This window comes from Lithobates pipiens, unplaced genomic scaffold, assembly GCF_037356315.1.
Source record: "Lithobates pipiens isolate NorthernLeopardFrog02 unplaced genomic scaffold, aLitPip1_a1.2 Scaffold_8, whole genome shotgun sequence".
Lineage (NCBI taxonomy): Eukaryota > Metazoa > Chordata > Amphibia > Anura > Ranidae > Lithobates > Lithobates pipiens.
In genome coordinates, this window is record NW_027507903.1 from 643323421 (window position 1) to 643467599 (window position 144179).

Here is a 144179-nt window from a genome sequence, read left to right on the forward strand (position 1 = left end):
TCTCTAGGACAGGTACAGGAGAGGACATTGTGACATCTCTAGGACAGGTACAGGAGAGGACAGTGTGACATCTCTAGGACAGGTACAGGAGAGGACAGTGTGACATCTCTAGGACAGGTACAGGAGGGGACAGTGTGACATCTCTAGGAGAGGTACAGGAGGGGACAGTGTGACATCTCTAGGACAGGTACAGGAGGGGACACTGTGACATCTCTAGGACAGGTACAGGAGAGGACAGTGTGACATCTCTAGGACAGGTACTGGAGGGGACAGTGTGACATCTCTAGGACAGGTACAGGAGGTGACAGTGTGACATCTCTAGGACAGGCACAGGAGGGGACAGTGTGACATCTCTAGGACAGGTACAGAAGGGGACAGTGTGACATCTCTAGGACAGGTATAGGAGAGGACAGTGAGACATCTCTAGGACAGGTACAGGAGAGGACAGTGTGACATCTCTAGGACAGGTACAGGAGGGGACAGTGTGACATCTCTAGGATAGATACAGGAGAGGACAGTGAGACATCTCTAGGACAGGTACGGGAGAGGACAGTGTGACATCTCTAGGACAGGTACAGGAGGGGACAGTGTGACATCTCTAGGAGAGGTACAGGAGAGGACAGTGAGACATCTCTAAGACAGGTACGGGAGAGGACAGTGTGACATTTCTAGGATAGGTACAGGAGAGGACAGTGTGACATCTCTAGGACAGGTACGGGAGGGGACAGTGTGACATCTCTAGGACAGGTACGGGAGAGGACAGTGTGACATCTCTAGGACAGGTACAGGAGAGGACAGTGTGACATCTGTAGGACAGGTACAGGAGAGGACAGTGTGACATCTCTAGGACAGGTACAGGAGAGGACAGTGTGACATCTCTAGGACAGGTACAGGAGGGGACAGTGTGACATCTCTAGGACAGGTACAGGAGGGGACAGTGTGACATCTATAGGACAGGTACAGGAGGGGACAGCGTGACATCTATAGGACAGGTACAGGAGAGGACAGTGTGACATCTCTAGGACAGGTACAGGAGAGGACAGTGTGACATCTCTAGGACAGGTACAGGAGGGGACAGTGTGACATCTCTAGGACAGGTACAGGAGGGGACAGTGTGACATCTCTAGGACAGGTACAGGAGGGGACAGTGTGACATCTCTAGGACAGGTACAGGAGAGGATATTGTGACATATCTAGGACAGGTACAGGAGGGGACAGTGTGACATCTCTAGGACAGGTACAGGAGGGGACAGTGTGACATCTCTAGGACAGGTACAGGAGGGGACCGTGTGACTTTGTAGGACCTGCTGGATGGAGGTTCCTCTGAGGACCTGAGATATTGAGCAGTGTGAGTGTGATGGTGACATATAGGGACGGAAAGGGTCTATCTTGCGCTGTCAGTGACACTGTGTGACCCCAGGAAGCCTGCGCTGGGCTCCCTTCCCTCCCAGTGTCCGGACTGTGACATTCCAAATCCCGGGATTTCCTATCACACCACCCTGACACTTCCTGCTTATACACACTGAGAGACAACGAGAGAAGAGAGAGAGGAGAGGAGGACAGGAGAGGCCTTCTCACCGTCCTCCATCACCCAATACAAACCGCCATAGACTTGGAGCGATTTTATACAACTTGAGGAGGGCTGCATGAGGCATAAAGGGTTAATATCAGTGCTGGCCGGGATGATCGGAAGAGTCGGCTCTCCTGGAGTGGGATTATAATGGGGGGGGGACACAGGGTCAGTGTCACCAACAACCTCTGCGATCTTTAATAATACCGCGTTGGATTTGTGTTATCTCCACGAACACGGAGATTTTTCATATTTAATATTTTATATTTAACCGCTTGCCGACCAGCCGCCATCATTTTAATGTGAGCCGTCGCAGCTATACGTCGGCACTGCCGTAATTTTACTGCGAGCCGTTGCAGCTATATACGTCGGCATCGCCGTCATTTTACTGCGAACTGTCGCAGCTATACGTCGGTGCAGCTGTCATTTTACTGCAAGCCGTCACATCTATACGTCACACAGTTAACCCCTTGGTCGCCCCCCCCCTAGTGTTAACTCCTTCCCTGCCAAGGGACATTTACACAGTAATCAGTGCATTTTTATAGCACTGATCGCTGTATTAATGCCAATGGTCCCAAAAAAGTGTGTCCGCCACAATGTCGCAGTCCCAATAAAAATCGTAGATCGCAGCCATTACTAGTAAAAAAAAAAAAAAAAAAAAAAAATGCCATAAATCTATCTCCTATTTCGTAGACGCTATAACGTTTGTGCAAACCAATGAATATACACTTCTTGCGATTTTTTTTTTTAACCAAAAATTTGTAGAAGAATACGTATCGGCCTAAACTGAGAAATAATTTGCTTTAAAAAAAAAAAAAAATGGGGGTATTTCTTATAGCAAAAAGTACAAAATATTATGTTTTTCTCAAAAATTTTCACACTTTTTTTTATATACCGCAAAAAATAAAAACTGCAGAGGTGATCAAATACCACCAAAAGAAAGCTCTATATGTGGGGAAAAAAGGACGTCAATTTTGTTTGGGTGCAATGTCGCACGACCGCACAATTGTCAGTTAAAACGACGCATTTCCCAAATCGCAAATAACGGCCCGGTCATTCAGCAGCCAAATCTTACGGGGCTGAAGTGTTAAAGGAATTATTATACAGGATTTATATGTACATGGCTCCTAATATTCATATATACATTATCGTCAGACATGATTGGTAAATAAGTAGATAGAATTCCATACGTTTTGCGGATGGATCCGCTCATTTCAACGCGTTTTGCGGATGGATCCGCTCATTTCAACGCGTTTTGTGGATGGATCCACTCATCAGGAGAAGACAGAGATATCTATAAAATGTATATGAAGGAATGATAAACCAGTCTGACTACAAATCAGGACTGGAAGGGAAGGGGTACAAAAGAGTAGATAATGATCCACCAGACTTCCATACAGGGATTGTGAATGGGGGATGGGGTGGTGGGCACCAGGTGGGCTGAGGGCCGTAGTCTGCCACGGGAGCTGAGAGGGCAATATACCGCGAGACCCGGGAATGTAATCCCACTTAATAGGCAGTGATAATGTGTGACTCCCCAATGGGAACATCTGGGAACAAGTAGTAAATAGTGTATAAATATAATAATAATTCAATTAATTCATTGTATAGAGTTGTGAACAGGACTGGCCCAAGAAATTGTGCTGCCTGTCTCCAAGTGTGGCCAGTGTCTCCAAGTGTGACCAGTGTCTCCAACTGTGGCCAGTGTATCCCAATGTGGCCAGTGTCTCCAAGTGTGGCCAGTGTCTCCAAGTGTGACCAGTGTCTCCAACTGTGGCCAGTGTATCCCAATGTGGCCAGTGTCTCCAAGTGTGACCAGTGTCTCCAAGTGCGGCCTGTGTCTCCAAGTGCGGCCTGTGTCTCCAAGTGTAGCCAGTGTCTCCGAGTGTAGCCAGTGTCTCCGAGTGTGGCCAGTGTCTCCGAGTGTGGCCAGTGTCTCCTAGTGTGGCCAGTGTCTCCTAGTGTGGCCAGTGTCTCCGAGTGTGGCCAGTGTCTCTAAGTGTGACCAGTGTCTCCAAGTGCGGCCTGTGTCTCCGAGTGTGGCCAGTGTCTCTGAGTGTGGCCAGTGTCTCCAAGTGTAGCCAGTGTCTCCGAGTGTGGCCAGTGTCTCAGAGTGGGGCCAGTGTCTCAAGGTGAGGCCAGTGTCTCCAAGTGCGACCAGTGTCTCCAAGTGCGACCAGTGTCTCCGAGTGTAGCCAGTGTCTCCGAGTGTAGCCAGTGTCTCCGAGTGTGGCCAGTGTCTCTGAGTGTGGCCAGTGTCTCCGAGTGTGGCCAGTGTCTCTAAGTGTGACCAGTGTCTCCAAGTGCGGCCTGTGTCTCCGAGTGTGGCCAGTGTCTCTGAGTGTGGCCAGTGTCTCCAAGTGTAGCCAGTGTCTCCGAGTGTGGCCAGTGTCTCAGAGTGGGGCCAGTGTCTCAAGGTGAGGCCAGTGTCTCCAAGTGCGACCAGTGTCTCCAAGTGCGACCAGTGTCTCCGAGTGTAGCCAGTGTCTCCGAGTGTGGCCAGTGTCTCCGAGTGTGGCCAGTGTCTCTAAGTGTGACCAGTGTCTCCAAGTGCGGCCTGTGTCTCAGAGTGTGGCCAGTGTCTCTGAGTGTGGCCAGTGTCTCCAAGTGTAGCCAGTGTCTCCGAGTGTGGCCAGTGTCTCAGAGTGGGGCCAGTGTCTCAAGGTGAGGCCAGTGTCTCCAAGTGCGACCAGTGTCTCCAAGTGCGACCAGTGTCTCCAAGTGTGGCCAGTGTCTCCAAGTGCGGCCAGTGTCTCCAAGTGCGACCTGTGTCTCCAAGTGTGGCCAGTGTCTCAAGGTGAGGCCAGTGTCTCCAAGTGCGACCAGTGTCTCCAAGTGCGACCAGTGTCTCCGAGTGTAGCCAGTGTCTCCGAGTGTAGCCAGTGTCTCCGAGTGTGGCCAGTGTCTCCGAGTGTGGCCAGTGTCTCCGAGTGTGGCCAGTGTCTCTAAGTGTGACCAGTGTCTCCAAGTGCGGCCTGTGTCTCCGAGTGTGGCCAGTGTCTCTGAGTGTGGCCAGTGTCTCCAAGTGTAGCCAGTGTCTCCGAGTGTGGCCAGTGTCTCAGAGTGGGGCCAGTGTCTCAAGGTGAGGCCAGTGTCTCCAAGTGCGACCAGTGTCTCCAAGTGCGACCAGTGTCTCCGAGTGTAGCCAGTGTCTCCGAGTGTGGCCAGTGTCTCCGAGTGTGGCCAGTGTCTCTAAGTGTGACCAGTGTCTCCAAGTGCGGCCTGTGTCTCAGAGTGTGGCCAGTGTCTCTGAGTGTGGCCAGTGTCTCCAAGTGTAGCCAGTGTCTCCGAGTGTGGCCAGTGTCTCAGAGTGGGGCCAGTGTCTCAAGGTGAGGCCAGTGTCTCCAAGTGCGACCAGTGTCTCCAAGTGCGACCAGTGTCTCCAAGTGTGGCCAGTGTCTCCAAGTGCGGCCAGTGTCTCCAAGTGCGACCTGTGTCTCCAAGTGTGGCCAGTGTCTCCGAGTGTGGCCAGTGTCTCTAAGTGTGACCAGTGTCTCCAAGTGCGGCCTGTGTCTCAGAGTGTGGCCAGTGTCTCTGAGTGCGGCCTGTGTCTCAGAGTGTGGCCAGTGTCTCAGAGTGGGGCCAGTGTCTCAAGGTGAGGCCAGTGTCTCCAAGTGCGACCAGTGTCTCCAAGTGCGACCAGTGTCTCCGAGTGTAGCCAGTGTCTCCGAGTGTGGCCAGTGTCTCCGAGTGTGGCCAGTGTCTCTAAGTGTGACCAGTGTCTCCAAGTGCGGCCAGTGTCTCCAAGTGTAGCCAGTGTCTCCGAGTGTGGCCAGTGTCTCAGAGTGGGGCCAGTGTCTCAAGGTGAGGCCAGTGTCTCCAAGTGCGACCAGTGTCTCCAAGTGCGACCAGTGTCTCCAAGTGTGGCCAGTGTCTCCAAGTGCGGCCAGTGTCTCCAAGTGCGACCTGTGTCTCCAAGTGTGGCCAGTGTCTCCAAGTGCAGCCAGTGTCTCCAAGTGCGACCTGTGTCTCCAAGTGCGGCCAGTGTCTCCAAGTGTGGCCAGTGTCTCCAAGTGCGACCATTGTGCGGATTGCGTTTTCAAGTGTGGCCAATTGAATAATAATTCAATTAATTCATTGTATAGAGTTGTGAACAGGACTGGCCCAAGAAATTGTGTTTCCAAGTGCAGCCAGTGTCTTCAGGTGTGGCCAGTATGCAGCCAGTGTCTCCAAGTGTGTCCAATGTGCGGCCAGTGTCTCCAAGTGTGGCCAGTTTCTCCAGGTGTGACCAGTATACGGCTAGTGTTTCCAAGTGTGGCCAGTGTCTCCAGGTATGGCCAGTGTATGCAGTGTGCCAAGCGCACCCAGTGTCTCCAAGTGCTGCTGAAAAAAGTTGCATTTAGCCAAAAACTAAACCTACTCACTATATTACAGTCCTTGATGGAGTGTGGAAGGGGGCTAGAACCTCTGCCAGGTTTTTTTTTTCCTATCGCTGTCTGTGTCCCAAATCAGATTTCCCCTTACATCCTGTGTTGTCACTGAAGACAGGAAGTGAAATATCTCCAATGTAGGCACAGACGGTAATATGAACATTCTTTAAAGTAGGGCAATGAGGAGCTTTTCCCTGTCTTCCCGTGTGGGACAAGAAGTAGGGTGGAATTGTTTTGAGGTTGTAAAAATAGAACCGTTATGGGTGGAGTTACACTTTATTTTTTGGTATGCCATCCATGAGGATATGATTTGCCTTACCTGGTCAAACAGTGTTTTTTATTTTTATAGTGTGGCCCATGTCACCAAGTGCGACCAATGTCTCCAAGTGTGGCCAGTGTCTCCAAGTGTGGCCAGTGTCTCCAAGTGCGGCCAGTGTCTCCAAGTGTGGCCAGTGTCTCCTAGTGTGGCCAGTGTCTCCGAGTGCAGCCAGTGTCTCCAAGTGTAGCCATTGTCTCCAAGTGTGGCCTAAGTCTAAAAATGCGACCTGTGTCTCCAAGTGTGGCCAGTGTCTCCAAGTGCAGCCAGTGTCTCCAAGTGCCACCATTGTGCGGATTGCGTTTCCAAGTGTGGCCATTGTCTGCAAGTGCAACCAGTGTGTGGATTGTGTCTCCAAGTGTGGCCAGTGTCTCCAAGTGTGGCCAGTGTCTCCAAGTGCCACCATTTTGCGGATTGCGTTTTCAAGTGTGACCATTGTCTGCAAGTGCAACCAGTGTGCGGATTGTGTCTCCGAGTGTGGCCAGTGTCTCCAGGTGCGGCCAGTGTCTCCAAGTGTGAACTGTGTCTCCAAGTGCAGCCAGTGTCTCCAAGTGTGGCCAGTGTCTCCAAGTGTGGCCAGTGTCTCCAAGTGTGGCCAGTGTCTCCAAGTGTGGCCAGTGTCTCCAAGTGCAGCCAGTGTCTCCAAGTGCAGTCAGTGTCTCCAAGTGCGGCCAGTGACTCCAAGTGTGGCCAGTGTCTCCAAGTGCAGCCAGTGTCTCCAAGTGTGGCCAGTGTCTCCAAGTGCGACTTGTGTCTCCAAGTGCAGCCAGTGTCTCCAAGTGCAGCCAGTGTCTCCAAGTGTGGCCAGTGTCTCCAAGTGTGGCCAGTGTCTCCAAGTGCAGCCAGTGTCTCCAAGTGTGGCCAGTGTCTCCAAGTGCAGCCAGTGTCTCTAAGTGTGGCCAGTGTCTCCAAGTGCAACCTGTGTCTCCAAGTGTGGCCAGTGTCTCCAAGTGCAACCTGTGTCTCCAAGTGTGGCCAGTGTCTCCAAGTGCAACCTGTATCTCCAAGTGCGGCCAGTGTCTCCAAGTGCGACCTGTGTCTCCAGGTCGCACTTGTCTCTAGGTCATATGTTGTCTCTATATACAGTGTGTATTTAAAGTATATATGACTATGGGGGGGCTCAGACATTTTTTCTTGGTCCATACACAAGTTCTGCTTCCTTCTTGGTGGTGGTGCTCGGTGATTGTTTTTTGCCGCTCCCGCCTTGCAGTAGTGATGGAAGTCAACAGCATGCCCTGTGCGTCTAATTGGCCTTATCTTAGTGGTCCTCCAGGCCAAGATGCTGACCACACTTCTTCTCATAAAGTCACCTGAGGCAGAATCTACTAAACTTAGTATGGCCATGAAGATATGGAACAGCGAGCTGGGAAGATCAAATAAAAAAAAACTCCTAAAAATTTTAAAAAATCCCAAAGCAGTTGAACCCGGGGATGATCCCAGGCTTATTAGGGACGAGTCTGGGGTGGCCCTTTGAAATCAATAACAGTTGCTGGTTATGTGTTTTTTTTCGGCAGACTCCACGTTGACCAGCAGTTGACTCTGAAGCCTGCCCGTCACATGACCTGTCGTAAAAATCAGAACATGTAGCGTTTGAAATCAATTAGCCCGGGTGCCCCCCAAGGAGGGGGGGTGGACAAGCGTAAAATGTGGGCTGACATATTAATGGCGCACCTGGCTCACCATGTAACAAACATGGAGCCCTCAGCTATGTTCTCCTGTGCCCTCTCCCTGCTGCCCATCAAGACCCCCCGCTGACACTCATCGTAAAACCACCTCTCCAGTATCATGGAAAAGTAAAAACTGTCAGAAAGAGTGACAGTCCCTCCGTGGGGGGCTCCAACATTCCCGCTGTAAGAGCAGAAAACTGAGATAAAACAAATATTCTACAAAAACCGAAGAAGTGGTGAGTGTGCGGTGTGGAGGGCGTCTCACAGAGCCGTTCCCAGGACCTCCGGACACACAACGATTCTCGGGTTCAATAAACTCCTTTATATGCCAAATGTTCCCTGGAGGGCATTCCGATCACATAGCCGGACGTACCCGCCAACCGCCAATCTTTCTTAAAACTTTCCAAGAGGATCCATTGCTGCTGGGATCCCCGAAAGTTACATCTAGCCAGGTGGATAAAATGAGACATCGGCCATCATCCTGAACCCCTTGAGATGTGTGCGTGTAATGAGCGTGTAAACTGAGCCACAGCGGTGTGAAGAGTGGCATGAGTCCTCGCCAATTATTGATCTTTCGTAAAACTTTGTACCCCTCGACTCCCTTCAGTCCAATGTTGCCATGTACATTTTTTCATTTTGTGGTTTGTCATGGACAGTGCTCTGTATCTCGAGAGGGACTGTTCATATGTTGTAGAGTGTATCATGGAGACACAGGCATCACTGAGTTGCACTGGAGGAACAGGGGGCACACTGGAGGCACAGGGGGCACACTGGAGGCACTAGCTGACATGGGATGCACCAGAAGACACGGGGCACTCATGGAGTTAATAGATGACATGGGGTGCACAGAGGCATGGTAGAGACACAGGGATGCACAGAGGCATGCTGGAGACATAGGGGTGTACAGAGGTGTGGTATAGACAGGGGGTGCACAGAGGCGTGGTGTAGCAGAGACACGGGGGTGTAGAGAGGCATGTTGGAGACATGGGGGTGCATATAGGCATGGTGGAGACACGGAGGGTGTTGAGAGGCGCAGGGGAGACACAGGGGTGTAGAAAGGCATGGTGGAGACACGGGGGTGCACAGAGGTGTGGTGGAGACACAGGGGTGTAGAGAGGCATGGTGGAGACACGGGGATGTAAAGAGGTGTGGGGGAGACACGGGGGTGTAGAGAGGCGTTGGGGAGACACGGGGGTGAACAGAGGTGTGGGGGAGACACAGGGGTACACAAAGGCGTGGTGGAGACACAGGGGTGCACAGAGTTGTGGTGGAGACACAGGGGGGCACAGAGGCCTGGTGGAGACACGGGGTGCACAGAGGTGTGGTGGAGACACGAAGATGCACAGAGGCGTGGTGGAGACAAAGGGGTGCACAGAGGCGTGGTAGAGACACAGGGGTGCACACAGGTGTGGTGGAGACATGAGGGTGCACAGAGGCATGGGGAAGACACGGGGGTGTAGAGAGGCATAGCGGAGACACGGAGGTGTAGAGAGGCGTGCTGGAGACACGAGCATGTAGAGAGATGTGGTGGAGACATGGGGGTGTAGAGAGGCGTGGGGGGAGATACGGGGATGTAGAGAGGTGTGTGGGAGACACGGGGGGGTTGAGAGACGTGGTGGAGACACGGGGGGTGTAGAGAGGCATTGGGGAGACACTGGGGTGTAGAAAGGCGTGATGGAGACATGGGGATGAACAGAGGCGTGGGGGAGACACGGGGGTGCACAGAGGCGTGGTGGAGACACGGCGATGCACAGAGGTGTGGTGGAGACATGGGGGTGCACAGAGGTGTGGTGGAAATGCAGGGGTGCACACGGGTGTGGTGGAGACACGGGGGTGCACAGAGGCATGGGGGAGACACGGGGGTGTAGAGAGGTATAGCGGAGACACGAAGGTGTAGAGAGGCGTGGGGGAGACACGGGGGTGTACCGAGGCATGGTGGAGACATGGGGGTGTAAGAGGCGTGATGGAGATAAGGGGTAATGAGGTGTGGTGGAGACATGGGCGTGCACAGAGGCATGGTGGAGACACGGGGGTGTAGAGAGGTGCAGTGGAGACATGGGTGTGCACAGAGGTGTGGTGGAGACATGGGGTGCACAGAGGTGTGGGGGAAACGCAGGGGTGCACAGAGGCGTGGTGGAGACACAGGGGGTGCACAGAGGCGTGGGGGAGACACGGGGGGTGTACCGAGGCGTGGTGGAGACACCGGAGTGTAAAGAGGCGTGATGGAGACACGGGGTGTAAAGAGGTGCAGTGGAGACACGGGCGTGCACAGAGGCGTGGTGGAGACACGGGCATGCACAGAGGTGTTGTGGAGACACGGCGGTGTAGAGAGGTGTGGTGGAGACATGGGCGTGCACAGAGGCGTGGTGTCTCCACATGGGTGTAGAGAGGCATGGGGGAGCCACGGGGTGTAGAGAGGTTTGGGGGAGCCACAGGGGTGGAGAGAGGCGTGGGGGAGACACGGGGGTGTAGAGAGACGTGGGGGAGACACGGGGTGTAGAGTGACGTGGGGGAGACACGGAGGTGTAGATAGGCATGGTGGAGACACGGAGGGTGTAAAGAGGCGTGGTGGAGACACGGGGTGTCGAGAGGCATGGTGGAGGCACGGGCGTGCACAGAGGCGTGGTGGAGACATAGGGGTGCAGAGAGGTGCGGTGGAGACAAGGGGTGTAGAGAGGCGTGGCGGAGACAAGGGGGTGTAAAGAGACGTGGCGGAGACACGGGGGTGTAGAGAGGCGTGATGGAGACACAGGGGTGTAGAGAAGCGCGGTGGAGACACGGGGTGTGGAGAGGTGTGGTTGAAACACAGGCGTGCACAGAGGAGTGGTGGAGACACGGGTGTGTAGAGAGGCGTGGTGGAGACAAGGGGGTGTACAGAGACGTGGTGGAGACACGGGGGTGTAGAGAGGCATGATGGAGACACGGAGGTGTAGAGAGGCATGGTGGAAAAACGGGGGTGGGGAGAGGTGCGGTGGAGACACGGGCATGCACAGAGGCGTGGTGGAGACACGGTGGGTGTAGAGAGGCACGGGGGAGACACGGGTGTGTAGAGAGGCATGGTGGAGACACAGGGGTGCAGAGAGGCACGGGGGAGACATGGGGGTGTAGAGATGTACGGGGGAGATATGGGGGTGTAGAGAGGCACGGTGGAGACATGGGAGTGTAGAGAGGCACGGGGGAGACACAGGGGTGTAGAGAGGCATGGTGGAGAAATGGGGGTATAGAGAGGCGTGGTGGAGACATGGGCATGCACAGAGACGTGGTGGAGACACAGGGGTGCAGAGAGGTGCGGTGGAGACACGGGTGTGTAGAGAGGCGTGGCGGAGACAAGGGGGTGTAAAGAGACGTGGCGGAGACACGGGGGTGTAGAGAGGCGTGATGGAGACACAGGGGTGTAGAGAAGCGTGATGGAGACACGGGGGTGTAGAGAAGCGTGATGGAGACACGGGGGTGTAGAGAAGCGCGGTGGAGACGGGGTGTGGAGAGGTGCGGTTGAAACACGGGCATGCACAGAGGCGTGGTGGAGACACGGTGGGTGTAGAGAGGCGTGGTGGAGACAAGGGGGTGTACAGAGGCATGGTGGAGACACGTGTGTGCACAGAGGTGTGGTGGAGACACGGTGGGTGTAGATGAGAGGCGTGGTGGAGACACCGGTGTGTAGAGAGTCGTGGTGGAGGCACAGGGGTGTAGAGAGGCAGGGGGGAGACACGGGTGTGTCGAGAGGCATGGTGGAGACACGGGCGTGCACAGAGGCGTGGTGGAGACACAGCGGTGTAGAGAGGTGCGGTGGAGACACGGGGGTGTAGAGAGGCGTGATGGAGACACGGGTGTGTAGAGAGGCGTGGCAGAGACAAGGGGGTGTAAAGAGACATGGTGGAGACACCTGGGTGTAGAGAGGCGTGATGGAGACATGGAGGTGTAGAGAGGCGTGGTGGAAAACGGGGGTGGGGAGAGGTGCGGTGGAGACACGGGCATGCACAGAGGCGTGGTGGAGACACGGTGGGTGTAGAGAGGCGTGGTGGAGACAAGAGGGTGCACAGAGGCGTGGTGGAGACACATGTGTGCACAGAGGCGTGGTTGGAGACATGGTGGGTGTAGAGAGGCACGGGGGAGACACGAATGTGTAGAGAGGCATGGTGGAGAAACAGGGGTGTAGAGAGGCACGGGGGAGACACGGGGGTGTAGAGAGGCATGGGGGAGACATGGGGGTGTAGAGAGGCACGGTGGAGACACGGGGTGTAGAGAGGCGTGGTGGAGACACGGGGGTGTAGAAAGGCACGGGGAGACACGGCGTGTAGAGAGACACGGGGGAGACATGGGGGTGTAGAGAGGCGTGGTGGAGACAAGGGGGTGTAGAGAGACGTGGTGGAGACAAGGGGGTGTACAGAGGCGTGGTGGAGACACGGCGTGTAGAGAGACACGGGGGAGACATGGGGGTGTAGAGAGGCGTGGTGGAGACAAGGGGGTGTAGAGAGACGTGGTGGAGACAAGGGGGTGTACAGAGGCGTGGTGGAGACACGTTTGTGCACAGAGGCGTGGTGGAGACATGGTGGGTGTAGAGAGGCATGGTGGAGACACAGGGGTGTAGAGAGACACGGGGGAGACACGGGGGTGTAGAGAGACGTGGTGGAGACAAGGGGGTGTACAGAGGCACGGGGAGACACGGCGTGTAGAGAGACACGGGGGAGACATGGGGGTGTAGAGAGGCGTGGTGGAGACAAGGGGGTGTAGAGAGACGTGGTGGAGACAAGGGGGTGTACAGAGGCGTGGTGGAGACACGTTTGTGCACAGAGGCGTGGTGGAGACATGGTGGGTGTAGAGAGGCATGGTGGAGACACAGGGGTGTAGAGAGACACGGGGGAGACACGGGGGTGTAGAGAGATGTGGGGGAGCCGCAGGGGTGTAGAGAGGCGTGGGGGAGACACTGGGGTATAGAGAGGCATGAGGGAGACACGGGTGTGTAGAGAGACGTGGGGGAGACATGGCGGTGTAGATAGGCGTGGTGGAGAAACGGGGGGTATAGAGAGGAGTGGTGGAGACACGGGGGTGTCGAGAGGCATGGTGGAGACACGGGTGTGCACAAAGGCGTGGTGGAGACACAGGGGTGTAGAGTAGTGCGGTGGAGACACGGGGGTGTAGAGAGACACGGTCATGCAAAGAGGCGTGGTGGAGACACTGGTTGAGCGAACGCCTGTGCCGCCATCCTAAACGGATATTTTTCATGCTGACAGATCGGTGCGGTGTGCCGCAGAAGGAGGTGCTTTTAACAAGCATGTACCGAGGCGTGGGGGAGACACGGGGGTGTACCAAGGCGTGGTGGAGACACGGGGGTGTAGAGAGGCGTGATGAAGACGCGGGGGTGTAGAGAGGTGCGGTGGAGACACGGGCGTGCACAGAGGCGTGGTGGAGACACAGGGGTGTAGAGAGGCATAGGGGAGACACGGGGGTGTATAGAGATTCGGGGGAGCCACAGGGGTGTAGAGAGGCGTGGGGGAAACACATGGGTGTAGAGAGATGCGGGGGAGCTGCAGGGGTGTAGAGAGGCGTGGGGGAGACACTGGGGTATAGAGAGGCATGAGGGAGACACGGGTGTGTAGAGAGACGTGGGGGAGACATGGCGGTGTAGATAGGCGTGGTGGAGACACGGGGGTGTAGAGTGGTGCGGTGGAGACACGGGGGTGTAGTGAGGCATGGTGGAGACAAGGGGGTGTACAGAGACGTGGGGGAGACACAGGGGGTGTAGAGAGGTGTGATGAAGACACGGGGGTGTAGAGAGGCGTGGTGGAGATACAGGGGTGTGGAGAGGTGCGGTGGAGACACGGGCATGCACAGAGGCGTGGTGGAGCCACGGGTGTGTAGAGAGGCGTAGTGGAGGCACAGGGGCGTAGAGAGGCACAGGGGAAACACGGGTGTGTAGAGAGGCATGGTGGAGGCACAGGGGTGTAGAGAGGCACGGGGGAGACACGGGTGTGTAGAGAGGCGTGGTGGAGACAAAGGGGTGTAAAGAGGCACGGGGAGACACAGGGGTGTAGAGAGGCACGGGGGAGACACGGGGGTGTAGAGAGGCACGGGGGAGACACGGTGGGTGTAGAGAGGCACGGGGGAGACACGGGTGTGTAGAGAGGCGTGGTGAAGACACAGGGATGTAAAGAGGCACGGAGAGACACAGGGGTGTAGAGAGGCACGGGGGAGACACGGTGGGTGTAGAGAGGCACGGGGGAGACACGGTGGGTGTAGAGAGGCACGAGGGAGACACGGGTGTGTAAAGAGGCGTGGTGGAGACACAGGGGTGTAAAGAGGCACGGGGAGACACAGGGGTGTAGAGAGGCGTGGTGGAGACACGGTGGGTGTAGAGAGGCACGGGGGACACGGGGGTGTAGAGAGGCATGGGGGAGCCACGGGGGTGTAGAGAGTCACGGGGGAGACACGGGCGTGTAGAGAGGCACGGGAGAGACACAGGGGTGTAGAGAGGCACGGGGGAGACACGGGTGTGTAGAGAGGCGTGGCGGAGACACGGTTGGTGTGGAGAGGCACGGGGGAGACACAGGGGTGTAAAGAGGCACGGGGGAGCCACGGGGTGTAGAGAGGCATGGGGGAGACACGGGGGTGTAGAGAGGCACGGGGAGACACAGGGGTGTAGAGAGGCGTGGTGGAGACACGGTGGGTGTAGAGAGGCACGGGGGAGCCACGGGGGTGTAGAGAGGCACGGGGGAGCCACGGGGGTGTAAAGAGGCACGGGGGAGACACGGGCGTGTAGAGAGGCACGGGGGAGACACAGGGGTGTAGAGAGGCACGGGGGAGACACGGGTGTGTAGAGAGGCGTGGTGGAGACAATGTGGGTGTGGAGAGGCACGGAGGAGCCACAGGGGTGTAGAGAGGCACGGGGGAGACACGGGTGTGTAGAGAGGCGTGGTGGAGACACGGTGGGTGTGGAGAGGCACGGAGGAGCCACAGGGGTGTAGAGAGGCACGGGGGAGACACGGGGGTGTAGAGAGGCGTGGTGGAGACACGGGTGTGTAGAGAGGCACGGGGGAGACACGGGTGTGTAGAGAGGCACGGGGGAGACACGGGGGTGTAGAGAGGCATGGTGGAGACATGGTGGGTGTAGAGAGGCACGGGGGAGACATGGGTGTGTAGAGAGGCAAGAAGGAGCCACGGGGGTGTAGGGAGGCACGGAGGAGACACGGGTGTGTAGAGAGGCGTGGTGGAGACAAAGGGGTGTAGAGAGGCACGGGGGAGACACAGGGGTGTAGAGAGGCACGGGGGAGACACGGGGGTGTAGAGAGGCACGGGGGAGACACGGTGGGTGTAGAGAGGCACGGGGGAGACACGGGTGTGTAGAGAGGCGTGGTGAAGACACAGGGATGTAAAGAGGCACGGAGAGACACAGGGGTGTAGAGAGGCACGGGGGAGACACGGTGGGTGTAGAGAGGCACGGGGGAGACACGGTGGGTGTAGAGAGGCACAGGGGAGACACGGGTGTGTAGAGAGGCGTGGTGGAGACACAGGGGTGTAAAGAGGCACGGGGAGACACAGGGGTGTAGAGAGGCGTGGTGGAGACACGGTGGGTGTAGAGAGGCACGGGGGGACACGGGGGTGTAGAGAGGCATGGGGGAGCCACGGGGGTGTAGAGAGTCACGGGGGAGACACGGGCGTGTAGAGAGGCACGAGAGAGACACAGGGGTGTAGAGAGGCACGGGGGAGACACGGGTGTGTAGAGAGGCGTGGCGGAGACACGGTTGATGTGGAGAGGCACGGGGGAGACACAGGGGTGTAAAGAGGCACGGGGGAGCCACGGGGTGTAGAGAGGCATGGGGGAGACACGGGGGTGTAGAGAGGCACGGGGGAGACACGGGGGTGTAGAGAGGCACCGGGGAGCCACAGGGGTGTAAAGAGGCACGGGGGAGACACGGGCGTGTAGAGAGGCACGGGGGAGACACTGGGGTGTAGAGAGGCATGGGGGAGACACGGGTGTGTAGAGAGGCGTGGTGGAGACACGGTGGGTGTGGAGAGGCACGGAGGAGCCACAGGGGTGTAGAGAGGCACGGGGGAGACACGGGTGTGTAGAGAGGCGTGGTGGAGACACGGTGGGTGTGGAGAGGCACGGAGGAGCCACAGGGGTGTAGAGAGGCACGGGGGAGACACGTGGGTGTAGAGAGGCGTGGTGGAGACACGGGTGTGTAGAGAGGCACGGGGGAGACACGGGTGTGTAGAGAGGCACGGGGGAGACACGGGGGTGTAGAGAGGCATGGTGGAGACATGGTGGGTGTAGAGAGGCACGGGGGAGACACGGGTGTGTAGAGAGGCGAGAAGGAACCACGGGGGTGTAGGGAGGCACGGAGGAGACACAGGTGTGTAGAGAGGCGTGGTGGAGACAAAGGGGTGTAAAGAGGCACGGGGAGACACAGGGGTGTAGAGAGGCACGGGGGAGACACGGGGGTGTAGAGAGGCACGGGGGAGACATGGTGGGTGTAGAGAGGCACGGGGGAGACACGGGTGTGTAGAAAGGCGTGGTGAAGACACAGGGATGTAAAGAGGCACGGAGAGACACAGGGGTGTAGAGAGGCACGGGGGAGACGCGGTGGGTGTAGAGAGGCACGGGGGAGACACGGTGGGTGTAGAGAGGCACGGGGGAGACACGGGTGTGTAGAGAGGCGTGGTGGAGACACGGTGGGTGTAGAGAGGCACGGGGGGACACGGGGGTGTAGAGAGGCATGGGGGAGCCACGGGGGTGTAGAGAGTCACGAGGGAGACACGGGCGTGTAGAGAGGCACGGGAGAGACACAGGGGTGTAGAGAGGCACGGGGAGACACGGGTGTGTAGAGAGGCGTGGCGGAGACACGGGGGTGTAGAGAGGCACGGGGGAGACACGGGGGTGTAGAGAGGCACCGGGGAGCCACAGGGGTGTAAAGAGGCACGGGGGAGACACGGGCGTGTAGAGAGGCACGGGGGAGACACTGGGGTGTAGAGAGGCATGGGGGAGACACGGGTGTGTAGAGAGGCGTGGTGGAGACACGGTGGGTGTGGAGAGGCACGGAGGAGCCACAGGGGTGTAGAGAGGCACGGGGGAGACACGGGTGTGTAGAGAGGCGTGGTGGAGACACGGTGGGTGTGGAGAGGCACGGAGGAGCCACAGGGGTGTAGAGAGGCGTGGTGGAGACACGGGTGTGTAGAGAGGCACGGGGGAGACACGGGTGTGTAGAGAGGCACGGGGGAGACACGGTGGTGTAGAGAGGCATGGTGGAGACATGGTGGGTGTAGAGAGGCACGGGGGGAGACACGGGGGTGTAGAGAGGCAAGAAGGAGCCACGGGGGTGTAGGGAGGCACGGAGGAGCCACGGGGGTGTAGAGAGGCGTGGTGGAGACACTGGTTGAGCGATCGCCTGTGCGTAAACGGCTATTTTTCACGCTGACAGATCGGCGTGGTGTGACGCAGAAAGCGGTGCTTTTAACAAGCGTGTAAATTGAGCCATGGCGTGCACGTTGGCCAGGTGGCATTTTTCAAAAAAAAATTTTTCCCCCCCATAAACATTTCTACATCACGGACTATAATTTGTGTCGTTGTGTGAAGTGAGTTTTGGTCGTGTCGCGGCTCGCTGAGGTGGCCGTAGCAGAGACGCAGCCGGTAATCGGATATCTGGTTGTTGCCGCTCAGCTGTATGATCGGCAGCGGGTGGAATGCTGGGAATCTCAAGGAAAAAAACATCGGCGGCGGGGCATGACGAATCGCCATTAACCCCTTCGGTGCACCGGAGCGCCGCGGCCCGTATTGATCTCGCTGCTCATTGATCGCCTACGCCTGACCTGCCGTTCCGGGGAGGTCGCTGCGCCAACGTAGCGTCCTCCGTTTATTTTTTGTGCGTACTTCTTGTTATTTTATTTATTTATTTTATGTTTTTTTTTTTTTATCAGCCCTCTCAATAGTGATTTTTTTAATGGCAACCCCCAGTGCCTGAAACATGTTAGCAGAGAGTCGTATTAAGGTTTTGCTAATGAGGAGACGTGCGGGAGATCACGGGGTGGTAGAGTGGTTGGAATTCCCATCTGGTTGCTATTGCTGCCTGTATCTCATTGGGGGGGGGGGGGGGCGATCTTTTTTTTTTTTTTACTTCCTGTTTCGGTGACACGACAGGAAGTTAGAGGAAATCCCCTCTAAGGCTCCGTTCACACTTTGGACACATAACATTGGCATGACAAGTCGCAGCCCAATGATTTCAATGGTACCATTTCCGATCCCATCTCTTTCCGATCCCATCTCTTTTCCGATCTATGTGATCTTAAAGCCGCGGCGGCTTTGAAAAAAGTTCCCCGCGATACTTTGATGGGACTTTTTGTGTGACTTGAGTCCTGTGGAGTGTAAAATCACATGAAAGCTGCACGCGAAATCACGCAACTTAGCAGTCGCACAAGCTATACGTGTCACAAACACAGGTGTCCCCATTGGACGATATCTCCTCACTTCCTGTATAGGTGACAACGGTATTGTAATAGCACATTGAGATCAATACCCTCTATGGGAATGGGCTACGGAGAATGGTACACGCCCTTGTAGGAGTGGTCAGTTCCCTCCATGTGTGTATATATGACCTCGGTGTAAGTCGGTACTTGTTGCCCCTCCAGGACTTTTTTTTTTCAGATGAAATGCAGAGGGAGGAGCTTTGGGTACTGTTCCTCTTTCCACTTCCTGCCCTGGTGACACAACAGGAAAAATGAGAGAATCCTCATAGGTTGTCACCAAGACCTTTGTCACCCATGGACGATTTCCCCTCACTTCCTGCCCTGGTGACTCAACAGGAAAAATGAGAGAATCCTGATAGGTTGTCACCAAGACCTTTGTCACCAATGGACGATTTCCCCCTCACTTCCTGCCCTGGTGACTCAACAGGAATTTAGAAAAAATCCCCATAGGCTGTCACCAAGACACACATTATAGTTAATATCCTGTGTGGGAGGGACTAAGGAGAATGGTACACGCCTTTGTAGGAGTGGTCAGTCCCCCCCCCTCGGTGTATGTTGGTACACCTTGCCCCTGAGGTCATTTTTTTTTTTACCAGATGAAACACAGAGGGAGGAGCTTCGGGTACTGTTCCCTTTTTCCACTTCCTGTCCTGGTGACACAACAGGAAGTGAGAGGGAATCTCTTCTCGGTTGTCACCAAAGACACGTGTCCCCATTGGATGATATCTTCCTGCATCGGTGACAGCAATATGGTAATAGCACACTATAATTAATATCCTGTGTGGGAGGAACTAAGGAGAATGGTACACGCCCCTTGTAGGAGTTGTCAGTCCCCCCTCCCCCCCCTCGGTGTAAGTCGGCGTGCCCCTGAGGTCATTTTTTTCCAGACGAAACGCAGAGGGAGGAGATTTACTCTTACTGTTACTCTTTTTGTTTCCTGTCCTGGTGACACAATAGGAAATAAAAGGAAATCCCCTTAGGTTGTCACCAAGACACGTTTTCCCCCTCACTTCCTGCCCTGGTGACACAACAGGAAGTTAGAAAAAATCCCCATAGGTTGTCACCAAAACCGTTGTCACCAGTGGACGATTTCCCCCCTCACTTCCTGCCCTGATGACACAACAGGAAAAATTTGAGAATTCCTTCAGGTTGTCACCAAGACTGTTGTCAGCAATGGACAATTCCCCCCTCACTTCCTGCCCTGGTGACACAGCAGGAAGCTAGAAAAAATACCCATAGGTTGTCACCAAGACCGCCAATAACGAGCGATTTCCCCCACGCTTCCTGCCCTGGTGACACAATAGAAAAAATTAGAAAATCCCCATGGGTTGTCCCCAATGGACAATTTCACCCTCACTTCCTGCCCTGGTGACACAACAGGAAGTTAGAAAAAAGTCCCCATAGGTTGTCACCAAGACTGTTGTCACCAATTAATGATTTCCCCCCTCACTTCCTGCCCTGGTGACACAACAGGAAAAATTTGAGAATTCCTATAGGTTGTCACCAAGACTGTTGTCAGCAATGGACAATTCCCCCCTCACTTCCTGCCCTGGTGACACAGCAGGAAGTTAGAAAAAATCCCCATAGGTTGTCACCAAGACCGCCAATAACGAGCGATTTCCCCCACGCTTCCTGCCCTGGTGACACAACAGGAAAAATTAGAGAATCCTCATAGGTTGTCACCAAGACCGTTTTCACCAATGAACGATTTCCCCCCCCTCACTTCCTGCCCTGGTGACACAATAGAAAAAAAATAGAAAATCCCCATGGGTTGTCACCAATGGACAATTTCACCCTCACTTCCTGCCCTGGTGACACAACAGGAAGTGATCGAATTTACCTGGATTTCCCCTCAATTCCAGTTTAGGTGACAACAGTAACATTATGGATAGAGGAGTCATTCCCTCGGTCTCCCCTCCCCCGGCAATCAGACTGTACATTGTAACTTTGTAGAAGGAGGAGGAGTCATTCCCTCGGTCTCCCCTCCCCCGGCAAGTCATGAAATGCTGGGACTTGTAGTTTTCCAATATTCAGAGCCCCTTCCATATCCCAGCTCTGATGGGGGGAGGGGACAATGGCCTCCCAACACGGCGGATTTACCAAACGGGATTGGAGGAGACGTCCCTCCGATCTATGAAGAATAGGGATTGTAGGGAGCGAGGGGGATTCTGGGGACGCCACCAATCAAAAGGATCCATGTGTCCAAAGCTGAACCTTTATTTTTATTTTTCTGGTGTTGGATATTACAGAGGAGGGTTACAACCCCTGGCGGGTGTATACTGATCTATACACTCCATCGGGGTGATCTCTCCTCATTTCCGGTCCCAGAGACACAACAGGAAGTGAGAGAAAATCTCAGGACAGGTGTCCCCCACTGCAACATTCATCCTCACCCCCTCTACTGGTGACAACTGGAAGTGTGCAGTATATACAGCAGCGGATTGGGTGTGGTATATATAATAAATAGGGAGCAGTAAATTGGACATATAATAATATAATATAATATACTGTATATGTAGGACTCAGCCTAGAGTATATTAGTTGTAGTATATAATATGAAGAGTAGGTATATTATATATGGTGCCGTATATTGTGTGTATTATATAAAATGTAGAGTGCAGTGTATAGTATACAGGGTGTTGCATATAGAGTGCAATATATATGTAGGGTGCAGTATATATATTGCAATATAGTATATAGTGTGTATAGTGTGCAGAATATAATAAATATAAATAGGGTGCAATATATAGTATACAGGGTGCAGAATATAATATGTAGAGTGCAGCATATAGATTGCAGTATATAGAATATAGGGTGCAATATATCATATATAGGGTGCAGCACATAGAGTGCAGTATATCGTATATAGGATGCCGTATATAATATATAGAGTGTAGAATATATAGGGTGCAGCATATATAATATAATATGTAGGGTGTTCAATATAATATTCAGGGTGCAGAATATAGTATATAGGGTGCAATATATAGTATATAGTGTGTAGAATATAGTATATAGGGTGCAATATATAGTATATAGAGTTCAGAATATAGTATATAGGGTGTAATATATAGTATATAGGGTGCAATATACAGTATAAAGGGTGCAGTATATGGTATATAGGGTGTAGTATATAATATATAGAGTGTAGAATATAGTATGTAGGGTGCAGTATATAATATATAGAGTGTAGAATATAGTATATAGGGTGCAATATACAGTATAAAGGGTTCAGTATATGGTATATAGGGTGTAGTATATAATATATAGAGTGTAGAATATAGTATATAGGGTGTAATATATAGTATATATGGTGCAGTATATAATATGTAGAGTGCAGAATATGAATTGCAGTATATAGAATATAATATATAGGGTGCAATATACAGTATATAGGGTGTAGTATATAGGGTGCATTATGTATAATATGTATATATAGTATATAATATAGTATAGTATATAATATGGTGCAGTATATAATATATAGGGTGCAGAATCTATTATACAGGGTGTAATATATAGTTGAGTATATAGCATGCTGTGTATGTAATATAGATCATATCGGATTGGATGGCAGTGATTGGCTGGGGGGATGATCTGTGTGTGTGTGTGTGTGTGTGTGTGTGTGTAATAGTGAGAGCAGAGTGTGGTGTCCCCGCCCCCCGGTCTCCTCCTCCTCCAATCAGAGCTCGGTGGGCGGGGTGTCGGAGTTTCTCCAGCTCTCGGAGTTTGTCGGATCCAGTGAAGTTCTCCTCCCGGATCCCCGGGGCCCCCGACCGTCCGATCCCTGCTGGAGACTCCGGAGAGACGGGGCCCCAACTGACACCAGGGGCCCCCCGCCTGTGGATTATATTACCCCCCTCCTCCTCGGATCTATGGATCTCCCGCGGCTGCTGCAGCTCCTGCTGGCCGTCCTGTATTGGGGCCCCCCGGCCCGGGGCCTGGAAGGTGAGACCCCCCCCCCCCCCCCCCCATCATTGTGTGTGTATGGGGGGATCCCGACATTGTGTCCTCCTCCTCCTCCGACCTACACATCCATCATTCCATCACATACATTGTATTCTTCTACAGAGGAGGAGGAAGAGGAGAGATACAATATATATTATTATTATTATATGATGTGTATACAATGTATTATTATTATACATGCCGACTATTCTATATACATCATATATAATCCTCATCTCTATTACCCCCCATCCGGGGGATGTGTGTGCACTGCACTATATACCACCGTGTATATATATAGTATATGAGGGTTGCATTCATTCCTGGGTATAACCTATTCCACTCTGTGTGTGTGTGTGTGTGTGTGTGTATATATATACATACATCTATAGATATAGAGTGTAGTATAAAATCGAATCTGTAGTATATATACACACATAGTATATAGCAGGGTGTAGTGTATATATACAGTGAAGAGTGATCTATAGGATGTCAGTGTTCTTCTATACACTCCATTTTCTGTATACTATATACATGTGTGCTCCATCTATATACTGGGTGCTGTATATTATAATGTATCTATATCTATCTATCTATATATATATATACACACACACGGGATATTCAAAAAGTTTCTGCACTTTTTTTATTTTTTGAGTTAAAATATAGTGCCTCTCTGAAGAAACTCAGTACATATAATATATCTATATATATAATCATAATGCTGTATACATTTTTTGCTTCTTGTGGAGTAGAGCTGAGTGTGATTCTATTGGTGGGTCGGTATATACAGTATATGGCGTGTGGGCCCTGTATATGGCGTTCTGTATTGTGTGGTGGAGTATATAGCTGTATATCTCTAATAGCTATCCGTCTGTGGTATATTCTACATAGTATGTATATGTGTGTATATATGTATATCTGTGCTGTGTATATCGCAGGGTGTCGCATATCTCTGTGTAACACACGGCTCTCTGTATATTATATATGTCTATTGTCTGAGTAGCAGAACACAGTATATCTCTCTGTATTATTGGTATCTATATAATATATATGTATATGTGTGGTGTCTACATACATAGCTGAGTGCAGTATATCTCTGTGTATTATTGCTATCTATCTATCTATCTATCTATCTATCTATCTATCTATCTATCTATGTGTAGTATATCTCTTTGTATTATTGCTATCTCTATATATATATATATATATATATATATATATATATATGTGTTTATGTATATGTGCGGTGTGTGTGGTGCAGTATATCTCCTTGTAACGCTCTCTGTATATTATATATGGATTGTCTGTATAGGGGGATGCAGTATATCTCTGTGCAATATATGGCTTATCTATCTGTTTATCTACTCTCTATATAGCTGGGTGTATTATATCTCTGTGTATATATTCCCATCTCCATAATATATATATATATATATATGAGAGGAATTTATATATGTGATTATTATACTTTATCCCCCCCCCCCACCCCACTCAGTGCCTCCCCTGTGCGATTGTACGATGTCCCCGGCGTTGGATGTGAATATCGGTTTTCAGCCCTCTGGACACAGATCAGATCTCGATTGTATCTCTGAGATTTCTCCGTTTTGGGGTTGAAACTTTATAACATTTGCAGAGCGAAACTTGTGTGAGCCGAGGGACTCGGAGCAACAATGAGCTCTGTGTACTGTGTGTGTGACTGTATACATCATTATATATATATATATATATATATATATATATATATATATATATATATTTATTTATTAGTGTACAGACTGGATCATGTGTATAATATATAATATAATGCACAAGCAGATCCATATAGGATACATATATATTTAATGTGCATCTAGTTGTACAATAAACACATGGAGTGCCCAGCCTGATCATACGTATTATATATATGATCTGGTCTGGTGTTCATTAAATTGATTATGCAGTCTGTGTCCCCCATACCCCGTCACCTTCCCGTCTTCCCATGCCCCCCTCTTTGTATCCCTTTGTTCTGTCAGATTGGAGCACCTCGAATTCCCACATTCACCCCCTCTTCTGGATCCCATCATACCCCTCCCCCCCATAACCCCTGAATACCTGCCATGTACCCAGTCCGTTCCCCCAAATCCTTCTCTCCATGTCCTCAGCAGATCATTCATCTAGCTGTCTCGGGCCGTCCACCCTCCTACAAGCCTGCGCCCCTTGATAGAGTCACCCCAAATCTTTCATCCCCTTTCAATGTTCATTATTTTATGTACACAGCTTCCCAAATACATCTCACGGGGGGATTTACTAAAAGGCAAATAGACTGGGCAGTTGCTTCAGAGCTTAGTAAATGGGGGCGGGGAAGCTCTGCAGACTACCATCATCCAATCATATTATTATATTATTATTATACAAGATTTGTATAGCACCAACAGTTTGCGCAGTGCTTTACAACATGAGGGCAGACAGTACAAATACAATACAGGAGGGATCATATGCAGCCAAAAATGCACTTTTTTAATTTTCCTTGCATGTGATTGGGTATTCTTTGCAAAGTGAACCTTCACCTCATTTATTAAGCTCTGAAACAACTGCACTTTGCAAAGTGCACATTCTATTTGCCATTAGTAAATCAACCCCAGTGTGTCTATGTGTTACCTCTATTCCTGTATCACATGGCTGTCATCCCCTAAATCTGTCGTTCCTTTATAAAGTTCCCACATACTTCAGCCCTGGACGTCACCCCCCCCCCCAATCCTGTAGGCTATTATGTCACCCCAAGTCTTTAATCTGGCCCTAAAGTCCTACATCCTCTTTTTGGGTTGCCCTCAAATACCTTTATCTCAGGCTAAATCACCCATCTTTTTTAGTCATCTCAAGTCATCCCTTTATGTTAATCCCCAAGTCTTTTGTCCCCTTATGTCACTACAAAGTCCTTCATCCCTTCATGTCACCCCCAAGTCCTTCATCCCTTTGTGTCACCTCTGGATCCTTCATCCCTTTGCCCCCCCCTCCCCCCTCCAGACCCTTCATCCCTTTATGCCACCTTTATATCCTTTATCCCTTTATGTCACCCTTCCAAGATCTTTCATCGCTTTGTGTCACCTCTAGATCCTCCATCACCTTGTGTCACCTCTAGATGCTTCATTGCCTTGTGTCACCTCAAGATCCTTCATCGCCTTGTGTCACCTCAAGATCCTTCATCACTTTGTGTCACCCCTAGATCCTTCATCGCCTTGTGTCACCTCTAGATCCTTCAGCTCCTTGTGTCACCTCTAGATCCTCCATCGCCTTGTGTCACCTCTAGATCCTTCATCGCCTTGTGTCACCCCTAGATCCTTCAGCTCCTTGTGTCACCTCTAGATCCTTCATCGCCTTGTGTCACCTCTAGATCCTTCATCGCCTTGTGTCACCCCTAAATCCTTCAGCTCCTTGTGTCACCTCTAGATCCTTCATCGCTTTGTGTCACCTCTAGATCCTTCACCCCCTTGTGTCACCTCTAGTTCCTTCACCCCCTTGTGTCACCTCTAGATCCTTCATTCATTTATGTCACCTCTAGATCCTTCATCCCTTTGTGTCACCTCTAGATCCTTTATCCCTTTATGTTACCTAGATCCTTCATCCCCTTGTGTCACCTCTAGATCCTTCATCTCCTTGTGTCACCTCTAGATCCTTCATCCCTTTATGTTACCTAGATCCTTCATCCTCTTGTGTCATCTCTAGATCCTTCATTGCCTTGTGTCACCTCTAGATCCTTCATCGCCTTTATGTCACCTCTAGATCCTTCATCCCTTTATGTCACCTCTAGATCCTTCACCCCCTTGTGTCATCTTTAGATCCTTCATCCCTATATGTCACCTCTAGATCCTTCATCCTTTGTGTCACCTCTAGATCCTTCATCCCTTTATGTCACCTCTAGATCCTTCATCCCTTTATGTCACCTCTAGATCCTTCATCCCTTTATGTCACCTCTAGATCCTTTATCCCTTTATGTCACCTCTAGATCCTTCATCCCTTTATGTCACCTCTAGATCCTTCATCTCTTGTGTCACCTCTAGATCCTTCATCCCTTTATGTCACCTCTAGATCCTTCATCCCTTTATGTCACCTCTAGATCCTTAATCCCTTTATGTCACCTCTAGATCCTTAATCCCTTTATGTCACCTCTTGATCTTTCATCCCTTTATGCCCCTTCCAAATCCTTCATCTTTATAAGTGTATGATCCCCTAAATGTTTCATTCTTGTATATGATTTCCAAATAGTCACCCCTCAGTGTCACCCCCAAATCCTTTTTTCCCTTAATGTCATCCAGTCCTTCATTCGATGGTGACTTGATAATCCCCTAAATTTTAAAGGCTTCTTTATCCAGCTGATCCCCTAAATGCCATTTCTTTATATATACAGTATGATGTCACCCCCAAATCCTTCATCCTTTTCAGTCTGGGATCCTCGAACATTTGCAGTCACTTTGTTACCCTCACAATATCTCCTTCTCTTTGTGTTGCCGGTCAGATTGTGCCCCCGGCTGGTATGATGTGCAATCCTCCGAATTTATGAAATCTTCTTCACCCAAATTACCAATATATTACCTGTTTATCCCCCCCCCGCCATTCCTCATTTCTCACCTCCCTGGGGCCCCCCAGTTTATGGCCCCCATCTCACACCGATCCCTCTCCTTATTCCTTTATAACATTTGTTTGTCTTTTATTAAACTATTTTAATTCAACTTTTTTTTTCTGGTTTTGTTGCCTCATATTTTCCTTTGTTCTTTTCTTCTGACTTATAAATCTTTTATTTGTCTCATAAAAATCTGTGCACCCCCCTCCCTCCCCCCCCCCCCCCCTTGATGTGAGCCGTCAGCATTTTCCAGCATTGAGCAGACTTTTTCCTTTCGGAAAAGCGGGTGAAGTGTCAGCTCTGTTGCCCAGCCCTCCTTTGTATGGGGCTATTAATATCTCCCCGTGCTAAAACCCCCTCAGCCAAGCGGCTGCCTTTCAGGATTGTTTAGAAACAATGAAGGTCTGTGGGCCCCTCCCCCTTCCTGACTCCCCCCTCCCTTCCTCCCCCCCCCCTTTCCTCTCCCGGCCTCCCCACCCCCCCCTTTCCTCGCTTTCATCTCCCTCTCTCCTTTCACTTTCTCCTCCCCCTTCCAAAAAAAAAAAATCTGTCCAACTTTTCTGCTTCCAAGCACAGATCCTGAGCACCCCCACTTCTATCCTACAACACCCCAACTTTTCTGCTTGCAAGCTCGGATCCTGAACACCACCACTTCTATCCCACAACACCCCAACTTCTCTGCTTCCAAGCATGGATCCTGAGCACCCCCACTTCTATCCTACAACACCCCAACTTTTCTGCTTGCAAGCATGGATCCTGAGCACCCCACTTCTGTCCTACAACACTCCAACTTCTCTGCTTGCAAGCATGAATCCTGAGCACCCCACTTCTATCCTACAACACCCCAACTTCTCTGCTTCCAAGCAAAGATCCTGAGCACCCCACTTCTATCCTACAACACCCCAACTTCTCTGCTTCCAAGCACATATCCCGAGCACCCCACTTCTATCCTACAACACCCCAACTTTTCTGCTTCCAAGCACAGATCCTGAGCACCCCACTTCTATCCTACAACACCCCAACTTTTCTGCTTCCAAGCAAAGATCCTGAGCACCCCACTTCTATCCTACAACACCCCAACTTTTCTGCTTCCAAGCAAAGATACTGAGCACCCCCACTTCTATCCTACAACACCCCAACTTTTCTGCTTCCAAGCACAGATCCTGAGCACCCCCACTTCTATCCTACAACACCCCAACTTTTCTGCTTCCAAGCACAGATCCTGAGCACCCCCACTTCTATCCTACAACACCCCAACTTTTCTGCTTGCAAGCATGGATCCTGAGCACCACCACTTCTATCCCACAACACCCCAACTTCTCTGCTTCCAAGCATGGATCCTGAGCACCCCCACTTCTATCCTACAACACCCCAACTTTTCTGCTTGCAAGCATGGATCCTGAGCACCCCACTTCTGTCCTACAACACTCCAACTTCTCTGCTTGCAAGCATGAATCCTGAGCACCCCACTTCTATCCTACAACACCCCAACTTCTCTGCTTCCAAGCAAAGATCCTGAGCACCCCACTTCTATCCTACAACACCCCAACTTCTCTGCTTCCAAGCACATATCCCGAGCACCCCACTTCTATCCTACAACACCCCAACTTTTCTGCTTCCAAGCACAGATCCTGAGCACCCCACTTCTATCCTACAACACCCCAACTTTTCTGCTTCCAAGCAAAGATCCTGAGCACCCCCACTTCTATCCTACAACACCCCAACTTTTCTGCTTCCAAGCACAGATCCTGAGCACCCCCACTTCTATCCTACAACACCCCAACTTTTCTGCTTCCAAGCACAGATCCTGAGCACCCCCACTTCTATCCTACAACACCCCAACTTTTCTGCTTCCAAGCACAGATCCTGAGCACCCCACTTCTATCCTACAACACCCCAACTTTTCTGCTTCCAAGCACAGATCCTGAGCACCCCACTTCTATCCTACAACACCCCAACTTTTCTGCTTCCAAGCAAAGATCCTGAGCACCCCACTTCTATCCTACAACACCCCAACTTTTCTGCTTCCAAGCACAGATCCTGAGCACCCCACTTCTATCCTACAACACCCCAACTTTTCTGCTTCCAAGCACAGATCCTGAGCACCCCACTTCTATCCTACAACACCCCAACTTTTCTGCTTGCAAGCACAGATCCTGAGCACCCCACTTCTATCCTACAACACCCCAACTTCTCTGCTTCCAAGCACAGATCCTGAGCACCCCACTTCTATCCTACAACACCCCAACTTCTCTGCTTTCAAGCACAGATCCTGAGCACCCCACTTCTATCCTACAACACCCCAACTTCGCTGCTTCCAAGCACAGATCCTGAGCACCCCACTTCTATCCTACAACACCCCAACTTCTCTGCTTCCAAGCACAGATCCTGAGCACCCCACTTCTATCCTACAACACCCCAACTTCTCTGCTTCCAAGCACAGATCCTGAGCACCCCATTTCTTTCCTACAACACCCCAACTTCTCTTGTTACAAATAATTGAAGAGCTCTGGACGGCCGCACTCCAAGATAAATTCAAATGCCTTTTATTCATGAAACAGAATCACACAAAAGTGGGTCACAGCAAAGCAACAATAGCTAACGCGTTTCACACTACCAAGAGTGCTTACTCTTGAGGACCCCCACTTCTATCCTACAACACCCCAAATTCTCTGCTTCCAAACACAGATCCTGAGCACCCCACTTCTGTCCCACAACCCCCTAGCTTCTCTTCTGCATCTCTGCATAGATCCTGAGCACCCCAACTTCTCTGCATCTCCACACAGATCCTGAGCACCCCACTGCTGTCCTACAACACCTCAACTTCTCTTCTTCCTTCTTTACACATATCCCGAGCACCCCAATTCTGTCCCATAACCCCCCAGCTTCACTTTTGCATCTCTGTGCAGATCCTAATCACCCCACTTCTGTTCTACAACACCCCAACTTCTCCTCTGCATCTCCACGCAGATCCTGAGCACCCCACTTCTGTCCCACAACCCCCCCCCCCAGCTTCTCCTCTGTATCTCTGCACAGATTCCACGAACCCCACTTTTGTCATACAACACCCCACTTTCCCATATATCTCCAAAATTGAAATCGAGTAATTTCTAACTCCGTGCTCCTGGATTCCCTTAACTTTTCTATCGTCCAGGAGCCTCAACCTCTCTTCCCTCTACACCAGGTGCCCCTAACCTCTCTCATCTGTCATCCAGGGCCCCCTGACCTATCTTCTATATCCTCCTGGGGCCCCTAACCTCTTCTACCTATTCTCTACAAGCCCCTAAACCTCCTTTACCTTTCATCCAGGAGCCCCTAACCTCTCATTTCTATCCCCTAGGAGCCCCTAACCCCTCATCAATCTTCCCGTGGCCTCCAACTTTCCTTGTTGATCTTCAAGGTACCACTAATCTCTCTTAAATATCATATTGGAGCCGATTAACTCTCATCTATCTTTCAGGGGCCCCAAGCTCTCCCATTTGAACTTCAAGGTCTTCCAACCTCTGATTATCCTCCAGGGACCCCTGACTTCTCACTTGTCCTCCAAGGGCCCCTAATCAGTCTTACCAATCCACCTGGGACCTCTAACTTGTCTTACTTATCCTCCTGGGGCCTCTAACCCGTTTAACCTATCCTAGCCTGCCTTATTTATCCTCCAGGGGCCCCTAGCCTGCCCTATTTATCTTCCCGGGGCCCCTAACCTGCCTGATTTATCCTCCTGGGGCCCCTAACCTCTCTATCCAGGTAGCTAATTACAGCCAGACACCTGACGCTGCCCCGTCTGGCACATCTGCCTTCCCCTCATCTGTAGAACGCGGCTTCATCATTCCTAACCGCCGGCGTTCTCTTGAGTTTTTTTTTTTATTGGAAAACTTGTTACTTTTTGTTTTGCTAGATTTTCCGCCATTTATTTCCTCCACGTTATACATCTTCAGTACGGGAGGCACCATGTGGAATGAAGGAGGTTTAATATAATAAGTTGACTGATGTGACACATGACAACGCGCATCAACCAACTCACTACAAAGGAGTAATTGGGCCCCTTAAAGCTGAACGCTGAGGGCCCCGGTGGAAGTTTTGGCATGGGGAGGGGGGGGGGGTGGTGCAATGAGTGTTGTCTCGTTTTATTAGATCTGAGGGGCCGGCTGTGTTGCAATAAACGATCTTTACATCAGCATGTGGTGGAAAGTCTTCTCCTCCTCTTCAATTTGCCCCCCTGGGTGCGTTAACACCCACCCAATCCTCCTAATGGTACACTCCATTCATAAGGGATTAATGAGAGATCAGAAGATTCCCCCCCCCCCCCTCCCCCAGATCTGTCCTCTTCATCTTCAGACCCCTCCAAGACACCTGCTGACCCTGAGCCCGGCTCTACGGCGCTGCAAGACCGACTCTGGAATTCAGTAGTTGAGTCATACCAATCTTTGTGAATGGCGAGCCAATCAGATCATCCAGATGACTGAGTCTGGTTTTGTAGATAGCATTGACCAACCAAACAGAGATTAAATAAATTGATATTCAATCGGTTAGGAGATTTAAGTTGATTGATATTTGACAATTCATAGATTGCCTAGATCGAGATCTGACCAGTCTTGGGTTGCCTAAATCGAGATCTGACCAGTCCTTGGATTGCCTAGATCGAGATCTGACCAGTCTTGGATTGCCTATATCGAGATCTGACCAGTCTTTGGTTAGCTAGATTGAGATCTGACCAGTCTTGTGTTGCCTAGATTGAGATCTGACCAGTCTTGGGTTGCCTAGATCGAGATCTGACCAGTCTTGGATTGCCTAGATCGAGATCTGACCAGTCTCGGGTTGCCTAAATTGAGATCTGACCAGTTGTGGAATGCCAAGATTGAGATCTGACCAGTCTTGGGTTGCCTAGATTGAGATCTGACCAGTTGTGGGTTGCCTAGATCGAGATCTGACCAGTCATGGGTTGCCTAGATTGAGATCTGACCAGTCGTGGATTGTTTAGATCGAGATCTGACCAGTTGTGGATTGTCTAGATTGAGATCTGACCAGTTGCGGAATGCATAGATCGAGATCTGGCCAGTTGTGGATTGCCTAGATCAAGATCTGACCAGTCTCGGGTTGCCTAGATCGAGATCTGACCAGTTGTGGATTGCCTAGATCAAGATCTAGCCAGTTGTGGATTGCCTAGATCAAGATCTAGCCAGTTGTGGATTGCCTAGATCGATTGCCTACGTCGAGATCTGACCACTAGTGGATTGCCTAGATTGAGATCTGACCAGTCTCGGGTTGCCTAGATCAAGAGATCTGACCAGTCTCGGGTTGCCTAGATCAAGAGATCTGACCAGTCTCGGCTTGCCTAGATCGAGATCTAACCAGTTTCAGGTTGCTTAGATCGAGATCTGACCACTAGTGGATTGCCTAGATCGAGATCTGACCAGTCTCGGCTTGCCTATATCTGACCAGTCTTGACTTGCCTAGATCGAGATCTGACCACTAGTGGATTGCCTAGATCGAGATCTGACCAGTCTTGGGTTGCCTAGATCGAGATCTGACCAGTCTCGGGTTGCCTAGATCGAGATCTGACCAGTCTCGGGTTGCCTAGATCGAGATCTGACCAGTCTCGGGTTGCCTAGATCGAGATCTGACCACTAGTGGATTGCCTAGATCGAGATCTGACCAGTCTCGGCTTGCCTAGATCGAGATCTGACCAGTCTCGGCTTGCCTAGATCGAGATCTGACCAGTCTCGGCTTGCCTAGATCGAGATCTGACCAGTCTCGGCTTGCCTAGATCAAGATCTGACCAGTCTCGGGTTGCCTAGATCGAGATCTGACCACTAGTGGATTGCCTAGATCGAGATCTGACCAGTCTCGGGTTGCCTAGATCGAGATCTGGCCAGTCTCGGCTTGCCTAGATCGAGATCTGACCAGTCTCGGCTTGCCTAGATCAAGATCTGACCAGTCTCGGGTTGCCTAGATCGAGATCTGACCAGTCTCGGGTTGCCTAGATCGAGATCTGACCAGTCTCGGCTTGCCTAGATCGAGATCTGACCAGTCTCGGCTTGCCTAGATCGAGATCTGACCACTAGTGGATTGCCTAGATCGAGATCTGACCAGTCTCGGGTTGCCTAGATCGAGATCTGACCAGTCTCGGATTGCCTAGATAGAGATCTGACCACTAGTGGATTGCCTAGATCGAGATCTGACCAGTCTCGGGTTGCCTAGATCGAGATCTGACCAGTCTCGGATTGCCTAGATAGAGATCTGACCACTAGTGGATTGCCTAGATCGAGATCTGACCAGTCTCGGGTTGCCTAGATCGAGATCTGACCACTAGTGGATTGCCTAGATCGAGATCTGACCAGTCTTGTGTTGCCTAGATCGAGATCTGACCAGTTGTGGATTGCCTAAATTGAGATCTGACCAGTCGTGGATTGCCTAGATCGAGATCTGACCAGTAGTTTAGTCTTGGATTGCCAAGATCGAGATCTAAAATTGACCATACATTATTCAATCTGATTGTATAATTTCCTTTTGGCTTACCTTCAGTTGGTATAAAAGGGGGGAGGGGGCGTAATCCAACCCCCCCCCTCATTTCCTGTCCACGGTGGTGACAACATCATCCTGTCCTGGTGACAAAGTTGTCACCAGGACAGGAAGTGAGGGGAACTCTCAGCGGTAAAACCCTCTCCCACGTTCTGTCTGTGAAAAGTTTTAGCTGCAGATCAACCTTAAGAACCCCCCCCCCCCCCACCCGTCTTCACACGGTGAACCTGAGCCGGGCGTGCGCACGTTTTTCAGTTGTAAGACGAGACGAGAGGAAATTTAATTCCGCCGGTGAGAATAGTCGGCGCTCCTCTGGCTCTGTGCGGAGCTCCACCCCGGAAAAAAAAAAGAGGTTTTTGTTGTCTTTTTGCATTTATTTCCCCATAAATCATATCTGGGAGCTCTGAGATGTCCTCATCCGCCCGCCGCAGGGAGAATGAGGCCGCTGATCCCCCAGCTCTGCCGATCCTCCCGCCGCTGATCCCCGCCGCTGATCCCCGCCGCTGTCCCTTACAGCCATTTCTATTCCTTCCCTTCGTGTCACCGTCTCCCTTTCTTTGGATTTGTTTAGAAATAAGAAATATAAATAAACAATCTACCGGTTATCGAAATCACTGAACGCAATTGCGTTAAAAATTTGCGCTTTTTTATTTATTTCTTTTAAAGGACAACCCCTCCAATCACAGCAAAGGTGAAAAACAACTGACACAAATAACTAACACTAGGGGGGCGATCAAGGGGTTGAATGCGTTCCCCTGGGAGGTGTTTCTAACTGTGAGGGGAGGGGGCTGACCGGAGGAGGAGCCAGATCGCTGTTCCTGATCACTAGGAACAGCAGATCTCTCTCTCTTCCCCTGTCAGAACGGGGATCTGTTTGTTCACATTGACAGATCCCTGTTCTGGCTTTCTGAGGAGCGATCGCGGGTCGCCAGAGGACTTATTTGTTTATTTTTATTTTTTGGGAGGGGGGGGGGTGGTGAGAGTAGCCCGTTTTTTTTACATTTTGCTTTATGGCCGCAACGCGTTTTGGGGCGGCATTACAAGAATAATGGCACCCCAGAGAGATTTGGGATCACGGCGATCCCAAATCGCTCTGGGGTGCCATTATTCTTGTAATGCCGCCTCAAAACACGTTGCGGCCATAAAGCGGGCTACTCTCACCACCCCAAAAAAAAAAACGGGGGCCCCTTTCTGAAAGGCAACCCCCAATGCCATTGCTGATGGACGTGTTTCGGGCACAGTGGAACGGGTGGCGACGCAATAATGTGCGTTGTGCTGCCATCAGATTTACATAGCAAGGCCCCATCTGGTATGGAAGTAGGCCTGATTTTATGATTTTTTTTATGTCTGCAGTTTCACTATCACTTACAGGTCTTACCCTGGGATTTGATGATGATGATAGGAGGCGCGGCAGACTGATGAGCTCATCTCTCAGTCACTCTGCTCTCTCCTGCAATCAGCGTGCTTCTTGCCCTACAGGGATTGGCTCCTTGTGCCGCTCCCCCCCGAGTCTGAGCTGTGCAAGGGGCAGCTTGTACAAATGAATGGCGTGCCCCAACGCAGAGCGTGGATTTGACACGACGCACCTCCTGGGACCGTGCTGGAGTGAATGGGCCCCTCGGGGTGGTGGAATGTTTTTTCGTGAATCACCGGGAAACCCCTACACATGTCTGTTTCCATAAATACGGGAAAATTGGGCAGGAGAGTTTTTTTTTGGGTTTTTGTATCTTTTTTTGTTTTATGTTTCTTCTCCTTTTTTATAAACCAGAAACTTTCCAGTTTCTAATTGCTGGAATTTTATTTTATTAGAGGGTTTTTTCTTTATTTGTTTTTGTTGCTTTTTTGTTTTTGTATCTTTTTTCTCACAATGTTTGCAGCAGTTGTAATGTTTCTTTTCCTTATTTATAAACAACAATGTGGAATAAACATCAGAGAAAATGCCAGGAGGTGGTTGTAGATTGTGTTGTCTGTGTGGAGGGAGGACTGGGGATCCGTCGTAGCACACGGGCCCCTGTGATGTGCGGCGGCCCCTCCTCCGCTCTGTGTGTCCTGTTGTTGTTGTTGTGTACACATGGAACTTGTTACTCTGCAGATAACATCTCCTATCAGATCTTCACCAGCAGATACATCACTTCTACTTCCACCATCTCCCGCTGGATGCCGGTCTGACACAGAGAGACGGGCCACGCTCATAGGCACGCCACCCACAACTCCCCTCAATTATACCTGCTGTGCCCATTATGAGGGGTTCCCACCATCCCTGTGTGCCTTCTGTGTCCATCATGAGGGCTTCTCACCATCCCTTGCTGAGTTCTCAGATCTGTACACCTTCTGTGCCCATTATGAGGGGTTCCCACCATCTCTGGGCTGAGTTCCTGGGTCTGTACACCTGCTGTGCCCATTATGAGGAGTTCTCACCATCTCTGTGTTGGGTTCCTGGGTCTGTACCCTGCTGTGCCCATTATGAGGGGCTCCCACCATCCCGTGCTGAGTTCCCAGGTCTGTACACCTGCTGTGCCATTATGAGGGTTCCCACCATCCCTGTGTGCCTTCAGTGCCCATCATGAGGGGTTCTCACCATCCCTGTGCTGAGTTCTGAGGTCTGTACACCTGCTGTGCCCATTATGAGAGGTTCTCACCATATCTGTGTTGGGTTCCTGGGTCTGTATGCCCGCTGTGCCCATTATGAGAGGTTCCCACCATCCTGCACTGAGTTCCCGGGGCCGTACACCTACTGTGCCCATTATGAGGGGTTCCCACCATCCCTGTGCTGAGTTCCCAGATCTGTACACCTGCTGTGCCCATTATGAGGGTTCTCACCATCTCTGTGTTGGGTTCCTGGGTCTGTACCCGCTGTGCCCATTATGAGGGGCTCCCACCATCCCCGTGCTGGGTTCCCAGGTCTGTACACCTGCTGTGCCCATTATGAAGGGTTCCCACCATCCCTGTGTGCCTTCTGTGCCCATCATGAGGGGTTCTCACCATCCCTGTGCTGAGTTCCCGGGTCTGTACACCTGCTGTGCCCATTATGAGGGTTCCCATCATCCCTGTGTTGAGTTCTCAGATCTGTACACCTGCTGTGCCCATTATGAGGGGTTCTCACCATATCTGTGTTGGGTTCCTGGGTCTGTATGCCCGCTGTGCCCATTATGAGAGGCTCCCACCATCCCTGTGCTGAGTTTCTGGGTATGTACACCTGCTGTGCCCATTATGAGGGGTTCTCACCATCTCTGTGCTGAGTTCCCAGATCTGTACACCTGCTGTGCCCATTATGAGGGGTTCTCACCATCTCTGTGTTGGGTTCCTGGGTCTGTACCCCGCTGTGCCCATTATGAGGGGCTCCCACCATCCCCGTGCTGGGTTTCCAGGTCTGTACACCTGCTGTGCCCATTATGAAGGGTTCCCACCATCCCTGTGTGCCTTCTGTGCCCATCATGAGGGGTTCTCACCATCCCTGTGCTGAGTTCCCGGGTCTGTACACCTGCTGTGCCCATTATGAGGGGTTCCCATCATCCCTTTGTTGAGTTCTCAGATCTGTACACCTGCTGTGCCCATTATGAGGGGTTCTCACCATATCTGTGTTGGGTTCCTGGGTCTGTATGCCCGCTGTGCCCATTATGAGAGGTTCCCACCATCCCTGTGCTGAGTTTCTGGGTATGTACACCTGCTGTGCCCATTATGAGGGGTTCCCACCATCCCTGTGTGCCTTCTGTGCCCATCATGAGGGGTTCTCACCATCCCTGTGTGCCTTCTGTGCCCATCATGAGGGGTTCTCACCATCCCTGTGCTGAGTTTCTGGGTCTGTACACCTGCTGTGCCCATTATGAAGAATTATTCCGGTTGGATGTGGCTACTGTTTTGGGTGGAATTTTGCTAAGTATAGCTAATAAATCCGGCTCCTGGTCACATGACCTCTGCGGGGGGTGGAGGAGATCTCGTATTTCTGAGGACTAATCCCGGCTTTGTCCCCTTTCCTGTTGTCAGGGTCTCTGTCTGACCTCCTTCCATTGAACGGAGCTCTGGGGTTGCACTCATCAGGCGGGGTGTGAAGATGGCGGGGGGGGTTGTCAGATTAGCATATTAATGGTGGAGACGGTGGATATTTACAGACGGCACAGATCAGAGGGTGGCGGAAACGATTAAACAGTGTTGTGGCTCCTGTAGAGATAATATTGTGTCCCCTGGCGCTCACATGTCATTGGTCGATCTGAAGGACTTGCACAGAGGACCTGTCACTATAATAAATCCGTGGCAGATCAGAAACCCATCCTTTTCGGTTTCAAGGCTTTGCCTTTGCCTCAGCTGAGATGATGTGGTCAGTCTGCTGCAGGCAGGAGGAAGCATTTCCTCAGTCCCCCCCCCCGGTATCAGGTGTAACTTAGTAGCAGGTGACCATGTTTCCATCTGAGATGATACGATGCCGCAGCCTCCGAGATCTTCGACTTCCACCACGGAGGTCGTCTCTCAGTCCAGGATGTAGATGGTGACACCCCCGGATAATGGCTGAACAAAGATGGCGTCCTCCTTCTGGAGATTAAGGCATTGTCGGGGAGAGTCCTGAAATCTCACTGACACATTACTCATGATGATAAAATATATCTGATGACAGATATATATATAAAAACACGATCCCTGTGATAAAGACTGTATGGGGTACGAAACACATCGGGCGGAGTCTCATCAGATCTGGCCGATGCTCCTTTTTTGTGCTTGGCTGGCACCACAAACCAGTCCAGTACCTGTGCCTAGACTCAAATAATGTCATTGGTTCCTCGTCTCCCCCCCCCCCCCCCCCAGTGATCGCTCAGACTGTACATTGTAACTATGTAGCAGGTCTATTTAGGGATGTTACAATGAGGGAAGTAGAGAGGGAATCCGGTGCTACCCTCACAGAAAAAAGTCAGCCAACCAGCAGCCGCGCTGGTCCTTTAAGCTCCTCCAACATCAGCTGCCTTCACGGCAGTCATAGCCCCTCCCACTGTGCCACACACAGTGCAATCCACCTGGAAGATCTTCCACTTTCTTGTTTTTAGCTTGATTGTTGGACAGTTACAGAGTTTGGGGCGGAGTTTAATTTTGACCCCTTATAATCTGATTGGAGGGAATTCCGATCCCCTTTATCCCTCAGGATTGCGATATGTGTGGTGTTAGTACATTGTATCGATGTGTGTCTGCTGGAAGGGGAACAATCCTTGGGTCATGTGACCGTCTCGGGGGTTCCAGTTATGGGTGGATGGCAGAAATTTCCCGAGGAGATGTTTCCCGGTCAGCAGTGTGTGTCTCCTCCCCTCCCCCCAGGACCATGGTGATGGTGTCACAGCTGGGCTCCTTCATTGTTTACAATGGGGAGGGGAGCGAAGGTTGTGCCGTTTTGCTGTGCAAGGGCTGCAGCAGCCACTGGAGTCCCCGAGAGAGGAATGGAAGATCTCAGTTCTGGGTGGAGTTGGCCTCCTTGTTTCAGATTCAGGTGGACCACCTTGCTTAAGCTGGCCAATCAGAACCTTGTGCTTTTTTTGAATTGCAGGTTGGGCCGTATGTGGGCAATCAACCCGGTGTGTGATATTCCTGAGGGGGCCCGGTGTGTTATATTCCCGAGGGGGCCCGGTGTGTGATATTCCCGAGGGGGCCCGGTGTGTTATATTCCCGAGGGGGCCCGGTGTGTGATATTCCCGAGGGGGCCCGGTGTGTTATATTCCCGAGGGGGCCCGGTGTGTTATATTCCCGAGGGGGCCCGGTGTGTGATATTCCCGTGTAGCCCGGTGTGTGATATTCCCGTGTAGCCCGGTGTGTGATATTCCCGTGTAGCCCGGTGTGTGATATTCCCGTGTAGCCCGGTGTGTGATATTCCCGTGTAGCCCGGTGTGTGATATTCCTGGGGGGCCCGGTGTGTGATATTCCCGTGGAGCCCGGTGTATGATATTCCCATGGAGCCCGGTGTTTGATATTCCCGGGGGGAGCCCGGTGTGTGATATTCCTGGGGGGAGCCCGGTGTGTGATATTCCTGGGGGGCCCGGTATGTGATATTCCCGGGGGGCCCGGTATGTGATATTCCAGGGGGGCCCGGTGTGTGATATTCCCAGGGGAGCCCGGTGTGTGATATTCCCGGGGGGCCCGGTATGTGATATTCCAGGGGGGCCCGGTGTGTGATATTCCCGGGGGAGCCCGGTGTGTGATATTCCAGGGGGAGCCCGGTGTGTGATATTCCGGGGGAGCCCGGTGTGTGATTTTCCGGGGGGGCCCGGTGTGTGATATTCCAGGGGGGCCCGGTGTGTGATATTCCTGGGGGAGCCGGTGTGTGATATCCCAGGGGAGCCCGGTGTGTGATATTCCCGGGGGGCCCGGTGTGTGATATCCCAGGGGAGCCCGGTGTGTGATATTCCAGGGGTAGCCCGGTGTGATATTCCCGGGGGGAGCCCGGTGTGTGATATTCCCGGGGGAGCCCGGTGTTTGATATTCCCGGGGGGAGCCCGGTGTGTGATATTCCTGGGGGGAGCCCGGTGTGTGATATTCCGGGGGGGGCCCGGTGTGTGATATCCCAGGGGGGCCCGGTGTGTGATATCCCAGGGGGGCCGGTGTGTGATATCCCTGGGGGAGCCCGCTGTGTGATATTCCCAGTGAGCCCGGTGTGTGATATCCCAGGGGGGCCCGGTGTGTGATATTCCTGGGGGAGCCCGGTGTGTGATATTCCCAGTGAGCCCGGTGTGTGATATCCCAGGGGGGCCCGGTGTGTGATATTCCTGGGGGAGCCTGGTGTGTGATATCCCAGGGGGGCCCGGTGTGTGATATTCCTTGGGGAAGCGTGGTGTATGATATTCCCTGGTCAGATGCATTCTCTGGTCAGACACCTTCTCACGTCTTCTGGCATTGGTCCTCATAAAGCTTCTCGAACCACAAACAGGAAGTGACACCTTCCCATCTGCATCTTCACACCTCACTGTCATGTGTCCACTGCCCCCCTCCCCTTCCCTGACCTCCACTGACCCCTCTCCTAATGTCTTTTCATCATGTTCCTGGTCAGTCCCATCCCCCGTGTTTGGGGACCATTCCACCAGAAGTGAGATTCTCAATCTAAATTGGGGAAGTTGGCAGAGGAGGCTTATGGGAAAACACATTGACAGCTGGACCTCTACTGTGACTTCTGATCAGTGTGTTGGTAGTTTATGTAACGTATTTCTCCTTTAAGATGCCTCCTTCCTGGCGAGCGCCGTCGCAGCAACGCCTCGGGGCTCGGGAAGATGGCCGAACAATGGGCCCATTCTCTCCAGGAGAGCGCCACTTCCTATCCGGCTTTGTGTACTTTTATACAAACAAAGTTCCATATTCTTCCGACTGTCCTCACCAGGGATGGAGTTTGGGAAAGTCCACAATGGCGGCTCCCCTCCCCCCCCCCCCACCTCCCTCCAGGGCTCGCTCCCGGAGTCACGGGATACGATAAATGATGTCCTGAATCCAGCCGGAAAATAGATCCACCGCCGGGCGTATGGAGCCCGACTTTTATTTCTTCGCAGGAATGTATCGGTCCCGTCTGCTGTGTGTGTGCTGCTGCATCGGGAAAATCCTCCATTCGGTTTCGAATGAACTAAAACTGCGGGATCTTCCGATAACATTATTAATTTATAGAAATAAATAATTGATTAAAAAAAAATTAAAAATAAAATCAGTGAGATTCCGATAGATACAATTAAATTATAAATTATATATATATATATATATATATATATATATATATATATATATATAAAATAAAAAATCCATGGGGCAGCATTAATATAAATAAATTCTAGAAATAAACAAAAATATATATATTTTTTTTAAATATATAAAAAAAAATCTGTGAGATTCCAATACAGTAGGGGAAACAAATAATTTGATCCCCTGCAGATTTTGTAAGTTTGCCCACTTACAAGAAATGAAGGGTCTATAATCTTTATCATAGGTGTATTTTATATGATAGAGACAGAATATCAACCAAAAATGCAGAAAAATAAAATTATATGATACAAATGTTATAAATTAAGTTGCACTTAAGTGAGTAAAATAAGTATTTGATCCTCAAGCAAAACATGACTTAGTACTTGGTGGAGAAACCCTTGTTGGTAAGCATAGAGGTAAGTCTTTTCTTGCAGTTGGTGACCAGGTTTGCACACATCTCAGGAGGGATTTTGGCCCTCTCTTCTTTACAGATCTTCTCTAAAGACTTAAGGTTTTTTGGCGGTTGCTTGGCAACTCGAAGTTTCAGCTCCCTCTATATATTTTCTATAGGATTAAGGTCTTGAAACTGGCTAGGCACGCCATGACCATAATGTGCTTCTTCTAAAGCCACTCCTTTGTTGCCTTGGTGGTATGTTATGTGTCATTGTCATGTTGGAAGATCCATCCATGATCCCATCTTCAGTATTCTGGCTGAGGGTAGAAGGTTCTCATCGAAGATTTTACAATACATGGCCCCATCCATTGGCCCCTCAATGCGGCAGAGTTGGCCTTTGCCTTTAGCAGAGAAACAGCCCCAAAGCATCATGTTTCCACCTTCATACTTGACTGTAGAGATGGTGTTCTTAGGGACATAGTCAGCATTGTTCTTCCTCTAAACGAGTTGAGTTAATGTCAAAGAGCTCAAATTTTGGTTTCAGCTGACCACAACACTTTCTCCCAATCCTTCTCTGAATTGTTCAGATGTTCATTGGCAAACTTCAGACGGGCCTGTACATGTGCCTTCTTGAGGAGGGGGGACCTTACGGGCGATGCAGCATTTCAATCCATGGTGGCGTATTGTGCTACCAATGGTTTGTTTGGTTGACTGTGGTCCCAACTGCCTTGAGATCATTCACGCTCCTCCCGTGTAGATCTGGGCTGATCCCCTCACTTCTCTCATGATCACCCTTACAACATGAGGTGAAATCTTGCATGGAGCGCCAGACTAAGGATGATTGGTTTTGTATCTTTTCCATTTGCAAATAATTTAATGCAGGGGGCATTGCCCTATTCACTTTAATGGGTCACATTCAGTGGGTGCCGAAAGCACCAGGAGGGGGGGGGGGGGGGGTAAAATTCTGAAACTAAAGGGAGGTGGCAGTTAGGGGGCAGTAAAACGCAGCTCGTTGATGGGGTTTTAGCTCACACGCAAGAAGGCCCTAAAGAGAACCTGTCCTGAGACAAAATTCCCAGCTTTTTTTGCTGACCTTCTGAAAATTTGGGTAAAATTTTTGATGCAATGATTGTCCCCTTCATGTAGTATTGTAGACCATTTCTGGTTGTTGTTGCTGTCCATATCTGTAGTCCCCGAATACGATTATAAAACAGTTGGGCCTGCCTCTTCTGCCTGGGTGGGGGTTTCTATTTTTCTGCCCCCCCCCAACACTTGCACCATATGTGGTGTCCCCATGTGGTGTTAAATGCTTCTACATGACAGGTTAGCTTTTAAAGTGTCTAAATGCCCCTTGACCTCGCTCAGAGATGGAATTTATGAATCAAAAAACTGAGGGCGATTGGTTTTGTATTTTTTCCATTTGCAAATAATTTAACACAGTGGGGCAATTGCCCTATTCACTTCAATGGGTCACATTCAGTGGCTGCCGAAAGCACCAGGAGGGGGGGTATAATTCTGGGGCTAAAGGGGGTGGCAGTTAGGGGGCAGTAAAACACAGCTCATTAATGGGGTTTTACCTCACGCGCAAGCAGGCCCTAAAGAGAACCTGTCCTGAGACAAATTTCCCGGCTTTTTTTGCTGACCTTCTGAAAATTTTGGTAAAATTTTTGATGCAATGATTGTCCCCTTCATGTAGTATTGTAGACCATTGCTGGTTGTTGTTGCTGTCCATATCTGTAGTCCTCGAATACGATTATAAAACAGTTGGGCCTGCCTCTTCTGCCAGGGTGGGGGTTTCTATTTTTCTGCCCCCCCCCCCCAACACTTGCACCGTATGTATTGTCCCCATGTGGTGATAAATGCTTCTACATGGCAGGTTAGCTTTAAAGTGTCTAAATTGCCCCCTGACCTCGCTCAAAGATGGAATTTATGAATCAAAAAACCAAGGGTGATTGATTTTGTATTTTTTCCATTTGCAAATAATTTAACGCAGGGGGGCAATTGCCCTATTCACTTAAATGGGTCACATTCAGGCAGTTAGGGGGCAGTAAAACACAGCTCATTAATGGGGTTTTACCTCACGCGCAAGCAGGCCCTAAAGAGAACCTGTCCTGAGACAAATTTCCCGGCTTTTTTTGTTGACCTTCTGAAAATTTTGGTAAAATTTTTAATGCAATGGTTGTCCCCTTCATGTAATGTTGTAGATCATTGCTGGTTGTTGTTGCTCTCCATATCTGTAGTCCCCGAATACGATTATAAAACAGTTGGGCCTGCCTCTTCTGCCAGGGTGGGGGTTTCTATTTTTCTGGCCCCCCCCCCAACACTTTCACCGTATATGTGTTGTCCCCATGTGGTGTTAAATGCTTCTACATGACAGGTTAGCTTTAAAGTGTCTAAATTGCCCCCTGACCTCACTCAGAGATGGAATTTATGAATTAAAAAAAAATTCCAAAGACTACGACCGTCCTGGTTCCCAAGGGAGTGATATGAGTCAGCAGACAGGTGAGCTGGAAGGCGAGGGCCCCCGGGGCAGCAGACAGGTAAGAGGAAGTCATAGGAATGTTGTCACCAGGTGACGAGCACCGCGGGCCACAGAGGACAGACATGGACCCGGGAGACACGACTGTCATCGGGGGGCCCCGGGGGGGTGAGGGGCCACAGAGGAAAATAATTTAGGTTGGAGGAAGGGCCACAGAACACAAAGGACAAGTCTGTTCAGGTGAAATCATTTTCTGGTAATGCTTAGCGCAAAATATGTGCAAGAGCCAAGATTATCGTAATTGTTTTTTTTTTTAAAGAGGACCTGTCAGGAAGATTGGGAAAAAATGTCTGATGTGTCCCAATATACCGTGACGGAAAAAAGTATTTGATCCCCTCCTGATTTTGTACGTTTGCCCTCTGACAACGAAAAACAATCAGCAATCAATCTGATTCCAATCTCTCCACCATGGCCAAGACCAAAAAGCTGTCCGAGGATGTCGGGGACAAGATTGTAGACCTACACAAGGCTGGAATGGGCTACAAGACCATCGCCAAGCAGCTTGGTGAGAGAGTGACCAACCGATTATTCGCAAATGGAAGAAACACAAAACTCCTTCGGTCTGGGGCTCCATGCAAGATCTCACCTCGTGGACTTTCAATGATCATGAGAAGGGTGAGGAATCAGCCCAGAACTACACGGGAGAATCTTCTCAATGATCTCAAGGCAGTTGGGACCATAGTCACCAAGAAAAACAATTGGTAACACACTACACCGTGAAGGACTGAAATCCTGCAGCCCCCAACAAGGTCCCCCTGATCAAGAAAGCCCATGTACAAGTTTGCTAATGAACATCTGAATGATTCAGAGGAGAACTGGGTGAAAGTGTTGTGGTCAGAAGAGACCAAAATCCAGCTCTTTGGCATCTACTCAACTCAACTCAACTCGCCTTGTTTGGAGGAGTTGGACTGCTGCCTATGACCCCAAGACCACCATCCCCACCATCAAACATGGAGGTGGAAACATTATTCTTTTGAGGGTGTTTTTGTGCTAAGGGGACAGGACAACTTCACTGCATCAAAGGAACGATGGACGGGGGCCACGTACTGCCAAACCTTGAGTGAGAACCTCCTTCCCTCAGCCAGGGCACTGGAAACGGGCCATGGATGGGTATTCCAGCATGACAATGACCCAAAACACACGGCCAAAGCAACAAAGTGGCTCAAGATGAAGCACGTTGAGGTTCTTCCGTGGCCTAGCTGGGACCATGGTCACCAAGAAAACAATTGGCAACACACTACACCGTGAAGGACTGAAATCCTGCAGCCTCCACAAAGTTCCCTGATCAAGAAAGCCCATGTACAAGTTTGCTAATGAACATCTGAATGATTCAGAGGAGAACTGGGTGAAAGTGTTGTGGTCAAAAGAGACCAAAATCCAGCTCTTTGGCATCTACTCAACTCGCCTTGTTTGGAGGAGGAGGACTGCTGCCTATGACCCCAAGACCACCATCCCCACCATCAAACATGGAGGTGGAAACATTATTCTTTTGGGGGTGTTTTTGTGCTAAGGGGACAGGACAACTTCACCGCATCAAAGGGACGATGGACGGGGGCCACGTACTGCCAAACCTTGAGTGAGAACCTCCTTCCCTCAGCCAGGGCACTGGAAATGGGCCATGGATGGGTATTCCAACATGACAATGACCCAAAATACATGGCCAAAGCAACAAAGAAGTGGTTTAAGACGAAGCACGTTGAGGTCCTTCAGTGGCCTAGCCAGTCTACAGACCTTCATCTCATAGAAAATATGTGGAGGGAGCTGAAGGTTCGAGTTGCCAAACGTCAACCTGGAAACCTTAATGACTTGGAGAGGATCTGCCAAGAGGAGAGGGACAGAATGCCTCCTGAGATGTGTGCAAACCTGGTGGCCAACTACAAGAAACGTCTGACTTCTGTGGTTGCCACCAAGTACTAAGTCCAGTTTTGCGAAAGGTTCAAATACTTATTTCACTCATTAAAAGGCAAAAAAAATCAATTTATAACTTTTTTGAAATGGGTTTTTTTCTGGATATTTTTGTGTTTTTTTCTGTCTCTCACTGTTAAAATAAACCGACCATTAAAATTATAGACCGATCGTTTCTTTGTCGGTGGGCCAAAGTACAAAATCGGCGGGGGATCAAATACTTTTTTTCCCCACTTTGTAACATTGTATCTTCTCCCCCCCAGTGATCAGAGTGTAACATTGTAGCATGTGACGAGGTGAGAGGATACAGTCGGGGGGGGCTGATCTGTGTCAGGCATTTGTGAACACCCCCAGGAACTGGCTTTACATGACTGTTATCTGATGACAGGTTGACTTTAAGCTGATCCCTTTTATATACATTGTATATCCTAAAAAAAATAAAATAAATGTAGATCCCCTTTTAAGACCCCCAGACAAAGGCTGTGGCCCCTGGGAAGGGGTATAATTAGCTGTGATTGGCTGGGCAGGCCGTCCCATTCTCTAATCCCCGCACTCTCTTATTATCTCTTGGGATTAGTGACCGGTTTGGCGAGCGCTCGGCTTAACTAACTAAACTGACCAGCTGCTGCGGGTTGGTTAAGCCGGGTGGGGGGGGCGGGGATTAATGTCCGCACTTTGATGGACTTTGGTGCCCACTGGGCCCCCCCGGGAACCCAGATGATGAGCAGCCAAAAGGGAGGCGCCCCCCTCGGTCCTGGCACATCATCTTGCAGAGAAAGTTGCGTGTCTGGCTGTGGTACAGTCACAGCTCTGCAACATGTTCCCCACCCCGGGGGCATCACTCTCACCGCCTGCCGAGCCTGTAATTACCCCTCCCCCTCACTCTTCCCCGGGCACCTAGACACACCCGGCCTGTGTCATCTCTGCGCTGCGCCCACGACTTCTCCGTACAACGCCACGGCCATGGGCGCCGCTGCTGAGCTACGCCAGTACCAAATCCCAGCCTCGTCCTAGGCAGGCTCCGTCACCTGCCAAAGGCCTTGTGGGGGTTTCACACCATTAGAGACCACACTTCCTGTCTGCTCAGACTGTTGTCACTGTAACAGGAAGTGAAGGGGAAATTAAAGGATTTTTTTTTTTTGATTTTTATTAAATTAATTTTAATAAAATGCGTTTGGAGTAAAAAAAAAAAAAAAAATTCTAAAGATAGTTTTCTATTTCAGGTACATTAATAATTTATTTCAAGGCCAGGCGGCGGGTCACAATGGCGACTGGAAATTGCTTCCTGGCGCTGAGGCTTCTCCGCAGCGGCCGTCTGGATTCCTGTGACGCCCCCCCCTTGCGGGTGCACGGACGGAGGTCGGGCTGGCCAAAACTGAGGCCTTGGCTTTGGAGCCTGCTGGAGAGCGCCCTCTTCTGGTGGGGCGGTGCTGTGATGAGCGCGGCTTGATGCCTACCTCCGACATCATCTCTAACCAGTTTGACCGCTGGGGTTGAGGTTGTGGGCTTCATCTGTTGCCCGTTCCTTACAGCCGCTGTGCACTGTCAGTGCTGCCTGTTAGTGCCACCTCAGTGCTGCCCATCAGTGCCCATCAATGCCACCTCAGTGCCGCCCATCAGTTCCACCTGTCTGTGCCCATCAATGTTGCTTATCAGTGCCACCTATCAATGCCACCCCAGTGTTACCCATCAGTGTCACCTTTTAATGCCCTTTAGTGCCCATCAATGCCACCTGTCAGTGCCCATCATTGCCACCTCAGTGCCGCCCATAAGTTCCACCTGTCAGTGCACATCAGTGTTGCCTATCAGTGCCACCTGTCAGTGCCACCCCAGTGTTGCCCATCAATGTCACCTTTTAGTCCCCTTTTGTTGCCATCAATGCCACCTGTCAGTGTCCATCATTGTCACCTCAGTGCTGCCCATAAGCTCCATCTGTCAGTGCCCATCAGTGTTGCCTATCAGTGGCACTTGTCAGTGCCCATCAGTGCCACCTCAGTGTTGCCCATCAATGTCACCTTTTAGTGCCCATTACTGCCACCTCAGTGTTACCCATCAATGCCACAGTGCAGCCTGTCAGTACACCCCATCAGTTCCTCCTGTCAGTGCCCATCAGCGTTGCCTATTGGTGCCACCTGTCAGTGCTCATCAGTGCCGCTTCAGTGTTGCCCATCAATGCCAACTGTCAGTGCCCATCATTGCGAAATCAGTCCTGCCTGTCAGTGCCGCCCATCAGTTCCACCTGTCAGTGCCCATCAGTGTTGCCTGTCAGTGCCACCTTTTAGTGCCCATTAGTGCCACCTCAGTGTTGCCTGTCACTGCCACCTGTCAGTGCCCATCATTGCCACCTCAGTGCTGCCTGTCAGTGCCCATCAGTGCCACCTCATCAGTGCTCATTGGTGAAAGAGAAAAATAACTTAGTTGCAAAATCTTATGATCTTTAATTAATTTATTTATTTTTATACATTTTTGGTCTTTTTTTTTTGCTTGGCATCAGGTGTGAGAATTCTTATTGCCCGACACCCCGGACATGCAGTGAATGTTCCTTTATCCCATTGTTCTGCAAATCTATGTGCACTACAAACTGTATGATTTGAATCAAATGTATTTTTACAAATAAATATGTGAAAAGTGTGTGTGTGGGGGGGGGGGGGGGGCATTTGTATTCAGCCCACTTTACTCTGATACCCCTAACTAAAATCTATTGGAACCAATTGCCTTCAGAAGTCACCTAATGAGTAAATAGAGCCCACCTGTGTGTAATTTAATCTCAGTATGAATATGGCTGTTCTGTGAAGCCCTCATGGGTTTGTTAGAGAACCTTTGTGAACAAACAGCATCATGAAGGCCAAGGAACACACCAGACAGGTCAGGGATAAAGTTGTGGAGAAGTATAAAGCAGGGTTAGGTTATAAAGACGGACCAAATACGACGCAATATTGGCTACTGGCTATTGAACTTCCTTTTTCTAGTCCCATCGTACGTCATCACGTTCTAAGTGAATGGACTTTGGTGTGATCGTGTGTGTGGGCAAGTCCGTTTCGGTGGAACTCCGCCGAAAAGGCCTTCGGAGTTCAGTCCGATGAGGAGACCACTCGTGTGTACGCGGCTTAACACTGGACATCACCCTGAACACCCCACTGTGAAACATGGTGGTGGAAGCATCATGATGTGGGGATGCTTTTCTTCAGCGGGGACAGGGAAGCTGATCAGAGTTGATGGGAAGATGGATGGAGACAAATACAGGGCAATCTTAGAAGAAAATCTGCTAGTGTCTGCAAAAGACTTGAGACCGGGGTGGAGGTTCACCTTCCAGCAGGACAACGACCCGAAACATACAGCCAGAGCTACAATGGAATGGTTTAGATCAAAGCATATTCATGTGTTAGAATGGCCCAGTCACAGTCCAGACCTAAATCACATTGAGAATCTGTGGCAAGACTTGAAAATTGCTGTTCACAGACGCTCTCCATCCAATCTGACAGAACTTGAGATATTTTGCAAAGAATAATGGGCAGAAATGTCCCTCTCTAGATGTGCAAAGCTGGTAGAGACATCCCCAAAAAGACTTGCAGCTGTAATTGGAAAGAAAGGCGGTTCTACAAAGTATTGACTCCGGGGGGCGCCGTACTAATGCCCCCCCCCCACACTTTTCACATATTTATTTGTAAAACATTTTTGAAAACAATTTATTACTTTGTGTTGGTTTATCACATAAAATCCCCATAAAATACATTTACAATTTTGATTGGAACATGACAAGATGTGGAAAATTTTTCAAGGGGTATGAATACTTTTTCAAGGCACTGTGTATAGGAGGGAGAAAACATGATGGGGAGAGAAAACACGACTTCTATTATCTGATTCCTTCACTTTCTCTCTATTGATGGATAGATTTAGTTATGTCGTTTATATTGACTTTAGTGGTTTGTGGTTTATTGTCTGATAAAATCCTGACACCCCCACTGGGGCCCTGACACCCTCACTGGGGCCCTGACACCCCCACTGGGACCCTGACACCCTCATTGGACCCTCACTGGGACCCTGGCACCCCCACTGGGACCCTGACACCCTCATTGGGACCCTCACTGGGACCCTGGCACCCCCACTGGGACCCTGACACCCTCACTGGGACCCTGACACCCTCACTGGCACCCCCACTGGGACCCTGGCACCCCCACTGGGGCCCTGACAGCCTCACTGGCACCCCCACTGGGACCCTGGCACCCCCACTGGGGCCCTGACACCCTCACTGGGGCCCTGACACCCCCACTGGGAACCTGACACCCTCATTGGGACCCTCACTGGGACCCTGGCACCCCCCACTGGGACCCTGACACCCTCATTGGGACCCTCACTGGGACCCTGGCACCCCCACTGGGACCCTGACACCCTCATTGGGACCCTCACTGGGACCCTGGCACCCCCACTGGGACCCTGACACCCTCATTGGGACCCTCACTGGGACCCTGGCACCCTCACTGGGACCCTGACACCCTCACTGGGACCCTGACACCCTCACTGGGACCCTCACTGGGACCCTGGCACCCCCACTGGGGCCCTGACACCCTCACTGGGGCCCTGACACCCCCACTGGGACCCTGACACCCTCATTGGGACCCTCACTGGGACCCTGGCACCCCCACTGGGACCCTGACACCCTCATTGGGACCCTCACTGGGACCCTGGCACCCCACTGGGACCCTGACACCCTCACTGGGACCCTAACACCCTCACTGGGACCCTCACCGGGACCCTGGCACCCCCACTGGGGCCCTGACACCCTCATTGGGGCCCTGACACCCTCATTGGGACCCTCACTGGGACCCTGACTCCCTCACTGGGACCCTGACTCCCTCATTGGGACCCTCATTGGGACCCTGACACCCTCATTGGGACCCTCACTGGGACCCTGACACCCTCATTGGGACCCTCACTGGGACCCTGACACCCTCATTGGGACCCTCACTGGGACCCTGATACCCTCATTGGGACCCTCACTGGGACCCTGATACCCTCATTGGGACCCTCACTGGGACCCTGATACCCTCATTGGGACCCGGACACCCTCATTGGGACCCTCACTGGGACCCTCACTGATACACAAACACCTCCTGTTCTAGTGAAGTTGTGAGTGTCAGGTCCTGTCTCATCTTCTATAATTGCGGTCTCTTCTTGATAGTGAGGATGATGATGGTGATGATGATAATGATTATTGTGATGGTGATGGTGAGGATAAGGATGATGATGATGGTGAGGACGAGGTTGAGGATGATGGTGAGGGTGATGGTGATGATGATGGTGGTGAGGGTGATGGTGATGATGATAGTGGTGAGGGTGATGGTGATGATGATGGTGAGGATGAGGATGATGATGGTGATGATGATGGTGGTGAGGGTGATGGTGATGATGATGGTGGTGAGGGTGATGGTGATGATGATGGTGAGGATGAGGATGATGGTGATGGTGATGATGATGGGGTGAGGATGATGGTGAGGATGATGGTGAGGATGATGATAGTGATGATGATGATGATGGTGAGGATGATGATGGTGATGATAAGGATGATGGTGATGATGGTGAGGATGAGGATGATGGTGAGGATGAGGATGATAGTGATGATGATGGTGAGGACGAGGATGATAGTGATGGTGGTGATGATGGGGGATGACAGAACACAGAGTTCAGGGAGCAGTCAGGCCGGTGTAGTGTTGGGATGATGTACAGTATACGGCTGCGGTTCGGTCAGTCTATATACAGGTTAGTGGGGAGAAGTACATATCCGGAGTTCTCCTTTAACCCTTAAAACAAAAGTTTTGTCTTTACAACCTGAAGATCAGTGGGTGGGGTGGGGTTGGTGGAATGGCGCTCACACATACTGGAGGGAGGACAATGATCGGGTGTGAAGATGAAAGTCTCGGTGGATGAAGAGGTGGCGGCTCCGGCGTGTTGGGCCCTGTCCGGGGCCCCTGGCGGCTCCACATTAAAGAACACAAGTCGTGTTTCGCTCTGCCTGAGCGCCGATCGTGCCGTGACCTGAGGAGGACTCATTACCCGTCCCGTGCCTCTCCTCTCCTCTCCTCGCTCTGAAATCTCACCCATCAAAGGATCCTGAAACATCAAGAGAGAATCGCCAATAGTCACCCCAATTAATTCCCAGCATGCCCCCTGGTGAGGGCACTCCCAGCAGACGGGGCGCCCCCATCTGGGGGCAAGATGCAAAAAGTATATAAAGAACGCTTGACCCAAAATGAGACCAAGAAAACTTTTATTTGTTCATCAGATCATTGAATACAACCACCAACGCGTTTCAGGGTGTTAACACCCCCCCCCTTCATCAGGGCTGGACGTCAATGTGTACAGGGAAAGGACTCGAGACAAGTTTGCCAAGATGTACATAAAATGATTACGGCTAATCGCGTTTCCAATAGAAATTTTGTAACAATCAACTCATTTTGCTACTTTGTGTCCTTTTCACGTATACATTTACCTTCCAGGTCCTGATGAAGGGGGGGCGTTCAGACTCCCGAAACACTTTTGGCTGTTATATCACATGATTAAATACAATGTTGTCATAGGAGCGCCAACCTGAACCATCCAATCGGATCGGCAGGAGATTGTACAATCGGATTGTGCATTCACACCAGAGGGTCGCGTTTTTGAGCTTTGGCATTTTTTTAATTGGCCAATAGAGAAAAATCTCATCTGTCTCCTCATTTGTTGGTACATTTTTCAGCTTTTTTTATTTTTATTTTTTAACCCGCCTTTATTTGTTATTTAATTATTTTACTTTTTTTTTTTTTTGTAAAGGGTTAATGGTTAGGGGATCATTTATTTGTATTTATTTACTTATTGTTTATGTATTTGTTTTTTGTTATGTTAGTTTAAGTTTAGGGTTAGGGGTTAATATTGGTGTTAAGGTTAGGAGCTAAGTTTTTTTTATTGAAGATTATTTGTATAGGTACAAATTTGGGCACCCCCCCCCCCCCCCCCCCCCCCCGGCTAACAAATACAGATAACACAAACTGTGAAATAATACAACTTATCAAATAAAAAAAAGAACAAAACTTTCAATATACTTTGGGTTAGGATTGGGGTTTAGAGTTAAGGTAAGGGATTAATAGTGTTAGGGGTTAAATTAGTGTTAGGGGCTGGTTGCGGGGCTCCTATGGGTAGTGGGCGGGTTGTGGGCTCCTACAGACGGTGGGCAGCAAGCGGGTTGCGGGCCCCTACGGGCAGCGGCCGGGTTGGGGGAGGGCAGCAGGTGGGTTGCGGACTCCTGTGGTTGGCGGGCAGCAGGAGGGTTACGGGCTTCTACTGACGGTGGGCAGCGGGTGTGTTGTGGACTCCTGCGGATGGTGGGCGTGTTGCGGGCTCCTACAGACGGTGGGCAGCCGGCTCCTATGGGCAGCGGCAGGGTCGCGGGCTCCTGTGGGTTGAGGGGGCAGCAGGTGGGCTGCGGACTCCTGTGGTTGGTGGGCAGCGGGCGGGTTGCGGGCTCCTACGGGCAGCAGGCGGGTTGCGGACTACTATGGGCGGTGAGCAGTGGGCAAGTTACGTGCTCCTGTAGGTGGTGGGTGGGTTGCAGGCTCCTGCAGACGGTGGGCAGCAGGTGGGTTGCGGGCTGTTACGGGCAGTGGGCGGATTACGGGCTCCTGCAGGCGGTGGGTGGGTTGCAGGCTCCTACAGATGGTGGGCAGCGGGCAGGTTGCAGGCTCTTACGGGCAGTGGGCAGATTACGGGCTCCTGCAGGCAGTGGGCAGCGGGCGGGTTGCAGGCTCCGACAGGCGGTGGGCAGCGGGCGGGTTGCGGGCTCTTACAGGCGGTGGGCAGTGGGCGGGTTGCGGGCTCTTACAGGCAGTGGGCAGATTACGGGCTCCTGCAGGCGGTGGGTGGGTTGCAGGCTCCTACAGATGGTGGGCAGCGGGCAGGTTGCAGGCTCTTACGGGCAGTGGGCAGATTAAGGGCTCCTGCAGGCAGTGGGCAGCGGACGGGTTGCAGGCTCTTACGGGCAGTAGGAGGATTACGGGCTCCTGCAGGCGGTGGGTGGGTTGCAGGCTCCTACAGATGGTGGGCAGCGGGCAGGTTGCAGGCTCTTACGGCAGTGGGCAGATTACGGGCTCCTGCATGCAGTGGGCAGCGGGCGGGTTGCAGGCTCTTACGGGCAGTGGGCGGATCACGGGCTCCTGCAGGCAGTGGCTGGGTTGCAGGCTCCTACAGACGGTGGGCAGCGGGCGGGTTGCGGGCTCTTACGGGCAGTGGGCGGGTTGCGGGAGGTGGGCGGCATGAAAGGAAACCACCCATTGTTTACAATTGTCATGTGGTCTGCTGTGATTGGCCACAGTGATCAGATGGTACTGGCAGCAGGCTGGTACAGTGATCTGTCATCAGCCATGCCCGGTAAACACGGCCGGTGACAGATTGCGCCTGCATTGAGCCTTCTGGGAGGACATGACACTCAGGAGCTGGGTGACACTGTAACAGGCGGGTGACAGGGCAGCATCTCTCAGACTTGTGACATTTGACGAGTCGGACTGCTTAAACCGGACCTGTCATCTACATATATGTGCATCCGTGGTTTCCTCTCCAGAAGGACAGCGCCATATTTATTCAGGTATCATTTTAGGATCACCATCTACAATCCTGGAGTCTGTGCAGTTCTGGCCTCACAAAAGCCGGACACAGACCGGCCACTGCTGCAACCCCTCGCCTTGTCACTTGCTACAAAGGGGGGGGGGGGGGGGGAGGGGGGACGGAGGAAATGCTTCTTCCTGCCTGCAGCAGACTGATGACAGCCTAGGAAGAAAATCAGTGGGTTGGCACTCAGTGGCTTTTGGTGATGAACGATCGCAGGCGATCCTGTGGCAGCTCAGGAATGTATTCATGAGACGTGTAAAATTATCTGCGATTGCAACACACCGAGAGATCGTAGCCAGACGGCAAAACCGAGGATAGGAGAGAATCTCTGTATAGGAGAAACAGCGCACTGCTAAAATAACGCACTACTACACATCAGACATAATGGAGGCCTAAAGGAGAACTCCGACATTAAAAAGATACAAATGAACAGCTTCAACATTCACCTTCAATCCATAGACAGGAGATGGAGAGATACAAAGTATCACTGTTTATAAACATTGCTCAGGCGGGAGATAGAGAGATACAAAGTAACAATATTTATAAACATTGCTCAGATGGGAGATAGAGAGATGCAAAGTAACAATGTTTATAAACATTGCTCAGACGGGAGATAGAGAGGTACAAAGTAACATCGTTTATAAACATTGCTCAGACTGGAGATAGATAAAAGGAACATTGTTTATAAACATTGCTCATATGGGAGATAGATACAAAGTATTATTGTTTATAAACCTTGATCAGGCAGGCGATAGAGCTACAAAGCAACATTGTTTGTATACATTGTTTAGGTAGAAGATACAAAGAAAACATTGTTTATAAACATTGATCGGATAGAAGCTGCAAAGTAAAACTGCATATAAACATTGCTCAGATGGGAGATGGATACAATGTAACATTGTTTATAAACATTGCTCAGACAGGAGATAGAGAGATACAAAGTAACATTGTTTATAAACATTGATCAGATGGAAGATACAAAGTAACATTGTTTATAAACATTGCTCAGATGGGAGATAGAGATACAAAGTAATATTGTATATAACTATATTGTTTCAAAGTTTATAAACATTGTTTGTATCTTCCATCTGATCAAAGTTTATAAACAATTTTTATAAACTTTGAAACAATATAGTTATATACAATATTACTTTGTATCTCTATCTCCCATCTGAGCAATGTTTATAAACAATGTTACTTTGTATCTTCCATCTGATCAAAGTTTATAAAGTAACAGTGTTTATAAACATTGATCAGACAGGAGATAGATGGATACAAAGTAACATTGTTTATAAACATTGCACAGGCAAGAGATAGAGAGAACACAATATTGTTTATAAACATTGATCAGATGGAAGATACAAAGTAACATTGTTTATAATCATTGTCCAGACAGGAGATTTTTTTTAAATCTCATGTAACAATATATTTTTTTTAAACTAACACTGAACAAAGTAGAAAATTGTATGTTTTTAGTTTGGTTACAGTTTTGGATAAGTATCCTTCGAGCCGCCATGTGTGTGTTATGTTGGGTATGACGTGTTGTTGGTGAATAGTGTTGGGTAGAACGTGTTGTTTGTAAATAGTGTGTTATGTTGGGGTGTTGTTGGTGAATAGTGTGTTATGTTGGAGTGTTGTTGGTGAATAGTGTGTTATGTTGGAGTGTTGTTGGTGAATAGTGTGTTATGTTGGGGTGTTGTTGGTGAATAGTGTGTTATGTTGGGGTGTTGTTGGTGAATAGTGTGTTATGTTGGGGTGTTGTTGGTGAATAGTGTGTTATGTTGGAGTGTTGTTGGTGAATAGTGTGTTATGTTGGAGTGTTGTTGGTGAATAGTGTGTTATGTTGGGGTGTTGTTGGTGAATAGTGTGTTATGTTGGGGTGTTGTTGGTGAATAGTGTGTTATGTTGGAGTGTTGTTGGTGAATAGTGTGTTATGTTGGAGTGTTGTTGGTGAATAGTGTGTTATGTTGGGTGTTGTTTGTAAATAGTGTGTTATGTTGGGGTGTTGTTGGTGAATAGTGTGTTATGTTGGAGTGTTGTTGGTGAATAGTGTGTTATGTTGGGGTGTTGTTGGTGAATAGTGTGTTATGTTGGAGTGTTGTTGGTGAATAGTGTGTTATGTTGGAGTGTTGTTGGTGAATAGTGTGTTATGTTGGGGTGTTGTTGGTGAATAGTGTGTTATGTTGGGGTGTTGTTGGTGAATAGTGTGTTATGTTGGGGTGTTGTTGGTGAATAGTGTGTTATGTTGGAGTGTTGTTGGTGAATAGTGTGTTATGTTGGGGTGTTGTTTGTAAATAGTGTGTTATGTTGGGTGTTGTTGGTGAATAGTGTGTTATGTTGGAGTGTTGTTGGTGAATAGTGTGTTATGTTGGAGTGTTGTTGGTGAATAGTGTGTTATGTTGGGGTGTTGTTTGTAAATAGTGTGTTATGTTGGGGTGTTGTTGGTGAATAGTGTGTTATGTTGGGGTGTTGTTGGTGAATAGTGTGTTATGTTGGGGTGTTGTTGGTGAATAGTGTGTTATGTTGGGGTGTTGTTTGTAAATAGTGTGTTATGTTGGGGTGTTGTTGGTGAATAGTGTGTTATGTTGGAGTGTTGTTGGTGAATAGTGTGTTATGTTGGAGTGTTGTTGGTGAATAGTGTGTTATGTTGGGGTGTTGTTTGTAAATAGTGTGTTATGTTGGGGTGTTGTTGGTGAATAGTGTGTTATGTTGGGGTGTTGTTGGTGAATAGTGTGTTATGTTTGGGGTGTTGTTGGTGAATAGTGTGTTATGTTGGGGTGTTGTTTGTAAATAGTGTGTTATGTTGGGGTGTTGTTGGTGAATTGTGTGTTATGTTGGGGTGTTGTTGGTGAATTGTGTTGGGTAGGACGTGTTGTTGGTGAATAGTGTGTTATGTTGGGGTGTTGTTGGTGAATTGTGTTGGGTAGGACGTGTTGTTGGTGAATAGTGTGTTATGTTGGGGTGTTGTTGGTGAATTGTGTTGGGTAGGACGTGTTGTTGGTGAATAGTGTTGGGTAGGACGTGTTGTTGGTGAATAGTGTGTTATGTTGGAGTGTTGTTGGTGAATTGTGTGTTATGTTGGGGTGTTGTTGGTGAATTGTGTGTTATGTTGGGGTGTTGTTGGTGAATTGTGTTGGGTAGGACGTGTTGCGGTTTTCTGATCTCCGGGGGGCGCTGTGCACAAGAGGAAGCTGAAGGGATTAAATCATATGAAATAAAATACAAAGTGCCATTTATGTAACTCTTCCATAATCCATAGACAGGTTCTCTTCAGACTTCCATGCATGTTTATACTCTGCCCTGTGTAGTCCTATGATTTTGGCAAGGTGCCCGGTGACCCGCATCAGGAAGCTCCGCCCACTCCTGCGCTCATTATGAAGCTTCGCCGTGCAGGAAACCTCATCCAGACACACCCGATCCAACCGGCCCGTCTGCCTGAAACTCAAGACGGTTCATTCATTTCCCTGCCCATTCAAAACGTGTGAAAGAGTCCGCAGTGCGTCTCCCCGAAGACACCTGTAACGCGAGCCCTGTGCCGCCGTGCGCAGATAAATCTCGGCTTTCCCTTTCGCCATTAACCCCCTTCGTGCCAGTGCTGCTTGCGTGCCAAGCCGCGCACCTATGTTGGCCGCTCCTGGCCGAGCGCCCATCCGATAGGGCTGCCACGTGAAAATCACTTTCTCTCTCACATCTGCCGCGTTTTATATTCCCGGGGAGATAACGCCGCCTGCGTCACCTCCTCACCAGTGTCCCCCGTGCCCTTGTCTCGGCCCCGACACACTGGCGTTAGAGAGTCAATATTGACTCTTCCCAGAAGGTCTGATCTTTCCTCTCCTTATCACCTTGTTGTACACACATCTCCCAATCTGCCGCACCGCGGCCTCTGCCAAACAGCCACTTACTGCTGGATGTTGCCATCCGTGCCAAGATCACCCTGGTACCAGCGTGGGTAGCCGAGATCAGTGCCAGCTGTTGTCTTCACACAGACAGTGCTAAACCACAATGGCGCGTATGTGCACCACATTGGGCACCATGCCATTATTGGTTCTTGTTAACAGGCACGAGGGTCACTGCGCAAATCGGCTGTGTACTTATTTTCCACTGACATCGAAAGCAGTCTGTTAGCTGCTTATTATGTCCTGCTGCACCCAGAATCCATCTCCGTACTTTCCTAGACCCATAATCCATCTCCGTACCTTCATAGACCCATAATCCATCTCCGTACCTTCATAGATCCATAATCCATCTCCGTAGCTTCCTAGACCCATAATCCATCTCCGTACCTTCTTAGATCCATAATCCATCTCCGTACCTTCCTAGACCCATAATCCATCTCCGTACCTTCATAGACCCATAATCCATCTCCGTACCTTCATAGATCCATAATCCATCTCCGTAGCTTCCTAGACCCATAATCCATCTCCGTACCTTCTTAGATCCATAATCCATCTCCGTACCTTCATAGACCCATAATCCATCTCCGTACCTTCATAGATCCATAATCCATCTCCGTAGCTTCCTAGACCCATAATCCCTCTCCGTACCTTCCTAGACCCATAATCCATCTCCGTACCTTCCTAGACCCATAATCCATCTCTGTACCTTCCTAGACCTATAATCCATCTCCGTACCTTCCTAGACCTATAATCCATCTCCGTACCTTCCTAGACCTATAATCCATCTCCGTACCTTCCTAGACCCATAATCCATCTCCGTACCTTCCTAGATCATAATCCATCTCCGTACCTTCTTAGATCCATAATCCATCTCCATACCTTCCTAGATCCATAATCCATCTCCATACCTTCCTAGATCCATAATCCATCTCTGTACCTTCCTAGATCCATAATCCATCTCCGTACCTTCCTAGATCCATAATCCATCTCCATACCTTCCTAGATCCATAATCCATCTCCGTACCTTCCTAGATCCATAATCCATCTCCGTACCTTCCTAGACCCATAATCCAGCTCCGTACCTTCCTAGATCCATAATCCATCTCCGTACCTTCCTAGATCCATAATCCATCTCCGTACCTTCCTAGATCCATAATCCATCTCCGTACCTTCCTAGATCCATAATCCATCTCTGTACCTTCCTAGATCCATAATCCATCTCCGTACCTTCCTAGATCCATAATCCATCTCCGTACCTTCTTAGACCCATAATCCATCTCCATACCTTCCTAGACCCATAATCCATCTCCATACCTTCCTAGACCCATAATCCATCTCCGTACCTTCCTAGACCCATAATCAATCTCCGTACCTTCATAGATCCATAATCCATCTCCGTAGCTTCCTAGACCCATAATCCCTCTCCGTACCTTCCTAGACCCATAATCCATCTCCGTACCTTCCTAGACCCATAATCCAGCTACATACCTTCCTAGACCCATAATCCATCTCCGTACCTTCCTAGATCCATAATCCATCTCCGTACCTTCCTAGACCCATAATCCATCTCCGTACCTTCCTAGACCCATAATCCATCTCCGTACCTTCCTAGACCCATAATCCCTCTCCGTACCTTCCTAGACCCATAATGCATCTCCGTACCTTCCTAGACCCATAATCCAGCTATATACCTTCCTAGACCCATAATCCATCTCCGTACCTTCCTAGACCCATAATCCATCTCCATACCTTCCTAGACCCATAATGCATCTCCGTACCTTCCTAGACCCATAATCCAGCTACATACCTTCCTAGACCCATAATCCATCTCCGTACCTTCCTAGACCCATAATCAATCTCCGTACCTTCATAGATCCATAATCCATCTCCGTAGCTTCCTAGACCCATAATCCCTCTCCGTACCTTCCTAGACCCATAATCCATCTCCGTACCTTCCTAGACCCATAATCCAGCTACATACCTTCCTAGACCCATAATCCATCTCCGTACCTTCCTAGATCCATAATCCATCTCCGTACCTTCCTAGACCCATAATCCATCTCCGTACCTTCCTAGACCCATAATGCATCTCCGTACCTTCCTAGACCCATAATCCAGCTACATACCTTCCTAGACCCATAATCCATCTCCGTACCTTCCTAGACCCATAATCCATCTCCATACCTTCCTAGACCCATAATGCATCTCCGTACCTTCCTAGACCCATAATCCAGCTACATACCTTCCTAGACCCATAATCCATCTCCGTACCTTACTAGATCCATAACCCATCTCTGTACCTTCCTAGACCCATAATCCATCTCCGTACCTTCCTAGACCCGTAATCTCCGTACCCCACTAGACCCATAATCCATCTCCGTACCTTCCTAGATCCATAATCCATCTCTGTGCCTTCTTAGACCCATAATCCATCTCCGTACCTTCCTAGACCCGTAATCCATCTCTGTACCTTCTTAGACCCATAATCCATCTCCGTACCTTCCTAGACCCATAATCCATCTCCATACCTTACTAGATCCATAATCCATATCCATACCTTACTAGACCCATAAACTATCTCCATACTTTACTAGACCCATAATCCATCTCCGTACCTTCCTAGACCCGTAATCTCCGTACCCCACTAGACCCATAATCCATCTCCGTACCTTCCTAGACCCGTAATCTCCGTACCCCACTAGACCCATAATCCATCTCCGTACCTTCCTAGATCCATAATCCATCTCTGTGCCTTCTTAGACCCATAATCCATCTCTGTGCATTCTTAGATCCATAATCCATCTACGTACCTTCCTTGACCCAGAATCCATCTCCGTACCTTCCTAGACCCATAATCCATCTCCATACCTTACTAGATCCATAATCCATATCCATACCTTACTAGACCCATAAACTATCTCCATACTTTACTAGACTCATAATCCATCTCTGTACCCAACTAGACCCATGATCTATCTCTGTATCCTACTGCACCTATAATCCATCTCCATACCCTACTAGACCCATAACGCATCTCTGTACCTCAATAAATCAATAATCCATCTCCATACCTTACTAGACCCATAATCCATCTCCCTACCATACTAGACCCATAATTGATCTCTGTACCCTACTAGACCCATAATCCATCTCTGTACCCTACTAGACCCATAATCCATCTCTGTACCCTACTAGACCAATGGATCCATCTCCATAGTTTACTAGACCCATAATCCATCTCCGTACCCAACTAGACTAATGATCTATCTCCATATCCTACTGCATTTATAATCCATCTCCGTACCCTACTAGACCCATAACGCAACTCTGTACCTCAATAGATCAATAATCCATCTCCATACATTACTAGGCCCATAATCCATCCCTCTACTCTAGTAGACCCATAATTGATCTCTGTACCCTACTAGACCCATAATCCATCTCTGTACCTTACTAGACCCATGATCCACCTCCGTACCTTGCTGTATCCATATCCATCTCTGTATGCTAATAGAGGCATAATCCATCATCTCTGATCCTAACTGGACCCATAATTCATCTCCATACCCTACTAGACCCATAATCCATCTCCATATCTTACTAGACCCATAATCCATCTCCATATCTTACTAGACCCATAATCCATCTCCATACCCTACTAGACCCATAATCCATCTCCATACCTTCCTAGACCCATAATCCATCTCCGTACCCCACTAGACCCATAATCCACCATCTCCGTACCCTACTAGACCCATAATCCATCTTTGTACCCTACTAGACCCATAACCCATCTCCCTACCCTACTAAACTCATAACCCATCTCTGTACCTCAACATATCCATAATCCATCTCTGCACTTTACCAGACCCATGATCCATCTCTGTATCCTACTGCACCCACAATCCATCTCCGTATCGTACTAGACCCATAATCAACCTCTGTACCCTACTACACCCAAAATCCATATCCTGACCCTACTAGACCCATAATCCATTTCTGTACCGTACTAGACCCATAATCCATCTCTATACTTTACTGTACATATAGTCCATCTCCATACTCCACTGCACCCATAATCCTAAATGCCAGTTATGCCCCCTAGCTGTCTTTTAGGTGACCCAGTGTGTGCCATCTTCACCAAACTGTGCACTTGGCTCTATCTTTTGGAAACCCACCATGTGTAGCAGCAGTGTATATCTGCTATACCAGTCTTGGTGTATTGCCTACACTGAGGCATAACCGCCATGTCTGCTGTCTCCTCCTTCATATTGTCTGTGTCAGGACCGCCATATAGCATGTTACCGCATAACCTCATCTGTGCCAAGCTGACCAAATTGGAGTTCTGCTAAACCAGCTACCATATTCATTTGCATTGTTGTACCTGTGCCAACCTAGTCACAGTCCACGCTCCATCTTTCCTATGGAGGCTAGTTATTCTCACTCATTCTTTATGGCATGGTCCCTGCCTTGGGCTGGCACTGCCATTCCCTAACTCTGCTGCCACATGGGGACCATTGCTACTAAACACCAGCACCACCCATCCTCATTTTTCTTTCTCAGTGCCAACCTCATATAGCACAGTGCTGGCCATCTATGACAACGCCATTCTTGCACCATCTCCTGCGTCTCAGTGCCGCCTGTGCCGTATCAGCCTCGGCACCCCGCTGCGCTTAAAGGACCCTTCATCTCCAGTCTGATCCTAAGTGGTTAAGAGGAACTGCGGCCGGTGTTTTTCTTAGATATACACATGAAAGACGTCAGCTTTATATATAGGTAATCTTATCAGTGTGTGTATATTGTGCATTGTTCCCGGGTATAGTCATTCCGTACGTAGAAGGGGGCGGCCATGTTGGATTGTTAAATACGCCAACAGCATTTTTTTTTTTTCACGGTAATAACTTTATTTTTAAAGTTCTAATTAGGGATGCACGGTTAACTTTTTTTTAGTACCGATCCTTTTTTTTTTTTTTTTTTGGTGCCGACCCCTACCGCAGCAGTTCGGTTTACAATTCAGCTGTCGGCAATGGTACAAAACATTGAAAAGTAATTTACAAAGGAAATACATTTTATTTTTTTATTATTTTTATTGATGTATTTCATTTTTTTAATTTATTTTTTATTTATTTATTTTTATTTTATTTTTATTTTTACATTTTGTGCGTTTTTCAATCTAAGACCTGTAAATATATGTTAAAAGTGTAAAAATATTAAGGAAAAAAAAAAAAAAGCTTTAATTATTAATAGTAACAGTATTAACCCCGTTATTGGGATTTTTTAAGGCAGATTAATTCAAAAATATCTTTAGAGAAATGATTTATTATTAAAAATCAAGAAAATGTTATAAATATGAAACAATACATTCAAAAAACGATTGTGCAATGCCAGGATATAAGGAAATACATTTTATTTTTTTATTATTTATTTATTTATTTCATCTTTTTTTTTTTTTTTTTTTTTTTTTTACATTTTGTGCTTTTTTCAATCTAAGACCCGTAAATATATGTTAAAAGTGTAAAAATATTAATGAACAAAAAAAAACAACCTTTAATTATTAATAGTAACAGTATTAACCCCGTTATTGAGATTTTTTAAGGCAGATTAATTCAAAAATATCGTTAGAGAAATGATTTATTATTAAAAATCAAGAAAATGTTATAAATATGAAACAATACATTCAAAAAACGATTGCGCAATGCCAGGATATAAGGAAATACATTTTATTTTTTTATTATTTTTATTGATGTATTTCATTTTTTTTATTTATTTTTTATTTATTTATTTTTATTTTATTTTTATTTTTACATTTTGTGCGTTTTTCAATCTAAGACCTGTAAATATATGTTAAAAGTGTAAAAATATTAAGGAAAAAAAAAAAAAGCTTTAATTATTAATAGTAACAGTATTAACCCCGTTATTGGGATTTGTAAGGCAAATCAATTCAAAAATATTGTTATAAAAATGATTTATTAAAAATCAAGAAAATGTTATAAATATGAAACAATACATTCAAAAAACGATTGCACAATGCCAGGATATAAGGAAATACATTTTATTTTTTTATTATTTATTTATTTCATTTTTTTTATTTATTTTTTTTATTTTTATATTTTTTTAAATTTTGCACTTTTTTCAGTGTAAGACCTGTAAACATATGTTAAAAGTGTAAAAATATTAACGAACAAAGCAAACCCCCCCCCCCCCCCCAAAAAAAGCTTTAATTACTAATAGTAACAGTATTAACCTCGTTATTGGGATTTGTAAGGCAAATCAATTCAAAAATATTGTTATAAAAATGATTTATTATTAAAAATCAAGAAAATGTTATGAATAAGAAACAATGTATTCAACAAACGATTGTACAATGCCAGGATATAAGGAAATACATTTTTTTAATTTTTTTTATTTATTTATTTATTTTTTATTTGTTTATTTTTATTTTTTTTACATTTTGCGCTTTTTTCAATGTAAGACCTGTAAACATAAAATATTAACAAACAAAGCAAACTCCCCCCCCCCCCCCCCAAAAAAAGCTTTAATTATTAATAGTAACAGTATTAACCTCATTATTGAGATTTTTAAAGGCAAATTAATTAAAAAATATTGTTATAAAAATTGTTTATTATTAAAAATCGAGAAAAATGATATAAATAAGAAACAATACATTGAACAAACGATTGCACAATGCCAGGATATGACATCACAATGAATAAATTCATAGTGTGTGTATTGAAGTGGTATTCCCCCAGCTACTTGCTGTTCTGCCATAAAGCACTTGTAGACGGTTATTCAGCATTGAAAAGTTATTTACAAAGGAAATGCATTTTTTTTTTATGGGATGTTTTTATGGAATTTTTTTTTTTACTAGTAATGGCGGCAATCAGCAACTATTAGCAGGACTGCGACATTGCGGCGGACAAATCTGACGCTAAGTGACACTTTTTGGGGACCAGTGACATTATTACAGTGATCAGTGCTAAAAATATACACTGTCACTGTACTAATGACACTGACAGCAAAAGGGGGTTATCACCGGGGGCAATCAAAGGGTTAAATGTGTTTCCTAAGGGAGTTATTTATGCTTGAATGCAGTCAAATAATTGCTGTAATTTGTCATGCAATCAACATGTTCACTTCCTATGATCATCGGCTCCATCTAGTGGCCATATTATAGTATTTTCCTTTATTGTAGTATTTCAGGGAAAATACCACATGATGGCCACTAGATGGAGGTGATCATCATAGGAAATGAACCTATTTAGGCACATTATGAGGATTATTCGGGAATGCTTGAATGTGGTCAAGTAATTCCTGTAATTTGTCATGCAATCAACATGTTCACTTCCTATGATCATCGGCTCCATCTACTGGCCATCATGCGATATATTTCTGAACTACTACAATAAAGAAAATACTACAATATGGCCACTAGATGGAGCTGACGATCATAGAAATGAACATATTGAACGTATGACAAATTACAGGGTTTATTCCTGAATAATCCTCATAATGTGCCTACATAGGTTCACTTCCTTTGATCATCAGCTCCATCTAGTGGCCATATTGTAGTATTTTCCTTTATTGTAGAATTTCAGAGAAAATACCGCATGATGGCCACTAGATGGAGCTGATGATCATAGGAAGTGAACATATTGATTGTATGCCAAATTACAGGAATTATATGACAACATTCAAACATTCCCGAATAATCCTCATAATGTGCCTAAATAGGTTCACTTCCTTTGATCGTCAGCTCCATCTAGTGGTCATATTGTAGTATTTTCCTTTTATTGTAGTATTTCAGGGAAAATACTGCATGATGGCCACTAGATGGAGCTGATGATCATTTCCCCCCTCAAGCAAATTTTTGTAAATCACGCGGGAAATCACGAAATCTGGTACCTCCGGAACAGGAGACAATTCTGCAGACTCCTCCTCCCTGTCCCGCCTCCTGCTCTTGTAATGACATCACCACACTGGTAACGCCCACCCTTAGGTCCTCCCCGCCTCCGCGGAGCAGACGCTCTCTCCCTGCAAGTCTGATTTTATCTTTTAGCCACTAGGTGGCCCACCGGCACCCATTGCCACCAGTCACTGACTGGGAGAACAATGGTAGAGGATAAGAAAGGGACGTCAGTGACACCTGAGTGTATTGTGTGACGGCGGGGAATCTGGCGTTTGTCCTTTGTTCCGTGTCGCCGGGAGCGGAATACCATGTGACAATGGAGCAGCTGCCAGGTACAGGTGGCACGGAACCCTTTGTCTATTGTCCTGGAAGGCTGGCATTGTACAGAACACACTGCGGAGGCACAGAATGGAAAATTTTGGATGGAGCGGGGGAAGGGTGGGTGAAATCTCTCCTCACATTTTGCAGTGACCCCCGAGACAGGAAGTCTGCGGAATCTCCCCAACAGGGGTCCCGATCCCCCCCACTCCACGCAAAACAAAATAAATGAACGTCAACACTGCAGACGCCAGAAGTTTGGCACCAGTAAAGACCTGTGACTACCGAGAGGCGTTCTGTGACTTTGGCCCCGCCTCCCTCCCACCAGCCAATCAAGAATCCTCTAAAAAGGCAATATTAAAGCGGGACGGGATGGGGCAGACTCAAGGAAACCTGCACTGAACAAACTACAGGGGAGGCCGTTGTTGCCCCCCGCCTGGCTGTCTCTGGATTAAATACGATCAATCTGCTCCATGGGGGGAGGGTGGGGGGGGGATTTTCCATTACTTCCTGTCTCAACACACAACAGGAAGTGATATGAAATCTCTCCAAAGTAAAAGGAAATCTCTGATTAGGTGTCACCAGAACAGGCGTCCCCATTAGAAGATTTCTCCTCTCTTCCTGTTCTGGTGACAACTCAGAATTTTGGATTTCTCATCATTTTTAGGTTGTGGGGGCTATTTATTTTTTAAAAAATTAATAAATTAATAATAAGAATAAAAAATGTAATAATGTGTCTAAATAGGTTCATTTCCTATGATCGTCAGCTCCATCTAGTGGCCATCATGCGCTATTTTCCCTGTAATACTACAATAAAGGAAAATACTACAATATGGCCACTAGATGGAGCTGATGATCATGGGAAATGAACATATTGAACGTATGATAAATTACAGGTATTATTTGACCGCATTCAAGAATTCCTGAATAATCCTAATAATGTCTCTAAATAGGTTCACTTCCTATGATGGTCAGCTCCATCTAGTGGCCATCATGCGCTATTTTCCCTGAAACATTACAATATGGCCACTAGATGGAGCTGATGATCATAGGAAGTGAACATATATGACAAATTACAGGAATTTTTGACCGCATTCAAGCTTTCCTGAATAATCATCATAATGTGTCTAAATAGGTTTACTTCCTTGGATTGTCAGCTCCTACTAGTGGCCATAGTGTGCTATTTTCCTGAAATACTACAAGAAAATAATACAATATGGCCACTAGATGGAGCCGATGATCATGGGAAGTGAACGTATATGACAAATTACAGGAATTATTTGACTGTATTCAAGCTTTCATGAATAATCCTCATAATGCGTCTAAATAGGTTCACTTCCTTTGATCGTCAGCTCCATCTAGTGGCCATGGTGTGGTATTTTCCTGAAATACTACAAGAAAATAACACATTAGGACCCCTAGATGGAGCTGATGATCATGGGAAGTGAACGTATTTAACGTATGACAAAATTACAGGAATTATTTGACCGCATCCAAGCTTTCTTGAATAATCCTCATAATGCGTCTTAATAGGTTGACGTCCTTTGATGGTCAGCTCCATCTAGTGGCATAATTCCTTTACTTCCTGTCTCAACACGCAACAGGAAGTGAGATAAAATCTCTTGAGATTAAGGTAAATCTCCTCTACCGGTCAAATAATTCCTGTAATTTGTCATGCAATCAACATGTTCACTTCCTATGATCATCAGCTCCATCTAGTGGCCATATTGTAGTATTTTCCTTTATTGTAGTATAACAGGGAAAATACCGCATGATGGCCACTAGATGGAGCTGATGATCATAGGAAATGAACCTATTTAGACACATTATTACATTTTTTATTCTTATTATTAATTTATTACATTTTTTTAAAAAATAAATAGCCCCCATAACGTGAACTGGCCCCTAAAAATGATGAGAAATCCAAAATTCTGAGTTGTCACCAGAACAGCAAGAGAGGAGAAATCTTCTAATGGGGACGCCTGTTCTGGTGACACCTAATCAGAGATTTCCTTTTACTTTGGAGAGATTTCATATCACTTCCTGTTGTGTGTTGAGACAGGAAGTAATGGAAAATCCCCCCCCCCCACCCTCCCCCCATGGAGCAGATTGATCGTATTTAATCCAGAGACAGCCAGGTGGGGGGCAACAACGGCCTCCCCTGTAGTTTGTTCAGTGCAGGTTTCCTTGAGTCTGCCCCATCCCGCCCCGCTTTAATATTGCCTTTTTAGAGGATTCTTGATTGGCTGGTGGGAGGGAGGCGGGGCCAAAGTCACAGAACGCCACTGGGTAGTCACAGGTCTTTACTGGCGCCAAACTTCTGGCGTCTGCAGTGTTGACGTTCATTTATTTTGTTTTGCGTGGAGTGGGGGGGGGACCGGGACCCCTGTTGGGGAGATTCCGCAGACTTCCTGTCTCGGGGGTCACTGCAAAATGTGAGGAGAGATTTCACCAACCCTTCCCCCGCTCCATCCAAAATTTTCCACTCTGTGCCCCCGCAGTCTGTTCTGTACAATGCCAGCCTTCCAGGACAATAGACAAAGGGTTCCGTGCCACCTGTACCTGGCAGCTGCTCCATTGTCACATGGTATTCCGCTCCCGGCGACACGGAACAAAGGACAAACGCCAGATTCCCCGCCGTCACACAATACACTCAGGTGTCACTGACGTCCCTTTCTTCTCCTCTACCATTGTTCTCCCAGTCAGCGACTGGGGCAATGGGTGACGGGGGGCCACCTAGTGGCTAAAAGATAAAATCAGGCTTGCAGGGAGAGCGTGTGCTCCGCAGAGGCGGGGAGGACCTAAGGGTGGGCGTTACCAGTGTGGTGATGTCATTAGAAGAGCAGGAGGTGGGGCAGGGAGGAGGAGTCTGCAGAATTGTCTCCTGTACCGGAGGTACCAGATTTCGGGATTTCCCGTGTGATTTACAAAAATTTGCTTGAGGGGGGAAATGATTTAGGACCCCCCAGGAATTGAGGTAAACGGTCTGCGGGCCCCATGAATTAAAGGGGAAAACAAGTGTAGGGCCCCAGGAAATGGAAGAAAATGGTTTTCGGGCCCCAATAATTAGAGGAGATGATTTAGGGCACCAGGGAATTGTTTAGGGAACTAGGGAGTGGAGGACATGGTTCAGGTCCCCAGGAATTGGAAGAAATGGTTTAGGGCCCCATTAAAATGGATGGAAATGGTTTAGGGCCCCAGGAAACGGAGGGAATTTTTTTTTCAGGGGCCCCAGGTACCGGAGGAAAAGGTTTAGGGCCCCAGGAATTGGAGGACATGGTTTAAGGTCCACAGGGAAGGGCCCCAGGAATTGGAAGATTGTTTAGGGTCCCAGGAGTTGGAGGATTTAGTTTGGGGCCCCAGGAATTGGAGGAAAATGGCTTAGGGCCCCATGAATTGAAGGAAACTGTTTAGGGCCCCATGAAATTAGATGAAAATGGTTTAGGGCCCCAGGAATTGGATGGAAATGGTTTAGGGCCCCAGGAAACGGGAGAGAAATTGTTTAAGGACCCCAGGAATTGAAGGAAATGATTTAGGGCCCCCATATGCAAGTGGATGGAAATGATTTAGGGCCCCCATACAAATGGGTGGAAATGGTTTAGGGCCCCAGGAATTGAAGGGAACTGTTTAGGGCCCCATGAAAATGGATGGAAATGGTTTAGGGCCCCAGGAAAGCAGGGGGAAATTGTTTAGGAGCCCCAGGTACTGGAGGAAAAGGTTTAGGGCCCCAGGTACTAGATGAAAATGGTTTAGGGCCTCAGGAATTGAAGGGAACTGTTTAGGGCCCCAGGAAAATGGATGGAAAAGGTTTAGGCCCCCAGGTATTGTATGAAAACGGTTTAGGGCCCCAGGAAATGGGGAAAATTGTTTAGGGCCCCAGGAATCAACCGGCCCAGCAATGACCACTCCTCCAGGCTGACATCCACCTATCAAGGCATTTTGAAATTTGCATAACTCCTCCCAAGATCCAGCCCATTGCTTGTATTAGGACAGAGGGCTCTTGAGAGGAGTACTGAGGGTGGGGGCAGTGATCAGGAAGCCCCTCCCACCAGCCATGATCTGCCTGCACTGCATAGAGAAGCGCAGAGATCTGGTGATGACAATGATAAGTAATGAGAATTGAAATGTTTTATTTATGAATCTCATTATCATGTTGATTGGGGGGGACAAAATATCAGCAGAATAAGCTTCAGCTTTGAAGTCGGCCAGTAAAGGGGTCTCAGTAGGACTCCGGATATTCCTCACTGATCCATGGCTGATATTACAAGACTTGGCTACTGCTTACAAACATCCCCACTCCTCGCTCCTCGCTCCCCACTCCTCGCTCCCCACTCCTCGCTCCTCGCTCCCCACTCCTCGCTCCTCACTCCTCGTTCCTCGCTCCCCACTTCTCACTCCTCGCTCCCCACTGACTCCTCTCTCCTCGCTGCCCATTCCTCCTCACTCCTCGCTCCCCACTCCTCGCTCCTTGCTCCCCGCGTGACTCAGACTGGTTGTTTCCAGTAAGTAATGTATGGTGGATAATAAAGGGACGGGGCCATTAGCACTTTGATATACGAGGAGCTAAAAGAAGTCGTGTTCCAAGCAAAGTCTGGAACAGATTGTACATCCGGGGGGAAAAACCCGAATGATTGCTGGCTGTGCAGCTGGAGGAGGGAGACTCCCTCGCTTACCTTTGTAACGTGTTGTATTGTTTATTATATTATGGAATGGAGGGGAGTATTGGGGGATCTCTGGGCTCTGACTGACGCTCGCTCTTTGTGTCTCCCCAGTCACACTCATGAACACCAAACTAGAGACCTCCGACCTGCGATGGACGACCTTCCCCAATGTGGACGGGCAGGTAATGTCCCCTTCCTCACTCATCACTCCCCCTCTCCTGCCTCCTCCCTCCATGACCTCTCCCCTCCTCCCTTAATCAATCCCCCCTCCTCTCTCCATCACCCCCCCTCCTCCCTCCATCAATCCCCCTCCTCTCCCCTCCATCAATCGACCCCTCCATTACTCCCCCCTCCTCCCTCCTCTCTCCCCCTCCACCAATCCCCCCCTCCTCCCTCCATCACTCCCCCTCCTCCTCCCTCCATCACTCCCCCTCCTCCTCTCTCCATCACTCCCCCCTCCTCCCTCCATCAATCCCCCTCCTCCCCCCTCCATCACCCCCCCCCCTCCCTCGATCAATCCACCCCTTCATTACTCCCCCTCTCCTCCCTCCTCTCTCCCCCTTCATCAATCCCCCCCTCCTCCCTCCATCACCCCCCTCCTCCCTCCATCAATCCCCCTCCTCCTCCCTCCATCAATCCCCCCTCCTCCCTCCATCAATCCACCCCTCCATTACTCCCCCTCTCCTCCCTCCATTACTCCCCCTCTCCTCCCTCCTCTCTCCATCACTCCCCCTCCTCCCTCCATCAATACCCCTCTCCTCCATCCATTACTCCCCCTCTCCTCCCTCCTCTCTCCATCACTCCCCCTCCTCCCTCCATCAATACCCCTCTCCTCCCTCCATTACTCCCCCTCTCCTCCCTCCTCCCTCCATTACTCCCCCTCTCCTCCTCCTCTCTGCATCACTCCCCCTCCTCCCTCCATCAATCCCCCCCTCCTCCCTCCATCACTCCCCCCTCCCCCCTCCTCCCTCCATCAATCCCGCTCCTCCCTCCATCAATCCCCCCCTCCTCCCTCCATCACTCCCCCCTCCTCCCTCCATCAATCCCGCTCCTCCCTCCATCACTACCCCCCCTCCTCCTCCTCCCTCCATCAACCCCCCTCCTCCCTCCATCACTCCCACCCTCCTCACTCCATCACTACCCCCCCTCCTCCCTCCATCACTCCCCCCTCCATCACTACCCCCCTCCATCACCCTCCCTCCTCCACTTCCCTCCATCACTGCCCCCTCCTGCCTCCATCATCCCCCCTCCTCCCACCCTCCTCACTCTATCACTACCCCCCTCCTCCCTCCATCACTCCCCCCTTCTCCCTCCATCACCCCACTCCTCCCTCCATCACCCCCCCATCACTCCTCCCCTCCTCCCTCCATCACCCCCCCTCCTCCCTCCTTCACTCCCCCCTCCCTTCTCAGTTATCTCCCCATTGCTCCCCCTTCTCTTATCTCTTCATCACTCTTCATTACTCTTCCTTCTCTCTTCATCATTCCCCCTTCTCTCTTCTCTATATCACATCCTCTTCTCCCTTCTCTCTTCATCTATCTGCCTTCTTTCTACTCTATTCATCACTCCCCCTTCATCTCTCTTCATCTCTCTTCATTACTCCTCCATCCTCCTCAGTCTTTTTTTTTTTTTCTATAGCAAGTTATTCCTATGATAGTTTTGTGGGTAAAGGGTCTCTCTCTCTTTCCTTCTTTCTCTCACATTATACATCTTCCCTTCCTCCTCTTTCTTCTCTATCTCTCTTTTTCGTATCTCTCTTTTCCTCATCTATCTCTTTCACTCTCTTATCTCTCTCTCTGGAATGCATCCACCTAATTTCGGCTCCTTCTCTTCTTTAGTGGGATGAGACGTCGGGCCTGGACGAGGAGCAGACGCCAGTCCGCACTTACGAAATCTGCAACTCTCACCTTGCGGGTCAGAACAACTGGCTGCGCACCAACTACATCCGGCGCGGCCCGGCCCACCATGCCTACGTGGAGATAACGTTCACCATGATGGAGTGCGCCTCCATCTCCCGGGCTGGCCGCACCTGCAAAGAGACCTTCAATCTCTACTACTATCAGGCCAACTCTGACCTGGCCAATGAGCACTTTCCTCCCTGGATGGAGAACCCCTGGGTGAAGGTGGACACTCTGGCAGCCGACACCTTGGCCAGACCGAGCGGACGTGGCACCGGAGGTTCCATGCGGTCCAATGTCAAGACTCTGCGCCTGGGCCCTTTGAAGTCAGCTGGATTCTATTTGGCCTTCCAGGATCAGGGGGCATGCATGGCAGTGCTGGCTGTCCGTGTCTACTACCGCTTGTGCCCCGCCGTGGTGGCTTCCCTGGCCACCTTTCCGGAGACTGTCCCGGATGAGTTGGTGGTGTCTGCAGATGGCAGCTGTGTGGAAGGAGCAGATGAGTCACTTGGGAGGCGGCCGACTATGTACTGCAAGGAGGACGGCGAGTGGGCGAAACCGGTGGCTGGAGAGTGTGTCTGCACCGCCGGGAGGGAAGAGAAAGATGGCCGCACCAAATGCACAGGTAGGAATTTTTGTGATGCAGATCTGTACTTGCCACACTGAGAAAGGGGGAGGATTTTTTTTCCTTGGGGTCCAGGCTCAGGTACTTGGATGTCTGAGAAGGTCCATGTAATGAAGGCTGGCAGTGTGCTCATGTCATGTGATCACTGCAATTATCTAGTAAAAGCTGAGAGTGTAGTAATGTCATGTGCTGGCTCAGAACCAATGTAGTTGAAGTTGGCAGTAAGATGAGGTCATGTGATCGCTATGCCTATGTAGTGAAAGCTGACAGTGAGGTTAGGTCATGTGACCACTCAAAGCCAACGTAGTGAAAGCTGGCAGTGAGATATCGTGTGATCACTCAGAGCCAATGTAATAAATACTTACAATGTGATGATGTCATGTGATCGGTCAGACCCAAGGTAGTGAAAGCTGGCAGTGTAGTAATGTCATGTGATCACTCAAAGCCAATGTGGTTCAAGTTAGCAGTAAGAGGAGGTCATGCGGTCACTCAGAGGCAATGTAAAGAAAACTGATAGTGAGATGAGGCCATGTGATTGCTCATAACCAATGTAGCTGAAGTTAGCAGTCAGATGAAGTAATGTGATCATGCAGGGCCAATATGGTAAAAGCTGGCGGTGAGTGAGTCATGTGATCTGAGTCAGTGTGGTCATAGCTGGTGGTGAGATGTTGTGATCAGGGTCAGTGTGGTCATAGCTGGTGGTGAGATGTCATGTGATCTTCGGAGTCAGTGTGGTCATAGCTGGTGGTGAGATGTCATGTGATCGGGTCAGTGTGGTCATAGATGGTGGTGAGATGTCATCTGATCTTCGGAGTCAGTGTGGTCATAGCTGGTGGTGAGATGTCATGTGATCGGGTCAGTGTGGTCATAGATGGTGGTGAGATGTCGTGATCGGAGTCAGTGTGGTCATAGCTGGCGGTGAGATGTCGTGATCGGGGTTAGTGTGGTCATAGATGGTGGTGAGATGTCGTGATCGGAGTCAGTGTGGTCATAGCTGGCGGTGAGATGTCGTGATCGGGGTTAGTGTGGTCATAGATGGTGGTGAGATGTCGTGATCGGAGTCAGTGTGGTCATAGCTGGTGGTGAGATGTCATGTGATCGGGTCAGTGTGGTCATAAATGGTGGTGAGATGTCGTGATCGGAGTCAGTGTGGTCATAGCTGGCGGTGAGATGTCGTGATCGGGGTTAGTGTGGTCATAGCTGGCGGTGAGATGTCATGTGATTGGAGTCAGTGTGGTCATAGCTGGCGGTGAGATGTCGTGATCGGGGTTAGTGTGGTCATAGCTGGCGGTGAGATGTCATGTGATCGGAGTCAGTGTGGTCATAGCTGGTGGTGAGATGTCATGTGATCGGAGTCAGTGTGGTCATAGCTGGTGGTGAGATGTCATGTGATCGGAGTCAGTGTGGTCATAGATGGTGGTGAGATGTTGTGATCGGAGTCAGTGTGGTCATAGCTGGTGGTGAGATGTTGTGATCGGGGTCAGTGTGGTCATAGATGGTGGTGAGATGTCGTGATCGGAGTCAGTGTGGTCATAGATGGTGGTGAGATGTCGTGATCGGAGTCAGTGTGGTCATAGCTGGTGGTGAGATATCATGTGATTGGAGTCAGTGTGGTCATAGCTGGTGGTGAGATATCATGTGATCGGAGTCAGTGTGGTCATAGATGGTGGTGAGATGTCATGTGATCGGAGTCAGTGTGTGGTCATAAATGGTGGTGAGATGTCGTGATCGGAGTCAGTGTGGTTCAGTTGGCAGTGGGGTGTCAGTGTGGTCATACAGTGGGGGAAATGAATTTTTTGATCCCCTGCAGATTTTGTAAGTTTGTCTACTTACAAAGAAATAAAGGGTCTAAAACATTGAGCTCTTTGGGATTAATTTGACTCGCCGTATTTGGAGGAAAAAAAATGCTGACTATGACCCCAAGAACACCATTCCTACAGTCAAGCACGGAGGTGAAAACACGATACTTTGGGGCTGTTTCTCTTTGAAAAGGTACAGGCCAACTTTGCCGCATTGAGGGGCCAATGTATTGTAAAATCTTGGAGGAGAACCTTCTTCCCTCAGCCAGAACACTGGAGACGAGTCATGGATCCAGCATGACAATGACCCAAAACATACCACCAATGTAAAAAAGGAGTGGCTCTAGAAGAAGCACATTAAGGTCACGGAGTGGCCTAGCCAATCTCCAGACCTTAATCCTATAGAAAATTTGTGGAGGGAGATAAAACTTTGAGTTGCCAAGCGACAGCCAAGAAACCTTATGGATTTCGAGAAGATCTGTGAAGAAGAGAGGACCAAAACCCCTCCTGAGATGTCTGCAAACCGGGTGGCCAACTACAAGAAAAGACTTACCTCTGTGCTCGCCAACAAGGGTTTCTCCACCAACTACTAAGTCATGTTTTGCTTGGGGATCAAATACTTATTTTACTCACTGGGACTGCAACTCAATTTATAAATTGTGATTTTTCTGGATTTTTGGTTGATATGCCGTCTCTATCATATAAAATACACCTATGATAAAGATTATAGACCCTTCATTTCTTTGTAAGGGGGCAGACTTACAAAATCTGCAGGGGATCAAATAATTACTTTTCCCCCACTGTAGTTGACAGTGTGATGTCATGTGATTAGTGTGGTCATAGTTGACAGTGTGATGTCATGTGATTAGTGTGGTCATAGTTGACAGTGTGATGTCATGTGATCAGTGTGGTCATAGTTGACAGTGTGATGTCATGTGATCAGTGTGGTCATAGTTGACAGTGTGATGTCATGTGATCTGTGTGGTTATAGTTGGCAGTGTGATGTCATGTGATCTGTGTGGTTATAGTTGGCAGTGTGATGTCATGTGATCTGTGTGGTTATAGTTGGCAGTGTGAAGGGACGATAACTTATACAGGGCCTAGAAAAAGTATTCATACCCCTTGACATTTTCCGCACTTTGTCATGTTACAACCAAAAAACGTGAATGTATTTTATTGGGATTTTATGTGATAGTCCAACACAAAGTGGCACATAATTGTGAAGTGGAAGGAAAATGATAAATGATACAAATAAATATGTAAAAAGTGTGGGGGGTAGATTTGTATGACGCCCCCCGGAGTCAATACTTTGTAGTATTTTTTGGGGATGTCTCTACCAGCTTTGCACATCTAGAAAGGGACATTTTTGTCCATTTTTCTTTGCAAAATATCTCAAGCAGATTGGATGGAGAGCGTCTGTGAACAGCAATTTTCAAGTCTTGCCACAGATTCTCAATGTGATTTAGGTCTGGACTTTGACTGGGCCATTCTAACACATGAATATGCTTTGATCTAAACCATTCCATTGTAGCTCTGGCTGGATGTTTCGGGTCGTTGTCCTGCTGGAAGGTGAACCTCCACCCCGGTCTCAAGTCTTTTGTAGACTCTAACAGGTTTTCTTCTAAGATTGTCCTGTATTTTGCTCCTTCCATCTTCCCATCAACTCTGACCAGCTTCCCTGTCCCTGCTGAAGAAAAGCATCCCCACCACATGATGCTGCCACCACCATGTTTCACGGTGGGGATGGTGTGTTTAGGGTGATGTGCAGTGTTGGTTTCCCCCACACTTAGCATTTTGCTTTTAGGCCAAAAAGTTCAATTTTGGTCTCATCTGACCAGAGCACCTTCTTCCACATGTTTGCTGTGTCCCCCACATGGCTTCTCACAAACTACAAACGGGACTTCTCATGGCTTTCGTTCAACAATGTCTTTCTTCTTGTCGCTCTTCCATAAAGACCAGATTTGTAGAGCACACGACTAATGCGACGTACACACGACCGGACTTTTTGACAGCAAAGGTCCGACGGAACGAGTCTGTCGGACAATTCGATCCTGTGTGTGGGCTCCATCGGACCTTTGCTTGCCAAAAATCCGGCGGACTTTAGAAATAGAACATGTTTTAAATTTTCCCACCGGAACTCCGCCGGACCGAGAAATCCGTTCGTGTGTATGCTGGTCCGACGGAACAAAAAGCGACGTCATCACGTTCAGATCCGTCGGACTTTGGTGTGATTGTGTGTGGCCAAGTCCGTTCATTCGGAGAATCTGTCGGAACTCCGCCGAAAGTCCCTCGAAAAGTCCGGTCGTGTGTACACGGCATAATAGTTGTCCTGTGGACAGATTCTCCACCCTGAGCTGTGGATCTCTGCAGCTCCTCCAGAGTTACCATGGGCCTCTTGGCTGCTTCTCTAATGAATGTTCTCCTTGCCCGGCCGCTCAGTTTAGGTGGACGGCCATGTCTTGGTAGGTTTGCAGTTGTGCCATACTCTTTCCATTTTCCGATGATGGATTGAACAGAGCTCTGTGAGATGTTCAAAGCTTGGGATATTTTTTTATAACCTGACCCTGCTTTATACTTCTCCACAACTTTATCCCTGACCTGTCTGGTGTGTTCCTTGGCCTTTATGATTCTGTGTGTTAGAGTGTAAGCTCCTTTTGGTAGTGTTCCTGGATATTTAGGTGGGTGTGAGTCCTGTGGGGTCCAGCAGGAGGGCTTTGTGTGTAGTGTATGGAGTGTGGGGAGGCTGAGGGGGGATTGGGTGACAGTGGATGGCGGAGGTGGGGGAGGGGAGAGGTGGTTAGCCCCCCTGTCAGCTCTCAGAGGTGTCACATACAAAAGCGAGCTGGAATGTCAGGTATGTGCGGGGAGGGGAGAGGGGGGGCCCAGGGACCCGAGGGGGCCAGGAAGCCATAATGGGCAACATGAAAAGGGAAAAAAATTAAACCGCAGGCTCTGCATTAACCCTTCCACTGCCTCATCCTGATATCACACCGGCCCATACTGGACTCATTACCCCCCCCCCTCTGCCTGCAGCTCATTAATCTCCTAACTGACTAACTGCAGCTCCTTAACCCCTCAACTGCCAGACCGGGTCCATACTACTGCTTGTTTATTATCAACTGCGGCTTGTCAGCCTCTCAACTGCCAGACCGGGCCCATACCGGACTTATATTTTTTTCTGATTAACTGCAGCCCGTTAACCCCTCCATTGCTGCACTGACACAATCTGCTGCCTGTTAGTGCTCACCTGCAGCTCGTTAATTACCCTAACTGATAAACTGCTGATCGTTAACCACTCATCTTCCAGATTGGCCCATACTAGGCCCGTTATCCCCCTGCCTGCAGCTCATTAATCTCCTGACTAACTGCTTAACCCCTCAACTGCTGGACTGGCACCACTGCCTGCTTACCCTCAACTGCAGCTCATTAACTCTTCAGTGGCCAGACCTACACTTGTTTGGCGCTTGCTCGTTAAACCCCAGGCAGACACAAAACCCTTGTTACCGGCTGCAGCTCCTTAACTTCTTATGCCGCGCACACACGGTCTGATTTTCCGAAATGTTGGATGTGAGTAGGGATTAATATTATTATTAAACAGGTTTTATATAGCGCCAACAGTTTGCGCAGCGCTTTACAACATGAGGGATGCACCAATACCATTTTTTTTTTTTTTTACATGTACCGATACTTTTTCTTTTTTTTTAATACTCGCCGATACCAATTACCGATACCTACCGCTACTGTTTTGGTTTCAAAGCAAACAAAATTTTTTTTTTTATTGTTTATCATTTAGAAAATAGATGTGAATAAAAAAAAAAAGAAGGAAAATAATTAAAGCAAACAAAAATTTTTTTTTAATTGTTTATCATTTAGAAAATAGACGTGAATAAAAAAAAAAAAAAAAGAAGGAAAATAATTAAATGGAGGAGAATAGGGAGTTAATTAAGGCTGATTAGCATAAAATAAGGGTTAATAAGGGGTTAAACAGAGGGACGTTTGTTCATCCCTTTGATCTGCAGATGAAGAAACCGAAAGATTCAAAAAGAAACAATGTTTCTTTTTATTTTAGTGTTTCAGCTGAGCAATGTTGTTAATAAACATTGCCGGCTGCTTACTTTTTTTTTTACAGCTACAAATACCAGACTTCTTCAACACTTCAGCTGCCAACAGGGGAGACAGCTCAAAGAACCGAGCCTGAAAGTATCGGTTTCAGGTATCGGTGCATTTGCACGAGTACCGATACGAGTACCGATACTTGTGCAGATACTCGGTATCGGCACCAATACTAGTATCAGTGCAACCCTAGATGTGAGCTTGTTGGAGGAAAGTCCGGCCGTGTGTATGCTTCATCGAACATTTGCTGTTGGACTTTCCACCGACAAATGTTCGATAGCAGGTTCTCAAATTTTAAGCCAACAAAACGTTGTTGTCGGAATTTCTGATCGTGTGTACACAAGTTGACGACGCGCAAAAGTTCACGCACGCTCGGAATCAAGCAGAAGGAGCCGCACTGGCTATTGAACTTCCTTTTTCTCGGCTCATTGTACGTCTTGTGCGTCACCACGTTCCCACCTTCGGAATTGTTGGCCAACATTTGTGTGACCGTGTGTATGCAAGACAAGTTGGAGCCAACATCCTTCGAACAAAAATCCACGGTTTTGTTGGCGGAAAGTCTGATCGTGTGTACGGGTCATTAGTCTCTAGACTGCAACTTATTGCCTCCTGTACCACCCCCTCCCCCCCCTTCTGACGTATACGTCCTTCGGTTAATAGGAAAAGAAAATGCTGCTTCAGGGAAGTGATGGAGCCAGGTAGGTTGGGGAATGCACTCCTCCCCAGGGGTGCTAGACTCGGCTCGCCGACTGTGCAATTTGGATAAAAGGAATGGATGGCTGCACAGCGAGGTAGTGATGAATCTCTTTATTGTAAAATCCGTAACAGGACAGGCAAACAGGTATAGGTTGATGCGTTTCACACAGCGACGCTGTGCTTATTCATAAATAAGCACAGCGTTGCTGTGTGAAACGCGTGGCGTTATTCATGTTACGGATTTTACAATATAAGGATTCATCACTACCTCGTTGTGCAGCCATACATTCCTTTTACCCTGCTTCCGTTAACCATTATAGTTATTATTATCATACAGGATTTATATAGCGCCAACAGTCTACGCAATGCTTTACAACATCAGGGTAGACAGTACAAATACAGTAGGAATCAGAGAACCCTGCTCTGTAGAGCTTACAATCTAAGCAGAGGATATGCCAACCTGTCACATTGCCACTCATTAACTCACCTCTTGTTGCACCGTCACTGGTTAAACCTGTGTTGTCTAGTCCCCTTGACACCGGAGCTCACAATCTAATCTGATCCTTTTTCTTCTCTGCAGTTTGTCCCCCGGGAACTTTTAAACCCGTCACCGGAGAGACGATGTGCCAGCCCTGTCCGGCACACAGTCAGTCAACGACCGCCGGTGCCACCACGTGCAACTGCAAGCCGGGGTATTTTCGCTCCCCTGGGGACCCCGTCAATGCCCCCTGCACCAGTAAGTAGCTAAATGGTCATAATCCCAATACTGCTACTAGAGCTGCTTTAATGATTGTTGTTTTTTATTACTATAATAGATAATAAAAGGTAAGACGTATTATGATATTGTTTTAATACTGTTTCTCTGCTCTTAGCTCCGCCCTCGGCTCCTCGGAGTATCGTACCGCATGTGAACGGCTCTTCCGTAGATCTGGACTGGAGCGAGCCCCTTGACGCTGGCGGCCGGTCAGACTTGTATTATGAGGTGCAGTGCTCAGAGTGCCCTAGCGGGGTCACCTGCATCCCGTGCACCCGCCTCTCCTTCTTCCCCCGCCCACAGAAGTTGACGGAACGCAGGATCCGTGTGTCTGGGCTCCGCCCCCGAGTTACCTACACCTTCAGGGTCTTGGCTTTGAACGGCGTATCGGATCGCAGCGGTTTGGCAGCCTCAGGGGAGGAGCTCAACGTCACCACCGACCGCGACCGTGAGTCACATGTTACACTGTGAGTTGTACAGTTTGGGAGGCACTGCAACAGATTTTGACCCTTCTTCTGCTGTCTTTCAGTACCCCTCCCTGTGAACGGGATCCAGCAGATTGAAGTGTCTGACTCCTCTCTGACTCTACGGTGGACCCCTCCGCTCCCTCCGCAGTCACCGAATAGGGGGAACATCCTGGATTACGAAGTCAAGTACTTTGAGAAGGTGCAGTATGCTATAATTCTGTCCTTTTGGTTTGAATGCTTTTTAATATGGGGGGGGGGGGGGGGGCGCTTATTAAACCACCAATGGGGAGGACTTTTTGCTTTCTTTTTTTGAGCAAAACTGCTGGAAACCTTAAATGACCTTGTAACCTAATGTTAAAAGGGCCTGTCTTTTCTCATAAAGCTATATCTCTTCTCAAGAGGTCCTATCTTTTCTTAGGAAGGCCTGCTTTTTCTCAAGAAGACTTATCTCTTCTTAGGAGGACCTGTCTTTTCTTAGGAGACGTTTTCATTTCTTCGTAGAACCTGACATTTCTCGGACAGACCTGTCTTTTGTTAGGAGGACCTGGGTTTTCTTATGCCGCATACACACGAGAGGACTTATGTCCGGCAGACTTCCAAAGGAGTTCCGCCGGAGTTCCGCCGGAGTTCCGACGGAGTTCTGGCGGACTTTTCGACCGAACGGACTTGGACACACACCATCACACCAAACTCCGACGGAGTCGAACGTGATGACGTACGACTGGATTCGAATAAGGAAGTTCATAGCCAGTAGCCAATAGCTGCCCTAGCGTCGGTTTTAGTCCGTCGGAGTAGCATACACACGAGCGGATTTTTCGAAGGGGACCGGGTCCGGCGGAGTTCCGTCGGGAAAATTTGAAGCATGCTTCATTTCTAAAGTCCGTCAGACTTTTGCGAAGCTAAAGTCCGTTGCAGCCCACACACGATCGAATAGTCTGACGGACTCAGTCCGTCGGACTTTGGATGTTGAAAAGTCCGCTCGTGTGTACGGGGCATTAGGAAGACCTATCTCTTTTTAGAAGGACCTGTATTTTCTCAGGAAGACCTATCTCTTTTTAGAAGGACCTGTATTTTCTCAGGAAGACCTGTCTCTTTTTCGAAAAGGACCTGTCTTTCCATAGGTGAACCTATCTTTTCTCAGTTGAACTTGTCTCTCCTTAAGAGGACCCCTTTTTTCTCTTCAGCCCATCAGGTTATTAGAAGTACAGAAAGCTTGGCTGTTACTAGATAACCAACACACACCCAAAAATGCTGAACTTTTATTCTTTTAGATACTTAGGTTTCTTCATATCACTCCTACCACCACTAATACCCAACTAAAATGCTCCCTCTATCTCTATATCTTCAGTCTTCTAGGTTTTCTTCACATACACTATAATACGTCATAATTCAAGGAACAACCTCCACCATCCCCATCTTTGGTGCTCACCAACTCCGATGACCTAGAATGTGTTTTCTGTAAACACCTTATAGATCTATGGCCCCAATACTTCACACCTTCACTCATCTCCTACATTTTCTCCAACTTCCTCTTTGGCTATGTACACATTTAACCATTGGTGACCTAATTGTGCCCAATTTAACCTCTCAATGAACAAGAAAACATCATAATTCAAGGAACAACCCCCACTATCCTGATCTTTGGTACTCACCAACTTCAATGACCAAGAATGTGGCTTCTGTACATACCAGATGGATTCATGGCCCTGCTGCTTCCTACATTCACTAATCTCTTACACAACCTTCTCTTTGGGCAATTACACTTCGTATGTAACTTTTGATGACCTTATTTAGCCCCGTTTAAACAATCTCCTCCTGGTACTGACATCAGAAGGATCTGTCCTGAGATGACCTATCTTTTTTTAGGATGGCCTGTCTTTCCTTAGGATGACCCATCTTTTCTTAGAATAACCTGTCTCTCCTCTCTCTCCTTAGGATGACCTGTCTATCCTCTCTCTCCTTAGGATGACCTGTCTTTTAGAATGACCTGTCTCTCCTATCTCCTTAGGATGACCTGTCTTCCCTTAGAATGACCTGTCTCTCCTCTCTCTCCTTAGGATGACCTGTCTTTTCTTAGAAGGACCTGTCTCTCCTCTCTCTCCTTAGGTTGACCTGTCTTCCCTCAGAATGACCTGTCTCTCCTCTCTCTCCTTAGGATGACCTGTCTCTCCTCTCTCTCCTTAGGATGACCTGTCTCTCCTCTCTCTCCTTAGGATGACCTGTCTTTTAGAATGACCTGTCTCTCCTCTCTCCTTAGGATGACCTGTCTCTCCTCTCTACTTAGGATGACCTGTCTCTCCTCTCTCTCCTTAGGATGACCTGTCTCTCCTCTCTCTCCTTAGGATGACCTGTCTTTTAGAATGACCTGTCTCTCCTCTCTCCTTAGGATGACCTGTCTTTCTTAGAAGGACCCGTCTCTCCTCTCTCTCCTTAGGATGACCTGTCTTTCTTAGAAGGACCTGTCTCTCCTCTCTCTCCTTAGGATGACCTGTCTTTTAGAATGACCTGTCTCTCCTCTCTCTCCTTAGGATGACCTGTCTCTCCTCTCTCTCCTTAGGATGACCTGTCTTTTAGATTGACCTGTCTCTCCTCTCTCCTTAGGATGACCTATCTTTCCTTAGAATGACCCGTCTCTCCTCTTTCCTTAGAATGACCCGTCTCTCCTCTTTCCTTAGAATGACCCGTCTCTCCTCTTTCCTTAGAATGACCTGTCTCTCCTCTCTCTCCTTAGGATGACCTGTCTCTCCTCTCTCTCCTTAGGATGACCTGTCTTTTAGATTGACCTGTCTCTCCTCTCTCCTTAGGATGACCTATCTTTCCTTAGAATGACCCGTCTCTCCTCTTTCCTTAGAATGACCCGTCTCTCCTCTTTCCTTAGAATGACCTGTCTCTCCTCTCTCTCCTTAGGATGACCTGTCTTTCCTTAGAATAACCTGTCTCTCCTCTCTCCTTTAGGATGACCCGTCTTTCCTTAGAATGACCCGTCTCTCCTCTTTCCTTAGAATAACCTGTCTCTCCTCTCTCTCCTTAGGATGACCCGTCTTTTAGAATGACCTGTCTCTCCTCTCTCCTTTAGGATGACCCGTCTTTCCTTAGAATGACCTGTTTCTCCTCTCTCCTTAGGATGACCTGTCTTTAGAATGACCTGTCTCTCCTTTTCTCCTTTAGGATGACCCTTCTTTCCTTAGATTGACCTGTCTCTCCTCTCTCTCCTTAGGATGACCTGTCTTTCTTATAATGACCTGTCTTCCCTTAGGACGTGCATTTGGTGGCAATAATAATCCCCTTCTCTCTTCCTCAGGATCAGGAAAAGCCCCTCACCATGTTTCTGAAGACCCCTGGCAGCGAGGCACGCCTGGTGGGACTCCGCACAGGGACGCTATATGTGGTACAAGTGCGGGCGAGGACAGAAGCCGGGTACGGGGCGTTTAGCGGAGATGCCCTCTTTCGGACACTTTCACAGGGTGAGTGCAGAGGAAGGGGCAACGTACACCCAGATAGCACCACGGCGATATACATATATCTGTCTAGCTATGATATTCATGTGCTCTATACTTAAATGTATCAGCTTTGTAACATTATGGCTGACACATTATATCTTTTTTCAGACCCAGCGAAAGCTCAGCCTCAGGTGGAACTGATTGCTGGGACGGCTGGTGTGGGGGCAATCCTGGTGATTGTGGTTATCATCATTGCGGTGGTGTGTGTAAGGTAAGGGTCCCCGAAATGCAGCCCTTTCTTCCATCACATTGTCACCTAAGTGTGAGGAATTTGGGGTGCAGACTTCAAAGGTGAAGCCACCTCACCCACTTTCTGATAAGCTCATGCAGATGCAACTCATTTTCCATTGCCACAAACAATTCTTATTTTTTTTCTATCTCTCTTTGCACACAGGAAACATGGAACCCACAAAGAGCCGGAGTACTCTGACAAACCGGGCCAGTATCTCATTGGGCACAGTAAGTTGGAAGAAACAACTAATCTAATGAACATTTTACCTACGTATTCCCCATTCCTTCAGTGTCCTCATCTAGTTGGCTTGGAAAGACTTTTTTAAACCCAAAATTGAAAAAAATGACATACTTAAACAGCTTATGTTTTCCTTTAAAGATACAGATGAGAGGCAAACTGTACAAAGTCTTTCAGTCCAACTAAATATATGGCTCAATGGGTCTTGTGTATACCTCTTGGGTGGTAGTCATCCCATGTGGGGTTTTTTTTGCAGGCTTATTTACTGATTTATCTGTTTCAGGCACAAAGTTGTACATTGACCCCTTCACCTACGAAGACCCCAACGAGGCCGTGAGGGAATTTGCCAAGGAGATTGATGCTTCATACGTGAAAATTGAGGAGGTCATCGGAGCTGGTGAGGACCAAAGATTGGTGATGGTGGATTTTTTTGGAGGGGGAATAAACTGGGCACAATTATAGTAGGTCATCAAAGGTTAAATAAGAAGTATAAATGACCAAAGAGAAGGTTGTGTAGGAGATAGGTGGCAGGACCATGAATCTATATGTTGTATACAGTAGACACATTCTAGGCCATCGGAGCTGGTGAGTACCAAAGGTGGGGATGGTAGAGGTTGTTCCATTGATTATGATGGATGTTGTTTGTTGATAGATTAAATTGAGCAAAGTTAGGTCATCATAGGTTAAGTGAGAAGTGTAAATTACCAAAGAGAAAGTTGTGGTGGAGAATAGGGGATGGGTGAACATGTGAAGGAGCAGGACCATGAATCTATTAGATGTACAGAAGACACATTCTAGGCCATCTGGACTGGTGAGGACCAAAGACTGGGGATGATGGAGGTTGTTTGCTTGAGTTATGGTGGATGTTTTTTGGTGGAGGATTAAACTGGGCACAATTAAGTCATTAAAGGTTAACTAGGAAGTGTAATTGACCAAAGAGAAGGTTGTCTAGGAGATGTAAACATAAGAAGGAGCAGGGCCATGAATCTATATGTGGTGTACAGAAGAAACATTCTAGGTCGTCGGAGTTGGTGAGTGCCAAAGGTGGGGATGGTAGAGGTTGTTCCTTTTGATTATGGTGGAGGATGGATGATGTTTTTTGATAGATTAAATCAAGCAGAATTAGGTCATTATAGATTAAGTGGGAAGTGTAAATAACCAAAGAGAATTTTGTGGTGGGGAATATGCAGGAATTGAGTGAACATGTGAAGTAGCTGGGCCATGAATCTATTAGCTGTACAGAAGACACATTCTAGGTCATTAGAGCTGTTGAGTACCAAAGATTGGGTATGGTGGAGATTGTTTAAACTGGGCTCAATAATGTCATCAATGGTCAAATAAGAAGTGTAATTGCTTAAACAGAAGGTTAAGAGATTAGTGAATGTAGGAAGGAACAGGGCCATGAATCCATATGCTGTGTACAGAAGCCACATTCTTGGTCATTGAAGTTGGTGAGTACCAAAGATCAGGATAGTGGGTTTTTTCCTTGAATTATGATGTTTTCTTGTTGAAAGGTCAAATTGGGCACAATTAGGTCACCAATGGTTAAATAGGAAGTGTATATAGCCAAAGGGGAGGTTGGAGAATATGTAGGAGATGGGTAAAGGTGTGAAGTATTGGGGCCAAAGATCTATATGGTCTTTCCAGGTCATCGGAGTTGGTGAGCACCAGAGCTGGGGATGGTGGAGGTTGTTTCTTAAATTGTGACGTATTATAGTGTATGTGAAGAAAACCTAGAAGATTAGTTAAGATGTAGAGAGATAGAGGGAGCATTTTAGTTAGGTTTCTTCATATTACTCCTACTGGGTGGTAGTCATACCTAAGTATCTAAAAGAATAAAAGTTCAGCATTTTTGGGTGGGTGTTGGTTATCTGGCAACAGCCAAATTTTCTGTTCTTCCAATAACCTTTCCTTTCTGGCAGGTGAGTTTGGGGAAGTGTGTCGAGGCCGCCTGAAAGTTCCCGGGAAAAAGGAAAACTATGTGGCTATCAAAACGCTAAAGGGCGGTTACACAGAACGCCAGCGGCGGGAGTTTCTGAGCGAAGCCAGCATTATGGGGCAGTTTCACCATCCTAATATCATTCACCTTGAGGGGGTCATAACCAACAACTGCCCTGTCATGATTATCACTGAGTACATGGAGAACGGTGCCCTGGACTCCTTCCTTAGGGTATGTAAACTTCCACGGCCAGAGCTGCTGAATATACTTTGAATTTGTGTTTTGGCAAGGCTTTTTTTTGTTAAAAAAGTATTCTAGAGAGAAACATGAATTTATATGATACAATTAGAAGGGTAATAGAGGATATCTGTGACTGACAAGTGGAAGACAGATGCTATATACTGTACAATGGTGCAATAGTGGAAGGGATGATGGAGGAAGGGATTATGGTAGGTGGTTGGTGATGGATAATAGTATGGTGGGTGGTTGATATTGGAAGCAGTGATGGATAATGTTATGATGGAGGGAGGAGTGATAGTAGGTGGTTGATGTTGAAAGTGTTGATGGACAATAGTATGATGGAGGGAGAGGTGATGTTGGAAGTGGTGATGGATAATGATATGATGGAGGAGGGGTGATGAAGGAAAAAGTGATGTTGGAAGTGCTCATGGATAATGGTATGATGGAGGGAGGAGTGAGGGTGGGTGGTCAATGTTGGAAATGGTGATGGATAATGGTATGAGGGAGGGATGGGTGATGGTAGGTGGTTGATGTTGGAATTGGTGATGGATAATGATATGATGGAGGGAGGGGTGATGGTAGGTGGTTGATGTTGGAAATGGTGATGGATAATGATATGATGGAGGGAGGGGTGATGGTAGGTGGTTGATGTTGGAAATGGTGATGGATAATGATATGATGGAGGGAGGGGTGATGGTAGGTGGTTGATGTTGAAAGTGTTGATGGACAATAGTATGATGGAGGGAGGGGTGATGTTGGAAGTGGTGATGGATAATGATATGATGGAGGAGGGGTGATGAAGGAAAAAGTGATGTTGGAAGTGCTCATGGATAATGGTATGATGGAGGGAGGAGTGAGGGTGGGTGGTCAATGTTGGAAATGGTGATGGATAATGGTATGAGGGAGGGATGGGTGATGGTAGGTGGTTGATGTTGGAAATGGTGATGGATAATGATATGATGGAGGGAGGGGTGATGGTAGGTGGTTGATGTTGGAAGTGGTGATGGATAATGATATGATGGAGGGAGGGGTGATGGTAGGTGGTTGATGTTGGAAGTGGTGATGGATAATGATATGATGGAGGGAGGGGTGATGGTAGGTGGTTGATGTTGGAAGTGGTGATGGATAATGATATGATGGAGGGAGGGGTGATGGTAGGTGGTTGATGTTGGAAGTGGTGATGGATAATGATATGATGGAGGGAGGGGTGATGGTAGGTGGTTGATGTTGGAAGTGGTGATGGACAATGATATGATGGAGGGAGGGGTGATGGTAGGTGGTTGATGTTGGAAGTGGTGATGGATAATGATATGATGGAGGGAGGGGTGATGGTAGGTGGTTGATGTTGGAAGTGGTGATGGATAATGATATGATGGAGGGAGGGGTGATGGTAGGTGGTTGATGTTGGAAGTGGTGATGGATAATGATATGATGGAGGGAGGGGAGATGGTAGGTGGTTGATGTTGGAAGTGGTGATGGACAATGATATGATGGAGGGAGGGGAGATGGTCGGTAGTCAATGTTGGAAGTGGTGATGGTAAAAGGAGTGATGAAGAAAGATGTGATGAGAATGTGGTGATGTTAAAAGAGGTGCTGGTAAATGTGGTGATGCTGAATGGAATGATATAGTATGTGGTGTTGGTGGGGAAATGTGATGGAGAAATGTGTGATGGAGGAAGGGGTGGTGGATAATTGTTTGATGATAGTGAAAGGGGTCCTGGAGACCAGGGTGATGTGATGAAGGAAGGTGTGTTGGAATTATGGTGAAAAGGGTGATGGACGAAGGTGTGATGGTGAAAGAGATGATGAGGAGGAAGGGGTGCTAGAGAATGGAGTAATGGTGGAAGGTGTCATGGATCATTGTTGGTGAAGACCCAGTTTATAGCTCATTGAATATTAAATCTACTGCTGCTCTTGCTGGTGAATGAAATGAGTCAAGTTGGATGTTCTACACCAATATTTGCCGCTACAGTTCCTATATTGTATTTTGGGGGAAACTGATATTGTATGTTTACATTTTGTGTTCATTGTCTTGTCCCTGACAGGCGAATGATGGACAGTTCACGCCTATCCAATTGGTAGGGATGTTGCGTGGGATCGCTTCTGGCATGCGTTACCTAGCAGAGATGAATTATGTCCACCGGGACCTGGCAGCTCGGAACATTCTGGTGAACAGCAACCTGGTGTGCAAAGTGTCTGATTTCGGCTTGTCCAGGTTCCTGCAGGAAGGATCCACCGACCCAACATATACGTCCTGTCTGGTAGGTAGTAGCATTGGAGGGGTTTGGGGAATTACAACCAAAATGAGGGGACCGCCATTAGAATACAATGTAGAATATCGCTTCCATCCAAGACCCTTGTTTTGGTGGATACTGGAGAGTTAACTCCTCTGACAATCTCTTCTGTCTCTCTGTGAATATACTGGGAAGGTCCCTGCAGTTAGATCCTGGTTCTGTACACCTACTGTGCCCATTATGAGGGGTTCCCACCATCCTTCTGCTGAGTTCCCAGGTCTGTAGACCTGCTGTGTCCATTATAAGGGGTTCACACCATCCATGCGCTGAGTTTCCAGGTCTGTACACCTGCTGTGCCTATTATAAGGGGTTCCCACCATCCCTTTGCTGAGTTCCTGGTTCTGTACACCTGCTGTGCCCAATATAAGGGGTTTACACCATCCCTGTGCTGAGTTCCCGGGTCTGTACACCTGCTGTGCCCATTATAAGGGGTTCACACCATCCCTGTGCTGAGTTCCTGGGTTTGTACACCTGCTGTGCCCATTATAAGGGGTTTACACCATCCCTGTGCTGAGTTCCCGGGTCTGTACACCTGCTGTGCCCATTATAAGGGGTTCTCACCATCCCTGTGCTGAGTTCCCGGGTCTGTACACCTGCTGTGCCCATTATGAGGGGTTCCCACCATCCCTGTGCGGAGTTCCCGAGTCTGTACACCTGATGTACCCATGATCTGGGGTTCACACCATCCCTATTTGATTTTTTATTTATTTTATATTCTGAAGAATGTGAAAGGAATACACACAAAAGGTGGGATTTTCACCCAAAACTTCCTGGTGGACAGGAATAGAACCAGGAACTACAGCAAGGGCACCTTGCCTTTTAGAGTCCTCAAGATTAAGATATAATAGAAAGTCCACGAGTGACTCGGCACACAAAACACCACCCATAGCTGAAATTAAATGGCGCAGATAGTTTGCATTACCATATTTTTTTTTTGTCAGGGACAGCAAAGGGACCCGAGCCTGGCAGGGGTCTGCTTGTGGATGGGGTCCTGTCAGTTAGACTGTATGGGGCCCCATTATCTCTAGAAGGAAATGAGTACAAAGCCCAGAAGGGTCATTAAGCCATCTGCATCTGTCTCTTCATAGGGTGGCAAAATACCGATTCGCTGGACAGCGCCAGAAGCCATCGCCTTCCGCAAGTTTACCTCCGCCAGCGACGTCTGGGGCTACGGCATCGTCATGTGGGAAGTCATGTCCTTCGGAGAGCGGCCATACTGGGACATGTCCAACCAAGACGTGAGTTCCCCTCAACTGCTCGTGTTCTCCTCGTAAAAAGGTCACCACCTATAGGGTCCTATATATAATTCATGTGTCTCTGTCTCTCTAGGTGATCAACGCCATAGAGCAGGACTACCGGCTCCCCGCCCCACCCGACTGCCCCTCCGCGCTGCACCAACTCATGCTGGACTGCTGGCAACGGGACAGGGCCTCCCGCCCCCGCTTCGCGGAAATCGTCAGCGCCCTCGACAAGCTCATCCGCAACCCCGCCAGTCTGAAGATCACCGCCAGGGAACAGCCGGGGTAAGTGGGTGCCCGGAGGACAAGGGGGTCATGTCAAGGGTTTAACTATGAAAGACGAGAGAACCCGTCATCCATACATGACAGAGACGGCCTTGTTCTTGACGTGGGCCACCATAAAAAAACGAGCCCTACTTATCCCAATCACTGGTTTCTTGTGAATTGATAGGCTGTGTCCTTTGAAATATTATTGCAGGCATTGTTATGTATGTGTGATGGGTTCCCGTTAAAGTTGAAGGACTTGTCCTGTTGTGTATGACAAGAATAAGGACAAAACTTGTTTTTTTTAGACCCCAAAAAAATGGTGGCGGGGGATGGGTGCAGGCCATGAATAGATATTAGGTAAACATCAGGTGCTTTGTGATGCCTGAGAAAATAATGGTAGGCTCAGAAAATGAGAGTCACAGTCAACAAGACAGCTGCAAGGAAGTGAAGACAGAGCAAAAATAAAGATGTTCCTGCTAACAAATTTAATTCGGCATTTTACATATTTTTTTTAAATAATATAATTAATATATCATTATTAAATTATTATTACATATTGAATTTTAGGATTATAATATAACTATAAAAAATATACCATAGTTATAATAGTTATCAAAAGGAACAAAACATTTTAGCAAAAGGAACAATTCTTTTAGAAAATTATTTTTATATAATTAAATGAATATCATATAATTGTATTAAATTATTATTAAATATTGAATTATAGGATTATAATAGGGAACAATTCTTTTAGCAAATTATTATTTTTATATTTAATATTTTTTTTATTTTACAACATAAAAACAATAGAGGCGGACTGCAATTACAGATGTGTAAAGTGGACATAACAGAACCAATCATATATATATATATATATAATATAATATAATATAATATAATAAATATTGAATTATAGGATTATAATATAACTATAATAATATAATAATAATTGTCAAAAGGAACAATTATTTTTATATAATAAAATAAAATAGAATTTTATTACATTATTATAAAATATTGAATTATAGGATTATAATATAATTATATTATATTAGTTATCAAAAGGAACAAATCTTTTAGCAAATTATTATTTTATATTTTATATATAATATATATATATATATTTTTTAAAGGGTGTTTATTTTGACTTTGCAACATAAACACAATAGAGACGGACTGCAATTACAGATGTGTAAAGTGCACATAACAGAACCAATCACGTTGAATATATATATATATATATATATATATATATATAATATTATAATTAATAAATATTGAATTATAGGATTATAATATAACTATAATAATATAATTATAATCGTTGTTAAAAGGAACAATTATTTTTATATAATGAAATTAATATAATATCATTTTATTACATTATTATAAAATATTGAATTATAAGATCATCATATAATTATAATATATTAGTTATCAAAAGGAACAATTCTTTTAGCAAATTATTATTATTATATTTTATATATAATATATATATATTTTTTAAAGGCTGTTTATTTTTACTTTAAAACATAAACACAATAGAGACGGACCGCAATTACAGATGTGTAAACAGAACCAATCACATAGATTATATATATATATATATATATATAATATAATTAATATAATATTATTCAATTATCATTAAATGTTGAATTATATAAAATTCTAATATAATATAATTCTAATAATATAATTATATAGTTATCAATAGTAACAATTATTGTAGCAAATTATTATTTTTATTATAAATATTATAAATGAAATTATTGAATAGCTTATATTATAATTATATTATATTTTATAGTAATATTCAATAACATTTTATACATTTTTATATTTTCAATACAATATATTTTGCAAGGACTTCCTTTCCTGGAGTCACAACAGGAAGGGGAATGAAATCTCCCCTCACAGGTGTCCCCGTTGGAAGTTTTCCCCTCTATTTCTGTTTGGTGTTTGGATTTCACTTTCTGTGCCGGTGACACCAGGACAGATAGAGAGGGTGAATCTCTTCAGCGGGGACACAGACAGCAGCAAAAACATGGCAAGGGGTCTAACTCGTCTCAGCTACACCCAAAACTTTGAATCTTTTCAGAATGTTTTTATCTGTTGCAATAGATAAGTAGATAATAAAAATCACAGAATAATAATAAGTAGTCTTTCCCTATGAGGCTCTGCTGGGTCTTGCTGGAGTGCAGCATTGGGGGAGGGGGGGTTATGCGAAGCGGGGGAAGTGAGACTGATTGCGGGAGCATTGCTCTCCAGGGCTGAGGTCGGAGTTCAGAGGTTAGAATGCGGCAGAGAGGAAGCCGCCGTGGAAAGGACGGGGCGTAGCGGGGAGAGATAATGGGATTATTGTGCGCTCGGCTTCCTAATTAACAGACTCGGGCCCGGGCAGATCTATCCTGTACATGAAGGACGGAGGAGGAGGAGGAGGAGGACGGTGCAGGAAGTTTGCCGCATCGGCTGCTCAGGAGGTTAAACATTGAAAATGTGAAAGTCTTCATCAAATACGTCTCATGTAACAAAGACACCCAACAAAGTATATCGCTGGGGGCGTCCATTGTTTTTGGTCAGAATTTATCATCCCTTTGGTTAAAAACTTGGGGGACGAGTCTTCTCCTCTCTGTAATCTCAGTACAAGATCCGCATTCTCGTCTTCTAAAACCATAACTTACCTGGTGATCCTGCCAGAAACCAAAGCAAATAACCCCTTCCTGTTTTATTACTGACCACGCCTGGCATGGAAGCAGGTCCGTTCCTAGTATGGTCAGTTGGTGTTTCTTCCTCTGATTTGGGAATTATGGGAATCCGATCTGACATGCGTCATGTAGGTAGTCCCACCTAAAGTCCGTGAACACGCTTTCCTAGGTCCATAGACATTAGCTGCCATGCTTCCTCCAGTTTCAGTGACAGCAGCTTCTGCACATCCCAGTCTACAGCTCCAGAATGCAAGGTCCTCTATGATGTTAGCTTTCAAGCCCATAGTTGGGTGACAGTGGCTCCTGCATGTCCCACCTAAAGACCGTGAACACGGTTTCCTAGGTCCATGGACATTAACTGCCATGCTTCCTCTAGTTTCAGTGACAGCGCCTTCTGCACATCCCAGCCTACAGCTCCAGAATGCAAGGTCCTCTATGATGTTAGCTTCCAAGCCCATAGTTGGGTGACAGTGGCTCCTGCATGTCCCACCTTAAAGTCCGTGAACACAGTTTCCTAGGTCCATGGACATTAGCTGCCATGCTTCCTCCAGTTTCAGTGACAGCGGCTTCTGCACATCCCAGCCTACAGGTCAAGAATGCAAGGTCCTCTATGATGTTAGCTTCCAAGACCATAGTTGGGTGACAGTGGCTCCTGCATGTCCCACCTTAAAGTCTATGAACACAGTTTCCTAGGTCCATTGACATTAGCTGCCATGCTTCCTAAAGTTTCAGTGACAGCAGCTTCTGCAAGGTCCTCTAGGGCTTTTTCTGTTGGCTGCAATGCCCGTGGTTGTGTGCCAGTGGCTCCTGCACATCCCTGCCTTCACCCTAAGAATGCAAGGTCCTCTAGGGTTGTTGATGTTAGCTGCCAAGCCAATAGCTGAGTGCTAGTGGCCCCCGCATGTCCCCACCTACAGTCCGTGAACACAGAGTTTTCCAAGTCCATTGACATTAGCTGCCGTGCCCACCTCTAGTTTCAGTGACAGCGGCTCCTGAACTTCCCAGCCTACAGCCTGAGAATGCAAGGTCCTCTAGGGCTGTTATTGTTGGCTGCTAAGCCCATTGTTGAGTAACAGTGGCTCCTGCACATCCCCACCTATATCCCCATCTACACTCTAAGAATGCATGGTCCTCTAGGGCCATTGAGGGCTGCCATGCTTCTTCCAGTTTCAGTAACAGTGGCTCCTGCATGTCCCAGCCTACAGGTGAAGAATGCAAGGTCCTCTAGAGCTGTTGCCAAGCCAATGGTTGAGTGTCAGTGGCTGCTGCATGTCCCTGTCTACAGCCCAATTACACAAAATGTTATATCTCTATTTATATCAGCTGTCATGCCTTCAACATTTTTTAGGACCATTGATGTCAGCTGCCATGCCCCCTCCAGTTTCAGTGACAGCGGCTCCTGCACCTCCCAGCCTACAGCCTGAGAATACAAGGTCCTCTAGGGCTGTTGGTGATAGCCTCAAAGCCCATGGTTGAGTGATAGTGGCTCCTGCACATCCCCACCTATATCCCCGTCTACACTCTAAGAATGCAAAGTCCTCTAGGGCCATTGAGGGCTGCCATGCTTCTTCCAGTTTCAGTAACAGTGGCTCCTGCATGTCCCAGCCAACAGGTCAAGAATGCAAGGTCCTCTAGGGCTGTTGAGAAGTCAGTGGTTGAGTGCCAGTGGCTCCTGCATGTCCCTGTCTACTGTCCAATAGCACAATGTTTTCTAGGTTCATTGACATCAGCTGTCATGCCCCCAACGTCCTTTAGGGCCATTGATGTCAGCTGCCATGCTTCCTCCAGTTTCACTGACAGTGGCTCCTGCATGTCCCAGCCTACATCTCAAGAACACATAGTCTTCTAGGGATGTTGCTAGCTGCCAGGCCCATGGTTGAGTGCCTGTGGCTCCTGAATGTCCCATCCTACACCCTATGAATGCAAGGTCCTCTAGGGCTGTTGATGATAGCTGCCAAGCCCATGGTTTTGGTGACAGTGGCTCCTGCATTTCACCATCTACAACCCAAGAACACAAGATCTCTTAGGTCCATTGACATCTGATGTCATGCCCCCAAGGTCCTCTAGGGCCATTGACATCAGCTGCCATGCCTCCTCTAGAGCTGTTGTCAAGCCAATGGTTGAGTGCCAGTGGCTGCTGCATGTCCCTGTATACAGTCCAATTACACAAAGTTTTCTATCTCTATTTACATCAGCTGTCATGCCCCCAACATCTTCTAGGGCCATTGGCATAAGCTGCCATGCCCCCTCCAGTTTCCGTGACAGTGGCTCCTGCATATCCCAGCCGACAGCCTGGGAATTCATGGTCCTCTAGGGCTGTTGATGTTAGCTGCCATGCCCATGGTTGAGGGACGGTGGCTCCTGCAGGTCCCCGCCTACACTCCGGGAACACAAAGTATCCTAGGCCCATTGACATCAGCTGTCATTCCCCCAATGTCCTCTAGGACCATTGACGTCAGCTGCGATGTACCCTCTAGTTTCAGTGATAGTGGCTCCTGCACATCTCAGCTTACAGCTCAAAAATACAAGGCCCTCTAGGGCTGTTGCCAAGCCAATGGTTGACTGCCAGTGGCTCCTGCTTGTCCCTGTCTACAGTCCAATAACACAATGTTTTTTAGGTTCATTGACATCAGCTGTCATGCTCCCAACATCCTTTAGGGCCATTGATGTCAGCTGCCATGCTTCCTCCAGTTTCACCGACAGTGGCTCCTGCATGTCCCAGCCTACATCTCAAGAACACATAGTCTTCTAGGGATGTTGCTAGCTGCCAAGCCCATGGTTGAGTGCCAGTGGCTCCTGAATGTCCCATCCTACACCCTATGAATGCAAGGTCCTCTAGGGTTGTTGGTGATAGCTGCCAAGCCCATGGTTTTGGTGACAGTGGCTCCTGCATTTCACCATCTACAACCCAAGAACACCATCAGCTGTCCTCTAGGGCCATTGAATTTAGCTGTTATGCCCATCTCGAGTTTCAGTGACAGTGACCCCTGAACGTCCCAGCCTACAGCCTGGGAATGCATGATCTTCTGGGTCTATTGACATCAGCTGCCATGCCCCCAAGGTACTCTAGGACCAATGACGTCAGCTGCCATGCCCCCTCACATTTCAGTGACAGCGACTCCTGCACAACCCTTCGTAAGGCCTGAAAATGCATGGTCCTCTAGGGCTGTTGATGTTAGCTACCATGGTTGGGTGACAAGGACACGTCTCCACCTACAGTATGGGAACAAAGAGTCTCCTAGGATCTGCGACATCCCCTTCAATCTCCAACCCCAGCCTTCTTCTTCGGGAGACAAATGACCAGGTGGTCCCGTGACCACCACTAAAAATATTTTGCTATTTTTATTGGAAACCAACCAGTTTTTTTTTTTTCCCGCTCACTGAATTGCACTGTGACAGCTGCAGCCTGTTGGTCCCAGCCGTCAATGTGCTTCTCTAGTCGGCAGGGTTTGTTTATGAACACCCCTCATGGGATCATCATTCTGGGCTTCCAGTCACACTGATTTGGTTCCAGATCATTAAATGTGGACCAGCAGCCATCGGTGACTCCATGCAGTCATAGAACTAGCAGCTGCACGATCCTAGTTCTTAGGTAGACCCTAAATTCATGATATCTCCGCATGGAGAACCATTAGTCTACCAATTTCCAGCATCTAGATGTTCATTACTGTTATATATTTTATACATATGAGACGTATTTGATGGGCTTAACCCTTCAGCCACCAAAGTATCCAGTGCTGCCTGTATCCTCTTTACATCTATTTTCACAAACTCACAAATTTTTGGCCATTGGCAGTACGATTTTGATTGGTGTGTCCAGTTAACTTCACCAACTGATTTGTAACACAAAAGCTGACTATTCTGAATTTAATAAATTGGTGGTATAAAATTGACCCTCCCACTGCACCCTTTTGTAAAAAATGTCCAATCAAAATCTTACTTAAAATAAGGCCATGACTGGGGTGCATCCGGTCAGTTGAGCAGAGACATTGTCCTTGGACTTTGGCGGGGGGGTCAGTTGTGTTTCTGCAGCATTTCTGACCACCATGGATCTTCTCTCCCCTCCCCCCCCCTTGCCCCTGGCAGGTCGTCGCAGCAGCCCCTCCTGGACCAGCGCACACCCCACTACTCCTCCTTTGCCACGGTGGGCGAGTGGTTGCACGCCATCAAGATGGGTCGTTACGAAGAGGGTTTCAGGAGCGCCGGATTTACCACCTTCAGCCGAGTGCGGCAGATCACCACAGAGTATGTCATCCAAGCAAGGAAATGTTTTATCAGTGTCTGAATAACAAACTGTGTCTGTTACCCCAATAACCTCAAGTCAGATTCTGAAGCTGCAGACTGGGTCATCAAGCCAACCTGCTTCTAATCAATCCTCATCTGCAGTCACTTGTTTGGATGCACATCAAACCTAAAATTGGCCACCCACAAACCTGCCTAAGCGCCCCCCATAGGCCCACCCCTACACTCACAGAATGTAATCCTAAAAGGCCCTGAGAGCCAACCACTGGAACTGTAAAGGCGGAGTGCCCATGCGAACTGCAGTCTACAATGGGCACCTTACGTTACTCTCCTATAAGGTGAACATGCCCTTGTAGGCAACAGTTCCCATAAACGCTCAGTCTTTACCAATTCAGTGGGCTGGTTTTTGAGCATTCCCTAAGAGTGACTTCTCCAACGGGGTATTGAAGTGCCAAGTGCATCGGGGACCCTGTGACAAGGTCACGGGTTGTAAAATATCGACTTTCTTCCCAAATTAGAGGGTACAGAAGGTGTGTCTTTGATATGTTCATAATGTCTAACTATACTTCAAGAAATATGCAGTGACAAGGCAGTAGAGGAGGTGTGTGTGTGTGTGTATGGGGGGGGTTATAGTTATTCAAACAAGACAAAGGGGGCAGTAGAGATAGCTTGATAGGCAGGCTGGGGTCGATTAGGGACAGAGAAATCGTTATTTGGGCTAATAAATTGAATGCATATTGAGTGATCCTCTTCCTCTTTCCCTTTCAGGGATCTCCTTCGAATGGGCATCACCCTTGCTGGCCATCAGAAGAAAATTCTATCTAGTCTACAACAGATCATTCCACCGGAGAAGCTTCCGCCAATTTCTGCACCGTGTTACTAATGGTTTTCAAAAGACTGTTTGACTGCAAACCAGTGCCTTCAGGAACTGTTGGACAGGTTCCCAGTGCCTTCAAAGGCCAACTGGAAAGTTTCCCAGTGCCTTCAAAGGCCAGCTGAACAGTTTCCCAGTGCCTATAAAGGACAGTTGGACTGTTACCCAGTGCCCTCCAAGGACAGTTGGACTGTTACCCAGTGCCTCCAAAGACAGTTCTCCAGTGCCTTTAAAGGACTATTTGAGTGTTACCCGTTGCCTCCATAAGGCAGTTGGACCATCACCCATTTCTTTCAGAGGACCATTCCAGACAGTTGCCCAGTGCCTTCACAGGATGGACAGACTGTAGCGTGCCTCCAAAGGCTTTTGGATTACAAATTTGCTCTACACTTGACAATGAAACTGCAACCCAGTGCCTTCAGCCGTTATACTGCAAGCTCATGCCAAGGACTACCCAAGAGACTGCAATGGAAGTTGGCATCCTCTCTATTTCTTGAACCACAAGGGGCCATTAAAGACAACAAATGGTCATTGAACTGTATACCCTACCAGTTAATATAACCCTTCCGACTGCAGAGTCAGGCCATCCTCTGAAACCCTGACCCTTAACCATTTCGTTGCCACCTTTGGCCTACAAGGAGCAGTTAGTGAGTTACCATTGGCCTGGTCAACCAAATGATTGACCATCGTTGGCCTACAGAGACCACTGGACTGTTACCATTGGCCTGGTCAACCAAATGATTGACCATCGTTGGCCTACAGAGACCACTGGACTGTTACCATTGGCCTGGTCAACCAAATGATTGACCATCGTTGGCCTACAGAGACCACTGGACTGTTACCATGGGCCTGGTCAACCAAATGATTGACCATCTTTGGCCTACAGGGACCACTGGACTGTTACCATTGGCCTGCAGCTGACCAGATGATTGATAATCTTTGGCTTACAGAGGCTGCTGGACTGTTACCGTTGGCCTACAGCTTACCAAAGTCTTTGGTCTTGGACCACGAGTCCGGACGTCAGGAGGAAGCCCTGATAATGACTTCTGATGCCCAGTGGTGTCCTCCATGATGTCACCGATGCAATATTAAGTGTGTGGCCGTAATGTATAAGGCCTTATACACGGTGAACAGGGAACAGAATTATCGTACGTGCGTTTCTGTTGTGTACGCCGACCAACGTAACTGCCTCTCCGCCCTGAGTGTGTCTGGAACGTACACGTGTTTTCTATATATCGCACTGTGAAGACCGCGGTTACTTACGATTGTACAGTACGTGTATATATTTATATATATATGCATTTGTGAAGATTTCATTCTGTTCCTTACTTTTTATATTAAATTATTTGATAATAAAAGTGATAAAAAATACTCAGTTCTTTCCAGGGAAACTCTTCACATGTCATGCAGGACGTTATCACTTAATATTTTGCAGAGCCATGGACGTGAGGTTGTCTGGTTTTGGGGCTCTTAAAGGCCATGACCACCCACCAGTGCTTGAAGATTGACACCAGAATTCCCTGTTTACTCAAACTACTCAAGAGAGAGAGAGAAGTTCATCATGGCTTTGTGGGAGGGGCAGAGACACAAAGTACTGCAGTGAAATCTCACCATTGTGGGAGGGGCAGAGACACAAACTACTGCAGGGAAATCTCACCATTGTGGGAGGAGCAGAGACACAAACTACTGCAGAAAATCTCCCAACTGTGGGAGGGGCAGAGACACAAACTACTGCATGGAAATCTCACCATTGTGGGAGGGGCAGAGACACAAACTACCGCAGGGAAATCTCACAATTGTGGGAGGGGCAGAGACACAAACTACCGCAGGGAAATCTCCCCATTGTGGGAGGGGCAGAGACACAAACTACTGCAGAGAAATCTCACCATTGTGGGAGGGGCAGAGACACAAACTACTGCAGGGAAATCTCACCATTGTGGGAGGAGCAGAGACACAAACTACTGCAGAAAATCTCCCAACTGTGGGAGGGGCAGAGACACAAACTACTGCAGAGAAATCTCACCATTGTGGGAGGGGCAGAGACACAACTACTGCAGGGAAATCTCACCATTGTGGGAGGAGCAGAGACACAAACTACTGCAGAAAATCTCCCAACTGTGGGAGGGGCAGAGACACAAACTACTGCATGGAAATCTCACCATTGTGGGAGGGGCAGAGACACAAACTACCGCAGGGAAATCTCACAATTGTGGGAGGGGCAGAGACACAAACTACCGCAGGGAAATCTCCCCATTGTGGGAGGGGCAGAGACACAAACTACTGCAGAGAAATCTCACCATTGTGGGAGGGGCAGAGACACAAACTACTGCAGGGAAATCTCACCATTGTGGGAGGAGCAGAGACACAAACTACTGCAGAAAATCTCCCAACTGTGGGAGGGGCAGAGACACAAACTACTGCAGAGAAATCTCACCATTGTGGGAGGGGCAGAGACACAACTACTGCAGGGAAATCTCACCATTGTGGGAGGGGCAGAGACACAAACTACTGCAGGGAAATCTCACCACTGTGGGAGGGGCAGAGACACAAACTACTGCAGGGAAATCTCACAATTGTGGGAGGGGCAGAGACACAAACTACTGCAGGGAAATCTCACCATTGTGGGAGGAGCAGAGACACAAACTACTGCAGAAAATCTCCCAACTGTGGGAGGGGCAGAGACACAAACTACTTCAGGGAAATCTCACCATTGTGGGAGGGGCAGAGACACAAACGACTGCAGGGAAATCTCACCATTGTGGGAGGGGCAGAGACACAAACTACTGCAGGGAAATCTCACCATTGTGGGAGGGGCAGAGACACAAACCACTGCAGAGAAATCTCACCATTGTGGGAAGGGCAGAGACACAAACTACTGCAGAGAAATCTCACCATTGTGGGAGGGGCAGAGACACAAACGAATTCAGGGAAATCTCACCATTGTGTTTGGCTGGCATTGGATAGCACAGTGAGTGGAGCTGGGAAACCCAGGAGAGTAAAACCACATGTCTAGACAAATGGTGTTTCCAGACTATCAGTAATAAGAAGACAGAGTAGTGGGTGAACTGGAGAGGTTCAACACAAGGAAAGTGAAACAAAAAGGCCGCCATTGCTGATCTTCTGAAAATGTTAGTTGTTTGGCCATCATGGTGATCCTCCTACTTCAATACTTAGAGGTCTATTTATAATCATAAAAAGTGTTCAAAAATGAATTGCGCCGATGCGTTAGCAATTGCACAGCTGTTGCACCTGTTTCCTATGAATGGTGGCTCCACCTAGTGGCCATAATGCAGCATTTTCCTGAAATACCTCAATCAAGAAAATATCACATTATGACCACTAGATGGCACTGGCAATCACAGAAATTAGACAACACAGGAATGCGAATGCTGAGCCTAATTTTTCTTTGTAAATGGGCCCCTTAGAGTTACTGACCCCAAACCAGTATACACTTCCGTTGTCTGGTCTTCCTTGTACCTGGTAAGTGACTCCATGAGATTAGCACTCACTTCCTGTCCCCGTGACATTCATATATTTAGAGGGTGTGGTTGTCACAGAGACAGCAGGAAGCAAAAAATAAAAATAAAAAAAAACATTTTCTGGTGGAACTATCGAGTTCCGGTCATCAAGTTCAACCAACACTCCCCGACTGATAAAATAATGGATTCCTGCGCCTCACATCCACCTTTTCTTGAATTATCATTAATCAAACTGAGCAGTTTGGTAAGGCTGCCCAGGGCTGGGACAAGGGGGGTGGGCAGAAGAGACAGGTGCCCTGGGCGCAGCATGTATTATAGGGATGAGGGGCTCCGCAAGTCCCTTCTATTATAAGGCTGACGGGAGTAGTGACAGCCGAATCACTACTTCTGTCAGCCCAGTGCTGGAAACGGCAAGGAGAAGAGGAGAGAGCAGGGAGGAGGTGCGGGCTGTGCGCTCTCTCTCTCGTTCTCTCTCTCTCTCCCGTTCCTCATAAGCTTGTACATAATTAAGGGGGGTGGGAGGTACAATTTGGCATCTTTGCCCTGGGCAGTGGATGGTATTGTCTCGGCACTGAGACTGCCCAAGTGTATCAAAAGCCTCCTGGGGAGGTAAGGGGAGGTCCAGAGCAAAGCCCAACTATTTTGGCATTCGTGAGAGCGCCACATACTGGCCGAAGGTTCCAACATAATAATCTATTCAGCAGAATTAAAAAAACTAATTTCAGAGGCTGCAACCATTTTTTCCATATCAGGGCTGAAAAAATAAAAAAAATCTAAATAAAAAATGAGATAATTTGCAACAAAATAATAAATAAAATAAAAAACTATTCCAAATATATAATTTTTTTATCATACAAATCAATATAACTATTTTCATAGAAAATACCTTAGAGCAAGAAAAACACAACGTTACTACATACAATAGAATGCTTAAAATAAACAATAAAAAAAAAAAAAAAGGGAAAAAAAAAGCTATGTAAAATTTTATGTCTTTTTCTTTTTTTTTTCCATTTTATTTGATCAATTATTTTTGTGCAATCAATTAGGTATTGGAAATCGGTGGACATTTTTTTTTTTTTAATCAGAATAAAGTTTATTAACAATTTTTAACCGTACAATAAACAATGCACATTCCGAAGTTCCATTTACAATTACATTTATACAATACTTTCACAGAATACAGACTTTTTTTTTTTTTATAGTTTTATTTTTTCTAATTTTTTTTTTTATTTTTTGCATTTTATGCCCAAGTATATATATATATATATATATATATATATATACATCTCAAATTTTTTAATAAAAATAATTTGGTAATTTTTTTCTTACAAAATATTAGGCATGACCGCTATAAAGAGGTATAAGAAAAAATATATATATATCTTTTTGGGACAATTGTGGAACATTTTCCAATTGCTATTGATGATCAGTAAGAGCCCATTAACACCAACATCATGGTAATGTATGCGAAATTCCGCACTTTACAGTAACACACACGTTACGGTGCTGTGGTGTCATATATAACAACGTATCAAATAATTAAAAAAAAAATTAAAAATGTCATCTCGTGTAACAATTTAAAAAAAATACTGCAAAAAAAAAAAAATTCAAATAACTATATGTGGGGGGGGGGGGGGGGGGGGTGAAAATGTTGTAATAATACCATACAAAAAAGTAAAACACACACAACTATAGAACGGAATGAAATAAAATAAAATTTCATATCCGCTGTTTTTCATTTTTATCAGATATTTTCTTTGTGGTTGTAATCAATCAGTCAGGTATTAGGATTTGTTGGCTGAATTTGAACGTTTTAAAAATATTATTTATTTTTTGTTTTTTAGGGTTTTTATTTATTTTTGTTTATTTTATATATTTTTTTTACTTTAAATGTTATATTTATTTTTTTATTTTTAGTCTAATTCATCATAAATTATTATTATTATTTTTTTTTTTTAAATCTAAAAGTGAATTTTGAGGAAATTCAAAATTGATACATAAATAAAGTTAACCCATTGCAGAGAAGTGAATGCTTTGTATTGTTCTGTTGTTATTGGAATTTGATGACCAGCGACATATTGTCTACATTTTCTTCTGTCCTAGGCGGTGGGGGTGGTGGGGGTGGTGTGGGCGGCCCCCTCTGTTGTCCAGCTCTGCTCAGGAAATGGTTTAATCTCAGCACAATGCTGAGTGTGATGAGGGGGTCATTATGTACAGATAAAGGCCGGGTGTGGCCCCCCCCCCGTATTGTACACACATTTCTCTGTATGTGTGCCTGAGGAACCATTGTCTTCCCTCTTCAATCAATGGCTGTCCACCCTTGGCCCTCCCGACCCCATTATCTGCTGACTCTTCCTCTGGCCGCCCACCAGTCACTGTCCAGCCTGGATTCATGGGGCCTGATGGATAGACGGAGCTGGATAATCATTGACTGATGGCGGAGCTGACTCTCCAAACTGTCACCCTGCTCATCAGTGCCGCCCCAGGGTCACTGGTCACACAGGGGTCCAAAAGGTGAAGAGAAGAAAATTCATAAATGAAGAGCTGTGGGATCTCAGGAGCTTCCATGGAAGATCTCCACTCTATGCATCTCCTCATGGTGGGCACAGAAGGTGTACAGACCCGGGAACTCAGCACAGGGATGGTGGGAACCCCTCATAATGGGCACAGAAGGTCTACAGACCCAGGAACTCAGCACAGGGATGGTGGGGACCTCTAATAATGGGCACAGCAGGTCTACAGACCCAGGAACTCAGCACAGGGTTGATGGGAACCTCTCATAATGGGCACAGCAGGTGGACAGTCCTGGGAACTCAGCACAGGGATGGTGGGAAACTGCCATTCCTCTCCTTGACAGCGAGGTGAGAGGTTGCTAGTTCCTTTGCTCCTGTGCTTCCAGAGACCAGGGGCTAGAGTTACTCCTCTGCCCCAGGAAGGATGCTGGATCCTGGGGAGGACCCTGGCGGGGGCCCCCTGGATAGGCCTCAACCTGCGGAAGATTCTGGGCCTGGCCCAAGGAAGGATGAATCTCTGTCTGCCTTTAGACGGAGGATTGTGGAAACACTGAAGCGGATTGAGAAGGAAGAGGAGAAGTTGGGAGCTTTGAAAGCTGAATTTAAAAAGAAAAAGCAGATTTGTGCCAAAGTCTTCAGTAAGAAGAGACCGGCTCTGAGGCCTGAATTGAAGGACCTGGAACAAGCTCTGCGGAAGCAGAAGGAATTGGTGAGTTCTCTGAAGGAGAATAGTGGAGCTTTTAAAGAAAAATATAAAAATGAGGAGCGATTTAACCAAATGAGGAAAGGAGCTTCTTCCTGCATGGAGAGCGAGGAGATGGAAGCAGAGAGTGAGAAAGTGGGCCCGGAGGATGAGCCCAGCTGTTCAACACCTCAGACACCTGCTGAGCCCTCAATGGTGGAGGCCTCTGTCCCCTTCCCTCCCCAGCAATGTGGAACATCTGAGCAGGAGGATGAAGGTTCTAACATGTTGGATCTGATCAACAAACTGGAGGCCAGTCCAGATTCAGCTCCCCAGGAAGGTGAGGAGAAGATGGACACCGTTCCTATTCCTGTGGAGAGAGCAGCTGCAGGTACTGTGTGTGTGCAGGATGGTGGGATCTTTAATAACAATGGGCCTGCTGAGGGTTGTAGTACTACAGACAGTCAGCCCAGACCCATAGACAATGTACAGCGAGCAATAACATCTGCTAATAACTGTCAGCTTCAGTCTGCAGAGAGGTCCATGGACAATACAGTGACTTTGCCTGGACCAGGCACAGCGGCTGTTCCTGTGAATGGTGGAGGAGATGCTGGGTGTAGTAGTACTACAGCTCTCCAGGAGTCTGCAGCAGCCAAGACTGTGATGGCTCCCAGGATTGAAGCTGAGTGTTCGGGGGAGGGGGTGGGTCCTGCTAATCAGAAGACTGCTATCCCAGCTGATTCAGACTCTCTGCCAGCAGGTCTGAATGTATCTGAGGACAAGACTGCAAAAGCTGGAAGAAAAACTTATGCTGGTGTTGCTGCCACAGGATCTGGGAAGGGGGAACAAGCAGGGAAGGAGCATGGGGACGTTCTATCTTTCTCCCTGTTTAAAAGGAGGAATGTTGTACAATTGAAATGGGAAGGTGATGGAAACCCCCCACATAGGAGGGTGGTGGTGGATAAAATTCTGCAGATGGGGTTTAGGCCTGCGGATATCTTCGCCCTGATCAGTCCGGCAGGTTCCTATGAATATGATTTGTCCTTTATCCGTCCCGAGTCTCTGGACATATTTTGGGAGAAGTTTGAACACGTGTGTAGGGGCCTGCCGGACTGGAAAGGGCTCATCCCCAAACTTATATCCCGCCAGCCCCTCATTAAGATGGTGACAATACTTGTGCGCAATGAATCTATACCCCAAGGGGATCTGACTGTATGGTTGAGGAGGTATGGGGACGTCCTGAGCCCCCTGAGAAAGATTTTGGACGATCGGGGAATATGGACAGGGGGATGGTCTGTGCAGCTGAAACTAAAGGTTATTGATAATGTCGTCCAGCATCTGCCATCCTCAGCTTTCCTGGGGAGGGACAGGCTGACCATCTTCTACCCGGGCCAGCCAAAGCTCTGCAATAAATGTGGAGATAAAGGGCATCTTGCATCCTCCTGTCCAGTGATGAAGTGCTCCCTGTGTCAGGGTATAGGGCATTTGGCAAAGGATTGTAATATTATAAGGTGTAATCTGTGCAATGCAGTGGGACATCCTTATAGTCAGTGTCCTGAGGCAATGCACAACAAGCCGGAGCTCATGAGGGAGTTTTTCCGTCTGGACATGGAGGATGCGCAGAGCTCATCAGCTGGAGGGCCTGTGATCCCATCTGAGTCTGTGCCAATACCCAATGTGTCTCCCCAGTCTGTGCCAATACCCAATGTGTCTGTGTCTCCCCAGTCTGTGTCCATACCCAATGTGTCTGTGTCTCCCCAGTCTGTGCCCATACCCAATGTGTCTGTGTCTCCCCAGTCTGTGCCCATACCCAATGTGTCTGTGTCTCCCCAGTCTGTGCCAGTACCCAATGGGTCTGTGTCTCCCCAGTCTGTGCCAGTACCCAATGTGTCTGTGTCCTCCCAGTCTGTGCGTGTACCTAGTGTGCCTGTGTCCTCCCAGCCTGTATGTAAAGTTTCAGTTGCCAAGAATGTGTCCAATCCTTCTGTGTCTTATCCTTCTGTGTCTTCTAAAATTGCAGAGGCAGCAAGAGGTGCTGAGGCTGGTGCATCAGGTGTGGTGCCAGTCCCCCTCCCCCGACGCTGCAGGGTTCCTATTGCAGATCGTGGGGGCCAGAGGAGTGGGGAAAATAGTGGGGAGGCTGGCCTGGTGGTAGATAAGGGAAGGGAGAGTGGGGGGGAGGGGTTTGAAGGGGAGGATAGGTGTGGGGAGGCTGGTTGTGGTTTATCCAAAGATGATATGGAGTGGTTGGAGGATAGGAGGAGGAGGGGCAAAAGAAGGAAAAAAAGGGGTTCAGTTCCCTTAAATCCTGTAGTTTTGCCTTTGGAAAATAAGTTTAAGGTCCTGTCGGACGATGATGATGATGATTGGGACTCGTTCAGTTCAGCGTCCTCCATGGATGATGAGTGCCAGGGCGCAACAAAGCGTGCTGGTTCTCCAGGCAGAGGGAGTAGTCAGGCTAAGAAACGTCTGCCTCAATTACCCTAATGGCAGTTCCCACTCCGTTAAAAGTGGCAACCATTAATGTTGCCAGCTTGAGATCAGTAAGCGCTCGTCATATGGCCTTATTTTTGCTCAGCGAGTTTGATGCTGACATTTTGTTTTTACAAGAGACCCATCTGAATAGTCTGGCTGATATACATCTGGCAAAGAAGGAGTGGAGACGTGGTCCCTCATTTTGGTCTCTTGCGGCCGAGCCTTACAGCGGGGTTGCAGTCCTTTTTTCTGGTATGGTAACGTGCCGGCGGGTAATTGAGGTAGAGATTGGGAGATGCATGGTCTTGGACGTCTCTGTAAGGGGGCAGGACTTGCGCCTGATTAACATCTATGGTCCCCAGACGAAGTGGGACAGGAAATGCCTCTTTACAAAGATTAAGCCTTTTCTTTTTACGGCCCAGCAGGTTATCTTTGGAGGTGATTTCAACACCATTACTAGGTCTAAAGACAGGAGAGGTTTCAGAGATAGGCTGGGCTATGACACCCTTTTTCTCAATGCGATAGTTAGGGAAGCAGGTCTGGTAGATGCGCACATTAAGCGTTGCCCAGACAGCACGGGGTTCACTTTTCAGAGAGGTAGTAGTCAGAGTAGGATAGATAGGTTTTTTTTAAAGGGAGACTCTGCTTTTTCGGCACCTGTGTGTCGGGCAGTGGAGTTTTCTGACCACTGTATTCTGTCTGTGACTCTGAATGCCTCAGACATGCCACCTAGGGGGAGGGGTATCTGGAGATTGAATTCGGCCCTCCTGGAAGACGAGAGAGTAAGACAATCCTTTGAGGATTTTTTTCAAGCACAGGTAACAATCCTAGACTTTTGCAACAGCAAGTCAGAATGGTGGGAGCTTGTAAAACAGCGGACTGTTAGGCTTTTCAAGGCCATAGGAAGAAAGAAGCAGCAAGATAAGTATATCACCTACCAGCGTTTGCGGAGGAAACTTGACCGCCTTGTTTCGAATGGAGGAGATTCTGGGGCGATCTCTGAGGTGAAGCTCCTCCTTAGGAGACATGAATATGACCGGCACGCCTCTTTGGTTCAGGAGAGGGATTACGGGAAATACCATTCGCCTGACCCTTACCAGAACTGTAAACAGAGCGTAGCAGTTAAGACGGTCCATGGCCTGAAGGACAGTACGGGCTCTCTGACGAAGTCTAGGTCAGGGATCCTGGAGGTGGTCAGGTCATACTATGCCGATCTCCTGGGAGGAAGGAACCTTGATCGGACAAGGATGTTGGGTTTTTTGGACTCTACACCAGGACTGGAAAGTAATGTTCCTTTGATGAATTTGACAGATGAAATCACTGCAGATGAGGTAGTCCAGGCTATTGATAAACTGGCCATCAAGAAAACGCCAGGGCCAGATGGGTTGACAGCTGAGTTTTATAAATGTTTTAAGACGATCCTGGCTCCCTACCTTGCGGAGGTTTTTAATGGCTGTTTGTATGAGGGTTCTCTCCCTCCCTCCATGAGGCAATCTGCAGTGATCCTTCTGTCAAAGGGTAAAGATCCTTCGATGATTGAGAATTGGCGCCCCATTAGCCTTCTTAATGTCGATAGAAAGATACTGGCAAAGATTTTTTTCTGGCGATTATCACCAGTGGCAGGCAGTTTGTTATCTCACCACCAGCACTGTTCGGTCCAAGGTAGAAGCACTTTCTCAGCAGTGTTAGCTGTCCGGGAGGCCTTGGAGCGTTGTAGGGCTGCTGGTTGGGGTAAATTTTTGCTGACATTGGATCAGGCTAAGGCCTTTGATCGGGTTAATCATGAGTACTTATGGCTCCTTCTTGGCAGATATGGCCTGGAGGGGGGTTTCATTGATTGGCTTAAGATTTTGTACAAAGGGGCTGAAAGCTTTCCGCTAGTTAATGGTTGGGTCGGGCAACCCTTTGTGGTCGGCTCGGGTGTGCGTCAGGGGTGCCCATTGAGTCCTCTGTTATATGCATTTGCAATTGACCCCTTCATCAGAAGGCTGGAGAATGGGCCATTGTGTGGGGTACCTATGGGCATCGCTGGTGAGCCTCCTTTGAAAGTTGTGGCCTATGCTGATGATGTTTCTGTTTTTGTCTCTGGGACTGGAGAGGCGCAGGAGGTGGTCTCAGTGATAACACAGTATTCAGAGGCATCAGGTTCAAAGGTCAACCAGGACAAGTGTGAAGCTTTCTGGATGGGCGTGGAAGGTGAGAGCTTTGTTCTCCCGGATGACTTCCCGGAGCCCCAGCAAAAAATTAGAGTTCTAGGCATTGAATTTGGCCCAGGTGACTATGGTCATGCAAATTGGGTGAACAGGCTGGAGAATGCCGATGCCAAGGTGGCAAGCTGGAAAGGTTGGCAGCTTTCCTTGAGGGAAAAGGTTGATCTGATCAAGACTTACCTGATTCCGATTTTTCTATATGTCAGTTTTGTTTGCGTTTTGCCAGCTTCTCTCTATACCAGGATCTATGCTTGTTTCTTCCAGCTGTTATGGGGGAACAGAATAAACCTTGTCAAAAGGAATGTGACTTACCTTTCTAGGCGGGAGGGTGGTCTAGGGATGATCAACCCTGTAGTCTTTTTCTCTCTGATGTTTGTGAAGTACAATCTTGGTAACATGTTGGCAGAGAGACCGCCTGGGTGGGTTGGTATTTTCCAGTCCTGGTTTAGGCCCTTTCTGCGAGACTGGGAAAATGGTGGGCCAGTGAAAAGCCTGAGGGTCAAGCATGATAAGCTCCCGGCTTATGTTGCCCCGTGTTTGAAAATGCTTCGGCAGTGGCAAGTAACGGCAGGGGAAGTCAGATCTCTTCCAAGGAAACTTCTTGAGAAGCGGATCATGAGCTCTGTTTTTTGCGAGCCACTGGCCTTGAGGGATTGCCCAAGCCTGGTTTTGGGGGTGGGTTTGCGGTTGATTAATTTGGAGAGAATCCCAATGAAATTTAGGGATCAGGCTTGGCTTGCCTTTCATGGAAAACTATATGTGAAGGGCAACTTGAAGTTTCTTTCCATGAGTGATCGGGGCTGCCCGAGAGTGGAGTGTGGAGGAGTGGTGGAGTCCATGGATCACTTTCTACTTCAGTGCCCTTTTAATATAGAGGTGTACAAGAGGGTGGGGAGGGCTCTGAGTATACCCTTCCTCCCCCATATGAGTTATGCAGAGTGGGTGTATGGGGCTTTCCAGACTCGTCGGGATTATGATTTAGAAACACTTTTTTTAGTTAGTTTAGTAGTCCGTTATTTCACGTGGAGTGCACGGTGTCAGGTATCCTTACGGGGTAAAATCCTCCCTGTGGAAGTGGTGGTGGAGAACATTCTGGGTGAGGTTGGGAAGATTCGGGGTCTTGAGAAAGACAGGTGGCAGCAGGAGGCCTGGATAAAGGCGTGGAGGAATATCAGGGCTCTGTAGCTGCTGCCTGTTGATCTCGGGGTGTGCGGCTTTCTTTGTATTCTTCTTTCACTCCCCTAGATTTTCAGATCCAATATAATTTTGATAAAAGGCTACATGCATGGTGACGGTGATGTTCCTTAGTCTGGCTCTCCCATAGGGATTATGTTGTGCGCAATTTGTTTTGCACTGTTTATTTTGTTCTTGTTCTTTCTGGTTTGTATAATTGTATTCAATTATTTTGTAAATATGTTTTATTTATTTATTATGTTTTTATTGTATATAAGTTGTTGTTTGTAAGATTTTCAATAAACAAAATTAACCCCTCATAATGGGAACAGCAGATGTACAGACCCAGGAGCTCAGCACAGGGATGGTGGGAACCCATCATAAAGGGCACAGAAGGTGTACAGACCCGGGAACTCAGCACAGGGATGGTGGGAACCCCTCATAATGGGCACAGAAGGTCTACAGACCCAGGAACTCAGCACAGGGATGGTGGGGACCTCTAATAATGGGCACAGCAGGTCTACAGACCCAGGAACTCAGCACAGGGTTGATGGGAACCTCTCATAATGGGCACAGCAGGTGGACAGTCCTGGGAACTCAGCACAGGGATGGTGAGAACCCCTCATAATGGGAACAGCAGATGTACAGACCCAGGAGCTCAGCACAGGGATGGTGGGAACCCATCATAAAGGGCACAGAAGGTCTACAGACCCGGGAACTCAGCACAGGGATGGTGGGAACCTCTCATAATGGGCACAGCAAGTGTACAGACCAAGGAACTCAGCACAGGGATGGTGGGAACCTCTCATAATGGGCACAGCAAGTGTACAGACCAAGGAACTCAGCACAGTGTTGGTGGGAACCCCTCATAATGGGCACAGAAGGTGTACAGACCCGGGAACTCAGTACAGGGATGGTGGGAACCTCTCATAATGGGCACAGCAAGTGTACAGACCAAGGAACTCAGCACAGTGTTGGTGGGAACCCCTCATAATGGGCACAGAAGGTCTACAGACCCGGGAACTCAGCACAGGGATGGTGGGAACCTCTCATAATGGGCACAGCAAGTGTACAGACCAAGGAACTCAGCACAGGGATGGTGGGAACCTCTCATAATGGGCACAGCAAGTGTACAGACCAAGGAACTCAGTACAGGGATGGTGGGAACCCCTCATAATGGGCACAGAAGGTGTACAGTCCTGGGAACTCAGCAAAGGGTACAGAAGGTGTACAGACCAAGGAACTCAGCACAGGGATGGTGGGAACCCCTCATAAAGGGAACAGCAGATGTACAGACCCGGGAGCTCAGCACAGGGATGGTGGGAACCCATCATAATGGGCACAGAAGGTGTACAGACCCCGGAACTCAGCACAGGGATGGTGGGAACCTCTCATAATGGGCACAGAAGGTGTACAGACCCTGGAACTCAGCACAGGGATGGTGGGAACCCCTCATAATGGGCACAGAAGGTGTACAGACCCGGGAACTCAGCACAGGGATGGTGGGAACCCCTCATAAAGGGAACAGCAGATGTACAGACCCGGGAGCTCAGCACAGGGATGGTGGGAACCCATCATAATGGGCACAGAAGGTGTACAGACCCCGGAACTCAGCACAGGGATGGTGGGAACCTCTCATAATGGGCACAGAAGGTGTACAGACCCTGGAACTCAGCACAGGGATGGTGGGAACCCCTCATAATGGGCACAGAAGGTGTACAGACCCGGGAACTCAGCACAGGGATGGTGGGAACCCCTCATAATGGGCACAGCAGGTGGACAGTCCTTAAAACTCAGCCCAGGGATGGTGGGAACCCCTCATAATGGGCACAGAAGGTGTACAGACCCGGGAACTTAGGTTTTGCTTATAGATATGGCTCCCCACATGGCTAGCCACAGCCAATCAGATCTCGGGACATTTACCAGCTTTTTGCGTTGCTCACAAGTTGGTACAATGTTGTGCTCGGTGATGGTCCCGCCGTTTCAGGGAGTGTCAGGCAATGGGTGGAAGGTCGGTTGCTCAGTCACTGCCTCTGGTGAGAACTGAACCCAGGGCTAACCACTTATTTTTTTTTTAAGGGAACCCATCCCCCGACATGGGAACTGTCCCCTCTGGCATCGATCGCCACAGATAAGTCGATTGATTAGTTATTGATGACCGTCCTAGACCTGATAGGGATGACAGTCCCTGGAAGATGGGGGGTGGGGGGGAGCCCCCATCTGGAGTTTATTTAAGGCTGGAGGGGTAATTAGCTGAGTTTGTTTAAAGCTGTCTGCTGATGTTGGCGGAGGGGGGGGGATGGGGGGAGCGGCTGAGCCGCACTCAGGAAATGGGACGCGACATGTTTACATTGTGCCAATTAGTGTAATTATTATAAATTGAGGGCTTTTTAATGAGCCCCCTCCCCCGCTCTTCCTGGAGGGGGTGATCTGTGTGTGTGTCCTGAGCTCTGCCATCGGGCCCTCCGCGGGTGACGCTAAAAGGGCCACCTTGCCCTCCCCCCGCCATTGAGACGTGATACTGAAAGCGATGTCTCCACGTATAAAATCCATCACCAAATTGATCGGATCTGTCACAAAATGCAGGGATCTGACGCAGGCTGGGACTACGGGGCCCCTGGGGGCCCCTCATGTCTCATGCATTAAAAAATAAATAAAAAATCATCTAGAAACAACGCATGTTAACATCTGTGCGTTTAACAGCGAAGGTGTTGCTCAGATTTAATGCACATGAACCATATGTTGGGGTAACGCACGTAACAGAATGTGACGTTTAGCCCTGGTTCCCCCACTGGAAGCGCTGTCATCACTGGGTCTCTGTGCTTCTCTATGGCTGGTGGGAGGGGCCGGCAGTGGGCGATACATAGCTTCCTGAAAACGTCACAGCACCCCGCCTCTCTCAGGAGTCCTCAGTCAGGGGACTGAACCAGGGCAGGCCGGGGAAAATCCAATGAATGAAAGGGGCGGGCCAGGGACAAATCCAGTGAATGAAAGAGGTGGGCCAGGAGCAAATCCAATGAATGAAAGGGGCTGGCTGAGGACAAATCCAATGAACAGAAAGAGCAGACCAGGGACAAATCCGATGATTGAAAGGAGCAGTCCAGGGGCAAATCCAATAAATGAAAGGGACAGGCCAGGGACAAATCCAATGAATGAAGGGTGGGCCAAGGGCAAATGCAATGAATGAAAGGGGTGGGCCAGGTGTAAATCCAATGAATGAAAGGGGTGGGCTTGGGCAGATCCAATTAATGAAAGGGGAAGACCAGGAGCAAATTCAATGAATGAAGGGGCTGGCCGGGGGCTAATCCAATGAATGAAAGGGGCGGGCCAGGGGCCAATCCAATGAAAAAAATGGGCGGGCCAGGGACCAATCCAATGAATGAAAGGAGCAGGCCAGGGGCCAATCCAATGAATGAAAGGGGAAGGCCAGGGGCCAATCCAATGAATGAAAGGGGAAGGCCAGGAGCAAATCCAATGAATAAAAGAGGCGGACCAGGAGCAAATCCAATGAATGAAAGGGGCAGGCCAGGGGCTAATCCAGTGAATGAAAGGGGCAAGCCAGGGGCCAATCCAATGAATGAAAGGGGAAGGCCAGGAGCAAATCCAATGAATAAAAGGGGCGGGCCAGGAGCAAATCCAATGAATGAAAGGGGCGGGCCAGGGACCAATCCAATGAATGAAAGGATCACGCCAGGGGCCAATCCAATGAATAAAAGGGGTGGGCCAGGAACCAATCCAATGAATGAAAGGAGCAGGCCGGGGGCTAATCCAATGAATAAAAGGGGTGGGCCAGGGACCAATCCAATGAATGAAAGGAGCAGGCCGGGGGCTAATCCAATAAATGAAAGGGGCAGGCCAGGGGCCAATCCAATGAATGAAAGGGGAAGGCCAGGAGCAAATCCAATGAATAAAAGGGGCGGACCAGGAGCAAATCCAATGAATGAAAGGGGCGGGCCAGGGACCAATCCAATGAATGAAAGGATCACGCCAGGGGCCAATCCAATGAATAAAGGGGGTGGGCCAGGAACCAATCCAATTAATAAAAGGGGCAGGCCAGGGGCCAATCCAATGAATGAAAGGGGAAGGCCAGGAGCAAATCCAATGAATAAAAGAGGCGGGCCAGGAGCAAATCCAATGAATGAAAGTGTTAGGCCAGGGGCTAATCCAATGAATGAAAGGGGCAGGCCAGGGGCTAATCCAATGAATAAAAGGGGCGGGTCAGGAACCAATCCAATGAATGAAAGGGGCAGGCCAGGGCCAATCCAATGAATTAAAGGGGTAGGCCAGGGACCAATCCAATGAATGAAAGGAGCAGGCCGGGGGCTAATCCAATGAATGAAAGGGGCAGGCCAGGGGCCAATCCAATGAATAAAAGGGGCGGGCCAGGGACCAATCCAATGAATGAAAGGAGCAGGCCAGGGGCTAATCCAATGAATGAAAGGGGCAGGCCAGGGGCCAATCCAATGAATGAAAGGGGAAGGCCAGGAGCAAATCCAATGAATAAAAGAGGCGGGCCAAGAGCAAATCCAATGAATGAAAGGAGCAGGGCAGGGGCAAATCCAGTGAAAGAAAGGAGCAGGCCAGGGACAAATCTAATGAATGAAAAGGGGCGGTCCAGGGACAAATCCAATGAAGGGTGGGCCAAGGGCAAATGCAATGAATGAAAGGGGCGGGCCAGGGAGAGATCCAATGAATGAAAGGGGTGGGCCAGGGACAAATCCAATAAATGAAAGGGGCGGGCTGGGGCAGATCCAATTAATGAAAGGGGAAGACCAGGAGCAAATCCAATGAATGAAAGGGCAGGCCAGGGACAAATCCAATGAATGAAAGGGCAGGCCAGGAGCAAATCCAATGAATGAAAGGAGCAGGCCTGGGGAGGAAAGTGCTAGATGATGCTAGATGTCCTCCCACCAGGAAATGAGGCAAACACTATCTGACTTGCTGCAGCTTCTAATGCACATTGTGAGAAGCTCACAGCGTGCGGCGAAATATTGAGGAAACCTTTTCAGAGGAAGCCGTTTCTGTGCAAGACTGAAGAGGGGGCGGAGGTCAGCTTTAAGAACACACAGAGGCCTATTTATTAAACATTCATTGGATGAATGTCACAAGCATTTGCCAGTCTGCACAAATTTTCCCCATCATTTCTCTAATAGGATTTTTTCCTATGATCGTCAGCTCCGTCTAGTGGCCAAAATGCAGTACTGTTCCCGATAGAGATAGTTCAGAAATGAATTCCGCATTTTGGCCATTAGGTGGAGATGACGATCATAGGAACCTTATGGGAGAAACTCCGGTGAGGATTGGTTCAGGCTGGGCAAACGCTTGTGACATTCGTCCAACGAATGTTTCATAAATAAACCCTATATTGGGTTTGGTGTGTGTTTTAAATGTGCTAAAATTTACTAAAATGTAACTAAATAAGAAACATTTCTGAACAATCAACTGGGATACGAAGTAACAAATGAACATTCTTTATTTTTCATAGCATAGATATTAAATAATTCGGTAAATGAACAAATCAGATCAGCATATGGAAAAAGATGACATAATCTCAATGAATAGATGTAAACTTGATCTCAGACAACTCACAGAAGCTTTGATGTATCATAAAATCATCCCTGGTGATCCTGCCACGAAGGTCCTTGCTCGGGCATTTCCTGTTAGAGGGTGACAACGCTCTGTCCCCGTCTCCCAATCACATGCCTGTGTTGTCACCGGGTCACCTGGGCTTCTGGTGGAGGTCACTTCAGGACACCTCACACAGACAGGAGTCCCAAAACTGGGCTGTGGATGTTGCCCCTACTGGTCCCCCCCTTGGCCCAATGGGACCAGGGCCCAGTACAGGAGCACCCCCCACCCCCATTTTGGCAGCCCCACCTGTGCCCAAAACCCTCTAATCTAGGGCCGCCTAGAAACACGGTGACGGTGGTTGGGCATCACTACATCAGATCCTCCTACAAACATGGCAGTTGTTGGCCATGGAGGAAGAAGGGGTAGCAGTCATCATGCCCGGCTCTCCAACCTGAGCACAAGCTCTGCAACCCAAGCTCCAGCATTGAAGGGGAAGCCAGCTTGAGCCCCAACTCCGGCAGGCAGGAGTCCCAAAACTGAGCTGTGGATTCTGCCCCCTACTGGTCCTTCCATAACCCAATGGAGCCAGGGCCCAGTAGAAGTGTAGTATCTGCACCCTCCCATTGGCAGCCCTGCCTGAAACCATAACCCTCTATGAACCTCCTACAAACATGGCAGTTGGTGGCCATGGAGGAGGAAGGGGTAGCCGGGATCATGCTCGGCTGCCCAACCTGAGCCCAAGTTCCGAAATTAGATTTGAGCCCCCACTCCGATGACCAGGAATCCCCAAACTGAGCGGCGGACGCTGACCCTGTTGGGTCCCACTGCTGACCCAATGGGGCCAGGGCCCCCGATGCAGGAGTAGTGTCTTTACCCCCTTGTTGGCAGCCCTGTCATCACCCATAACCCTCTAATCTAGGGCCGTCCTAGAAACATTTAACAGTGGTTGGCATCACTACAATAGATCCTCCTACAAACATGGCAGTTGGTGGCCATGGAGGATGAAGGGATAACCATAATCATGCTCGGCTGCCCAACCTGAGCCCAAGTTCCAAAATCCCAGCTTGGTGGCTATGGAAGGTGGGGAGGGGGGGTTGATTTTAGCTCCAATTTCCGATGCCCAGGAGTCCCTGAACTGAGCAGCAGATGCTGCCCCTGTTTGACCCCCTTGCTGACCCAAAGGCTCCAGGGCCCGGTACAGTAGTAGTGTCTTTATCGCCCTGCCGTCACTGATAATCCTCTAATCTAGGGCTAGAAGCATCTGACGGTGGTTGGGCATCTGACGGTGGTTGGGCACCACTACAATAGATCCTTCTACAAGCATGGCAGTTGGTGGCCATAGAGGAGGAAGGGGTAGCCGGCATCATGCCCAGCTGCCCAAGCTAAGCACAAGCTCCATAGCCACCCATGCTCCAAAATCCACCTTGGGGGTTATGGAAGGGGAAGTCAACTTGAGCCCCAACTCCAATGGGTAAGAGTCCCCAAACCAAGCTGCGGATGCTGCGCCCTGCTGACCCAATGGGGTCAGGGCCTAGTACAGAAGGAGTGTCTTTACCCCCCCTATTTGTGGCCCTGCCTGCACCTATAATCTGGGGCTGCCTAGAAACATTTGATGGTGGTTGGGCTTCACTACAAAAGATGTTCCCACAGATATGGCAGATGCTGGCCATGGAGGAGGAACGGGTGGCTTTGTGGGCACTGCCTGTTTCAGGGGTACAATAGTGATTGGCCAATGACGATCCCTTCTAACTAATCAATTTACTCGGCTAGGTAGGCTAAAGAAAATCAACCAGGGTCATGGAGGGGCCTTCCAACAATCTCCAATCTGGCCATAAACCATCACCCCTAACTAACTAGGGTATGAGCGAAAAAAAACATTATTTTTCCAAATTTTTGTAAAAAATCTGATTTTGGCAAAATGAATTGGAGTCAACAGGGAATGTAATTAAAGGGGTAGGAATCGGATATTCACCAAACATTCACTTCAGGTGCATGATTGATTCACCACTCGATCTCAAAGTTTATCTAAACCCAACGCCAAATATATTCAAGATTACCGGTCCTTAGATGTGGTCACTTCCTTTTTTTTTTATTTTTTCAGGCTTTCAGGCTCGCAGGTAAGAACGGAAGGCCCGAGAAACATCGGTGAGCGGCAGGAGGATATGGGGGGGGGGAGAACCCCTTACGCTGCATCTAAAAGAAACATCGGTGAGCGGCAGGAGGAGAAACATCGGTGAGCGGCAGGAGGAGAAACATTGGTGAGCGGCAGGAGGAGAAACATCGGTGAGCGGCAGGAGGATATGGGGGGGGAACCCCTTACGCTGCATCTAAAAGAAACATCGGTGAGCGGCAGGAGGATATGGGGGGGGAACCCCTTACGCTGCATCTAAAAGAAACATCGGTGAGAGGCAGGAGGATATGGGGGGGAACCCCTTACGCTGCATCTAAAAGAAACATCGGTGAGCGGCAGGAGGAGAAACATCGGTGAGCGGCAGGAGGATGGGGGAACGACGACCCCTTACGCTGCATCTAAAAGCGATCCAGAGGCTAATCAGCCACTCAGATCGCTTATGAGAAAGAGAATCACCGGCTGAAAAAATAAATACTGGGGTTATGGCTTCAGCCATAACCCCCGGGGAAAACCACTTCAAAGCCTCAATATATATATATATATATATATATATATATATATATATATATATATATTGCTGGCTTGAAGTGGTTAAGAGTACTATGTGATTTAGATGGCTCCTGAGGGTTATGGAAGCTAATGTCACAGAAGAAGCTCCAGTAGTTGAATGAGATCGATGAATCAGTAGTCTGAGAAATATCCTTCAGAGTGAGCAGACAAACATTCCCCATGGAAGTGACGATCATCTGAGTTCTCCATTGAGAGGTCTGAGCATGCACGGCGTGAACAATGTAGAAATCTGCCTGGCACAACATCAGCTGTATTGTTCTGGATGACAGATTTGTTGAGCATTTGATTCCTGTACATACAAGTTTATAATATTCACAACAAGCACCTCGTATGAGGCATTGTCTCATTCCCCCCCCCCCCCCTGCCCCCCAGGCCCATGTGTTGGCCATGACTCAACCCAACACAGAATGGCTGGAAGTCCACGACTAGAACTACAATGATTTTTTCTATTCCAGTAACTTCTCAGGTTTCCTTTTTCTATATAGATCTTTATATCACTAGAGGGACCACCAGCAGGCGGAAGGAGGACCTGATTCCTCTCTCTATATATATATAATCTTTATATCACTAGAGGGACCACCAGCAGGTGGAAGGGGGACCTGATTCCTCTCTCTCTCTATATATATATATATATATATATATATATATATATATATATATAATCATTATATCACTAGAGGGACCACCAGCAGGCGGAAGGAGGACCTGATTCCTCTCTCTATATATATATAATCTTTATATCACTAGAGGGACCACCAGCAGGCGGAAGGAGGACCTGATTCCTCTCTCTATATATATATATAATCTTTATATCACTAGAGGGACCACCAGCAGGTGGAAGGAGGACCTGATTCCTCTCTCTCTCTATATATATATATATATATATAATCTTTATATCACTAGAGGGACCACCAGCAGGCGGAAGGGGGACCTGATTCCTCTCTCTCTATATATATAATCTTTATATCACTAGAGGGACCACCAGCAGGCGGAAGGAGGACCTGATTCCTCTCTCTCTATATATATATATATATATATATAATCTTTATATCACTAGAGGGACCACCAGCAGGCGGAAGGGGGACCTGATTCCTCTCTCTCTATATATATAATCTTTATATCACTAGAGGGACCACCAGCAGGCGGAAGGAGGACCTGATTCCTCTCTCTCTATATATATATATATATATATATATAATCTTTATATCACTAGAGGGACCACCAGCAGGCGGAAGGGGGACCTGATTCCTCTCTCTCTATATATATAATCTTTATATCACTAGAGGGACCACCAGCAGGTGGAAGGAGGACCTGATTCCTCTCTCTCTATATATATATATATATATATATATATATATATATATATATATAATCATTATATCACTAGAGGGACCACCAGCAGGCGGAAGGAGGACCTGATTCCTCTCTCTATATATATATAATCTTTATATCACTAGAGGGACCACCAGCAGGTGGAAGGAGAACCTGATTCCTCTCTCTCTCTCTCTATATATATATATATATATATATATATATATATATATATATATCTTTATATCACTAGAGGGACCACCAGCAGGTGGAAGGAGGACATGATTCCTCTCTCTCTATATATATAATCTTTATATCACTAGAGGGACCACCAGCAGGCGGAAGGAGGACCTGATTCCTCTCTCTATATATATATATAATCTTTATATCACTAGAGGGACCACCAGCAGGTGGAAGGAGGACATGATTCCTCTCTCTCTCTCTCTCTATATATATATAAAAATTTACCTAAACTGCAGTTTGGTTTGGGTTTATTTGTTTAAATTGGACCTCTGCATCAGTCTGACTGGACTGTGAGATGTTCAGCCTGGCCACAGGGGGCACTGTCTCTTGGGGCAGGCGTGGAACTATGGTCTGGTTGGCTGCTTGGGTACTCTCTTTCGGAGGCAGGTCAGTGGGAGTGGCCCTCTCACTGTGTCCTCTGGGAGAGGGTATTTAAGATGCGGACGTCACGTCATGGTTCGGGGGGTTCCGGTCCAGTATGATGTGCCGATTACATGGTACTGGTCCTCCTGACCAGCCCCCAGGAAGGCTATGGCCTGGGGTGCGGATCCACGTGACTTTAATTTCTCGGGGCTGGCTAGCCCAAGGCAAGGAAACTAAAGGATGATTCCGAGGTGGTTGGGTGCCGTCTCCGGTTCGGGAGAGACCCAGTGTACTTCGAGCATTCCTGGGCAGGACTCTTTAGAACATTGATTCTCAACCAGGGTTCCGTGGAACCTTAGGGTTCCTCCAGGAGGTTGCTAGGGGTTCCTTCAACATTGAGCAGATTCTGCCTCTCAGATAAAAAAATCAATGGTGTCATTGGAAACTTAACTATCTGTAAGGAGGTAATTCTTCCCAATGACCACAAGTGTAAGGACTATTCTTCCCACTGACCATCACACTAATGTATCATGAGTTGCAGATTTCAAATATTTAGAAGGGGTTCCCTGAGACCGGAGAACTGTTGAAAAGGTTGAGAAAGGCTGGTATAGAGGACTCAAGACCTCCTTCCTCCTGCTGGTGACCCCTCTAGTGATATAAAGATCTACAGTGGGGACGGAAAGTATTCAGACCCCTTACATTTTTCACTCTTTGTTATATCGCAGCCATTTGCTAAAATCATTTTTTTTCCTCATTAATGTACACGCAGCACCCCATATTGACAGAAAAACACGAAATTTTGCAGATTTATTAAAAAAGAAAAACTGAAACATCACATGGTCCTAAGTATTCAGACCCTTTGCTCAGTATTTAGTAGAAGCCCCCTTTGGATCTAATACAGCCATGAGTCTTTTTGGGAAAGATGCAACAAGTTTTTCACACCTGGATTTGGGGATCCTCGGCCATTCCTCCTTGCAGATCCTCTCCAGTTCTGTCAGGTTGGATGGTAAACATTGGTGGACGGCCATTTTTAGGTCTCTCCAGAGATGCTCAGTTGGGTTTAAGTCGGGGCTCTGGCTGGGCCATTCAAGGACAGTCTCAGAGTTGTGAAGCCACTCCTTCAATATTTTAGTTGTGTACTTAGGGTCATTGTCTTGTTGGAAGGTAAACCTTCGGCCCAGTCTGAGGTCCTGAGCACTCTGGAGAAGGTTTTCATCCAGGATATCCCTGTACTTGGCCACATTCATCTTTCCCTCAATTGCAACCAGTCGTCCTGTCCCTGCAGCTGAAAAACACCCCCACAGCATGATGCTGCCACCACCATGCTTCACTGTTGGGACTGTATTGGACAGGTGATGAGCAGTGCCTGGTTTTCATCACACATCCCGCTTAGAATTAAGACCAAAAAGTTCTATCTTGGTCTCATCAGACCAGAGAATCTTATTTCTCACCATCTTGGAGTCCTTCAGGTGTTTTTTTTTTAGCAAACTCCATGCAGGCTTTCATGTGTCTTGCACTGAGGAGAGGCTTCCATTGGGCCACTCTGCCATAAAGCCCCAACTGGTGGAGGGCTGCAGTGATGACTTTCTACAACTTTCTCCCATCTCCTGACTGCATCTCTGGAGCTCAGCCGAAGTTCTTCTTTACTTCTCTCACCAAAGCTCTTCTCCCCCGATAGCTCAGTTTGGCCTGACGGTCAGCTCTAGCAAGGGTCGTCCCAAACATCTTTCATTTAAGAATTATGGAGGCCACTCTTAGGAACCTTAAGTGCAGCAGAATTTTTTTTGTAACCTTGGCCAGATCTGTGCCTTGCCACAATTCTGTCTCTGAGCTCTTCAGGCCGTTCCTTTTGACCTCATGATTCTCATTTGCTCTGACATGCACTGTGAGCTGTGAGGTCTTATATAGACAGGTGTGTGGCTTTCCTAATCAAGTCCGATCAGTATAATCAAATGAAGGTGTAGAACCATCTCAAGGATGATCAGAAGAAATGGACGGCACCTGAGTTATATATATGAGTGTCACAGCAAAGGGTCTGAATACTTAGGACCATGTGATATTTCAGTTTTTCTTTTAATAAATCTGCAAAAATGTCAACAATTTTTTGTGTTTTTCTGTCAATATGGGGTGCTGTGTGTACATTAATGAAGGAAAAACATGAACTTAAAATGATTTTAGCGAATGGCTGCAATATAACAAAAAAGTGAAAAATATAAGGGGGTCTGAATACTTTCCATCCCCACTGTATATAGAGGAATCAGGACCTCCTCCTTCATGCTGGTGATCCCTCTAGTGATATAAAGCTCTATATAGAGGAATCAGGACCTCCTTCCTCTTGCTGGTGATCCCCTCTAGTGATATAAAGCTCTATATAGAGGAATCAGGACCTCCTTCCTCCTGTTGGTGATCCCTCTAGTGATATAAAGCTCTATATAGAGGAATCAGGACCTCCTTCCTGCTGCTGGTGATCCCCTCTAGGGATATAAAGCTCTATATAGAGGAATCGGGACCTCCTTCCTCTTTCTGGTGACCCCCTCTAGTGATATAAAGCTCTATATAGAGGAATCAGGACCTCCTTCCTCCTGTTGGTGATCCCTCTAGTGATATAGGGATATATATAGAGGAATCAGGACTTCCTTCCTCCTGTTGGTAATCCCTCTAGTGATGTAGGGATATATATAGAGGAATCAGGACCTCCTTCCTCCTGTTGGTGATCCCTCTAGTGATATAAAGCTCTATATAGAGGAATCAGGACCTCCTTCCTCTTGCTGGTGATCCCCTCTAGTGATATAAAGATCTATATAGAGGAATCAGGACCTCCTTCCTCCTGCTGGTGACCCCTCTAGTGATATAAAGCTCTATATAGAGGAATCAGGACCTCCTTCCTCCTGTTGGTGATCCCTCTAGTGATATAAAGCTCTATATAGAGGAATCAGGACCTCCTTCCTCCTGTTGGTGATCCCTCTAGTGATATAACGATCTATATAGAGGAATCAGGACTTCCTTCCTCCTGTTGGTGATCCCTCTAGTGATATAAAGATCTATATAGAGGAATCAGGACCTCCTTCCTCCTGTTGGTGATCCCTCTAGTGATATGAAGATCAATATAGAGGAATCAGGACCTCCTTCCTCTTGCTGGTGATCCCTCTAGTGATATAAAGCTCTATATAGAGGAATCAGGACCTCCTTCCTCTTGCTGGTGATCCCTCTAGTGATATAAAGCTCTATATAGTGGAATCAGGACCTCCTTCCTCCTGTTGGTGACCCCTCTAGTGATATAAAGCTCTATATAGAGGAATCAGGACCTCCTTCCTCTTGCTGGTGATCCCCTCTAGTGATATAAAGATCTATATAGAGGAATCAGGACCTCCTTCCTCCTGCTGGTGACCCCTCTAGTGATATAAAGCTCTATATAGAGGAATCAGGACCTCCTTCCTCTTGCTGGTGGCCCCTCTAGTGATATATCTGTAGCACTAACCCCTGAAGGAGCTGCTGGTTATTTTTGGGCTTACCGTTACCTTCCGCTTCTTCTTGTTGCACGTCTAGGGGATGTCCCGTGGTAGATGGTCCAGTAACTTGAGACTGGCAACAGATCCAGTTGAATGGATTTTATTTGCAAAACTCAAACCATTGAACAGTCTTTCAACTTGGGATCAGAGGGTTGGAAAGGAAGTTCAGGTACTCTCAATGTCAAAGTCCAAAAGACGTTAGAGAACTTGCTTACTTGACTGCATCCAGAGAATAGCCATTTACAGCTGATGTTTACTCAGGTTGGACAGTCCCTCTCTCACAAGGCCTAGCAGCCAACAAGGTGCTTACTCAGGAACAAGTTTCTGCCACAGACGTTGTTGCAGAACATGTAGGGAAACTAAGCTTTAGAACACTTGTAGGATTCCTGGATCTTTCAGCCCGCTTGGCGATATCCCCAAGACCGGATTCTTTCGGTTACTTCAGCCTTTCCAGGCTCTTGTTAAGAAAACCAACCCGTACGTGGTGTTCTTCTAAAGCAGCCTTTCTCAACTTTTTCAACACAGAGGAACCTTTGAAATGGTTCTCCGGTCTCGAGGAACCCCTGCTAAAAATTAGAAATCTACAACTCATGATGCAATAGTGTGATGGTCAGTGGGAAGAATGGTACTTATACTTGTGGTCATTGGGAAGAATTACCTCCTTACAGATAGTTAAAAAGATCAATGGTGTCAGTGGGAACTTATCTGAGAGGCAGAAACTGCTCAATGCTGAAGGAACCCCTAGCAACCAATGGAGGAACCCTGGTTGAGAATCACTGCTCTGTACAGATCTTTATATCACTAGAGGGGTCACCAGCAGGAGGAAGGAGGTCCAGATTCCTCTATATGGATCTTTATATCACTAAGCCCTTGTACACACGGTCGGAGATTCCGTCGGAATGTGTCCTATCAGACCGTTTCGTCGGATATTCCGACTGTGTGTGGTATGCATCGGACTGATTTCGTCTGACCAAATTTTCCAACTTGCTGGATATATTTTCCGACAAACTGCTCCGATCGGACATACTCCGATCATGTGTAGAGAATTCCGATCGGACAAAGTGCCACGCATGCTCAGATCAAATTCCTACATCAAAGCTATTGGCTACTAGCCTGAACGTAGTCCCATCGTAACGAAATTACGTAATCACGTTCTGAATGATCGGATTTTCTGACAACTTTGTCCGACCGTGTGTATGCAACAGTTTCGGACTAAATCCATCGGACAAAATCCGTAGGACAAAATACAACGGATTTGGTTCTCAGAATGTCTGACCGTGTGTACAAGGGCTTAAGGGATCACCAGCAGGAAGAAGGTCCTGATTCCTCTATATAGATCTTGATATCACTAGAGGGGTCACCAGCAGGGGGAAGGAGGTCCTGATTCCTCTATATAGATCTTGATATCACTAGAGGGGTCACCAGCAGGGGGAAGGAGGTCCTGATTCCTCTATATAGATCTTTATATCACTAGAGGGGTCACCAGCAGGGGGGAAGGAGGTCCTGATTCCTCTATATAGTTCTTTATATCACTAGAGGGGTCACCAGCAGGAGGAAGGAGGTCCTGATTCCTCTATATAGATCTTGATATCACTAGAGGGGTCACCAGCAGGGGGAAGGAGGTCCTGATTCCTCTATATAGATCTTTATATCACTAGAGGGGTCACCAACAGGAGGAAGGAGGTCCTGATTCCTCTATATAGATCTTTATATCACTAGATGGATCACCAGCAGGAGGAAGGAGGTCCTGATTCCTCTATATAGATCTTTATATCACTAGAGGGGTCACCAGCAGGAGAAAGGAGGTCCTGATTCCTCTATATAGATCTTTATATCACTAGAGGGGTCACCAGCAGGAGGAAGAAGGTCCTGATTCCTCTATATAGATCTTTCTATCACTAGAGAGGTCACCAGCAGGAGGAAGGAGGTCCTGATTCCTCTATATAGATCTTTCTATCACTAGAGGGATCACCAACAGGAGGAAGGAGGTCCTGATTCCTCTATATAGATCTTTATATCACTAGAGGGGTCACCAGCAGGAGAAAGGAGGTCCTGATTCCTCTATATAGATCTTTATATCACTAGAGGGGTCACCAGCAGGAGGAAGAAGGTCCTGATTCCTCTATATAGATCTTTCTATCACTAGAGGGATCACCAGCAGGAGGAAGGAGGTCCTGATTCCTCTATATAGATCTTTATATCACTAGAGGGGTCACCAGCAGGTGGAAGGAGGTCCTGATTCCTCTATATAGATCTTTATATCACTAGAGGGATCACCAGCAGGTGGAAGGAGGTCCTGATTCCTCTATATAGATCTTGATATCACTAGAGGGGTCACCAGCAGGAGGAAGGAGGTCCTGATTCCTCTATATAGATCTTTATATCACTAGAGGGGTCACCAGCAGGAGGAAGGAGGTCCTGATTCCTCCATATAGATCTTTATATCACTAGAGGGGTCACCAGCAGGAGGAAGGAGGTCCTGATTCCTCTATATAGATCTTTATATCACTAGAGGGGTCACCAGCAGGTGGAAGGAGGTCCTGATTCCTCTATATAGACCTTTATATCACTAGAGGGGTCACCAGCAGGAGGAAGGAGGTCCTGATTCCTCTATATAGACCTTTATATCACTAGAGGGATCACCAGCAGGAGGAAGGAGGTCCTGATTCCTCTATATAGACCTTTATATCACTAGAGGGATCACCAGCAGGAGGAAGGAGGTCCTGATTCCTCTATATAGACCTTTATATCACTAGAGGGGTCACCAGCTGGAGGAAGGAGGTCCTCATTCCTCTATATAGTTCTTTATATCACTAGAGGTGGGAGTGGGACAAACAGATCTATACTCACTCAATCTCTCTCTGTGTTTCGGTAAGGTTGAGGTCAGGGCTCTATGGAGGACACTCGAGCTCCTCCGCACCAAGCTGGTCAAACAACATCTTTATGGAGCTGATTCTATACACAAGGACACAGTCATGCTGGAACAGAAAAAGGATCCTCACCAAACTGTGACCACAATGCGCACCGTCTATTATCAGTCTGCTTTGTATTATAATATTATACGAAGCAGATGTGTAAAAAATAAAAATAAATAGTGTATATTTGACTCCATCACCCAATAAAAATAATTTAATCATTAAAGAAAACACACAGCTAAGCAGTTTAACAAATGTTCCCCCATCAGACAGAGATGACTCTGCGATGATGTCACTGCGCGCCGGCGTTGGGAGTCACACTAGGAGTAACGCGATCCGTCTGGGGTGCCCCTTGCATGTCTCATCACCGAGGGGTTAATGTGGCCCTAGAGGCAGAGGATAGCAGCGGTCGCACACCTGCTGCCAGACTCCAGTGATGTATCTGTAGCCCACAGCTGTATATACACGTATTGACAGCTATAGACCATGATGATGTGAATACCTGGGGCCAAACCCTGACCTCCTGCATGCTCTCTAGCACTTCATACGTCACTGTGAGGGGGGCCCAATGGAGGACACAATGCCCTCTGCCTGCTATCACAGTGTAGAATTGGTACCGACTTATATTATATCGTAAGACTGGCTGCAGGCGGTCCAATAATTACCAGGTATTGTCTAAATATTGAGGACTGCTTTAGTTTTAAGTTTGCATGGGTGCAAGTTATTACAAAAAATACAAAAGCAGCTGGAAGCAACTCAAAGGAGAAGTGAAGGTGACTTCAGAAACCCCTGAAAATGTCCTGCTGGCTTCTAAATCTGATGTAAAAAACAAAAAAAATAAAAAATAAATAAATGAAACATCTCTGCACTAGCAAACAAATAAAAAAAAACAATAAGGACTGTTGCCTCCACCTCACAATCTAGATGGAAGATGTGCAAATAAACCTAATGCATAAAATATGTGAACGCGCTGTCCCCTTTTAAATCAAAATGCGTTAGACCCTATGAACCTAGTTAAAAAAAAAAATGTAAAAAGTGCTATGCATTAAAGCATGTGACAAACGTTGTGTGAGTCAATGTACTAGTTAGTTTAGTTTGTTTCGAACATGTCAAATAAATAAATAAATTTAAGGTTTACTTTTTCTCTATTAATTCCTCTTTTCCTTTTTTTTCCCCCTTTTTTTATTTTGTGGGATTAATAATTCTTATATTGGATTTTGGAAATCATATAATTATATTTTTGGTTCAATGTGTATGACATTTTTGTTGTGTCTTTTTTTTGTTTTGTATGTAAATAATGAAATTTAATAAACAGATAAAAAAAAAAAAAAAACATAAATAAATGGAATAAAAAAAAAAGTAATCATTCAGTAGACAATCACAAAACAACTACCGGTAATAAGAGAAGACAAAAAAAAGGAAAAAAAATGTATTTACATATCCAAAAAGGAGTAGGAAGAAGTAAAAACATATTTAATCCTACTCCTTCTCCACAAGTATTAATAATAATAATAATAATAATAATAATAATAATAATAAATTATTCAGAGACCCATCGCTTTCAAGTTATACAATAATAATTCAGACATAATATACTAATTACCAATAATCTAGCTACATAATCATACATACACACCTTGATCAAACTAAAAGATAATACAAAAAAAAATCATTCTAGTATTGCATGAATATATATATATATATATATATATATATATATATATATATATATATATATATATATATATATATATATATATATATATATACACACACACACTATATATATATATATATATGTGTGTGTGTGTGTATATATATATATATATATATATATAGACATACACTATATTACCAAAAGTATTGGGACACCTGTTTTTACACGCACATGAACCTTTAATGACATCCCAGTCTTAGTCCGTAGGGTTCAATATTGAGTTGGCCCACCCTTTGCAGCTATAACAACTTCATCTCTTCTGGAAGGCCATCCACAAGGTTTAGGAGATGTGTCTATGGGAATGTTTGACCATTCTTCCAGAAGAGCATTTGTGAGGTCAGGCACTGATGTTGAGCGAGAAGGCCTGGCTCGCGGTCCCCGCTCTAATTCATCTCAAAGGTGTTCTATCGGGTTGAGGTCAGGACTCTGTACAGGCCAGTCAAGTTCCTCCACCCCAAACTCGCTCATCCATGTCTTTATGGACCTTGCAAAGAACTCCCTGAGGACCTGAAAAAAAGAATTGTTGCTCTACATAAAGATGGCCTAGGCTATAAGAAGATTACCAAGACCCTGAAACTGAGCTGCAGCACAGTGGCCAAGACCATACAGCGGTATAACAGGACAGGTTCCACTCAGAACAGGCCTCACCATGGTCCACCAGAAAAGTTTAGTGCACGTTCTCAGCGTCATATCCAGAGGTTGTCTTTGGGAAATAGACGTATGAGTGCTGCCAGCATTGCTGCAGAGGTTGAAGGGGTGGGGGGTCAGCCTGTCAGTGCTCAGACCATACGCCACACACTGCATCAAATTGGTCTGCATGGCTGTCGTCCCAGAAGGAAACCTCTTCTAATGATGATGCACAAGAAAGCCCACAAACAGTTTGCTGAAGACAAGTAGACTAAGGACATGGATTACTGGAACCATGTCCTGTGGTCTGAGGAGACCAAGATAAACTTATTTGGTGCAGATGGTGTGAAGCGTGTGTGGGGGCAACCAGGTGAGGAGTACAAAGACAAGTGTGTATTGCTTACAGTCAAGCATGGTGGTGGGAATGTCATGGTCTGGGGCTGCATGAGTGCTGCCAGCACTGGGGAGCTACAGATCATTGAGGGGACCATGAATGTCAACATGTACTGTGACATACTGAAGCAGAGCAATGATCCCCTCCCTTCGGAGACTGGGCCGCAGGGCAGTATTCCAATATGATAACGACCCCAAACACACAAGACGACCACTGCCTTGCTAAAGAAGCTGAGGGTAAAGGTGATGGACTGGCCAAGCATGTCTCCAGACCTAAACCCTATTGATCATCTGTGGGACATCCTCAAATGGCAGATGGAGGAGCGCAAGGTCTCTAACATCCACCAGCTCTGTGATGTCATCATGGAGGAGGGGAAGAGGACTCCAGTGCCAACCTGTGAAGCTCTGGTGAACTCCATGCCCGAGAGGGTTAAGGCAGTGCTGGAAAATAATGATGGCCACACAACATATTGACATTTTGGGCCCAATTTGGACATTTTCTCTTAGGGGTGTACTCACTTTTGTTGCCAGCGGTTTAGACATTAATGGCTGTGTGTTGAGTTATTTTGAGGGGACAGCAAATTTACACTGTTATACAAGCTGTACACTCACTACTTTACATTGTAGACAAGTGTCATTTCTTCAGTGTTGTCACATGAAAAGTTAGAAGAAAATATTTAGAAAAATGTGAGGGGTGTACTTACTTTTGTGAGATACTGTGTATGTGGGATCATGCAATACTAGAAGGATTCACGCAGCGTTTGTCACATGCTTTAATGAAGAGCACATATTTTTTTTTGTTTTTTTTATTAGATTCATACAGCCTAGCACATTTAGATTTAAAGAGGACGTTCCTATATGTTAAGTATGGGTTCTAAATCTGATGGACCATGAACCCTTTAGATAGCCGCAAACATGCGTTATAACATTGGGAGATTCTCCAGCTTTTCTCCAAAGAATGTAGGTGGACCTTAAGTACTGTGCAAGAACCGCTGTCACAATCAGGTGAGCGTTAAGGCAGGGGCCTGGCCCAGGACAGACAGATATTATTGCCACCCATCATCTTCAGGGGGATGCCTATTTGTCTGTAGCCATCCTAAGGGGTGGTCTTGGGTGTGAACACTGAAAACAGACCCCAAAGCATCCATTCACACCTGAGCTTTTTGTAACTTGAAGCTCAAAGATCAAAGTTTTGATCGTTCAGTCACTTCTTGGTCCCATTGACGTCATTGGGAGAATGTAAAAAAAATACGAAAAAAACACGTCACTCACGTTTTTCAGATGTTCCCATAATACAGGTGTAGCATCCTCTTAGAGTATTCTAGGCTGTTAGGTCCATTTAGTTTGGCTTCCCTGTAATCAGTGGAGGAGAGGTTGATTGTTCTGGTCTGCTCATTGTCTCACAGGCTGATACTCTGTTTACTTCATTCTAGAGGATTCTAGAATTATAGTGGGAAGAAGAACAGACTAAGTAGCCTGAATATTTATGGGACTCCAGCCCATCCAGGAGGTGTGCCCAGTAGGTGGCTGGAGAGTCCATAAATAGCCTGAGGCAAAGAGAGAGAGTTCCTTGGTTCAGTACTGCTGGAGGAGACTCCAGTGCAGGGGCTCTGCCCCTGAGGCAGGATTACTGAAGGTGCCAATTAGAAGACATCGAGGTCTCATATGAAGCTTTAGCTGGGGGACCTATTCGACCCATTAGGTGTAGGAAGAATAACAGACCAAGCAGTCTGAAGCTTTATCTGGGGGACCTATTCAACCTATTAGATGTGGGAAGAAGAACAGACTAAGCAGCCTGAATATTTATGGGACTCCAGCCCATCCAGGAGGTGTGCCCAGTAGGTGGCTGGAGAGCCATAAATAGCCTAAGGCAAATAGAGGGAGTTCCTTGGTTTAGTACTGCTGGAGGAGACTCCAGTGCAGGGGCCTTGCCCTTGAGGCAGGATTACTGAAGGTGTCAATTAGAAGGCATCGAGGACCCATATGAAGCTTTAGCTGGGGGAACCTATTCACTAAGCCTGGTCCTGGAATCAGTTTGGGTCTGGAGAAGCTCAGGAGGAAGTTGGGCTTGTGTTGAAGACTGCGCTGGACTGAATGGATTGGTCACTGGTCCTGGGTGGGTATTTGTGTGGACAACAAGGAAGGAATGTCTTCTGGTGGATAGTGCCCATGGTGATGGTCCCACTTGGGGATTGGGCTTCTGCCTTTTCTGTGTGACCTTATAGTCATTTCAGCATGCAGATCGGGCACTCCTCAATGAGCAGACTCACACCACCATAAGACAGCTGGACCCTCTTCCCCCAACTTCCTCCTTGGATAAAAGGAAAGGAGCGCCCATTGTCCAGAGAAACTTCTAAAGTAAGGTTCATAGGCGTTTATTAGACTGGAATTAGATTATTAGATTGGAATAGACTCCTATTCAACTAAAGCCAGTGTCTTGACGAATACTGTTCCCCGTCGGATAGTGTCCGTCCTGTACTGCGCTTGCACAGTACGGAGGACAAGGAGATGCTGAGATGCTGATGGTCTCCAAAGATGAACAGTGCCTGCGCACTTAATAGTACCTTCTGCCCTGAATCCAGGTTCAAGCCCCACCATCCAAGTGGACATAGAGTTGGAATAAAAATTTGCTGAGTGAAGCAAGGCCGTGCCCAAAGCTTGGCAAGCGGCCCTGTTACTAAGTGCTGTTTTACATCATCAATGTGCACTTGCATGGTGGGGCTTGAACCTGGACTCAGAGCAGAAGGTACTATTAAGTGCGACGGCACCATTCATCTTCGGAGACTTTCAGCGTCTCCTTGTCCTCCGTACTGCGCAAGCGTTGCGCCTGCGCAGTACAGGGCGGACACTATCCGATGGGGGGACAGTTCTCGGCAGAACACCGGCATTTTGCCATCCTGGTTTCTGAAACCTTGAGCCAACATAACCATTCATGGGAATTGTTCCCATTATATAGTCCGCAGCAACAGCCCTGAAGAAGGTGGAGTCTATTCCCCTGAAAAGCATTGGCTTGATGTACGTGTTGCTACTTTTAATAAACGCCTATGACCCATACTTTAGAAGGGTGTCTTTCTCTGAACACTGGGCTCCCCTTTCCTTTTATCCAAGGAGGAAGTTGGGGGAAGAGTGTCCAGCTGTCCTATGGTGGTGCGAGTCTGCTCATTGAAGAGTGGCGGGTGGATATCGTAAGGAGACAACCGATGATCCTGTGACTTTGTGACCTGAGTGCGGGACCCTAATGTGCAGCTCTTAGTTTCTAGTAGGAAGACATGGTTACCTCTTAAGCCCTGTACACACGGTCGGAGAATCTGTCGGAATGCGTCTTATCGGACCGCGTCGTCAGATAATCCGACTGTCGTCAATTTTCCAACATGTTGGAAATATTTCCCGACCAACTGGGCCGGTCGGACCTAATCCGATCATGTGTATAGCATTTTGATCGGACCAAGTGCCACGCATGCTCAGATCAACTTTCTACATTAAAGCTATTGGCTACTAGCCTGAATGTAGTCCCATCGTAACGAAATTACGCCATCACGTTCTGAAAGATCGGATTTTTCGCCAACTTGGCCCGACCGTGTGTATGCAACAGTTTCGGACACAATCCGTCGGACTAAATCCGACGGGCAAAAACCGACGGATTTGGTTGGCAGAATCTCCGACCGTGTGTACAGGGGCTTAGCAGGAGAGAGTCATGCATTACTTTTTTTAGTGCAGCTTAGAGAGAGAGGAGTCCTCAAAAAGTTCAGCTCATCAGTGTTTGGGGTATTCTATACTCCCTTCACTCCATCCAAGCTCAACGTTCTAATAAATCCCTAAAAAGACCCCCCCCCAGACTGTTGCATTCAAGCCAAATAAAAGTGGAGGAAATGCTGTATGCCTGGCTGTGTGTGCACTAATTGAGGGGAAAAGTGTTTGGTCACCACACTGGACAAAAACCTTCTTCTGTGGTACTTCACTTGTAAAAAAAAATAAAAAAAATGCAAAAACGCACAAAATAACCCTAAAAATCACCTACATAGGCTAAATGCCTTATTTACTTGAGTTTTAAATAATTAAAAAAGATACAATGTTCCAAACAGGTTGCCAAAAAAAAAAATGGTAACAGTTAAAAACTGTTAACAATAAAAAGCATTTACACCTCCTTGGGGAAGATCCCTTCTCCGGCTTCCCCCTATAAAAATAATGATTTAAGCCGAGTTTAGGGTGGTGTAAATTCTTGGTGAACGTTTCAGCGAGGGAAAAAAAAAAGTAAGGTAAATCCTTTCTAAATTGCCAAAATTATGATAATATAATTATACAGCTTGCTACTTTCCGTGCGCCTGGCCCCCCTCTGTATATATTCTCTCTCTCAGGCTCTGAACTGTCTCTTCCAGTTCTCTTGCTCAGTCCCCCCCCCTCCCCCCTCCCTCTCACGCTCACCTGTCTGGTATGTTAATGATAGTTTTAACATTCCTCCCAAATCCTTCTTTAATCCTACAGGTCTCAAATGCCCCCCCCCCCCCCTCCCCATCGGCTGATTCAGCCTGGGGGGGCAATGTACAAACACAAAACTTTTCCATGCAAAGATCAGCAAGGTTGCTGGGCAGAGGGAGGGCTAATCCAAGGGTCTCAGTCAAGGATAGACTTAATGGAAGGAGGTCTTTGACAAGGTGTAGAGATAATACCAAGGTCTATGGAAGATGGATAGTTAATGCCAAGGTCTCTTGAGCATCTGGAAGGTGGAAGGTTAATGCGGATGTCTCTCCAATGTGCGGAGTTAGTAGCAGGGCCTTTGGAAAGTAGTGAGATAATAATAGTTTCTATGGTAGGGGCAAGTGAAAATCAGAGTCCTTGGGAAGGGTACAAGTTAATACCTGGGTTTGTAGAAGAAAACAAGTTTATTACAAGCTCTTTGTTACTACTGGGGTGCCTAGAAAAAGGGTTAATACCAGTGTTTCTGGACAGAAAAGGAACGTGTTCAGGTTAGTGGAAGGGGGTTAATACTGGGTTTTGGAACGAGACTCAACAGGTTTGAGAGCCAAAGCTACCCTAGATCCCATGAGTGTGTGTCAGCTCACTCAAAGATCAGTAACTGTGTGGCCATTTATGAACACGTTACACTTGTCGGTTTCTGAAAAGTGGAGAATCAATAATAGGCTCCCTGGTAGGTGAAGAGAAATGGGTAGGGTTTTGGAACTAGCTTAAACACGTTTGAGAGCCAAAGCTACCCTAGAACCCATGAGTGTGTGTCAGTGCATCCAAAGACCAGTAACTGTGTGGCCATTTTTGAACTCAATAGTTTACTCTTGTCATTTTCTAAAAAGTGGAGAATTAATAATAGGCTCTCTGGTAGGTGAAGAGAAATGGGTAGGGTTTTGGAAATAGCCTAAACACATTTGAGAGCCAAAGCTCCCCTAGAACCCATGAGTGTGTGTCAGCGCACTCAAAGATCAGTAACTGTGTGGCCATTTATGAACACGTTACACTTGTCGTTTTCTGAAAAGTGGAGAATCAATAATAGGCTCCCTGGTAGGTGAAGAGAAATTGGTAGGGTTTTGGAACTAGCCTAAACATGTTTGAGAGCCAAAGCTCCCCTAGAACCCATGAGTGTGAGTCTATGCATCCAAAGACCAGTAACTGTGTGGCCATTTTTGAACTCAATAGTTTACTCTTGTCGTTTTATGAAAAGTGGAAAATTAATGATAGGCTCCCTGGTAGGTGAAGAGAAATTGGTAGGGTTTTGGAACTGGCCTAAACATGTTTGAGAGCCAAAGCTCCCCTAGAACCCATGAGTGTGAGTCACCTCATCCAAAGATCAGTAACTGTGTGGCAATTGATGAACACAATAGTTTGAGGAGTGGGTGCAGGTTGTTGACTCTTATCGTTTTTTGAAAAGTGGAGAATTAATAATAGGCTCCCTAGTAGGTGAAGAGAAATTGGGAGGGTGTTGGAACTAGCCTAAACAAGTTTGGGAACCAAAGCTACCCTAGAACACATGAGTGGAAGTGCATCCAAAGACTAGAAAATGTGTATCCACATATGAAGACAATAGTTTGAGGAGTGGGTTAAGGTAGTTGACTCTTCTGGCTCTCTGAATTACAAATAGACACTCTGGTGGAAGAGCAAATAGCAGGGACTTATGGAGCGGTAAGGGTTAATTATAAGGTTTCTAGATGGAAGAAATTTTATTACAAGGTCTGTTGATATTCGGGTGACTGAAAAGATTAATACCAGAGTTAGTGGAAGGGAAATTAATTATTCCTGGGTTTTGGAGCTGGGTTAATCTCCTTTGAGGAGCAAAGTTCCCCAAGAACACAAAGATGAATGTCACTGCTCTCAAATAACTTAGGGGATGGGTTGAGATTGTAATTTTCTTAAAAGTGAAGAAATAATAATAGGCTCTCTGATAGGTGAAGAGAAATCGGTAGGGTTTTGGAACTAGCCTAAACACGTTTGAAAACCAAAGCTCCCCTAGAACACATGAGCGAGTGCATCCAAAGACCAGCAAATGTGTGCCCATAAATGAAGACAATAGCTTGAGGAGTGGGTGCAGGTTGTTGACTCCTGTAGCTTTCTGAAAGGTGGAGAATTAAAAATAGACTCTCTGGTGGAAGAGCAAATAGCAGGGACTTCAGGAAGGGTAAGGGTTAATTATAAGGTTTCTAGAAGGAAGACATTTTAATACAAGGTCTGTTGCTATTAGGGTGACTGCAAAGGTTCAGGCCAGGGTTAGTGGATGGGAAAAGGAATTAATCCTGGGTTTTGGAGCTGGGTTAATCCCCTTTGAGAAGCAAAGCTCCCCAAGAACACATAGGTGAATGTCACTGCTCTCAGATAATTTAAGGGATGGTTTGAGGTTGCATTTTCTGAAAAGTGGAAAAATAATAATTGGCTGTCTGGTGGGTGAAGAGAAATCAGTAGGGTTTTGGAACCAGCCTAAACAATTTTGAGAACCAAAGTTCCCTTAGAACACATGAGTGGAAGTGCATCCAAGGACCAGCAAATGTGGTAGGGTTTTGGAACTAACCTAAACATGTTTGAGAAGCAAAGCTCCCCTAGAACACATGAGCGGAAGTGCATCCAAAGACCAGCAAATGTGTGGCCATAAAGGAAGACAATAACTTGAGGAGTGGGTGCAGGTTGTTGACTCTTGTAGCTTTCTGAAAGGTGGAGATTTAAAAATAGACTCTCTGGTGGAAGAGCAAATAGCAGGGACTTCAGGAAGGGTAAGGGTTAATTATAAGGTTTCTAGAGGGAAGCAATTTTAATACAATACCTATTGATATCAGGGCGACTGAAAAGGTTAATGCCAGGGTTAATAAAAGGGAAAGGAATTAATCCTTGGTTTTGGAGCCAGGTTAATCCCCTTTGAGAAGCAAAGCTCCCCAAGAACACATAGGTGAAGATCACTGCTCTCAAAAAATTTAGGGGATGGTTTGAGGTTGTAATTTTCCGCCCTCCATAGAATGAGAGGGCAGAAGCAAAGTCAAACGTCACTTCCGCCTTAGCTCTTAAAAGGAGAATTTTTTCTTTTTTTTTTTTTAATTACATTTTTTTTTTATTGCATTTTATTGTAAATATGAGATGTGAGGTCTTTTTGACCCCAGATCTCATATTTAAGAGGTCCTGTCATGCTTTTTTTCTATTACAAGGGATGTTTACATTCCTTGTAATAGGAATAAAAGTGACCCACATTTTTCTTAAAAAGGACAGTGTAAAAATATAAAGCAAAATAAATAAGAATTTTTTTTTTTAAAGTGCCCCGTCCGCCAAGCTCGCACGCAGAAGTGAACGCATACGTGAGTAGCGCCCGCATATGAAAACGGTGTTCGAACCACACATGTGAGGTATCGTCGTGATCGTTAGAGCGAGAGCAATAATTCTAGCTCCAGACCTCCTCTTTAACTCAAAACTGGTAACCTGCAAAAAAATTGTAAATGTCGCCTATGCAGATTTTTAAGGGTAAAAAAAAATTGGGCTAACTTTACTGTTGTCTTAGTTTTTAATTAAAAAAAGTCTAATTTTTCCCCCCAAAAAAGTCTGCTTGTAAGACCGCTGCGAAAATACGGTGTGACAAGTGAAATTATTGCAACCACCCCCATTTTTTTCTCTAGGGTGTTAGAAAAAAAAAACAATATATAATGTTTGGGGGTTCTAAGTCATTTTCTAGCAAAAAAAATAAAATAAACTGATCAACAAATCTCAGAAAGAGGCTCGGTCCTTAAGTGGTTAAAAAAAGACTCTCTGGTGAAAGAACAAATATCAGGGACTTTAGGAAGGTTAAGGGTTAATTATAAGGTTTCTAGAAGGAAAACATTTAAATACAAGGTCTGTTGATATTAGGGTGACTGAAAAGGTTAATGCCAGGGTTAGTGAAAGGGAAAGGAATTAATCCTGGATTTTGGAGTCGGATTATTCCGCTTTGAGAAGCAAAGCTCCCCAAGAACACATAGCTGAAGGTCACTGCTCTCAAATAATTTAGGGGTTTGGTTTAGGTTGTTGACTCTTGTAGTTTTCCAGAAGTTAGAGAGTTAATAATAAGCACTGTGTTATGTAAGGAGTATACATCATGTCCTTCTGGAAGGGTAAAGCCTCGTACACACGATCGGCGTTGGCACAAACTTGTCTTGCATACACACACGGCCACACAATTGTTGGCCAACAATAACGAGCGTAGTGACGTACTACGTGTTTTTTCAGCTCTTTAGCGCCACCCTTTGGGCTCCTTCTGCTAATTTCGTGTTAGTAGAAGTCTGGTGAATGTTGATTCGCACTTTTCATTTCGCGATTTTCATTTTGCGCTTTTCAGTTTGTTCATAAACGGCCGTTCCTCAACCAGACATGAATCGGAGGAGATATCGTGTTATTTATTATTGGCCTTGGAGTTATTGCTTTGACATTATTTTTTGGTTGAATAATAATAAAGCAGCTTCATTATTATCCCATTATAAAGAAGAAGAGAATTGTGCGCTGCATTTCCAGATTTAATAATATTGCCGCGTCACGAATGTTAATTCTCGATTACGAACGCTAGTTTACAAGACTGACCACTTCCAGCTCGTCCTTGCTTCCGAGCATGCGTGTTTGTACTTCGGATTTTTGTCCGGCGGACTTGTGTACACGCGCTCGGAAAATCTGACAACGCACATTTGTCCGTGGAAAATTTGAAAACCTGCCATCCAACATTTGTTGGCGGAAAATCCGACAACAATTGTCAGATGGAGCGTACACACGGTCGGATTTACTGACAACAGCCTGTCATCGAACATTTCCTGTCGGAAAGTCCGATCGTGTGTATGGGGCCTAAGAGTAATATCAGGTTTACTAGAAGCAGGGAAGTTTGATATCAGGTTTCTGTTATTATTAGGTAAGAATTGCAGTGTTTCTGAATGGGAAGGGGTCAATTTCCAGGTTAATAGGGGTCATACTGGGTTTTGGCACTGGACTACACATCTTTGAAAAGAAAAGCTGTCTTAACAAGTGAGTGGAAGTCAGTAAATCCAAAAGACTAGAAAATGTTTGCCGTCATTCATTAACAGAATAATTTGGGAAGCGGCTGCAGGTAGTTTGTAATTTTATGGAAGCTGGAGAGTTAATTATGGGTTCTCCGGTAGGCAATTAGCAAATAGCAAGGTCTTAAGGAAGGGTAACTGTTAAGACCAGAGTTTTTACAATGAAGGTAATACAGTGTTGTTGAGATTAGGGTGACTGAAAGCTATTATCACCAGGTACAGTGGAAGAGAAACTTGTCTAAACAACTTTTGAGAAGCAAAGCTCCCCTAGAACACATAGGTGAATGTCACCTCACTCAGGATAATCTGGGGGATGGATTAAGGTTGTTGACTATTTTAGTTTTCTGGAAGAAGTGACAGCATTAATTACGGTTCTTTGGTAGGTGAAGAGTAAATAGCAGGGTCTTCCTGAAGTGTAAAAGCTAATGCCAGGGTATTTAGAAGGAAGAATGTTTGTGTAACCAGGTGCTGGGATACATCAATATGGAAATAAACACATTGTCCTTTATTCTTCTCTCCCTCTACTGAGATACTGATGTTTTTCTGCACCATCTTGTGCCAGCCAGCAGGAAGCCGAGCAAGCCCATAGACCTCTACGAAGAGCGCAGAGAATCCTGGGAGGTGTAGTTTGAGACGGCAGCTGTATAATGGCCTCCCAATAATGGTTACACCACACATCCCAATATTCACTGTCCAGTAGGCAATGCTAGTCCTAGACCCACTGGGTGCATACATCTGTCATGTTTGGAGACAGCTGATCTTACTCCTGTAGCATAGACTGATGTATATTACGTAAAGGAATAATACAGATGAAGCATGACTGAATTACTTTTAAAAAGAAAATCTTCTTCTGAAGTTAACTCTTTTCATACACATGGGTGAACAACATGGTAATCAGCTACTTCAGTCACATTTGGAGACAGATAATCTTACTCCTGTAGCATAGATAGGTGCATATAACGTAAAAGAATAATAATATAGATGAAGCATGACTGAATTACTTTAGAAAAGAAAATCCTCTTCTGAACTTAGTTCCTTTCATACCCATGGGTGGGTATCTGGTAGTCGTGTACATTTCATGTTTAGATGCAGCTCCTCCTCTAGTGTGGAAAGATTAGTATGACATTCATGAAAATAAATGTTCCTAAACTATTCCTTGCTTTATACAGGTGATACTCGAAAAATTTGAATATCGTGCAAAAGTTCATTCATTTCACTAATGCAACTTAACCACTTGCCGTCCGGGGCATGCCGATATACGTCGGCAGAATGGCATGGACAGGAAAATGTGCATACAGGTACATCCTTTTAGATGTGCCACCGTGCGATAGCGTGCACGCCGCCGGCGGCACGCGAATGCACCGGTTGGGACCTCCGTGAGTCTGATCTCGGCTCCTGCGGACTCGATCGCTGCATGGATACCCACGATCGTCTCACGGGTAGGAAGAATGAGGAGATGCTAATGTAAACAAGCATCTCCTCGTTCTGCCTAGTGACAGTGTCACTGATCTCTGATCCCTGTGATCGGAGCAGAGATCAGTGATGTGTCACACGTAGCCATGCCCCCCATAGTTAGAAACACGCCCCAGGATACACTTAATCCCCTACACTGCCACCTAGTTGTTAACCCCTTCACTGCCAGTGTCATTTACACAGGAATCACTGCATTTGTATAGCAACGATTGCTGTATAAATGACAATGGTCCCAAAAATGTGTCAAAAATGTCTGATGTGTCTGCCACAATGTCGCAGTCATTATAAAAATCACTGAAAATCACCATTACTAGTAAAAAAAATATATTAATACCTTAAAACTATCCCCTTTTTTGTAAACGCTATAACTTTTGGGCAAACCAATCAATAAACGCTTATTGCAATTTTTTTTTACCAAAAATATGTAGAAGAATACGTATCGGCCTAAACTGAGGAAAAAAAAGAATTTTTTATATATTTTTGGGGATATTTATTGAAGCAAAAATGTAAAAAAGAATGCGTTTTTTTTCTTCAAAATTGTCGCTCTTTTTTTGTTTTCTAGCGCAAAAAATAAAAAACGCAGGGGTGATCAAATACCACCAAAAGAAAGCTCTATTTGTGGGAACAAAAGGCCGCCATTTTGTTTGGGAGCCACGTCGCACAATTGTCAGTTAAAGCGACGCAGTGCCGAGTTGCAAAAAGTGGTCTGGTCTTTGGCCAGCAAAATGGTCCGGGGCTTAAGTGGTTAAAAGGTGAAAATAATATATGAGATGGACTCATTACATGCAAAGCAAGATAGTTCAAGCCATGATTTGTCATAATTGTGATGATTATTCCTTACAGCTCATGAAAACCCCAAATCCACAATCTCCGAAAATGAGAACATTGTAAAAAGGTGGAATATTCTAGGCTTCGTGTCCCACTCTAATCTGCTAATTAAGCCATAACACCTGCAAAGGGTTCCTGAGACTTTAAATGGTCTCTCAGCCTGGTTCAGTAGGACTCACAATCATGGGAAAGACTGTTGACCTGACAGTTGTGCAGAAAACCATCATTGACACCCACCATAAGGAGGGAAAGCCTCAAAAGGTAATTGCAAAAGAAGTTGGAAGTGTGGAAGAAAAAGGTGCAGAAGCAGCAGGGATGACCGCAGCCTGGAAAGGATTGTCAGGAAAAGGGCCTTCAAAAATGTTGAGGACTTTCACAAGGAGTGGACTGAGGCTGGAGTCATCAGTGCATCAAGAGCCACCACACACAGATGGATCCTGGACATGGGCATCCAATGTCGTATTCCTCTTGTCAAGCCACTCCTGAATAACAAACGACGTTAGAAGCGTCTTGCCAAGGGCTAAAGAAAAACAGACCCGGCCTGTTACTCAGTGGTCCAAAGTCCTCTTTTCTAATGAGAGCAAATTGTGCATCTCATTTGGAAACCAAGGACCCAGATTATGGAGGAAGAATGGAGAGGCATGCACTGCAAGGTGCTTGAAGTCCAGTGTGAAGTTTCCACAGTCTGTGTTGATTTGAGGAGCCAAGTCATCTGCTGGTGTTGGTCCACTGTACTTCATTAAGTCCAGGGCCAACGGTCATCTACCAGGAGATTTTGGAGCACTTCATGCTTCCTTCTGCAGACGAGCTCTATGGGGATGGTGACTTCATTTTCCACTTGGCACATGCCCACACTGCCAAAAGCACCAAAACCTGGTTCAATGACCGTGGGATTACTGTGCTTGATTGGCCAGTAAACTCGGCTGACCTGAACCCTATAGAGAATCTATGGGGGATTGCCAAGAGAAAGATGAGAGGCACATGAG

At 47.4% G+C, this 144179-nt stretch overlaps 1 protein-coding gene across 2 annotated transcripts; it reads left to right on the forward strand.

Annotated features, from left to right (window-relative positions):
- Positions 1 to 22083: 22083 nt before the first annotated feature.
- On the forward strand, positions 22084 to 100887 carry EPHB4 (EPH receptor B4). Of its 2 annotated transcripts, XM_077470952.1 has the most exons (16): positions 22084 to 22329; positions 71505 to 71575; positions 73232 to 73916; positions 81105 to 81260; positions 81397 to 81726; positions 81808 to 81944; positions 85047 to 85209; positions 85354 to 85456; positions 85640 to 85704; positions 85998 to 86111; positions 87637 to 87884; positions 89939 to 90154; positions 91276 to 91425; positions 91517 to 91710; positions 98487 to 98645; positions 99411 to 100887. In XM_077470952.1, exons 1-16 carry the CDS (start codon positions 22257 to 22259, stop codon positions 99523 to 99525), a joined length of 2979 nt encoding a protein of 992 aa, XP_077327078.1. In that variant the 5' UTR covers positions 22084 to 22256; the 3' UTR covers positions 99526 to 100887. The 2 variants fall into 2 exon arrangements, with proteins under 2 accessions (XP_077327078.1, XP_077327079.1); XM_077470953.1 differs by lacking the exon at positions 98487 to 98645.
- The last annotated feature ends 43292 nt before the right edge of the window (positions 100888 to 144179 follow it).

Coding starts and splice junctions, on each gene's coding strand:
- EPHB4 (XM_077470952.1), top strand. CDS start 22,257: ATGGATCTCCCGCGGCTGCTGCAGCTCCTGCTGGCCGTCCTGTATTGG. Junction 81,261..81,396: donor CGTCAATGCCCCCTGCACCA/GTAAGTAGCTAA, acceptor CTCTGCTCTTAG/CTCCGCCCTCGGCTCCTCGG. Junction 86,112..87,636: donor TGAGGAGGTCATCGGAGCTG/GTGAGGACCAAA, acceptor CCTTTCTGGCAG/GTGAGTTTGGGGAAGTGTGT.